Here is a 144,179-nt window from a genome sequence, read left to right as displayed (position 1 = left end):
ACAGTCTTAAATATGTCATTAATTTCTTATGATTTTCCAAGACAGAGATTATTATGGAAGAAAATAATTGTTAATGAAAGAATTAAGTTCATGAGGCCTTCTTCATAACAACAGCTAGCATTTAAGGTCATGAATATATTACTTTATTCTATAAAAATGACACCTGGATAGTCTTTTTCAACCAGTAATATTAACTTATGGGCATGAAATGAAGCACAGAAGCTTCATGAATACAACAATTCACTATTATTATTATTGGTGCTTTGGAAGACTCTCTATAAATTCAAAGTCAGAATTAGCCCTGGAGAAGCAAGTTAGAATTGCAGGGGAAATGAAGGAAGAAAATTAAATATGAACTTTGTTTTCTGTACTTGTGAATATTTAGGCAAGGTAAATATACCAGGTCATGCAATTTAGACCCAATTTACTTTTCTACATTTTTAGCAGAAAAAGTGAGAAAAGGAGGAGGAATAATAATTTTCCTCTATTTTTTATGGCAGCTATAAATGTCTTCATAAATAGGCACCTGTTCAAAGGAATTTTTTCTTGTATGTAATGCTAGAGTGATTAAGCCAATGGAAAAATCTAGGAAGAATAAAAGTCCAAGATTTGATACTTTCAGGGGAGGAGGTTGAAAAGGCAGTGAGTGATCTTTTTAATTTTAATCCTTTGCAGTTTTACCACTCACCAAAAATCCTTTCCTAGTAATGAGAAACACATTAGGAAAAAGATGTGATGTTTAGTCTGCTTGCTGATATTTGGTACTAAACGATCCAGCCCTTACGGAAACTTTAATAAAATATCTGTCATGTATGTGCCTCTGTGATTCTTAGTGTAGTAAAGGCATAGAGTATTTATCAGGGCCTTAGTTTTATTGGGAGTGAAATTCAGTGGGATAGGAAGTTGGAGTTTCTAAGTTTGTATTGGGGCATATACCTATTGTACTGATTCAGGTACATTATTTGGAGATGCATACTAAAACCCTTTCAAATTCAGAATTTGGAAAAATATGTTGCTACTTTTAAGCTAGTAAGATATTTTTTCTCTCTCTCTCCTTGCCCCTCTTCCTTCGACACATTATTGCTTCCTTTCCATCCTCCTTCCTCCCCCATCCATTCATCCATCCATCCATCCATCTGTCCATCTGTCCATCCACCTGAAGTAATGGGATCTATATGCAACAGCTTAAGTTAGTTTTTGCTTAGTCTAGCTGGTAGCTTAGAGTTAAGTTCTACACTCAATTCCTAGAATAAAAATAGAAATTGCAAACTAACATTTATTGAGCATTTACTAAGTCTCTGTCACAGAGCTAAGTAAATACTTTATATAATCCTTTCATTTAATCCTTATAACTGCCCTACAAAGTAGCTACCAATAGAATCCTTATTTCATAGATGAAAAAGCTGAGGTTCCCAGAGGCAGTTGGCTTGTATAGGGGACAGCTAGTTAGTGGTGGAATCTGTGTTCAAATCCAGGCAGGCTCTCCTAGATCCTATGCTTTTAATCTTTCAAGCACTGCTTCTTCTTCTTAGTATGCATTTCTCCATGGACCTCTTTCCTACTTCTCTATGACCATTTCATTAAAAAAGTAATTTTGAATAGGAAAGCTTTTTGGATAATGAAATGTAAATATTTTAATAGATACCTATGTAACCACTTCTAAGATAAGATAGATGTGAACACATACACATATGTTTCAGATTTCTCATTAAAAATAAATAAAATTTAAAGCCACCTTCTTCCTTCTCTTGCTCCTTCCTCCTACCTTTTGCAGTGGAATTACCATCCAGAAATCACCACTAACAGCCTGTGTATGCATTCTTGCTTTTGTGCTTTCCCCCCCGAAGGAATGTATTCACAAACAACATATACTGTTTTTATGTTTTATTTATTTATTTATTTTTTAAATTTTTATTTATTTATGATAGTCACAGAGAGAGAGAGAGAGAGAGAGAGGCAGAGACACAGGCAGAGGGAGAAGCAGGCTCCATGCACCGGGAGCCCGACATGGGATTCGATCCTGGGTCTCCAGGATCGCGCCCTGGGCCAAAGGCAGGCACCAAACCGCTGCGCCACCCAGGGATCCCTGTTTTTATGTTTTAAAATGTACATAAATGATGCCATATTATTTTGCAACTCACTTTTATCATTCGACATTATGTTTTTAAAATATATTTATGTAATTATTATTCATTTATTTAAGCTTCTACATAATATACCATAATATTAAACAAAATTTTATTTATCCATTTACCCTATGATAGACATATTGTTTTGCTGTTACTCATAGCATTGCAGCAAATGTTCTTGTGCATTTCTGATAGGAGGATGAGTGAGAGCATTTAGGGCAGTATGTGGTCATCTTTAACTCTGGCCTGGCCAAATTGCCTTGTGAGTATAGGCATAACTTATCTTATTGCATTTTGCTTTATTGTGCTTCACACTTACTGAGTGTTTTACAAATGGAAGGTTTGCTGCAACCTTGCATGGAGCAAGTCTACCGACACTATTTTTTTCCAATAGCATTCACTCACTTTGTGTCTCTGTCACATTTTGGTAATTCTTGCAATATTTCCAGCTTTTTAATTACTATATTTGTTGGATGATCTGTGATCAGTGGTCTTTGATGTCACTGTTGTAAATGTATGGGCATCACAAACTATGTCCATATAAGATGGCAAACTTAATTGATAATTATCATGTGTGCTCTGAATGCTATTATCGACTGGCCATTCCCCCATCTCTGTCCCTCTTCTCAGGCCTCCCTACTCCCTGAGACACAACAATATTGAAATTAGGCCAATCAGTAACCTTACCATGGCATCTAAGCGTTTGAATGGAGGAAGAGTTGTTAAAAAAGAAATACAGACAGACTGACAGAAAGAAAGAAAGAAAGAAAGAAAGAAAGAAAGAAAGAAAGAAAGAAGAGTTCTTTATCTCTCATTTTGAATCAAAAGCTAGGAATGATTAAGCTTAGTGAGGAAGGCATGTTGAAAGCTGTGATAGGCTGAAAGCTAGGTCTCTTGCACCGAACATTAGCCAGGTTGTGAATGCAAAGGAAAAGCTTTTGAAGGAAATTAAAAGTGCTACTCCAGTGAACACATCAACAATAAGAAAGTAAAATGGCCTTCTTGCTGATAAGGAGAAAGTTTGAGTGGTCCAGATCGATCAATCCAGCCACAACATTCTCTTAAGCCAAAGTCTACTCCAGAGCAAGACCTAACTCTCTTTAATTCTATGAAGATTGAGAGAGGTGAGGAAGAAAAGTTTGAAGATGCAGATGTTGGTTCATGAGGTTTAAAGACAAAGCTGTCTCTGTGCAAGGTGAAGCAGTAAATGCTGGTGGAGAAGCTGCAGCAAGTTACCCAGAAGATCTAGCTAAAATAATTAATGATGGTGGCTACACTGAACAACATGTTTTCAATGTAGATGAAACAGCCTCATACTGGAAGAAGATGCCATCTAGGACATGCATAGCTAGAGAGGAGAAGTCAGTGCTGGGCTTCAAAGGACAGACTGACTGTCTCATTTGGGGCTAACACAGCTGGTGACTTTAAGGTGAAAGTCAATGCTCATTGACCATTCTGGAAATCCTGGATCCCTCAACAAAGATGCTAAATCTACTCTGTCCGTGCTCTATAAAGGGAACGGCAAAGTCCGAATGACAGCACATCTGTTTACAATATAGTTTACTGAATATTTGAAGCCCACTCTTGAGACCTACTGCTCAGGAAAAAAAAAAGATTCTTTCAAAATATTACTGCTCATTGACAATGCACTTAGTTACCTAAGAGCTCTGAGGGAGATGTGCAACAAGATTAATGTTGTCTTCATGCCTGCTGACACAACATCCCCCCTCCTGTAGCCTATGGATCAAAGGGTAATTTTGACTTTAAACCTTATTATTTAAGAAATACATTTCATAAGGCTGCCATAGATGGTAATTCCTCTGATGGATCTGGGCAAACTAAATAGAAGATCTTTTGGAAAGAATTCAATATTCTATTTTTTTTAATTTAAAGATTTTATTTATTCATGAGAGACACAGAGAGAAGGCAGAGACATAGGCAGAAGGAGAAGCAGGGAGTCCAATGCAGGGCTTGATCCTGGAACTCTGGGATCATGCCCTGAGCTGAAGGCAGATGTCCAACCACTGAGCCACCCAGGTGTCCCTGGAAAGGATTCACTATTCTAGATGCAATTAAGAACAGAACATTTGGGATTTGTGGGAAGAGCTCAAAATATCAACACTAACAGAAATATGGTAGATGTTGATTCCCACCCTAATGGAAGACTTGGAGGGGTTCAGGACATCAGTGGAGGCAGTCACTGGGATGGGGTGGAAACAGCAAGAATTGGAATTAGAAGTGGAAGCTTCATCAATGTGGATGGGACCACATTGCTGCCATCTCATGATCAAACTTGAATGGACGAGGAGCTACTTCTCATGGATGAACAAAGAAAATGGTTTCTTGAGATGGAATCTACTTCTGGTGAAGATGCTAAGACTGTTAAAATGATCACAAAAGATTTAGAATATTACATAAACTGGGACATCAGGTGGTTCAGTTGGTTAAGTTTCTGCCTTAGGCTCAGGTCATGATCCTAGGGTCCTGAGATCAGGCCCTCTGTCAGGCTCCCTGCTCAGCGTGGAATCTGCTTCTTCTCTCTCTCCCTCTGCCACTTCCCCTGCTTGTTCTCTCTCTCTCTCTCTCTCTCTCTCAAATAAATAAATGAAAAAAAATGTTTAGACTAGTACATAAACATGGCTAATAAAAGAGCAACAGGATTTGAGAGAATTGATTCCCATTTTGAAAGAAGTTCTACTGTGGGTGAAATGCTATCAAACAACATCACATGCTACAGAGAAATCATTCATGAAAGAGTCAATGGACACTGCAAACTTTCATGTTGTCTTATTTTAAGAAATTACTGCTCCCACCCCAGCCTTCAGCAACCATCAGCCTGGTCAGTCGGCAGCCATCAACATTAAGGCAAGACACTCAACAGCAAAAAGATTGCAACTCACTGAAAGCTCAAATGACGGTTCACATTTTTTTGTCAATAAAGTATTTTTAATTAAGGTATGATATTTTTGTGGACATAATGCTATTGCACACTTAACAGTATACCATATAGTACAGTAACCATAACTTTTATATGCACTGGAAAACCAAAAAATTCATTTGACTTCGTTTACTGTGATACTCACTTTTGGTGTGGTCTGGAACTGAACCTGCAACATTTCTGTGGTCTATCTTAGTTGAACCAATTATACCCTAGCAAGTGGTATATGTTCCATCTTCTAATGCTCTCCTCAACACTTAGTGTTGTCAGACTTACTAATTTTTTTCAATCAGATGGATATAAGATATTATGTCTTTATTTTAATGTACATTTCTCCAGTTACTAGAGAGAGCTTGAAACATTAAAAATTTTTTTTACATTTGAGATTTCTTTTCTTTGAATTCTTTATTCTCATATCACTTACTTGTTGCTGAATTAACTTCATATTGACTAGTAATATTCTTTATATGTTCTGGATAAAAGTATTTTCTTGGTTACATGGTTTGGGTTCCCAATATCTTTCTTGTGGATTGGTTCTTTACTTTGTTTATAGCATCTCTTGTCATACAGTAGTTTGAACTTTAATACAATCTAATTTATTAATCTTTTCTTTTATGGCTTATGTGTTTTTTGTATTTTTTTTGTATTTTGTTAAATTATTTCCTGCTGAAATAACATAATCTCCTAGGCATTTGTAGAGTTTTGCTTTTCATATTTAGGACCTCAGTAACTGTATTTCATAACTGTTTTTTTATTTCTGCAAGTTCTAGTTGTTTTCTCTACATATTGTCTATTCCTTTCATTATGATTATAAGACATTCTTTGATGTCTTTAATCTGTTTAAATATGTTTATATTATAGTCTCTGTAAAATTGTTTTTATTATGTTGTTCCTAAGATTCTATTCTTTTATTTGTTGTTTGTGTTGACTCTTGCCATTATTGGATTCTTTTTTCATGTGTTTTGTAGTTTTGGGTTGTGAGCTCATCTTCAGTAGACTTTAGCTATTGGAATCCTGTTGGAATTGAGGTTGAGGGCTAGTTCCTGCAATATAATTTTATGACTGCTTTTGTGAGAAGTCCTGTTAATGGCTTGGACTAATCTTTATGTTATTTATCAGTTGTGGGGGGCCTGGATCATGTTGGTTAGTTAATTTAAATCCCAGATGCTAGTGTTTTGTGGTTTGCAGATTTATAATCTCAGAGCTTTTCTTTTTGTTTTTTCTCCCAGAGCAGATCCGAGATGGACAAGAATTCCAGTCCTTGTGGGAGGGTCCTTGTCTATCTATTCACTGAGAATGCAGTCCCCTGAGGGTCCTGGCTCTCTGCAGTAATTTTGATTTGAACTTCCCACCTTGAATGGGACCAAAGCCTTGCTGCCTATTGCTGCATGGGTACAAATCTTAAGTGCCCGGGATTATCAACTACATTCCTGGCTGTTGGTCCTTCAGGCACACTAAACCATCTTGAGAGATTTCAGCTGCCTTTCTATACTTGGTACTTTGAATTTTCTCTTTCTTTTTGCAAGCTCACCAGCCATATAATGGATTTATTTTTCCTATGTAATCTACCGTTTCTAGGTATTTGTGGTGAAATAATCTTCAGATTACCTGTGTCTGCTGTCTGTCCAGAACAAAGATTTTGAAGTCCTCTCACACTATTTTCAGGACATAGAGGACCCTGTGGACCCTTAGACCATTCACGGCTTCCAGATGGTGTTCTCAGGAATTTCCAGGATCCTGAGACTTCTGGGAAAACCACTCCAACCTGCTTACAGAGAGCTTGTCCAATCTTGCTCATCAAATGTCTTTGGGCCCCATTTACTCTTTTTGAACTGTAACAACTAAAATCTAGACCTCTCTAAAGCCCTCTTTTCAAACAGTGAACCCTGTGTATGTTTCTTTTTCATTTTGTGATCTGCCATTAAGATGTCATTTTCCTTTCATATCTCTTTAGTCTCAAATCAGTTTCACAAATCTCAGCATTTCATTTAAAGACACCTCTCCTGTCTTCCTTTATTCTGATTTCATTATAAAAAACACTCCCCATCTGATAATAAGACTAAGCCTGCTTTTCAAGCCAATCTAGTTTCCCTTTGATTACCCAAGCAAATAGAATTTTTAGATACAGTGATTTAAGCACAGATATTTTAAAATGTATACCTAACTGTTGGGTTTGTGGTCATTTTTTTCAAGTTGTTCCTTTATCTCAACTAAATACTGTGGCATAGTTTTTTCTTTTTTAAATACATGATTTCATTAAGGCAGTCATTCACAACTATTCATTGAGTACCTACTGTAGACAAGCACTTTTATAGATAATTGGGATATGCCAGTGGACAAAATTTTTTTCTGTCATTATTAATAACATTTTTTAAAATCCTACTGAGGATAATGCCATAATTCATGTCACTGAAACCTAAAGTCAGATCCTAACATAATTCATAAAAATTGACTGTGCTAACCTGAGCTGTATAGCTGTCAGACGAGAACCACAATAAATAGAGCTCAGTCCTTTCAGATTCCTCATTCGGTTCTGAATTCTGATAATGGGGCTGAGGAAGCATGGCTGTCCAAAATGATTTGAAGCCCGGTCTCATTTGGAGCTCTGTAGTGCCCAAGGAGCTCAAATTTTCAGCTTCATGTGTCTGTGTCTGGCCTCTCAGCCTCTGGGCGTGGCTGAGAAACAGCCCAGGCAGCTAATCGTTTTTCTGTGTCCTAATGCTCACAGGCTTCTGTAGAGGAAGAAACTCTTTCTGCCATAAGAAAATCCACGCTTCGGCTGCCCTGGCTTGCTAAGGCTTGAGCCAATGCCCCTAAGCAGCCAGCCTGCTCTCTGAGACCCCAGTTTGTCCTCCGGCCTGTTCATGCCTCAAGTGGCCAGTCTTTGCTAAAGTCTAGCTTGCTATGAAACACTACAAGCTACACGGACCTGCAGAGCTCAAAATCCCACATGACCTGCATTTACTACCTCTTAAACCCTAAAGCTGCCTGCCTTTGTAGTTGCTGTATCTTCTGCATATTATTTTGTTTCCTAAATGCAAGTCTGTGTCCATTTTTTTTTGAGGTTCCCAGTCTACTCAGACAGATATTGGGAACATAGTGGGGGTCAATAAATCTTCCCCTGCTGAGTTTGGATCAACCCAGGGGAGGGAAAAAGAAGTCGGACTGGAAAATGGAATGTAGCTCTGTGGATAAGTGGGTTTGCTAATATTTTACTCCACATCAGAGCCACCCACTCCCTCCCCAGGGCAGTTGGAGAAGAGAGGGGAGCTTGTCCAGCGCTGGGCCAGGCCAGTGCACAGGCACCCTGCGTGGGTCCAGGCTGTGTGAGAAGGGGCCAGCACACTGGCTCCAATTCCTTCTAGGAGTTCTCTCCCCTGGGAAGCAGTGAGTAAAGGTGGGGAATAACCATGAATATTTTCTGAAGCATAAATTTCTTGCATGCAAACATTAGGAATGTGTATGTGTGCGTTGGGGACAGATGATCCCCCCTCGTGATGAATACTCTTAGATAGTTCTTAGAATTTAACTTTTCAGCATCTGTTTGCCTGTCTCTTTTAGTATCTGAACTGGATCCTGTGTAATTCCTGTTTTCCTCAACCTGGGTGTTGCCCTTTCTCCAGGAGGAGAAGACTCTCTGGTAGAGGGTTTCCCTTGGGTGGCCTTCTGCCTATGTGGACTGGCGACTGGTGGAGGGCCCACTGGGGTCATCCTGGCTCTGGGGAGAGGGAAGGAGCCTTTAGTTCAGCTGTCTGCTGGCTCTGGCCTGCCTTTCATGCCCTTGGTTCAAGCATTATGTCTTGTACTTTAAACAGGCTAAGAGCAGAGAGGCTCTGAAGAATGAAATATCTTGACCACGTCCTCACAGCTAATGAATGGCAGGGTCAGGATTCCAACCAAAGGCCACCTGCCTTCCAAGTGGGAGGGTGTCTGAAGAAGAGCATATCCCTGAATCAGAGCTGGGCTTTGGGCCCTACATGGCTTCACCTGAGGTTTCACAGTAAACCAGCTTCATACTAATTTTAGTTTCAACAAAATATTTACCCTTGATTGTGTTGAATTTTATTTCAGACATAGGAAGCATCAGTGACTGCTCACTCATTTTTCAGGCTGTTGTCATGAGGTGTCAGACATTGTTTTGGGGCTATAATATAGAAACTGGGTGATAAGGAGTTGAACTGAAATGTCTCCGGACAAAGTACAACACAGAGAGAATAATAAAACTTTACAATGACATCATAGCAATCACTGTAATAATTCCTGGTTGATACAATGTCTTTTTGTATATTTTGTTTCTAAGTACTCTATGTTCTAGTTTAGATTTATCAAAATCTGAGCCTCCTCTCTTGAAACTCTGTCTGGAGAAACTTCCACTTTGGGAGAATTAAAAAAAAATCACTTTCCTCTTTTCCAAGTGTTTCCAGCCTTCTCTGGCTTCTGACACACACTGAGGATAGCAGAGATTTACATGCATTTTTCAGAGCATATTAATTCATTCCAAAAGTAGTTCCTGGCAATACTGTCCAGGACCATTCTCCCCAATTTTCTAATATTCACCATGTTATGTTTATCACTCTAACACCATTGAATTAAATAGAACTCTTAATTTTGCTGGTTCTATATTCACTTGCATCTACATTTCCGCTGATTATAAGTCAAAGGGTAGAATTTTCCTTTTCTAATTATTTTGCTAATTAAATAACTTCATGAAGTAAACATTTAAAATGCCACTAAGTAGCTTTGCGTTGATAAGTCAGCCAAGCCAAGCAGCTAACACCTTGTCAGATAAAGCTCTGTTCACATCAAACACCACTCTGCCTGGACCTGTATCATAAGATTAGCAATACAAAATCATGCTAGGTGAAAATCGTAGCAAATTATTAGTTATGGGACAATTGGATAAAGAAAATATCTCTGAAAACTGAGCTGATAAGACTTCAAAACTATGGGAAGATTTCTCTGCCTCACTAAGAATAATAATAAAAATGATGATTCCAGAAATTTTGTAAGTTTGCAATAACCTGCTTAAAAATGAGAGTTGACTGGCTGTGTTATCATTACTGTTTCCTGAGAGACAGTTTATGGAAGGTGGTTTTATGATACATTCCTGAAAAATCTCCAGATTTCAAATATGCAATATAAATGTCCTCATGAAAACTGGAGAACTTACCCATTTTATAAATAGAACCACACCTACTTCAGATTAAATAGGATTTCCACATTTGAGTGTGGTCAGTTAACAATAAGAGGTGGACAATGAAAAACTGCTACCAAATCTGTACACCAAGGGTCTGGTCCAGTTTGTTTAAGTTGAAAGTGCTCAAACTTTCTGGTTTCAGGATTCCTTTACGCTCTTAAAACTTAGAGAGGACCCCAGAGAGCCTTTGTTTGTATGAATTATATCTGTCAACATTTACCATTTTACAAATTGAAATTGAGAAAAACTTAAATCACAAGATTATACACAAGAACACATTCTAACAGCCATTGGAGGGAAGACCCTAGCACAGGCCCTGTGCTCTCTGGAAAACACCACTGTACTTTCTGAGAAAATGAGAGAGAGAACACCAAATGATGCTGTACTATCACTATGAGGATAGTTTTGACCTCATAGATTCCCCTGAAAGGATGTCAGGGTCCTGAGGGTTCCCCAGATCACACTTTGAGGACTGCCAGGTGCAATGATTTGATGTTATTATTTAACATTTACTGATACCTCGTGGGAACTTAATAAGTAGTAGACGATGAATCACTTGAAAACATAGTTTCTGACTGTGGCTCATAAAATCAGCCAAATCGATCTGATATCCTATTCTCTTTTCTAGCTGTGGGGTCCTTGGCAAGTCTGAAGCAGCGTCGTGCTGGGCGCATGACAGGTACACAGTAAAGATGAGCTACAGTAGAAGGAGAGAAATGTAGCAGAGCCCCTGCTCCCATGCAGGCGGGACTCTCCCACCCCCTCCAGGGAGTCGTACTGATTACTGTGGTATGAAACAGAAGAATTCTCCCCAGAGAGGGTGGCTGGAAGAAAGAAATAGAAGCTAAATTTCAGCCTCCCCCTCAGCTCCTGCCTGACTCTCCCCCTATAGCTTGTTTATCTTTAAAAGCTTTGATCTAAAATGAATAATTCCTTACACTTCCAAAGTCCAGGCTTCTCTGGTTCACTCTATTTATGCTCACTGTGTTGTTTTGTTAGATGAAATTTTACTACTATTAATACAGTAGTAAAATGTCTCCTTTTTCTTCTCCTGACACCTTCCATTATTCTTACCTCATAGTTCCCAGACCTATTTCAGCTCAGTTTTAGCAACAACTTTCCTTGCTCAAACTCGTCCTTGAACATGAAGCCAGTGTTTGATAGGATTCTTTTCTATAAGTTACAGCTTATCCTTGGTCATTTTCTGTTAGTGTCTAGGTTTTGTGTCCCGAGCCCAGGGAGAAATGGACAATGGTCCCTTTGTCTGGGATTCCCTTCAGGGCTGTGCAAGGGAATGTTGCAGGTTGAATCCTGGTTGAGGCTGTCTGTGAAGAGGATGGTGGGCAAGGGCTGGCTCAGAGCCAAGGCCAGGCAGCTCTCCCTGCTGGGTAAGGAGACAGGCTCATTGTCTGGGAACGTGGCTGCGAGGGCCCCTCTGAGGCTCTGCAGCAGATTTGACAATGATCCTCCAGCGTGACTACTTGCTGGGCTTTTCCGAAACCCATAGAAGAAAATCTCACTCCTTCTAGACTCTTTAGATTATGAATTCCTGCCTGCACGGATTTCCTTGTTTTATGTGATCAGTTATTATTTATTGAGCACCTATTTTGTGGTAGGCACTGTGCTGAGCCCTGGGATGAGTGAGAGGAAGTGTAGGGCCACCCTGGTTTTTGGCTCTGGGGAAGGAGAGATAGTACTGTCAGTCCCAGACATGAGAATTCTCACTGAAGCCATCGACAGCAGGAAAGCGCAGTTTGTGAGCCAACTCTGGACTCATCCAGACTTCAATATACACTCCTTGTCTATCATTTACAAGCTGAGTGATACTGAGTGTGATTCTGAACATATTGGTACTTCAGTGTCCACCTGTATAAAGTCAGGGTTCTGAATAGAGAAAACAAAATGGCAGGTGCATGTGTTCTAGCATTTGGTGGTAATGCTGTGAGAGCAATTCTCAGAACCTTGCTTGTTGGCTCAATATCTGAGTTTGGAAAGCAGTGATGAACATTAGTCATGCTACACTTGGCTTTAACCAGACAAGTAGCAGTGCCTTTGATCCGATAGCGACTGCAGATAAAAGTCTTTTTTTTTTTTTAAGATTTTATTTATTTACTCATGAGAGACACAGAGAGAGTGAGAGAGTCATAGACATAGGCAGAAGGAGAAGCAGGTTCCATGCAGGGAGCCCGATGTGGGACTCGATCCCAAAACTCTGGGATCACGCCCTGAGCTTAAGGCAGACGCTTAACCACTGAACCACCCAGGCTTCCCTGATATGAGTCTTAGTTGAAGCAAGGCAACAATGAGGTGCAGAGAGGAGGGAAGTGGTTTGCTTAGGAGTATACAGGGCTCAGAGGCAGATCAGAAGATGGAATCCAGGGCTGTAATCTCAGGTTTGCGTTTCCAATTCACACAGGCTTGGGTTTGAATTCCCACCTTAGCCACTTACCTGCTGTATAAACTTGGCCAAGTTAACTTACACTTTCTGTGCCTCAATTTATCATTCATAAAAGTGAGGAAAATCATATTACCTCTCTCATGGATTAATGTGGGAATTCAATGAGGTAATAAATGTTAAGTACTTAGCAGAGTGTCTGGCAAATATTAAGCGCTCAATAAATGACAACTATGATTATCCCTTGGACCACATCGCCTCGAAAACACACTCCGTAAAGCTCAGCAAGTTACTTTGAAGCTAAATTCTGAAATCAGTCAGTTCCTTGAACATAACATGGAGAAAGCATGCTCCTGACCTTCACAAGCCTCTTCTTTGGGAAGAATAGGAGTCTGCCTGGCACACAGGATCCCTGTTTGATCTTAGGGAGAGAAATTGCTGTACCCAAGGAGGAGCGAAATGCTCCTTAGAATTGTGCAAATCACCTCAGATCTAGTAGTCATCTTGGACTTTGTTCTTGTCTCTTAACCCTAAAAGTGCTCCTTGCTAGCTGTGACTGAGATTAGCAAGCCCTTATAAAGTATCTTAGCGAGCACTTCCTGATTTTAAAAGGTGACAGAGAGGACTTCATCCCAAAGTTTTAAGTGCTTGGAATTTTTTGTAGAGGGATGAGGTTTGTACTTTGCTAACCCAAGGTGTTGACATCTTTCTATCTTGTTGATACAGTGGTAGGGCAGCAGGTGTCTTCCTGAACTATGGTGCTAGGATTTGGGTGGCTAAGTCCTGGTGTCCTTGTTGGCCTGTGCAGGCCACTGCATTCTCCCTTCCCTAAGCCCTCCAGCTGCTCTGCACAGGAGATCCTCCTTTGCTCTTAACTCACCCGTCCTTCAAAGGGTAAGCTGGGAAATCATTGATGTGGCAAAAAATCAAGTTGGAATTTGATGCACAAGTCTCATATAAATGAAATATAATGCACTGAAGAGCAAATGTTCGGCAAAGTGGATGGTTCCTTCTGGAGAGAATGGGGACAAGTATAGATGGCCACCTGCAGTCACTGGCTAGGGATAAATGCCCAGTGGGGTGTTCTCTATGCTGACCCCCTCTAGAGGATGCACCTGCTGTTGGTGATCATCAGATGTGCTGTTTCACATAGATGTGTAACCTCCAATAATCATCGTGCTTACTTCCTCATGTTGTGCCTAATTGACCCATTTCCACAGATGCCAGAACTCTGAATATCCAGCTGTTGGTTCCAAACATTAGCCCTACAATGGCCCTAAAATTTGTGATGATAACCAAAAGCATTTTTTTTTTTTGGTGAGTGACAAAGTACATTATTGCCCAAATATAATTATTAGTGTCAGAAAGCTTCCTACATAGAAATTATTATAAGAAAACATAGCAGATATGGAATCAAACTTGTCTAGTTAGAGAAGACTGTCTGGTACCCAGAGCCACAGCCCAGGCCATCTGAATCCTTCTCCTCGTGTGTGCTAAGCTCTGCAGCCTGCCAGCATCATCCACATTCCTGGCTTTGGCTTCTGTAAAACTGCTCAGCTTGAACCCTTCTGCCCAGGAGTCTGGGATTCCTTGGGATTCTCCTCTTTAATGAAGGAGCTATGGCAGCATCTTGAAGTTTATGAGAGGGAGCTACAATGATCCAGCATTTGCCTAGGGAGGCCGTGCTTGTGGTTGTGTGTTTCTTCCTTGGAGCCTGTGAGGTCCAGGGGACCACGTGTGGAAGGCTCTGGACAGGAGTGGCTAGTGAGGGTGTGCAAGGGCACCACAAGCCTTGTTGTTGTCTCAGGTAACCTAGTTCCTGCTAGCAGTCCGATCTTTACTGCTTTCTGATTTTCATGTAGATATCCATTTACTTAGTCCTTGCCTTTTGTTTATAATGCCCTTTGTTCTAAGCAAAGAAAATATCATTCCTCTGCTCGTCATCCACTATTTCTTCTCTACGCAAATGTGTTGGTACCATAATGGCAGCAGGTAAGGGGAAGTGAGCACCTGGACAGGATCTGAAGTCAAAGCGTCTGTCTACCTGGGCCCATTCACCAGGTGTACATCATTTTTTGCTATTCCCAGGGTGTCTGAATCTAAATGTGATCTCAAAAGGAATTTAATTTCCTAGCATACCTTCCATGTAGTCATTTGTAAAAATGCTCTGTTGATTTTACTGTACAGTTGTTTCTATCTTAGGCTCCCAGTTAAGCCTTGATGAATCCCACTGTACAGTTCCCACCTCTGGATGTGCTCTCTGGTGCCATGATTTGCAATGAATGATAAATCCCAACTCCTGATTCTGATTGACCTGAAGAAGCCTGACTAGGGAGGATACCCCTCCTGAAAATACCTTATTATGGACACAAAGGTAGTCTTAGAAACATGTTAATTGTGGAATCTTGCATTTCTGCAGAGAATTTTATCCCACTTTGATACATGTGTTGGTGTCTCTTTAACTGAAATTAAAGTCTGTCCCATGTTAGGCTACATGACCAGAAACTATAGGAATATTGTTTCCCTTGTGGTTTGTAAGAGGCAGGGTGTGTGAAGGGCTTGGCAGAGGAGCTTCTGGCCGTCCTCTTGCCTGGTGGGTTTTCCAGCCAGTTGTTCTCCATCAAAACCCTTGTGTGGGGGAGACAAAGGCAACTCTGAACAGCAGCTCTGTAATGGGCTTATTACAGGGGAGATGCTCTGTCTTGTGCAAGGGAATTTAATATCCAACCTTTCTCTCATGAAAATGAAGTGATGTGAAGTGATAGGTCTTAACAAAAGGACACTGATGACACCACACTCACCACCTATTGATGAACAAAGCCAAATTTTAGATTCTGCAGATAAGTGATTATGCATGAAAGGATGGATTGTGGCTGTGGAGGGGACGTGACCAGCTGAATCTGAGCCAGTTCAGTGCACATGCCTGGGGAGTGTAAGAGCATCTTTGTCTTGGGAACACTGCAAAAGGGCACCCACATTGGCGACTGTGCAAGGAGATCATCACTGATAGTGGGACTGCAAATGGAGGTAAGTTTCTGTGCCACACTGTACGCTGTTGAGCACTCCAAGATAGGGTGCTCTTGATTTGCTCTATGATGTGTTCATTTTCTTTTGAGATGTAGTTGGCAAAGCTACTTTTTCTAAATTCATGGTGCTGTGTTGTAGTTATAAATAGGAAAGATTTCTGAAGATGTTTAACAGAATGATTAAAACAACTTAGACAAATAGAGCAGGATTTTTATCCCTGCCGAGGGAAATGGAATGTAGGGGAGATAGGAAAAGAGAAGAAAGGGATAGAGGTGAAGGGAGGATGAGTGGGACTATAGGCTGCTAAATGGGTCCAGGGGAAGAGTGCGGAAGGAGTAAGTACACTTTTGCATTATCTGGATTTGCTTGATGCTGACCAGTGCATTTTTAAAAAAGGGATTTGGGAAACATCTCCTGGTCTATGGTCCAGTTGGCGGTACTAATGCTCTTCCTTCTCTTGGACCTTAGACACTATACTAAACTTCTCATAGTGACAGACTTGAGTTTGGGTTCCGGTTATGGGTTTAATCACTGCCAGTTTCTAAGTCGGATCCCTCAATCACAAAATGAGGATGGGAATAGTATCTACCTTATAGGGTCATTGTTGGGGTTAAATGAAATTGTGTAGGTGGAGTGCTGAGCACTGTGCTGAGCATTTAATCATTCTTCAATAAATACTAGCTATTGTCTCAATTGCCAGTAGGGTTGGGTGTTTCTGTGTAGGGAGCATGTGAGAGAGAGCAGTGGTAAATTGGAGGGCACCTGAGGGACTGACATATGGGGCTACCCACACAGGGCTGGAGAACACAAAGGGGTTGTAGATTTCATAGGATGGAATGGACTCCTATACATGTTGAATTTGGGACATCCAGGTAGGTTCTTTGTGGGGCACAGAGATTGAAAGTTAAGACAAAGAGAGCAAAGTTTTGGAAATGGGGCTTGTAGTGACTGTAAAAAATGGCTCCCATTTAACCCAATGTAATGTGGCCTGAGGGCCACAGCTTACATCCATCACCTCCTTAAGGTTGCCTGTTCCACCTTGGTCATGGCTCAGCCCTGTCCACATGATTTCAAGGCTCTAAACCTAACATTTGCTCAGCATGACTCTGTCAAGATAGAGCATTCAGGAGTATATTAAAGATATGTTAGCTAGTGAACTCTGCTGTGTTGTAAGATTAGCGACTTAAAATGTGTGTGTGTAGCACAAGCATAAGAGGAAAACAAACTATATTCTATTCCATACCACTGATCTGTGTACCCTTGGGTACCTCATTTAACTTCTGGTGATTTTGGTCTGTTCCTCTGTAAGATGAAGGCTTTGATTAGACAGTTCCTTACAATCCTTTCACGATATACCACTTCATCCAACCATGGGTTCCTTCTTTGATTCATCTATTTGCAGGACACCCTTTTGAATACCGACTGTGTGCCTGTATAGGCTAGCCCCCCCACATACGGACACGAGAAAACCAATTCTGCCAAACTGGTTATGAGGTAGTGAACAAACACCTTGCATGCCATGTGCTACTCTGTATTAGAGGTATTGCAAATGTTAAAGGAGCCCAGACCAAAGGAATCTCAGGGACGCCTGGTGGCTCAGTGGTTGGGCATCTGTCTTTGGCTCAGGGTGTGATCCTCCAATCCTGGGATCCTGTGATCCTGCAATCCTTCCTGATGTGAGCTGTCCCACACTGGGCTCCCTGCATGGAGCCTGCTCTTCCCTCTGTCTCTGCCTCTCTGTGTCTCTAATGAATAAATTAAAAAAAAAATCTTTAAAAGCATTTTTTTAAAAAAGGAATATCAACCCTACCCTTCCCTTTCTCTTCACTCATGTGGCTGTGCCAGGGATGGAGCAGACCTACTTAGGGGATATCTACCACACTGACCTGTGAATATCTGACACTGTCACCTGCAGCTATGCTCATCTTACACCTGAGAGCCACATCTAACGACTTCCAGGATCAGTCACCAAGATGGCGTAGCCACTTTTGAGGTCACTAAATGAGGTCTTCTCACATTAACTGGTTGTTCATAGCTCACTCAGTCTCCTACAAACAACAATACGTCTGTTAGAGCTGCTCCCTTTCCTGGACAACTGGAGGGCCGCGCACACTTTGTCTCACTTTGATGGAAATATGGTATTGCTTTTACCTGTCCCTGTGGTGTAGTATGACTGTGTTTATACAACAGTAATACAAAAATGCTAAGAGGAGAGTAGCACTCAGTTCTTGGATCCCTTTCAGTCAGTAAATAGAGGCCAGATTTTGGCTCAAACACTTTTAATATGGTACCGTTGTAGGGTTGGAACATTATTTCTGCTTATTCTAATTTGTTCATGGTAATATGTAAAAGCAATACAAGTGCCTCAGATTTTCAGGTTTATGAATACAAGAGCACAGATATTCCACATGAGAACATGCCCAGTATTTTTTTATGGGATGGAAGGGGGTCCCTATGCCCACATATATTAAAGTGTGCACCTGCCTTCAATAAGCCCGCATCAGCATATGTAAGTGAACCCTGTGCCAAATTTGCCTTGTAAATCAATAATAAAAAGAGCAGACGTGTTTCTGGGTAAAGGGAAAAAGTGAAGAGGTTCGCTTAAGATTCGTGAGCTGGAAGAGATCAGTAGAGCCAATGAAATACTCAGATTGTGTATAATTGTAGTAATTTTCAGCTTTTAGTATTTCAGAAACATAAACATCACCATCACGTGAAGATTTGCTAAATGCCTCAGCACTGTTAGAAGCTATGATGGCACATGGTTTCGTATCATTAAGAACTAAAAAAGCCTGCTCCTTCTGTCATCATGGAAAAAAGAGGACAGATGCAACTAATCGACACACCCAGTCAGATAATCCATTTAAAGCTTATTAAGAAAACCGATCCTATTCTGTGGCTGACTCCCGTCACCCTGTTCCTCGGGCCTGACTCCGTCCCCTGGCAGATGACCGATCTACAGCAGTGTGATACATTTTTCTGATGAGCTTGTGAACCGCTTCTGACACTGTCTGCCCACGTGCAGCACATGTTTACCTATTTATTTACCTATTTATTATGTGAGGCCTCAAGTCAGAGTGACACAGCCCTTTGGGCAAGTGCGTATGTGACAATCTGTCATTTTCTGACACTAGGAGAAAAGGGAAGGAAGGAGACGTGGACGCAAAGAATATTTTGTGCATAGGGAACTATTTCTAGTGGCTGAGGATCCAAAGGGCTGATCTAGCCCACTCTGGAGATGGAGCTGCTGAGAGAACAGAAAGCCAAGGAAGGCATGGTGCGATCCGATGGAAGCAGAACAAAACAGTGTGTAAATTCACCTAGTTTTGTTGACCTTGGTGAATCCAGATCATCCCCGATGATCTTTTTGTCATCCACTGATTAGCACTGGAGATTTTGAACTGGGAGGCGCTGAGTGTTGAAGTTCTGTCATCAGATGACCCAGTCTGGTTCTCAGTCAGGGCAGCTGTAAAATCAGATGCAGGAGCAGATGTCGCGGTGCATTGCGCCCCTACAGTGCACACCCCATATCTGAGCGCGCCGCTTCCCACCGGCCGCTCCCCACGTCAAGCCCTTGTATCTTCCTGATGTTATTGGATGAAGCTTCCCGCAGAATCCGAGATGCATTCTTTGTCAGCCTGTGTTAATGATTGTTTATAATCACTGAATACAGTTTATATCCAGATTTTGCTGGGAAAGTAAGCTCGGGCAGTGGGAGAACAGCTGTGACTGGATTCCACACTTGTAAATCTAAATGATCATTCCTTGTTTTTGTTTTCCCATAAGAGGACATTGCTGGCCCTTTGTGGGCGGAGTCCCCTTCGAACGCATGCTAATTTACAAATGCAACCTCTGCAGGACAAATAGGAGGGGGACGTTTTAGGATATTCGATAAAAACTATCTTGGTCTTAGAGTGGAGGAGACAGTCACTAAAAGTGTGTGGGCAAACATATTGACACAATAATGGCTTTTTTAGCAGGTTGGGCTATTTTGGCAATTCGAAGCTATGGACACTTTAAATCTGTCTAAGAGAGATGTCCTTTATCTCAAGTGACAGGAGAGAATGCCTCCACCCTGCCTATCTACTCGGCAGCTGCTCCTCAGTCTCTGTGTGTGATGATCAGGGTCAGCCACAGAGAAGGGGATGAAGAAACGGTTATGAAGCTAATATCCTGGAAGGTGGTGTGTCAGCCAAAGCTTAGACAGTGGAGTGAGACTTGGGTTGGAATCCCAGTTCTGTGAACTTGGTTGAGGAGATTGACTTCTGGCAGCTTTGATTCCTCATGTGTAATCTAGAAATAAGAGTACTAGGGGCTGTACAGGTCTTTTAGAATGATGAAGTCAGCAGTGCAACACTAGTGTCTTCCCAGCTCCCAGCCGTTATTTTCAATCTGCCAGGTACCTGGAGAATGAGGACAGGATCCCTGGCTGAATAGAAGTGTTTGTTCTCAAATGGTCCGGCTCTATGGTGTGCGAGGAGCTTCAGTCTTGGTACCATTCCCATTATGGCTCCGCAGCTTGGGTGGTCTACCACATGGACAGGCAGTAAGAAGGACAAAAGCAGGAAGGTGAATTATGGCTTTGGATTTATCGGCACCAACGCCTTGCCATCAGGGAGTTGACATCTTAGTGTGGGGCTAGATAAAATAAATATGTAATATGTCAGAGAGTACTAATCACTGTAGAAAAAAATTATGAAGGGTGACAGGATAAGGAGTATTGGACCAGACGAGTGAAGTGCTACTTTTCATGGGGTGCTAAGGAAGGCGTCACTGCTTAAGCGACATTTAGGTAGAAATAGGAAGGAAGTCAGCTATGAAGATTTCTGAAGGAAGAGCCTTCAAAACAGAGGCAATGGGAAACATAAGGGTCTGGTGGTAGGAGCTGACTTGATACTTTTGCAAATCTGCACAGAGTGTAGTATGTGGGAGGCAGGGAGACCTGGTGTGAGGTAGGTATTGGGTGAGGATGGGTAGGTGGGCAGATCATGGCGAGGACTTTGGCTTCTCTCTCTTTGGGATGGAAGTTCCTGGATTGTTTTGGGAAATAAAGCTGAGAGCTCTGTTAGGAGGCTATTGTAACTATCCGGGTGAGAGATGGTGGTGGTTGGATCAGGATGGTAGAAGTGGAGATGGCGAAAAGCAATCAGAGTTAGGTTATAATTTGAAGACAGAATTGTTAGTGGACTGGGTGGGAGTTTTCAGAGAAAGACAATACAGTGAACCCTTGAACAACGTGAGGATTAGGGGCACCGATTTTTGCAGGCGGAAGTCTGAGTCTAACTTCTGATTCCCCCCATACCTACCTACTGATAGCCCACTGTTGACCAGAAGCCTTACCCATTGCATAAACAGTTAATTAACACACATTTGGAATGTTCTATGTATGCTACACCATATTCTTACAATAAAGTAAGCTAGAGAAAAGAAAATCATAAGGAAAACACATGTATAGTACTGTATTGCATTGATTTTTAAAAAATCTAAATATAAGTGGACCTGCACAGTTCAAACTTGTGTTGTTCAAGGGTCAACTATAATTAAGAATGAGTCCTTGGTTTCTGGACTGAGCACTGGAGTGACTCCTGATGGGTCTGTGTGTGTTTGGTTTTGGACATGTTAGGAATGAGTTGTTATAGAGAAAAGGCCCTATAAAGGGGGCAGTTAGCTATCTGAGTGTCAAAAATATGTTAGCAAATATTCTTACATTTTATTAGGTACTTGAGGAATGAATTAAAGTGGGAAAAGGGAGCTTGTGTAATTTTGCCAATATTCACTAACCTTCATAACTTTTGTCATCCAAGGTTCTCTCCAAACTTTAGAGGTTCCTTCTGTGGTCACCCACCATTTTGGCCACCAAGAGTCAAAGGATAGAGGTAGCCTAAAGGGTAAGGTAAAAGAGTCTGCAGAGAAAGATCTTAGAACCTTAGTAACTGCCCAGAAATGTGTGTGAGTATAGAGATTGCTGGGGGGAACAGGGGAAAAAAATCATAGATTTAAAGTGACCACAAAGAGGGGCACCTGGGTGGCTCAGTGATTAAGCATCTTCCTTTGGCTTGGGTTATGATGGTCCTGTCTCACATAGGGTTCCCTTGCAGGGAGCCTGCTTCTCCCTCTGCCTACATCTCTGCCTCACTCTTTGTGTTTCTCATGAATAAATAAATAAAAAATAAAAGTAAAAAAAAAGAAAATGAAGTGACCACAAAGAGAGAGAACTGTTGGTCAGTCTCAGCAGCTTCAAGCATTAGAAAAAGGGAAGAAATGAACTAGTGATTTGAGGGCTGATCGCCAGTGTCTTAAAGTAGGAATTAGGACAAACCTTCTCATCATGTTTGTTTTAGCCTTGTATGTAATTCTGGAATTGGGGCATTCCTAAACTTTCTTCAAATTGGTTTTATAGCTGGTCATATGTAAATGTAATGAAAGTAGCAAACAAAGTGATGCCAGGCTGAAGACAAATTCACCAATCAGTTTGGCTGCCCCACCGGAGATTCAGCACAGTATTGGACAGAGCACGACTGAGGAAGGGCACGTTATAAATCATATGGAGTTTGGTGGGATGCAATTTTGAGTCTTAACCAAGGGACTGCGTTAGCTGGGGTGACGTGTGGGCAGGACTCTTCCTCATTCACTGGACCTCTCAGTGGCACCTTCGTATGAGAATATCAACGGGGCATCAACTTTGGAGATGGATGCTGAGACCTTAACAGTAATTGTTGTCCTGGTTTGATGGAAGTATTTTGAAAACAAATATACTTCGGTGCACAGGAGCTGAAAGTCTTCTCCTTAAGGTAATAGTGATGTCGGTTGAAGAGGAAAATCCAGGAGTATTATGCTATACCTGCAGGTAGTGGAGAAACATCCTTCAGTTGGAGAGTGAAACTAAAAATGTTGAGAGAGATGAACAGAAAGGTGCTGTCTGCCAACAGCACTGGCTCCCTGAACTGGGGCTATTATAGAGACCATTTGAAAACCAACTTTTCAAAAACAAGATCCCAGAGAATTTTCTAGGTCATTAAATCCTCACCAATTCCACAACTCATAATATTACCACCATGCTCTGATGATAGATTGCTTTTTACACTTAATTTGGAAAGGTTTAAGATAATTAATATAGAAGAATAATGTCACCGAAAGTTAGCTTTGAATCAGCCAAGGTTTTTTTTTTGGTTGTCTGAAGAAAGACTCAATTGTACAAAGTTGAGACTTTGGAGAACAGTTGCAAATGTATGGATGAATTTCTTTTAAAATTTACACACACTCACTCCCTTACATCTTACAGAACATCTTACAGAACAGACATTTTGACATGCTGATTATTGTAGACTTGTCACTCTCTGGGAAGGACTCTCTGCAACAGAGTCCATGTTTGTGAGTGCCATTGGTTCTTCCTGAAAGAATGGAATGGGTCAATGGAGAGTCCTATGGGGCTGCCATCAACCCAAGTGTATTCTTTGCCATCTGGGTCTGCATGTGTGCTTATGTGTGTGTTTGATGGCACTTGATGGTGAAGAAAAGTGTGAGATTTAATGTGTAATCCAAGGCAGAATAATTTTTATTTGCAATGGCATTATACTCCTGATGTATCTCTGAGTCTGAATAATATGGAAACAGTGAGTAACACAGGCAAAAGAATTCTACCGGCAGAGTGGAGAGTATTGGATCTGTAGGAAAGAGACCTCATAAGATTTTCCTATTTGCCTTTAAAGAAAGAATCTGCCTATAAACTCAGAAAGGTATAGCTCTCCAGATGTTTTTAAACAATTGGTTATGTATTAAAAATGTAAGCTACTGTTTTGGTCTTTGAAATGGGAAATAAAATGACTTCTGATTGTTTCTGAAGCCACAACAGGATCGACATATGTTTCCAATGACCATGGTCTAGCAGGCATTAAGTTCTAACTATAAATTATTTGTTGCAAATTGAAAATGAGTTGTCTGAAAGAGGTAAAAAGAAATCTGGTGCTGTGTAGCATTGTGCTCCCAAACTTCCAGCTTGCATTTGCTCGCCAAAGGGCTAAGTTTTTCTAACTAAAAATTTCTAGTCTCGTCCCAAAGGCTGCAAGAAGTCCCATGAGCTAGGAACTTGCCTCAGAAAGAGGTGGATAAAGGAGGCGTTTGGAGGACCACCGTGAGGGCAACACTGCCTCAGAAGAAAGGGTGTAAAATCGTGAGAATGTCAACCATAGCCTACAGCTTCAAACCAAGCATCTTGCCTTACGTTAAAAACAAAAAAACCAACGGGTACAATTTAGTTCTGCTGCAGTAAATTTGGAACCTATATCATTTATTTGATTTAATTTAGCCTTCATGCCCAAATACTGTGAACATATAGGCCATCTGTGTGGCTTAAAAGATGACTGGAGGATCTAGCTAAGATGGTTCTGTCTTAAGTCACATTTCCTTCCCTTTTGTTTCAATAAGGTTTGTAGATTTCCTTCGTTTTTTGTTTTCTTTCTTCTGTTTAAGTCTTGTTCATTTGTCCCTATGCACAAATCCCATAGTCGGTAGTTGCTGTGTTAAGTGGGTTTGCCCTAGGGAAATCATTTTTCTTCTTTTTAATTTTTTGGCTTTTACAACTCTCAAAATGAATGAAAAAATTCCCTAATGTTCTAGACAAAGCAAAAAATTGTAATTATTTTTTAAATCACTACATAAATCTCCAGAGCATTTTAAGTATGTTAATGGCCAGTTAAATAGTTGCTATTACTTCTTATTCCTATTTGATAAAAATGTAGATAAATAACCTAAGTTTAAATAACAGCAATCCCTGAAAATATGAATATCTATCAATCATCTTTATTCACCAATAAAGGATATACATATTACACAGGTTTAAGGGAAGAATGAAATAAGTGCTATCTTAGTTGATTAGCTACAAAATCCATAAAAGTCTAGGGCAAATCAGAATCAAATTTTAAGGAATTTATTTCATTTTTCCAATTACATAAAAATTCAAAGCAGACCTATCTAGTTTGTGGATTCAATTTTCATACAGTTGCAATGCAGTTAGTATTTTGAGTGAAGGCTAAGGAAATCTTGAAGCAATCTGATGAGATTTCCTGAGTAGGATACACCCCAGGCTGCCCACCTCAAGGCACTTTTGGCATTTCCATTAAGGACACAGACTGTCTGGAACAAATGACTTTACCACGAGTATTTGTCTCTGAGCTGTGTGGCAGCGCTGGTGACTTGGCAAGTGCTGGGTCCCTTGCAGGTGCCTGTGGGTTTCAGTAAGAGCTAGATTAAAGTATGTCAATGTGGATGTGGGTGTGATGAGGCAGGAACATGTACTCTGTGTCTTCAAAGTACACACACACACACACACACACACCTCCATATGTGACATGCGCACGTACACATACCCATACAGCCACACATATACACACATGCAGACATACAGACACACACATACACGCATGCCCCCTCCACATGCATGCATACCCACCTGTCTTGATTCTCATATTATCTGCCAGCCTGCAACACAGTCATTTCTTTTGGTTACGCCATTTGAAGACGTCCTAGAGAATCCCCATCCTTGTTGGTGATAATAGCTTCCGTACCACTCTGGCCTAGAGCAGGGTTTTAGCCCCATGGATAGTCCTTTGATTTTTGATGGACAGAGAAACTCCTGGTGGTGCCAATATGAAGAGGTTTGCTACCATAGGAAGAAGGAGGGCAGAGCCCCACATACGTATCTGTCTCTGATTAAGCACATGACCTCACGGAGTTATGTCAGAGTTCTTAGCCTGCCTTTGCCCTAGTCTCCTTTTCTTTTTCATTAGCTTGTTAAGCCTTGAACATATATTAGCTGTACTTACAAGTTTATTGTTTCTCTCTTCCTATAGTCCTACCTTCTCTTTTCTGTGTTTGGCTCATGATATTTCAATGTCACTTACCTTTTATTAGAGAACGGCTCATAAGTGGGAGCCTTCTTCCTGTTTTTTTCTTTTCTTTCTCAGCTTACAGTGAGCACCTCAGCGGTCCTTCCCAGCCCAGGTGGTCTGTTGGTAGAAGGAGGAACAGGCACCAACTTGGCCTGCCTCAATTGTAGTTGGCCCCTAGGGAGTCTGGGGTTACCTCTATCTGTGAGTCCAGATTCTCTGTATTCCATTGTTCCTGAGATGACATCAGAGTCCGAGGGCACCTGCTCCTCAGAGCCCCAAGAGAAGGGAGACAGGGTTTAGAGAATACAAGAGCCTGAGGGGGAGGTGGGAGGGGGAGAGGGAAAGAGAGAAATGGGGGGAGCAGGAGGAGGATGAGGAAGGGTATATGCAGAGGGAAGAGGGACAAGGGGAGCGTGGATAAGGGTCAGCATCCACTGGCACATCCCTGCCCTTGGGTGTGAGGCTAACACTTATTCTCACTAGACATTAATTTCTTGCGTGATTCAGCCCCAGCATATTTGGGGGATTGGCTTCCCCACAAAGCCTTACTAACTTGTTGCTGCTATGCAGACCATCTGTCTTCTTGTGGCCGAACCTGTTGAAGCTTTAGGTCCAGGCTCTCGGAACACAGGAAAGTTAGGAAATCAATAGGAGCACCATGTTCCGCATTCAGGACCCAGCATGGGTGTTGGGCGTCTGGGTTGGGGTGAGAGGGTCTACTCCGCTCCATCCTCATTCGCCTCATTGCCGGAGTGTTGTCTCACTCAACAACCACCTTTCTGCATGGTGTGGACAAAGCAAAGGGCTAAGTGGAAAAAGCAAGTGGGTCTGCTCTCAAGACTCCTGATACACACAGGGTGTGACTGAGGGGAAGGTTAATGGGAAGTCTGCACTGGGCTGTGGGGAGGCCTCAGGGCAGGGCTACCGGAGAGGAGAGGTGGGGGCTGAGAAATTCCAGCCCTTCAACACATGAGTTTCTGGAAAGTGCCCATTGGAAGGGAGCAGGATTCCTGGTACAGCCACCTTCTGGGCTTATGAGCAGCCTCTGGTTGCAGAGTTGGGACCGGTTTACATCGGAGAAAATTAGAGACCAGATATTTAGCTGTGACTTCTTCGAGAATGTGCTGGTGGCATGGTTGGGACCCAGCGCTGGAACGCTGGGACCCACCCTGTGGTGTCACATCTCAGATCTTACAAGGTGGAAGGCGGGACTTGGGCGAAGGGAAAAACCAGATGTTGGTGGCGGTTCTTACTCTTTTTCATGCCTTAAGTCCTGTTCTTGAGCTCTGCAGGGTGGTCTGTGTGGATGCAGGAACTCAAGGGCCGCCGTCCCTTCTGCATGGGGAGCACTGAACGTTCAGTGCTGACCTGAAGTGCTTCTGGTGGCTGTTAGGGCCCCGTCGTCAAACTCAGGGGCCCTCACCTCGCCGCTCCTAACCGGCCCTTCTGCTCTCGGGACCCAAAGCACTCCGGTCCTACCTCCTGCACCGTATTTTCCTTCTGCAGTTCTCAATTTGTCCAGGTCCCCCTGGCACATGTCCTACCAAACCAGAATGAGGCAAAATCCCCTCTGCTACTGGTGGCGGACTCCGAGGCCTGTCGTCCCGGGCGCTCTAGTGTTTCCTCAACATTGCTGGCGATGTTAAATGCTGCAATCCAGGGCATGTTTCTGGGGGGCCCCAGAAGTGGAAGGGGTTTGCTCACATGCTTCCTATAGCTCGAGAGGAGCACTGGTGCGAGCCGAAGGGACCGGGACAGCTGCCTGCATTTTCCTGTGTGCACCGGTTTCCATGAAACCCAAACAGCCTTAACAAAGAAGGGGGAGGCACGATATAATAAGCATCTCCCTGACGCGCTGTGCCTTTCACGAGATCTAGGACACCTCGCCAGGTGCTCATTTACAGGGCTGCTTGAGACTAATTGCTGAGGCTTTGAGCCAATACATGGGATTATGAACTTTCAGAAATGCGCGTGGCGTGGGGGTGGCTGGCTATAACCCTCCAGGAAGGGCAGGGAACACCACGTAGGACCTGAACAGACATGGTGGAGTCCTCATCATTTGCATTGCTGTATGGTGGTGTTCAGAGGGGCTTGGAATTGCAATCACAGATGCCAGCTGTGTATTTCTGTGGGAAACAGAGAACAGGCGAAAAGATTGCCAGCTGCCACAGGCAAAGAGGCCTGTCATGAACTTAGCTCGAGTGCTGATCATATGTTAGGTGGGTGGTCACATGGGGGCTTGGTGTCAAGATGGACCCTGAAGCTCATGGTGGGACTGGCCAGAAACTCAAGGGACTTTCTAGAAATCAGAATGTTAAGAAACATCAAAAGCCAAACTTGGGGTTTTCACATGGAGTTGTATGGACAATTCTGGGATCCCAGATTAGTAAGGTCTAATATTTAGCAAATGGCAAGTTTTTCAATGAGAGAAAGAAGTCAGGAACTCTTTTCTTATTGTTAAGATTTTATTTATTTATTTATTTATTTATTTATTTATTTATTTGGGGGAGAGAGAGAGAGAGAGAGAGAGAGCATGAATGGGGGTGGGGGCAGAGGGAGAGGGAGAAGAAGGCTCCCCGCTGAGCTGGGAGCCCGATGTGCAGCTCAGTCCCAGGGCCCTGAGATCATGACCTGAGCCAGAGGCAGATGCTTAACCAACTGAACCACCCAGGGCCCCCAAGAAGTCAGGAATTCTTTGATAGTCCTTTTGGATAGGATGTATTCTGTTCTTCCTGCTAGCAGATTCTTCCCAAGTAGAGAAGGAGACAGATTTAGAGGTGATGTGGATTATAGATAGATTGGTGATGTGGATTATGGATAAATATGCAAAGTCTGCCCCAGTAGGCTGTAAAGTGAAGGATGGAAAGAGATAGCAAATGCATCATTATCACAGTTTTTGGCAGGCAAGAGATGGGGAAGGAATGCCAATCTGAGTTCTATGATTGTGCAAGTTTTTCGAGAAGCCTGCGTCACAGGAGGAAGGAAGAGGTTCCAAGAAGCAATGGGTGGAAACAGGTGTTTGAACATCAGGTGGAACTTGGGTCGACACAGGACTTTCCATGTCCATGGCCATTTGTCTAGGGCAGGGCAGGGTGTGTCCCAAAGGAATTCTGGAGTTATTTTTAGCTACAATGATATTTAGATGCTGTTTGATACACTTATTGCAAGTGTACCTGTAACATTAATACAGGGGAGGCACTCAGATAAACATGTTTTTAAGATAGAACGACAATAAAAAAGTGTAAAAAGTGTGATCTGAGCAGGTACATCTTCTAAACATACACTGGAACTGGACCCTCCTGTCAGTCCCAATCAACAGCCATACCAGCTACCTCCTCCCGTTGTGGGAGTGAGTAGGCATTCCTGTCTTGCTCCAGCCCTTCTTTGACTTTCACCATGCCATGGTTCTCCCCCACATCTTTATCCAAATCACACAGCTGATGGGCATGGTGAAACCAGAATCTGCACTTTGATGGGCATTGGGCCCAAAGCTTATGGAGGTGGCCGGCAAGGCCAATGGATGGCCAAGGACAAGAAGAAGGAAAATCAAAAATTGTATTTGTGATCAGTAATTATATTTAGTGTAGACATGCAGGAATGATAGAATGATGAGGTTATAGGGTTTTATATCAAGAATGCTGAGTAAAAGCAGAAAGAAAAAAGAAAGTGTATTTACTTTTTTTTTTTGTTTTGTTTTTTTGAAAGTGTATTTACTTTTTGAGTAAAAGCTAAGAAGCACTGTTTGAAGCTTTAAATAGATGGGCACCTGCACATTTCAATGATCGTTCACTCTGACACTTTGGAATGACAAAGCTGTCCTTCTGCTTCTAATCCTTAAGGAACCTTAAGAAAATTTTCAGAAATTCAATCAGTTCATTATTTCTTTTTGGAAAATGTTCTTTTTGTCCTTGATATTCTTAAGTTTCCTGCTGATGTGATACGGTGTAATCCACCCCCATTATTCCGAGACATGCACATAGAATCTCATGTTGGGGACAAGCACCACGACATTCTGGAAAAATCCCCGAGGTGATTCTGATACAGTTCAACTGAGAACACTTTAGGTTACTTTTTTTTTTTTTTTTTTTTAATCTCTAGCCACAGAATTAAGTCAGGCTTCATGGTGTTAGGGTGCTATGGAGGGTGCTCTGGATCAGTAGTTCTCAAAGTGTGGTCCCTGGAAAGTTGTGAGGAGTGCAAGCTCTTGGGTCCAGACACTCCAAGTCAAAAACCTGGGGGCTGGAACCTACCCATCTGGCTTAACAATCTCTCCAGGTGATTCCAATGTACACCGACATTTGAGATCTACTCTTCTAGATCATTGTTTCTCAAAATTCTATGTGCATAAGCATTGCTTGTGAATCTTGTTGAGCTGCAGTTTTTATTCAGTAGGTCTGGGGTAGAGCTTAGGTGTCTGCTTTTCTAATGAGATCCAGGTGCTGCTGATGCTATGGCTCCATGGACCACCTTAGAATAGCCAGGGTCTGAGATCTTGTGGTCACTTTAAATATCTTGTATTTAAATGGATAAAGTGACATTCTAAGTTAAGTGTCATTCTCCTGTCTTGATAGTGAATGAAGATTTAAAATAAATTGTCTTCTGGAGTAAACCTAATAACATTGTGAGTTTCTGAATGTAAAAGCCTGAGGATGTAACTTTGGTTGTGGTCTGATTTCTCTGACATATAGTAGGCATTTAATAAACACTACAGAAAAAATGAATGGGGACCTCACCAAGGTTCTCCAAGGGGGACCTATGCCTGAGCAGTCAGGCAGCATCATTCTGTCAAATCTTATTTAGCTACAAGAAGGTATTGGGGCAGGGAAGAGGCATGCACACCCAGATGACCCCAGGGCCCTGAGGAAAGAGCTAGAAGTTCTCAGCACTGGATCCCTCTGAGGATGCTTTTGCTGCTGTCAACACTTGACTCACTGTTTCCTCTGGCTCAAATTCACCCTTTTAATCAAATCTCATTGATTAGATGCTTCTGTGCACTCAGCACTAGGCATTTTTGCCAAGTCTCATTTTTTCCTCCATCACTTTCTTTAACTGCAACTGAGGCAGAAATGCATTTTTTGCTGCTGGGCAGGAAACCTGTGGGCAGGCGCTGGCAGCCTTGGTAAGAAGAGCAGTAAGGACACACCCTCCACGTCCCTCCCACCGATAGCTTCTTTCCCCGTCTTCTCTACCTCCACCTCTTTGCATTTCTAGTGCTTAATATGATATGCTGGACATATTGATCATTTCCTCTGCAAAAAGTCTGCCAACCAACCCATTTGTTCACTTGTTCACTCTTTCCCATTCTTGTTGGTTAGCAGTAGATTCCTCTCCTTGTCCATGAAAGGCTTACAACCTATTGGTTCTTTCTAGTGGCCTCTCTTCTGGTTGGGAAGATCTAGGCTTTGGTCCTGGACCTTTTGTAAATCTTGGGAAAGAAAGGGTGTGGATGAATCAACTAAATGGGAGGTTTACAAGTGCCCTTATTTCCCACCGTGAGGATACTCAGGGGCTTGCAAAAATCAGGTGTGATTTGAGCTAAATCCAGGAACTTGGGGGATTGCCTGGGTCACTCAGGGAGTTAGTTCCTCTCCTGGTTAGTTCCAGCCTTTGCTGAAGTGATTGATGTTGGGAGGTGCTGCTGACATCTCTGCGCCACACCCCCCATGCCCTCTGCCTCCGTACGAATTCAGTTTGTGCAATAGCTCCATAACATGGGATTACAAGCCTCTAGAACTTTTGTCCTATCAGTTTATTTTCCTATACCTGTAGCCTGGTACTGTAAGCATCGGCACTAAGGTACTAAGACTTTCTAAAAAATGAAAGGAGAACACGTAAAAGTTTCATCCTTCTATTTTTTAGGGCAACAGATGTTTGATTCCACAAGATGGCCAGTAGACTCATAGGAGGAAATCAAGAAAATAGATTTTGTTCCCTCCCCCTCCCAGAAACAAAAGTGAAGTTGGCACTACATTCTTTGAGAAGCTAAGCGCACCAGAATCAGGTCTTTTAAAGTTAACCCTCAGTGTTCTGCTGTGAGTGCATTACAGCCTGGTGTTAAATTGCATGACTACTCCCATTGTGTAACATTAGTAATACGCCGCGCGGTTACAGAATGCAGCAGGCAGGATTTGTCAGCCCATTCAACTCACGGAAAATCTGACCTCTGTAAAGACAATGGCTCAGGGCCCCTCTGACAGCCCCTCACCTGTTCCACATATTTTCTATAATGCGTCTATAAAGCCTCCACATCAATGCTCCAGTGAGGAAGAGAATTTAATTTCACAAGTAGAAAAATATTCGGAGGAATGTCCAGCAGTCAAATTAATCTCCTTTCAGATTTGCGGAATTGTTTTTGAAAATGTGATATGTGGACTTCCATTACTTTGTAAATACATGCTATTAAATTTATGGCTTGATTCAGGCATGTAATGTGGTTAAATTATGGTTACTTTGTGGATCATAACTTTCCCGCATGGGTTCTAAATCTTTATCTTGCATGAATGTATGTTTTTCCTCCTTTTGTCCTGAATCATTCTCATTTTTACAGAGTGAGAAGTGCTGGAGCATCTCTGTGGCCACGTTGGGCCCTCCCACCTGGCTTCAGAGCTCTTTGCAGAGAAACAAATTGATCCTCTGGCTTCAACATCCCCCGCAGTGCAGACTGACCGAGGCAGAGTACAGCCTCATGAAGGAGGCAGCATCTCAGTTTGCTTGCCGCACAGAGTCAAGGACAGTCAGTCCTGGGACAAAGGCACGGTGACTTTTGCATGGCTCCTGCTGTGGGGGCCGCCCTGCTGCCCAGTCTCAGAGAGCCTTTGGTAAGGACCTCTGTTGGAAATGCAAGGAGCTCACCCCAAGACCTTTTGGAGTGCAGGCAGAGCTTGGCCCCTTCTACTGGGCTGGCTCAACAGCTGGCCCCCTCCATCGGAGACCCTTCTCCAAGGCCTGTTCACACCCTACCCACTAGATCTGAATTTAAAGATAGAAGAAAAAAAAAGGTAGGAAAAATTTACCTGTTCTCCACCCCGTGCCCCGCCGCGCCCCACCACAAAGACTCTAAAATCGATGTGAGATTAACCTCTCATTCCTCCTTCCCAGACTCCCATCATTCTTGGACCTCAGCACAAGCAGAGGAGGTGTCAGTGACTTCATAAGTCAAAGATAGGACTTCCAGAAAGGAAACTGACCACGCTCTCTGTAGGGCTTCTCCATCCTAACTAAGTTCAGATAATAATAACTCATGACTTGCCATATTTTAATTTGCTTCCTTAGCCTGCCCAAGTCTTGACTTAAGGTGAACTCCCAAACCGGCCAGTGCCAAATGTGAAGAAGCCTCTGTCACGTGGCCCTGTGTCCACTCAGAGGACCTTTGAGGGTCTTTGACCACTCCCCACTATGTCCAGACCCTTTCGCGGACGCCTGTTATTAATCCACCTCTTATTTTAAACATAGGCTGGATCTTGTCTTGAGCAGTTGCTTTAATATCCATCGTCTCCTTTGCTGTCTGATGCAGCAGAACTTTGCAAGTCTAAGCCGTATCCTGTATTCCCCTTTGCAGAGACTTTGGACAGTGTCACATGGAAGTAGTGGTTTCCATTTTTCTTCTGAGGATGCTTGAATTTAAGTGGTAAGCCAATCTTTTTTTTTTTTTTTTAAAGAAATGCCTTAAAGGGTATGATATTTCTGCATCTGTTCACACAAGATGACAATCTTTTGGTAATTTTTTGGGTTAGTCTATACCTAAGTCAGAGTGGCTGAGAAACAGATTTATAACAACCAAGAAGATCTAGTGCTCTACCTAAGTCAGAGTGGCTGAGAAACAGATTTATAACAACCAAGAAGATCTAGTGCTCTATTCTTGCAACGGTGATTTCCTCTGCCCAGTTCACAAACAATTTTCGTGGAGTCATTCCCTGGAAATAACAGACTGGAAATTCATCTGCTGCATCTGGCCACCGCTCCTCTTGCTCTGCACTCCCCAGTCTGTGGCCGCCAGGGGTTATTCTCGGGGAGAGAATCACACTGCTCCAAACCTGGTGACAAGGCCTTAGGAGGAGAAGCCAACAGGCTGCCTCTCTCTCTCTCTCTCTCTCTCTCTCTCTCTCTCTCTCTCTCGAGGAAGCAGGGTCCTGTGAATGCGGAAATGCCATGTTATCAAGTGAATGGGTCAGGGAAGCAACTCTTCAAGAGTGCAGCCTCAGTGGGAGATTGTTCTTGAATCTGGGTAGAAGCAGTGTGCTGATCTTGGGTCTTTACTGTGTTTTCTCAGAGTTCCCAATGGCTGTCAGCCTCTCTTCAGCCCCACTCTGGGGTTATTCTTGGAGATCTGTCCCCCAGCCCCTGTGTCTCATGAATAGATTACAGAATGACTGGAAAAGAATCCTCTATAATCCAGAGAGTGTATCTTCCTCCAAACACAAGGTTGGCATTTCTTAAACCCAGCCTTGACTGCACAAGGAAAGTGGCCCATGTCAGCTGCCCAGGTGGCCTTGGCTGGGCCTCAGGCGCTGGCGTGACCTCTGTACCTGCCCCCACTCCCCGTTCGGTTGTACATTTCAGAGGCCCTCACGGTCGCACATGTGGTCACTTGACAGCTGCAGGGCTCAGAGGCCAGATGCCGGAATGTGTTTTTCCAACAGCAGCAGCAGCAGTGGCGGTGTGGGGGCCTGTGGAACTCACTCCCTGACTGGCTCCTTCTCAAGCTTCTTTGCCGTTCTTCTGCAAAACTCTCACTTAAGAGGACAGACTGACAATCTGTTGGCTGCTTTGCTGGATACCATTGTGTTTTGACTTGCTTTTGATGGCACAGACTTTATTGGCTCTGGGTGTCAAGTTTCTGTGCAAACCTCTGGTATGGGTGTGCCAAGTCAGTGGAGTCAATGTCCATAAGAAGACCTTGCCATATCTCTAAATCCTCTAGGCTTTTCAGTGGTGTGGGCAAGCTAGTCAGAAATCATTTGGACCTGGCAGGACATGATGAGTCAAATTCTCCTCCTGGGCAAGGAGAGCTGGGCCAATCTAAAAGCAAAGAGGGAATTCTTGTGTATATTTAGATGTTCATCTGCAGGGAGTGAGACAGGGAAGGGGATAAGTTTATCTCCTCACATTATGTGCACAAACAGTGCATGTGTTTCCCGGGTTCCAGAGCACTGAAAATGGGGAGGGAAAGGGACAGAAATTCCATTCACAATGTCAGCAACCAGGGGGCATTGATTGCCAGGCAGAGAGATTCCCTTCGAGCAGTGCATCTCTTGGATGGTTTGCAGTCTGTGATTATGGGTTCCATGAAGCTGATGGGAAGGTAGGAGGGGAGAGAAGAATGTCTTTCTGACATCATAGAGCACCATAATACCACAGGATTCAGCCCCTGCTTCCTGTAAGCTAGCTTTGTGGCAAGTTATTGAATGACTGTGCATGAAGCTAGACTCTTCTGTCTTCTGTGTTCCACGGGGCTTTGTTTCAAGTTATCCCTTGTAGACAAGGAGAAGAAACTGAGCCCAAGAAGTTCCATTTGCTGGGAAGACTATTTAGGTGCTCCTTGGGTATGACCAGATTTCTTTTTATGCCTCCTGCCCTGTGTCCTGCCACCTCCCCCTTACCACCTCTGTTCTGGCCATTGAGGTTGTCTATGTGCTCCATGCTCCTCTTTCCCTGGGGGCCTTCTCACAGGCTGTCTCTCTGCCATGAGCATGGGTTTTCTCTTCTTTTTACCTGACTATACCTGACTTATCTCACGGATCTCCATCTCCACATCACCCTCCCCAGGGTGCCTTCCCAGATGCCCAGGCTTGGGGAAAGTGGCTCCGCTAAGGTTCCCATGGCAACCTGTGCTTCCGCTGAGTAGAGTCTGCCTCTGGTTACATCTCTGACATCTCTTCAGCTTGATAAACTTTGCTCAGGAAGGGACTTTTAGATAGTGATGGATAAATGATACGTTTCTAAACAAATATTTGTTGGATGATTGATTGAATGTGGGTCGAGGTTCTGTTGACCCTTCCTCTCCATACTCACATCATGCCCAAAAATGTCTAGAAGGAGAGGGTTCTTGTGGTTAGAATTAAATTAACAATTACTGGGATCCCTGGGTGGCGCAGCGGTTTGCGCCTGCCTTTGGCCCAGGGCACGATCCTGGAGACCCGGGATCGAATCCCACGTCAGGCTCCCGGTGTGTGGAGCCTGCTTCTCCCTCTGCCTGTGTCTCTGCCTCTCTCTCTCTCACTGTGTGCCTATAAAAAAAAATAAAATAAAATACTTAAAAAAAAACAATTACTACATTTTCTGAGCATAAAATACAAGCTTTTATATACGTTATATGTAAATGCAATGGCGTTGTAAAGGAGGGATCCATATTTCTGTTTTTCACCCCATGTCATGCTGGTGAGCACTTCTCTCCTAGCAAAACAGAGAAGTGCAGAGGCTTGGTGGCACTGTCATTTGGTGTTCTTTGGCCCTAACCTAGTTTGTTAGCTCTGCCAGTAATTTAGTGTATCAGAGAGAATAAACTAGATTATGCTGTAATAACAACAAGCCAAGAAACCCCCACAACTCAGTGACAAAACAAAAAAATCTTTCTCATCCACACCATGTTTCATGTAGGTGAGTTATTCTACTTATTATAGCTCCACAGGGGCCCATACTGGAGCAGCCACCACTTCAAATGTGAATGTCTCCTTGCTAGAAGCCAAAGGAGCGACTGAGCACCTTGCACAGGAAATTCAATGCTTCGATCACTTTTTTATCACAGCTCTTTGGCTCTTTCTAGTCTCTTGGTTGTACCTCAAAACAAAGGGCTAGACAGGCTAGTCCTCTCCACCTAGAATTAGTATTACATGGGACGCCTGGGTGGCTCACCAGTTGAGCCTCTGCCTTTGGCTCAGGGCCTGATCCTGGGACCTGGGATCGAGTCCCATGTCGGGCTCCCTGCATGGAGCCTGCTTCTCCCTCTGTGTCTCTGCCTCTCTCTCTGTGTCTCTCATGGATAAATAAATAAATTAAAAAAAAAAGAATTAGTATCACACTTGGCATTATCCACTTATGCATGTTGCTGTGAAAGCTGATTCTGAGCGTGTGACTCTATTTCTCTGACCCTAATCATCCTTGGGATCCCATCAGGTGTAACAGTTTCTTAGCTTGGATCAGCGATCAGTATGACTCTTAAAGGCATCTCAGCCAGATGAAAGTTATGGATCTGTATTAGAAGGAAAAAAAATCTCCTCTCTACCATCCTGTCAATTCATTTCCATCCCTTTAGGCCACTCAAGTGAACTTATAACAGCAAATCTCCTGGCTATAAGAATGAGCGGCCTCTACAAGAATAATGGGAAAGTCTGGCTGACCTGCAGCTCTGCTTGTTTAGCCCCAGCCTGGGACTGGTATGTTAGTGCCAGGACGGATGGCTTATGTTGTCATCATCCGTATTATTTAGAAAAATTTGAAAGCTATCGCGAGATGAAGGGATTCTTGAAATTCCTGTACTTTAGTACCAGCGAGCCCAACGTTGGAAGCTCTTCTGCCCTCCCATGGAACATATCTTTTAGGAGTGGGGTTGGGGGAGGATAGGGGAACTTGATTTATTTCTTGGCACATCCTATCTGTTTTTATTCAGATATTTTGAATGTTGAAAATTTTTATATTGGTTTACTTAGTAAGTCGGTCAGACTGTTGACAATAAATGCCTGCCATGTGCCGGGAGGTAGGGATGCAGAAACCAATGAGCCGTGGTTTCTGCCCCCAAGGATTTCATACTCTAGCGAAGACTTAGAAAACAAACAGATAAGAAGGGAAGGATTGAGAGACTGCTATTATTTTCTTTCCTGAGCAAGCAGTATATACTTAGGTTACATGCAAAGTAAAAAAAAAATTCTTGGACTCGTCTACTAACCCTTATCCGTTCGGCCTTAAATATCTGAGAGTACTCTTATGAATTCATCTGTAAGATCAAAATATTTAGTTCAGTGGATGGTGTGCTCTTGGAAGGATCTTGGTATCCTGATGCCTCCTAGAGTAATTGGAACACAGTCGGTGCTCAATAGATAGATTAAATTAATAAGTTCAGAAATCGAGCATTATAGTTGGAACCAAAACTACATGGTACGTATTAGCTGAATATCCCTGCAAGGAATATAAAGATGAGAAATATCAGTCTCCATGTTCTCTGGGGAATAGTTTCATTACATATGTACTATTGGTGGGTGTATTTTAGATACACCTGTATAAATAAATATATGGACTATGTGTTTGTGAATGTGTATGTGGTTGTGTGTGTGCACTTGCATATACACCTAGGCCACAGAAATGAAACTCCATTTTGATACCATTCACTTAATGAGAAACGTCTAGCATGATGGCCTCCCTAAGGATTCCAGAGTCCTCACAGGAGGAAACAGGCACATGTGAAACCACACCAAATTGCTGGTTTGCTTTGGTATCTGGTGTCTCCTGAGCCTCACGGGCAGGTGGCATGGCACGGATGCCCCACAGCTCTGTGGACCAATCATAGAGAGGGTAGCTCTAAGTTTAGCTTGAAAAAACAAATGAATAATCTGGAGTTACATCTAAAAGTTGTACTTAAAATTCAATCTAACAGCAATTTAAATTTTTCTACTCATGAGGCATGCAAAACCTACCTGGATATTAGGCCTTATTAAAGAAATATCTTCTGAGTAAGTCTGGCATGTCTGGTTATCCTGAAGGACTTCTACCCCCAGCCAAGCCAAGTGAAAGGGAAGAAGGCCAGCCTTCCCTTCTCGTTTTCAGGGTTACTTGGGGAGCACAAGAAAGTGGGAAGTGCCATGCCCTGAGGAAGGCTGGGTTGTCACGTTTTCCAGATTTTCCTTAGAAGGCAGATACATGTGGTCCTGAACGTCAGTTACTGACAGGAGACAAATACATCCTGAAGCCGAAGCCAACATGAAGTCATCGTTATTTTGGCCAGGGCCAAACTGATAAGGAGGGCTCTTTTCTCAGAAGAATGCCTTACTGTTTGGAAGTTCACAATCCACTCTATGGGATTAAACAGAAGAATAATAAATTATCCTTCCTTTATCCTTTGAGTATCTGCTGAAAAGATCAGCACTGAGTGGATATTGGATCCTCTTTACTTAGTTTAGACAGGTGAGGAAAAGCAACCCTGTGTCAGGGGAAATGTCACCCAAGACAAGAGCTTAGAGATGATTTCTTTCTGCTCAGGGCAGGGCTTAATGGAAGAAAAAAATCCCTGCCTCTCCTCTCTCTCGCCAGGAACCCAGGGCGTGTTTCTGCATTCCCTGACCCTCTCTGCTCTGTTTCTCACAGAGGCATATGGAGAATGTCTGGGGAGACACGGGCAAAACAAAGGTTCAGGAAAACATATGTCCTAGACTCCCCCCAAACGGCAGCCAATAAATCCCCAGCGTACGTGAGCTTGTGGCCTGGGCTCCCTCCGTTTCCCATGACTGATCCCACTGGTGAAACTGAGGCAGTAAAAGCTCGCTGCGCGACCTGCGACCCAGACAGGGGCCTTGCCTCTGGAGCGCCGGTCTGCCCAGGAATGTGAAGAACTGCCTCTGCGTGAGCCACTGTCCACCCTACAGCACCGCCCGGGCCGAGGTAGCATTCACGCGGAGTGATGGGTGTCCAGGTGCTCTCGAGAAGGTGTGGGCCTTGCACGGGGGCACCTATTTCTATTGCCGCCTCGGCCTCCGCGGCGTGGGTCCCCATCTGCCACCCTCACGGCCCTTCAACCCTACCCTGTCCCAAGGAGGGCCAGACAGGCTCATGTATTGGAGTTTGGGAGAACATATTAAAAATACATGAAGTTTTGATCACAAAAGCAAGCAATTCTACAGAAAATACAGAGCGGAGCTGGACAAAGCAGCATTTTAGGGCTTGGCAAGTCTGAAAAGCCAGACTGTGGCAGAATGGCCCCGTGCACTTTTGATTGAATTCCCTCTTCCCGGCCTTTGTCTTCCCTTTAAAATTTCGTGGGTGATTTCATAACCTTTGAAGGTAAAGACTTCTCGTGACAATATCTTGAATGAGACCCCAGGTGTGTCCTGAGATTGTTAGTGTGAAAATGCTACAATAGATTGTTCTATCCGCCCTTTCAGAGAGTAGCTCATAATCTCTTGAAATGGCCCACGCAGGTAATCGGCCGGTGCGGCTCACATTTTCCTCAAAGGAGGAGCACAGCGCATTGTAGTGAAGGAGAAAAGAGCTCGGCCCGCAGACCCTATTGATAAGGCTCGGTGGATCTTTCATCTGTGGCAGGCTGGTAAAATTCAAAGCTTTTGAACACTTTCCACTTCAAAACATGCAGACAGACTGAAATACATATGGGAAAGCCTAAATTATACTTTAGATGGTACATATCAGTGGTACTAACCTTTTGGTGTGCGTTGACAAAAAATAGAAGAACTTGGGAAATAAGGGAGATTCTATGGGAAATATGGGAGTTTCTGAGGTCTTGTGTCTATAGGGGTCCTGGCTTCGTAGGGCTCAAGGGGAGCCTAGGAATCTGCATGTGATGCCGAGTGTACAGCCAGGATTACACTTTGGGGATTGATGGTTCATATCTTGAGGGTGAAAAAGGGACAGATTATTAAAGTAGGAGACAAATTTACATGGAATAAATGCTCAGTGGAATCGCTATTCATTTGGCACACTTGTTTCTAATTGTGCAGTGGCAGTTTCCAAGGGTATTGGGGGTGACCGGTGAATGTTATTTGATGGGCTTCTCCTTTGGCTCTGTCAGTGCTGTGTCGCTGACTGTCACAACTGATACGATCCCTGCATGGTTCACACGGCCTCAGAGCATCTGAAGCGAGTCTGTTGCTTGGTTATCACAAACAGCATTAAGTCCCAGTTTTATACCACGGTGAGGAGCATTGACTTTTCAGAGTAGGTGACGTGAAGCCATCAAAGGCTTGCCACGCAGGAGGAGACCTGCTTGCATTTGTCCTTTAGATGGACCACTCAGGATGTAGTGTGGGGGGTGGCATTTTGGAGAGTGAAGGCCAGAGCCAAGAAGACTGGTAGCAAGCTTCTGTCGGACTCTACGAGAGCGAGAGGAGTCTGTCACAGAGCAGTGATAGTGACAACGAGGTGGAGGGTGAGGAGGAAAAGTTCAGGAATGCCTGCCTGGATGTGGGAGTGGGGAGTGGGAAGGAGGAGAGGACTGCTGAATGGTGAGCTAGAGAGCACTGTAGTGGGTGAGGTGACCGAGTGTTTTGTTCTGGATAGGGCGCACTTCACTGTTTGTGGGGCATCATGACGAAGCTACTCCACCTTGCCTCTGACCCGCAAAAGGTTTGATTTCACCTTAACCTCCTTATCAGAGCCTTCTTTTCTCAGGCAGGTCACGATGTCACTCCTTTGCTGTGGCCACCCCAGTTCACGTGGCACATGAGGCTAGAGCGTGTTTTCCTTCCCCTTTCTGGGGTGGCTGTGGTACATGGTGATCACCAGTGAGCCTTCCTAGTACAGCAAAGACCCTTCCCTCACTGTCAAGGAAAGGGGTTCCCACCTTTCCAGTCTTTAGGGGACAAGATAATTTTTGGTTACCCAGAAGACGCTTTTTCCAAATGTACTCGTTCTTGGGTCCCTTGAGGGGTCAATCTTCTTGGCTTAGGGTAGTTTCTTATTCTGGTCACTGTGGAGAACAGGCATGAAGAGCCTGTGTAGAGCTGTACACAAATTGCCAGCCCAAAAGACATTCCTCTGTCATTGTAGTCATGGTTCTGGCACTTTGAACATCATTTGACAAAACTTGTCAAGATTTACAGTAACAAAACCTAAAGGCGAAGACGCTACTGATTCTGAGGAAATATCAAGTTATGTGTTATCATTAGTTTGTTTGCTTACCAGGGGGAAATCTGATGGGCACATTTCATTTCGATTCAATATGATAATGTCATGCAGAGCATGTGTGCTGTGAATTTTGGCAACTTTGCATGGAGAGCTTCCAACAGACAGTTTTCAGCAGCTTCCCCTTGGGCTTCGGAATCTTTTATCTTCTTTGATAGACTCGGGGGAGGGGTCCCCTTTGGTGACCTTTGCATATTGATGTATCTCCATGGAAGGTGTGAGTGGGCTTCCTATTTTAATTACGGTGTTCTTGCGTGTGGGTCTGTGTGGGTTGTAGTTTCAGCTAACAAAAAAGATAAGACAAATCAAGAGATGTTTTTCTGTTCTTGAAACTCAAGGGCACTTTAACTGGAGGTCGTTATTTTTATTGATTGAAAATATAAATTTATGGATAGCATTTGGAGTTGGTTTTCCCTAAGAGGACAAGAGAAGCTTTATTGCTGAGACTTAACAACGCATGACTCATTGAGGATTCTGTTTTCTTGGGCTCTTCATGCCCCAGGTTTTGGGGTTTTTAAGGCAGGTACAGACCCCAATCATGCTCACTCTTGGCAAGACCAGTCTCAGAGTTCATCCTCCCATCCATCTCCACCTGTGCCATGGAGCCATCTTATAGGACTTGGCTCAGTTATTACCTCTCCCCTGAAACCTTCTCCAATAACTCTAGCTAGAAAGGATTCCTCCCTCCACCTGAGGCAGTTCTTTCACAGTCTTTTTGCTCCTTCCTCTTCCTCTCCCTCTTTTTCCTCCTCCTTTCTTTTTTCTGGCAAATTTTACTCTAATTTTGTCACAGTTAATTTTTAATCTTCTGGTCCTGGTGTAAGCCCCTTGAAATCAGGAACCATTTACTCTACATATTCCCTAAATGTTCAGCTTAATGACTGAAGGGAATGATGAATAAGAATTGTTGAGTGACTCATCAATGCATTCTCCATTCATTTGTTAACTCAGCAGTTCTTTGGAGAGAGGGTGAAGGATTGGAGGACCTGTTTGCTTAATAAGCCAGAAGGGCTCCTTGGAAGCTCCTATGATGCCATTGTTCATAAAACCACTCCCACTGCCCTACCTAGACCCCTTGCTTAATTTTGGCCACACTTTGATCCCATACTTCTGGTTCCATCTCATTTGGTCTTTCTCCATATTTCCGGGGCATCGGTTCTGGATAATTCTGACATTTCCCAGCCTTGAATGACCAGAATAAGCATGATTCATACTGGGAACATGGAACCTTTACCATGATAGGTTTGAGTTTTGCCACTAAGTACGGTACATAAGAATTATAGTTTTGTGTGGTGAGAATTACTGATAAAACACTATACATTACATAAAGTCATCAATACTTAAAAGCCAGTATTGGAAACCATTTTTTGATGACACACCAAAGTCTGGGTTTGATACTATGAACACGGCAAAATGATGTAACATAGGGGTGTAGGATTGTCAAATCAGTTACCTGAATAACAACATCTTGAATATTTTTTCCATCAATGTTTTTTCTTTAATTCCATCTTCCTTCCTTCCTCTCTTTTTTCTTCTCTCTTTTACTTAAATAAAGATTTCTTTTTGGAGGAGACTTCATATCATACTGCAAGAGGAAAAGTAGTATCACTTTACCATAATTAATTAAAACATAAACATGTGACTCCCAGAAGGATAGGCATTTGCCACGGAACATACCAAGTTACCCCCTCCAGTGCCCCTGCTCTGCTGTGAACCACGGTGGTGTGCAAACAACACATTGAGAAATGCTCACTTGCACGGGGGAATGCCCAGGATCCCTGGGTACAGAGAGGCCTTTCTACCCACGAAGCTGTGTTGTTTGGGAAACGTTAGTTAGTCTCTTTGAATTTCCATTTCCTCATCAAAGAAAAGGGAATAATAAAGACTCCCTTTCAGAGTTGATGTATCATAACAACATAACGTATGCAAAGTAATATTTAGTCCAATGCCTGGCAACAAAGGTAGAGGAGGATGAATAATTTGAAGACTTCTTTATTTTTTCCAGTGAGCGAATGTGATGACAATTTTTGTCAGAGAAGGCATACATCAAGTACTGAAAGTGTTGTCATAGATCTGGAATTACTCTGCATTATACTTGAGTCATTTCACATTTGAAGGTGTTTAGTGGGAAGCAGCTAAGGATGTGAATGTGTTCCTCCCATGGCCCAGATCATAGTATCAGGACCCCGAGAATAAGCTCTTCTAACCAATCATAGTCTTGATTCCTTAGGGTCCCTTCATTCCTCACCATTCTGCTTATCCTACCACTTGGGGGTGCTCCATCTACCCTGTCTCCAATAGTGTCCCTCTCTCTGGGTTCCTCTTGAGCATCAGGGATTGCTGCTGTTTCCTGGGTCAGGTGAGGAGAGGGAGTGTGGGACAATGGCTAGGAGGAAGGGGCAGGATGTGCTGGTGCCTGGCCAGGTAACAGAACACTTGCTGGGTCTCTCTGGCACTGGGCTGGTGGTGCCGCCTATGACCCTGGGCACCTCTGTGCTCTTGTGGTTTGGCATCTGGGGAGACAGCTCTTCAGCCAGCCCCTGCCTCCCACTCCATTCCTGTTGTAAGCCATTCCTCTGCCCCATGGTAACCTTCAGGAGCTGGGAAGCAGCCCACTCAGCAGGACTCCCTGCTCTACGCCCACCCTGTTGCCTTTCTGTTGGTTGTGGTATTATCACCAGAGCAACCAAGGGAAAGAGGGCAGCTCACATTTATCAAGTGTTAGGGAACATCACGTACCAGGAACGGGAGTGCTGATGTCTCACATTCACTGGGGGGCAGTTAAGTCCACAGGAGCCAGACTGCTTTCTAATGGGTAGTTAGAAACATTAACACAGAAACTTCAGAAAGCAAATCATTTCCCAAAGTCCGTCCATTTTACTGATAAGTAAATGAAGTCACAAAAAATGGAGAAACTTCTGCAAGGCCAGTTACTAAGCAGAGTTACCAGCAGTTCCTGATTCAAGTACCAAGAGCAAATTGTAAATCAGTTCAGTGGAACTCACAGCTCATTCATCTTGTACCTTTTTATTGTTTATAACTTTTGTAATTATTTTATAACTGTTATGATGAGGGTCAGACGCCCAGACCAGGCTACAAAAGTGCTATCACTCATATTGTAACTTACATTGCAATGGAAAGTAAACAAGATACAATATTTGCAGGCTTTGTAATCAAATTATTTTAAAAAAATCATAAATGAAAAGGGTTTAAGGTTTTAAAATTGATATCTAGTGCTTCTAGAAGTTCATACTTCTAGCTGACTATGGAGCAAGGTGGAATCCACTATTTCGATTCTTCAGAGGATTGCTGTTTTCTGGGCAAAGTCATTTTTTTTCTCTTCTTCCTTTTTCCCCCACCCTCTGCCCCTGCCATCTTCCTCATACTATCTTACATACTTGGGGTACAAGCACAGAAGGACATAGGTCCTGACCCAATAGTAAAAACCGAATGCGACAAAAATTCAATGTGGTGAGCTTACATTCTAATTATACCCGGGATCTATCCACACTCTTCAGCGTCTCCCACTGGACTCAGCTCAGTGCTCTTCCCATTGGCCTCCCCAGATCCACCCTGGCACTTTCCACTATGTTCTCAGCTATCTTTGTCTCTTCAAAATATCATGCCACCCACCTCAAACTCCAAACTCCCACTGGCCCGTGAAGCTCTGCAGAGAGTTGTCTTTCTAATATTTCCCTTCACCAGCCATCCCACACTTGCTGGTTTCTGCTGTACGATGTGTTTTCAGTTCCCCTGACCCCCTGAATGACCATGCTTCCTTCCCTCAGTTACTCTTACTCATCCTTTTGAATGCAACCTTAGGGAAGCCCAATCTGCTAGGGGCCCCTGTTACAGACTCTCTTAATGGACACTGTAATTTTTCTTCAGAGCACTTTTTACAGTTGTGATTTTCTATCTGTGGGATTACTTGAGTAATATCTATCTTCATCTCAACCTTGCTCCTATACACACACGAAGTGGGTTCTCAGTTCCCTGTGGGCAGGGAACAATGTTGTGGGCCCTCTGGTGTAGAGTTCCAGGAGGAAGTCCAGTGAAACCCCTGAGCACGGGGACTAAAATTTTGTACCCACGGCACACAGTGCAAGTCCTGGCCTACAAACATGTGCTCAGGAGATGCATGTTGAATTTGTTTTAATTTAGTAACCACCAGAAAGAAAAATGCAGTCTTGTTATACATCTTTGGGGGTCAGTGGATAAGAGCCCTTGGTTCAAGGCTTCCATCTGTCAGTTTGTTCAGTTGAATTAATGTTGCATAGGCATTTTTCCAGAAAGTACAGGTAAGCTGTACTCTGGTGCAGCAGGATATCTGAGTCCAGTCAAGTCAGAAAAGTTGACTTGAACATTTGTTTTCCTTTGCATCAGAAATGTATTGCCCTCTTGGCATGGATGTAAGCTCTTAACTCCTCAGCCCATTCTTCTTTAAAGGATTCATCACCTGTTCTCTCTCTTAGAGACTCATCTCTTCACCAGCTGAGGTTAGTTGCCATTAGGACATTTCCACAATCACTTCAGCTCTTCCATTCCTTGATGCTCCTGAGGAAAGAAAGCATTGGTCATTTGGTTTGAAACAGACTAGTAAGAATATATTAGCTTAGAGAAGTTTTAAGAAGTTGTACCAATTTCCCTGCAGTAAAAGTTCTGGTCTAAACTTGTCCTATAGTGTTACATGTTATTTTCCAATGCCGCTGTGGTTTAGTCGAGGAGTCCTCTTGGAATCAGGAAGAAAGGTCTGGAGCTCTTGTCCTGACTCTGCCCCTCATTAGTCATGGGACTGTCTGCTCTTTGGCTTCCTTACTTGTGAAAACAGGGTTTGTAGGCCTATTTCTCAGGGTCATAATGGAGATTACGTTAGATAGCACATGAGTAAGTGCCTGACATAGAACTAGGCAGACATAGAATTTCATAAATGTGAATTTACTACTAGTTGTCAGTTTTCTTCACTAGCAGAGAAGTTTGGGAAGAATGCAAAAGTTATACTACAGACAGAATTCCAGAAAGAATTTGGGTTAAGTTGGCTGACAAAAGTGTTGATTACAAAGGTGGTAGCTACTACACTAATCTACCTACCTACTGTCCATCATCTCTCTATCCATCCATTCATCCATCCATCCTTTCATCCATCCACCATCTATCTATCATCATCATCATCTATCTTTAGTTATCTACCTACCTATGTGTCTATCCACACACATGTACATACACATAAACATGAATATAAATACAAATAATTAAACTTGGGGTAGCAACTTTTGTCCCAGTTAAAAGGGACTGTTTTAAATTTAAAGAGTTTTCATTCAAGTAATTAAAAACATATGACTGCCAAGGACCCTTGACCTCCAGATCTGTCTTTCTAATTGCTTCCTGCACATCTGCTTCCTGCACATCTGCATGTGATGTCACAAAATCCACTTACAAGCTTTACCTTCATATCTGCTTCACTTCTTGATATTTTCCATCTTGGTTAATAGGATCATTATCTGTCTGGGAAGTCACCTAAGCCAGAAACCAAAGACATCTGTATTTAGTTTTCTTCTTTCTTAGATCCAGTTCCCTCTATGGGTACTCTGCTGTCTAAACATGCCTTGGTTTTGTCCCCTGGTTGGCATCCCCTCTTCCAAGGCCGCATCTGTAGAAGTGAAAGTGAAGATTATCATTCCTTAGAAGAGAAAATGGATTCTGTATTTCTTAAAACAAATTTTTATAACCAATCTCAAGGTAAATTTGGCAATTAAATAGTTGGAGGGGAGCTCTGAAAACAGGTGCTAAATTTTCCTAAGGAAAAGGTAAATCCTGTCCACCTCTCTTTCATGTCTCCCTGTGCTCAGAACTTGGGCCTCACTTGCCCCTTCAAAGCTGTGAAAACTGTAACTTAAAATCAATGATCTAATTGCTCTTACACATTTTGAGTTCTCTTCAAGAAAATAAATATTTATATTTATTAATAACTATATTTATTTCCAATTCCCAGTTTATTATAAATGCTATTTACTTTTATTTTTTATTTATTTAATACTATTTATTTTTAAAAATAGATCCATGGGCTCTATTTTTGGTCTTCCCTTCTTGTTTTCTTCACATAGTCCTTAAAATCTAATGATGTTAATTGAATTTATTTTTCATTGATTGAAATGTAATATTCCTACTGAATTGCTATTTTCTTCTCTTAAGTTTGGCTTAAGTGCTCCATGCATTTAAATAAACCTTTCCTGGATTAAAGAGGTTCTTAATGTTTGTGCTGTGTCCTCAGTATCTTCAGTCCCCTAACTATTCATAATATCCAATGAACTATTGAATGATAAGGAATCTGTCTGGTCTTCATCCCAGATTCCTGGGACAGAGCCTTGAAACCTCTGGAATTTGTTAATAGGAGCAACTTTGTTATTCATAGTGGATCCCTCAGGTACATGTGAGTGTATGCTAATAAGATGACTTGTGATAGATCCCTAAATAGTTTTAGAATGAAGGCTGGCCATGTCATAAAGACCAAACTTGTGATTAGAGGGTTGAAGTTTTGAGCCAGGTGACACCAGCCTGACCTCTTGACCTCCGGGGAGGGGATGGGGGCTATAGACTGAGTTCATGTGGTCAATGATTCAGTCAATTATGCTGATATAATGAAATCCTCCAAAAAACTTTGAACTCCGGAAGCTTGTGTGAGCTTCCTGGTTGGTGATATACATTGATGTACCAGGAGGATAAAACATCCTGAGGACATATTTGGGACCCTCTCAAATCTTGCTCTGTGTGTGTCTCTTCATTTGGCTAGTCTTGATCTGGAACTTTCATAATACTGTGATTTAAGTATGGAGCTTTCCTGAGGTGGTCTTGGGAACTCTTAAATTCTCAGTTAGTTGGTCAGAAGTGTGAGTGACCCAGTACTCCCAAGCTTTTGGCTTGTGTCTGAAGTGAGACTGTCTTGTGGAGGACTGAGCCCTAAATCCCTGAAGTTCGACCTACCTTTGGGTAGTAGTATCAGAAATGCACTGCAACTATTGCTTGCCTTCTGTGTTATCAGAGTTCTCCAGAGAAACAGAACTAAAAGGAAGGTATAAATATATAAAAGAGATTTATTATTCAAATTGGCCCACATGGTTATGGAGGCCAAGAAGCCTTCTGAGAGCTGAAGAACCAGGAAAGCCACTGTGTTATTTAGAGTTTGAAGGTCTGGGAATGGCAGGAGATGATAGAGGGCAGTGCTGCTGGTGGTGAAGGACCTGGTACCTGAAAGCCCAAGAACTAGGAGTGCCAAAGTCTAAAGGCAGGAGAAGATAGATGGCTCAGCTCAAGCAGAGAGCAACTTCACCCTCCCTCCACCTTTTTGCTCCAGCCTGTCTTTCCGTGGGTTGGATGAGGTCCACACAATTGGTGAAAATGCTTTTCTTTCCCCGTCTGTACTGATTCAAAGCAAATGCTAATCTCTCCCAGATACCCCCTCACAAACACACCCAGGAATAATGTTTTACCAGCTATGGGGCGTCCTTTAGCCCAGTCAGTCTGACACAGAAAATTAACCATCAGACCTTCTACCCTGCTTTCAATCTATTATATTGCCCCCTTCCAGCAGAATCTTCTGCTTTAGTGGGGCTGACCAGCTCTTTACTCATCTCAAGTACTGTGCTTCTTTCAGCCTCTGATGGAGATGCCTTTTCCCTCCGTGACACCATTGCTACACCCATTGAGGTTGGCTCCTGCCCCACATCTTCCTTAGGACATTGCCTCTTACACTGCATTCTTTCTTCTCTGAACTACAACACAGGAAATTAATGTTTATTTTGAGAATATATTGTTTTCCTAACAGCATAGGAGGAGACACACTGAAGCTCTTACACTAGGCTTCCTATTAAGAAAAAAATGTTGTTCTCTGCTCAGCATAGTGATAAAAACTTACAACTTAACATATATTGAATAATTGAATAGTGACAGATTAAATGACACTTATACTTACATTGATAGAGACTGCAGACTGCACTGACACATTGTAAAGCTTTAGGTTTGGAAGGGACTTTGAAGGTCATCTGGTGAGATGGCTTTGTTTTGCTACTAAGCCACTCCATAAATATTGGTGGAATGAATAAAGATAAGGAAAGATGAATCCCTGAGAATTGGCTTGCCTAAGTCCCAAAGCTATTAATATTTATTAAACAAATGAATCTAGACCAATCCAATGTAACAGTAGGATGGCTCTTTCCCCTTTCCTTCTGACCCCCTTTAGCTACCATATTATCCTCCCTCATTTGGTTATTGGATGTGAATCTCTTTTATGGTGCTAATAAGGCTCAAATGATCATAAACATCTTAGAGAGTCAATAGTTTTTTACTGATTCTTTTTGAAATATAAAGGCTTTACCTCAGATCAACATTTAGGTGCTTAATGAACATTTCTTCTTAAAAGGCTTACCTTAGATAGAATGAAATAAATTCAAATCTCTAAGCCTAGTATCTAGGACGAAAGGGAAGTAAAACAGGCATTGTGCCCCAAATTTGGGTCTAGTTACCACATATATGTAAATCCTAATTATTTCTTTTAGAATGCCTGCTAACTCACTTCCAAATAATAGCAGAAAGGCACTTGTTTTCTAAATAGTGATATTTTATTGCCTAGAAAGATGTTTTGGGTATTTCAAGATATAATATTTATAGCAATTTTGCTAGTTTTCCAGATGAACAATGCTGCTGGTGATGAACTGCTAATCCACCAAGGGAAGACTGTGAAGGACCTTCTCCTCCCTTTAGGACTTTAAGCAAAACTATTTACTTGGTATCTTTTAACTACAATCCACCAGGGTTGGCTTGGAAGAACTCCAAAAAGTCATTTCCCAATTGATGTTTGTAGAGCATATAAGAAGCAAGGGGAAAAGAAAATAGTATGCAACAGGGTTTTGTCTTTGTTTGCTTAAGAATAAAGTAGAAATCTGGGGATTGCCTCCAAGTACCCATAGCCATGGGAATCTTGTCTAGAATGTAACGTCTAGAGCCTTTGCTTCTCTGCATGCAATTGTCCCATCATTCCAGAGGAAAATGATCTCAAGCCTCCATAGCATCAGCAAGTGTGCCTGAATGCTTTTTGACAGGGTGGAGGTCACAGTAAGATCTTGAATCAGATTTTTCCTGAGGAAGGACAGAATTGGCTGTGTTAAGGTTGATGAGGATTCTTAGGAGAAGGGAGAACATGGTCTCCCATGCTCGGACTCCTGTAATAAAACCACTGCAGGAGCAGCACTGGACTGAAATGGGTGGCTCTAGCTGGTTCTTGACCCCGCACACATCCTTTTTCTTCATTTATAAGATGGCAACTGCGATCCTTATCCACTCAGGCTTTTGGTAGGTAGTGAATGAGACGAAGTCTGTAAAGACTGAGAGTGGTGCCAGCACTTAGAAAGTGCTCAGTAAGTTTTGTGAGTTAACTCATGCCAAACAGTAACAGTTGCTAACTATACCATATATCCTGTATGAGGCAGGATGCACTGTACATCAGTGCTCTCATAGGAGTAGAACAATTGAACAATTGAAATTCTCAGGCCCAGATCTTTACTTGAATACCCAGCTATTTGTTTTACTCAAAAGGTATCATAATTCCCTTTAGTGCATTCCTTACCTTAGGTGCTTATTTACTTCCTAGAGAAGCCTTATGGATTTGTTTAAAGATGATTCCTGAATATTTGGGTTCTTTGAAAGAATGCTTTCTGTTGTGTTTTAGAGGAAAATAAAATTGTGTAACTCAAAGCACTTGTTAGATTTTAGTGAATATTAATGGGTTAAAAAGACAAATGGGTTATAATGGGTTATAAAGATCAAAGACATTCAGTTTATAGTTCAGTTAGTGATCAGCACATCTAATGGTGACATTCTGCAGTTAACTGACAATAGCAATTCTAGAAATTGAAGGCAAAAGGAGCTACCTGGAATCTAGGAATGGCAAACAAAGCTGGCTTCCTCAACTACCTCTCTTTTGGTTATGAGGGCATGGACCTCCCTTTTGTCCCCTGTTGTTAGGATGGCAGATCAGCATCATCTTTAGCTATATCATTGTGACACATGAATCTGTGAAATTTTACATGTTCTATTCAAAAGCCAACAGATTCTGGTAAATAGTGTGATAGCTTCATCTGGGGTGCATGATATCCCTTTGCATCATCTATGGTGACAGGATTCATTTCAAAAAATGCCAAGACTTCAGATTGGGTGTTTCCAATGCAAACATTCAGCAGCACCTGCAAGCTAAGTGCCAATGGTGTGCACGCTACAGATATATTCAATACAGAGTATTTGCTGAACAATGGCTGTGTGGTTGCATTTTGTCCTTGTAACCCTTCAAGGTAGGTCCTATTATGATCTCCAAGGTAGGTCCTATTATGATCTCCATTTAATATATAAGGGACTGAGGTTCAGAGTGATTCGGTCACTCTTTTAAGATCTTACACCATTTTGAGGCAAAGCCACATCATATCCTGAATAACTAAGTTGGAGTCTCAAGAATCATGTGTGTCTCACTTGTAAATGCAGGTAAGTCAATTCAAGTAAAAGTGCATCTGGCCAAGAGTCCTGCCACATCTGGGCTTTATTTTGCTTCCTTAATGAGGCAGTCCAGAGATAAGTATTTTCTGGGGTTTATTCAGCTGTCTGACGATGTCTGGGCTCTGAGCTGGTGTTTCTGTGATTCTTGTGGCAGCTTTAAGCATCATTTCCTCCTATGATAATGTGGAGAAGCAGGAAGGAAGGCTGGCAAAGACCATGTTCTTCATGTATATCTTTTTTAACCTGAAAGAAATGCCTTCTCTGGAAGCTTTCCTGGGAAGACTTTGCCTAATCTGGGCTAGTCACATGCCTGGGCTCAGCTGTGGTGGCATTGGGGAAGCAAATGTCAGGGTGGGTGGTGGGTTCAGTTATGGGAGGGGGTTCTGCTGTCAGAGGAAGTGTGGGAGAATTACCCCCTTCTGCCCTGCCCCTGCCCAAGAACTGTGAGGTCTGTTTCCAGTAAGATGTCCAAATCCTCTGCTTTGATAATTGCTACAGCTCAAAGACTGCAGATCTAGTACAAGCTGTAAACAGACTGGCCTTTTGTGCCCTTTTGGTGACTATATTTGATAATTAAAACTATCGCTTTTTAAGTGAGGTAATTATTGGTGAGTGAACTGTTGGAATATTGAACCAAGTGATGAAAAAATTCGAAATAATCTTCTAACTAGTAGGGACATGCAAGTTAAGAATAGCTTGTAGTAACCATGGCTAGGATTGACTAAACACTGTCCTAAGAGCTTTGCCTAGAGTACTCAGAGCAGTCTTCACAATAATGGAGACAATCCCTCCTCTTTTGTAGCTGACTTTTCCACAGGGTAGGGTTTCCACAGGTGAAGTAATTTGCCCATGATCACCCAGCTCATCCACAGCAGAGGTGATGCAGGAGCACAGCACTTCACTACTGCACTTTTGAACTGCCTCTGCATTAGTGGCACCTTAGGTTAGTGGCACCCTGATTGCTCTGAAGAGAGAGACCCTTTATCTGGGTACTATAAACCAATTACTGTACCTCATGTCCCTTCAGTATTCCTAGGGGGACTTCTGTCCTTCTTGGCTCTTGCCTAACCATGGCTCTTGGGTCCGGTGGTGGTCACTTTCTCTTGAGCTCTCTGTTGTTCCCATTGGTCACTACCCAGCTTCACCACCCCCATAGTGAGGTCCCACAGTGCTGGTGTGGGCAGCAACATGCTCTGAAGGTCTAGATGCTGGAGGGGCATCTAAAGTTCATTTTTCTTCCTGACTGCATCTCTACTGTGGCTCCAACATTTTTACCATCTACTTGTGATTCCTATCTTTCTTTACACTTAAACTTTATTTTACACTTGTTAATAAGATAAAATGTCCATAACAGTTTGGAATTAGTTTTGTCTTTGATAGTCTCAGATTCTTAGGCATTTTCTTCCCCAATGAACCTTTAAAATTGGAAATATAGCTGCAGAGGATTTATTCTTCTATTGTCCAAAGCCATTCTCCAGGATGATGGGCTGTTCTTGTTTTTCTATTAGGGCCCACACCTCATGTAGGAAGGGAACAGCCCAAAAACTCAGCCATAAAGTGATCATGTATCCTTGAAACTTACCCCCACTCTGTACTGCCTGGGACACTTTCTTTACTGGCATGCAGACCTAATATTTATTTCTTGTCTCATTATTAATATTCTGTGTGAAGTAGAAGTCCCAGCTTGAGCTAAAGCCAAAGTTACAGACCTATCTGGGCATCTGATGATGAACTGTTTAATGCAAGCTCAGAAGCAATGTGGATTTAATTTAGGAAAAGATAACTGATAGAACATGAAATGGTAAGACCAGAATAAAGTGTTTTGTTGTGGGACCAACCCTGGCCCTGTACTTGCCTTGTGCTGGAGTCCAGGGTTTTGGGCAGAAGCTGAAGGAATAAGACTCTGGACATCTTGGGGGTGTAAGAAACCCTTGGGGGTGATCAAATGGGACCCAAGGTTACCATTTCTGCATGGAGAACAGCATGGCTTGGGTCATGCAATGCACAGAGCAGGCACTCAGTGATTGTTGAGTTAAAGAAGGAAGAAGTGAATGTTTGGAGACAATAGAGAACTGAAGATCACCTCAAGAGTATGCAGCTTGGAGAGCCCCAGAGAACAGTGTCTGAGCTGCAGGCTTCTGAGCTGCCATGCTGAATCCTAGATCCAGACCATGAAGGCCCCCAAGAAGCTCCGAGGGGCAGTGTTCATATCAAGCGAAGTCTGAGGAGGAATGATGTGGAGAATACCAGATAGAGAAAACTAATTTCATGGAAACCTCCAGGACTCCTGGAAAGAACATAGGCTTTGAGAGGCTCCAGATAGGGGTGTGGGGAGTGAGGGGTTGTGAATAGCCCAAAAGTATCTCTAAGGGGTGACTAGATGGAAATCTACCTTGCTCTCTGCTTTCAAAGATCTCAAAGGGATACCTTATGCTGATTGCACATGGTGCCCTGTGGCCTAGTAGTGGCTTCTGTAGGAGCAGTAATTATTACCCTGTTTGTACCTAAGGCTGAGAAGGGGGTCCCTGAGAAGACAGACTTTCCTGATCCAGGTACTAAGGAAGATTCAACTTCCTCACCCTTGTTTACTTCCTCACTGAATCTTTCATATGGAAACTTTTCAATAATTATTTACTGATTAATTCATCACCACTGTTGACTTTGGTCTTAACAAACTGATATATACATGATTGTATTTCTATCTCTATATACAGTTGACTGTAAACTATGTATGTATATATATATATATACACACACACATAAACATATATATATATATAGTTGACTGTATCTATGTATGTGTGCATCTATGTATCTATTATCTATCTATCTATCTATCTATCTATCTATCTATCTATCTATCTATCTATCATCTATGTATCTATCTAATTGGTGTATAGTTGACTCACACATGTCCTCAAAGACACAGAGGTCTGAGACTAAGAGGCAGGGGCTAGATGGCTTGAGTTGAATCACATCTCTGTCTTTTGGGGACAACATTATTGAACCTTTCTGTGCCTTAGCTTCTTGCCTTGCAGGGTTCTCATGAGGGAACCTATGCGCTATTCTCCATAAAGCTCCTAGAGCATTGCTTGGTGCATGAAAAGAGGTCAGCTGTGGCTATGCTTGTATTAAATGGCTTCTGGTAGCCAAACCTGCCTGTCCTTTCTGCTCCTCCCACTGCCACTGCACAAGGCCTGTTTGGAGATTTCAGATAATATTTACTTTCAGACATGGAAAAAGGAAATGTGTGTGTAAGGCAGGGACTATTCGAAGGAGTGTAGTGGAGCATGCAGTGTTGACCTTGCTCAATACAGACTTACAGACATTCATTGCATTTTAGAAGTGTGTTTGGTTCTAGGGATGCAAAGGTGAGTATTTCATGGTCCCTGGGCTGATGCATTCCTGGCTGAATCCCCCTCAATTGTATTTCCCTCAATTTCTCCCCTATAGATTCACATAAATTTTCAGATGATCTTTAAAATAGAAATACTTCTGAATAATTTGTTGGCATTAGATGAATTAGCTCAACCCATTTCTTTCCTTATAACACAGTGTCATGAAGGAATGAGGGAATTTTGGCCAGGAAGAGAGTGTAAGAACTAATTTTGAAAGGGGGGTACATCTGAAGATCTGAATAGAAATAAATGACCCTAGAATAGAGAAGTTCAGAAAAAGGTACAGAGAATCGGCAAAATCAAAATTCATCTATTTTCCAAAGTTTTCAAGGGCTCAATCTTGAACAGTGCATAGGATAAGGATACTGTTTCCTATTTGGTTTCACTTTCTAGTCCCGACTCATGCCCTCATCCTCATCTTGAGACCTAGAACTTTTAATACAATTCACCTACTTTTTGTTAAATGAGCTTTTGCTGTGTAGCTAAGAAAATAATCTCAGTGATTTACTCCATCCTCCTGAGATAGCTCTAGGCTTCACATGTGTCCCCCACTTGGCTCCTGCTCTTCACTTCTCCCATCTATAATGTCCTTTGTCAAAACCAAGGAGCCTGTTGGCTGGAGTTCTGGTAACCCATGACATATTCTTGTTGACATCATCCTCTCTTAGAAGAGAGGAACAGAGTCTGTGGGTATCTTTTTCATCTCTTCACCTTTTTACAGATATTTTCACTCCCACATAGGTGGTATGAACAGGCCTGGGTCTTCCTCTCATTTTGGAAGGGCTCCTTACCCACCCTGAGAAGTCCTAGGCTTGGGTATCTTAAGCCAGTTCTGCTATAGGTAGGTCTTGGAGACCTACCTATTTGCTCCTTCGTTCTGAAGAGGAATGAGCACTGAGATGCACAGAATTGTGACTGCCCCCCCCCCACCCAATTCATGGGTTGAAGTCCTTATCTCTGGTACCTCAGGACATGACCTTATTTGGAGATGGGGCTTTTAACAGTTATTTAACATAAAATGAGGTCTTTAAGGTGGGCGTTAATCCAATATGACTGCTGTCCCTGTAAGAAGAGGAAATTTGTATATATACTCAAAGGGAAGACAAAGTTTGGACAAAGGAAGAAGATGACCATCCACAAGCCAAGGGGAGAGGCTTCAGGAGGAAGCAACCCTGCTGACACCTTGACCTTGAACTTCCAGCCTCCAGTTCTATGAAATGGTAAGTTTCTGTTGTTTAAGCCTTGCAGTGTGTGTGCTTTGTTTTGCAGCCCGAGGAAACTAATACAACTGAGCAAACTAATACACCATCCCTGCTCACTCTACAGAAAACCAGGATCAGTGCAGCCTCTAAAGGGGTGGTCAGAAAAGAAAGAGGCTCCTGTCTAGCCTTGGGCCTCAGGTCTCATTCATTCGAGAGAATCCTTGTGGCCCACATATTGTCTGATTCATGTCAGTAGACCCAGAAGAATGGCTTATAAATAACAAATAGGGTGTCTTTGTCCTGCCACCTTTCTTTGCCTTCTGCTCCAGCAGGAAGAACCTAAGATCACTCAGGTGAGTGACTCATCAGTGACTGGGATTCTGGCCAAATACCTTTCTAACTCATCACACAGCTAACCCTACCTGTCGTTTAGAACTTTGCATTCATAGGAAAATATATTCTACATTCCCAACAACAATTTATAAGTGCATTTTGGATTGCAACTTGTTTAAATTGAGGACTGCCAATATTCATAGATTTCTTTTTGAACTTTTGAACTTTATATACTTTTTTATTGACACACTATAAACTTCAACCTTTTCACTGATGTAGAGCAATTTTTCCAAAGTTAGTACTACTTACTGTAGTTTTTTGTCACATTGAGTAAATAGTTTCAAAGGATTTTGCGGATATGAAAAATAAGCCTGAAGAAATCCTTATTTTTTAAAAAATATTTATTTATTTGAGAGAGAGAATGCAAATGGGGGGAGGGGCAGAGGAAGAGGGAGAAAGAATCCTCAAGCAGACTCCCTGCTAAGCATGGAGCCCAACTTGGAGCTTGAATCTAGGACCCTGAGATCATGACCCAAGCCAAAATCAAGAGTCAGACGCTAAAATTGACTGAGCCACCCAGGGGCCGTGAGAAGTCCTTTTTATGGTACTTAGCATCCCCAACAATCAGAAAATATGGGAAATTTTAGTTTTCAGTATTTGAGATGCTGTGTCCTATTGACATGAACATATTCACTTCGAAATGTTGAATACTTGTTCAATGAGGAGAAGACAATGTCTTTCTTAGTGACTTGGCATGGAGTATTGTTCTCTTGTAGCATTCTCTAGCATCATATAAAGGAAGGTGAAATACTACCCACTTCTTTAAAAGTATATTAAATGAGTTCAAACAACATTGGTTAAAGGCTGAAAAGTAGGTTAAAATTTTTAATCAGCTCATAACTATCAAATCCTGCTTCAGGCTTGACAAAAGTGATCAGACAAGCATTTGCTGAATACTCACTCTGCTCCTAGCACTGGGCCTGGATAAATGCAATATCATGCCTGCCCTCAAGGAGCTGATGATTTAGTAGGTCTGACCCATAGTCACTGAAGAAATTTCCTTTAACGTTTATTAGTGCTAGAAATGAAAGGAGATAATCAAATAAAGTGCTTAGCTGAATACTGGGCATATGATCCAGCGTTTCATAAATGCTAGCTATAATAGTCACTATTATAAAAAATAACAAAAGATATACAATGATCTACTTTGCTGTCTTTTGATTTGCTTTATCCTGTAGCCAGCTTTGGGGCAATGCCTGGAGAGTAACATTAATGATTATAGAAGTTTATAAACGCCTTCACAAGTGTTTTGTGACTGCAGCATCACTTTTCCTACCTATGGATAAAAATAAACAGTCACTTCCCCTGGGTAACAACATTGCATTTTGCAATTCAGATTTTATATTTGACTGACTTCTTAACAGCTCTGCCAATGTTTATCTTATCTGGGTCTTAAGACTCAGCCTTGAAGCTTCTGAGCACCCCTTCCCTCAGCTTTTTGCCAGCGTTAGCTAAATTATCCACTGCCTTTTTTTTAAAAAGATTTTATTTATTTATTCATGAGATACACACAGACACACAGACACACACACACACACACACACACACAGAGGCAGAGACATAGGCAGAGGGAGAAGCAGTCTTCATGCAGGAAGCCAGATGTAGGTCTCGATCCTGGGACTCCAGGACAATGCCCTGAGCCAAAGGCAGACGCTTAACCACTGAGCCACCCAAGTGTCCCTATCTACTGCCTTTTTAAATGAATCATGACCTCAAGATTCAGGACTTTTGGGTGTTGTTTCACTTACCTCTTTGAAGCTTAGGGACATGTGTTTACTGCAAAGAGTGTACAACCACACCTTAATGCTGAGGCCCAAAAGAAGGCCGAGAAGCAACAGGCTTGCTGACAGGAATACCCATGCTCCGTTATTTCGTGGCCTCCTGTGCCATTACAGCTGGAGAAAGGGCTGAAGGCAGACATCTGAGGGATGGCTTTCTTTTAAGAATTAATTCTATCCTATCTGAAAATGGCCTTGCAGTAGCTCCCTCCGACCCTGCCAGCTGACTGACCCTCCAATGGACAGGGCGTGACCTCGGCCATGGCCTTCTACTGCGACCACACTCTAATCCCAGCTCCCACACTGTCATGCCACATGGGACATCCACATGCAGCTCCCGCCTCTGTCCTCATCAGCAGAGATTTCTCCCACAGCTGGACACCATCAGGGCCTCCTGGATGCCCACATGGGATGCATTTTCCACTATCAACTCCTGTTATTGAGGACAGATGTGCATCTTAAAATTTAGGGCAATCTTGACTGCAATGGTCATGGGACACTTGATAAACTCTGCACTTCAGTGGCAGAAAAAACAAAAACAAAAACAAAAAAACCCTCACTTTCCAAGCTTATTTTCTGGGCAAGCCTGATCATGGAATGAAAGACCCTGCTTGCTTTTTTCTTTAGCATAGAAACTCTTTAATTAAATAACGGATTTGTTTTTCACTCCATAGGAGAATAGAACATTTTAATCTTTTATGCATGCTGAAGAACGTGTTTATTGAACAAAGGAAACAGACTGAAATCTCATTGGATAGGCTCACAAGGTGGTGAAGATGGACCTACAGAAGGACAGTACTTCACAGGGAGAATCTTTACGAGAAAGCCCAAGAACAAGAAAGACAAAGCTGGAGGATTTCAGGTCTTATCACACTTAAATGGGCAGGCAGGGCTAGTTGTGGGTCAGTCTGTGTAGGAAGTGAAGGTACCTTCAGTAGGAAACCCTCCAGGTCGGATCCTAGTCTATGGACATGGAGTCAGGAGGACCCTGGGGAGATCCCCTGGTCCCTCCTGCTCCTCATCCTCTTCTCACTAAAATACAAAGTGGTTGGTTGAGATCTTTATTTTGTCAGGAGGGCCTCCTGCTGTTGCTGCCTGGGTGGATGCCCTTCTCCGTGGATGCATGCATCACACATGCATGACCTTCTTTACAGCTATCACGCTGGGCACTAAGTGTGATCGTTTCCACCCTCATCACTGCATCTGCCAGGGTGGCCCTGTGACCTCCTGTTTTACTCTCAGAAAGCAGAGCTGTGTTAGCATATGGCACACACCCAATTTGGGAAAGCAATGGAGAGAGGAAGGAGGAAGGAAGGAAACAGAAAGAAAAGAGGGAAGGCAGGGAAGGGGGAAAGAGGACTTGCTATTCTCTCCTTTAAAACTCTTTCCTCAGCAGCTTGGGGACTGTGGTCCCCAGATTTTTTTTCTTCCAACTTCTCAATCCAGTTTCCTCTTTGCAGTATTTAGGTCTTAGTATCCCTTGGTATAGAAGACTGATTGGTTCTAATGGGAGTAATTGTGTTGACCCTTTCAGGAAACATGTTCGTTTTAACTGGACTTCCTGGGGATAAGGCCTGCAAGCGAGAATCCAGGGCTATAAGGCAGCCAAATGCAGGGTTCCTCAGTTGAGATGGCGCAAGTAACTTCCCGGGGCGAATGCTCGCAGTGTCTATGTTACAAAAGAGATTTGCTGTTGCCCATTTGGGCAGAGGCAATATGGACTCACCAAATAGTGCCTGTTTTTCTTCGTGAGGTGAGGAGTGCCAATGGCTATGAGCAGAAGGCGTGGGGGCCCTTTCAGGTAAAGGCAGTGAAGAGCAGAGGTGCCTGCCCTACCTCTGCTCCCCTCCTCAGTGGTCTGGAGGCCAAGTGTTCCACAGAGAGGGGTTTTGAGATGCAGGAGGCTGGCTTTGCCTCAGTGACAAATAAGCATTTACTGTGTCAGGCCAGTGAGATTTGGAGATTTGCCTTGTTGGAGGTTAGCATTAATTTCACAGACTAATACACACATTCTGCTATAAACCAAACTAAACTATATATATATATTCAATTAGTCATCAGAGTACATCATTAGTTTCAGATGTAGTGTTCAATAATTTATCAGTTGCGTAGACAAGCCAGTATCAACCAACCAAACAAAATATCAAGAACACTTCCACGGCAAGATTTCCTTAAGTTTTGATTGATGAATTCCTGCTCAGAAGGTAGATGTAAATTTGCATCTTTTTTTCCCAGGGAGAGCAATGTTTCTTCACTGTGAAATGAATATCAAAGTTGGAGAAATCAGTCATTTGTGAACTAATACATTTGTAAAATGGTAAGATGATGCAGAGTCTGCAAGTATGATTTTGTATCAAGTTGGAGAAGATTGCAATAACTCCTGTGAGCCCAGGGAAGTCACTTCATTACCTACATAATAGCTCATGCTTAAAAAATGAGGGTGACAAAACATGAGACACCCCTAACTCTGGGAACGAACAAGAGGTAGTGGAAAGGGAGGTGGGCGGGGGGTTGGGGAGACTGGGTGACGGTCACTGAGGGGGGCACTTGGCGGGATGAGCACTGGGTGTTATGCTATATGTTGGCAAATGGAACTTCACACACAAAAATGCTATATGTGTTCTTATTTCACCTTAATGCCGTATTTATACTTGTCTGTCCACAAAAGGTTGGGGGGGGGGGCGTGAGTGGCATACTAGTAGAATGTGTTAGAGCAAGTCTTGATTTTGAGGGTTCCAATTCTGACTTGGGGGACAGGTAGGAAAGGGAAGGCATGAGAGAGCTCATATTACGTCTTTTATCCTTACCTGCTCTCTCCCCATTCCTACCCTGCTGTACCTTACCACGTGGAGGAGGAAGTGTTCTGTACTTGGATTTGAGGGCCCTGATACCCAGTAACAAGGAGGGTTAGGGCCTACTGATGCATCCAGCTGAGCTCAGGACACTCACGTGAGACCATGTAACACAGGACACAACATATGTGCAGTCACATGCAAGCACAGTGCAGCTTCTTCCGAGGACTTGAATTGTATGCAAAGATGTGGGAACGAAGTTAAGGAATTTAACAGGTGGAAATTCAAAACATTCACATTATATCAAAGCATACCTAGGGAATATTAGGGATTAAAAACACAACATTTATTAGGAGTGCTGAAATTAAAGCACTGACTTCAGTGACAATTATTATTGTTATTTTTGCCTGCCATCAGCCCCCTTATATTTCTTTCTGCAGATTTCTAGGACTCTACGTTCATTGTTCTTTGCTGTTAGGGGTACTTTGATGGAAGTATTTGGGAAGCTCAGAGTGTCAGAAGAGTTTCAGATGGCTCTCCTTAGATGTTTATCTGGGCAACATTTGTCTCTGTACTGTTTAGAGCTTTAAGAAAAACTTGATATTCTACAGAATTGCTTGTAAGAGCTCTCCAAATACCCACTGAACATTTAAAAATAAGCAGTGGTTCTCCATGATACTGAGAATTAGAGAATGATCATTGTGATCGGTCAAATGTGTTACTAACTCTGAGGAAGGTCCAGTTCTTTGGAGTAAAGACACCGTATGTGAACCCACTTTAGCCAGAGGAGATCTGTTTTCAGTGATGGGTTTTCTGCAAGTAACTTTGCGATGTAAGGGCTTTGAAGTCTGGGCTATGTACATGAGGGGTCACTGAAGTGCAGCTTGCTTTCCTGGGAAGCCCTTTTCATGAAATTCCAGGAAACCAGCATCTTTACTGAAGGTGTGTGTTTCGTGTTTCTCTTTTTCCACTTTGGGCCCTCTGATGATCTGAGTGGCAGGAGCAGTGTGGTCTATAGGGATGGGGCAGAATGAGAGGGTGCGGTGCCTCTGGTCCCATTTCAGGGCACTCATATCACGCTTTTGGACTATTGCACAATTTGACTGACAGTGCCTTTTGTTTATGTAATAATTACCAGTTTACAGAGCAGTGCACATTAGAATCAGGAGTTAAAAAAAAAAAAAAGAATCAGGAGTTTAGACCAGGAAGGAATATTAAGAATCCTCTGAAAGTAAGGATGTTAGGATACCAAAGATCCTCATTGCTTCACTTTGCAGTTGAAGGCAATGAGGTCCAGAGGAGAGTGGGGTGACTTGTCCAAGATTACACAGCAGCACAGTATGGCTGAGATTAGAACTGGGATCTTCTGAGTCCAGCCAGGCAGTGCTCCTGCTCCCTGTGGGACCTCACCGCACCCCATGGGGAACTGGGTCTTTGCCTCAGCAGTGGTGGGCACAGAGGCAAGCACACCCCACTGGTTACCTTGCTGGCAACTACCTTTCAAGGTAGGAAGGGCAGGTCATGTATATAATTAAGAGCATCTCTAAGTGATAGGAAAACAAACTGAGCCTCAGAAACCATGAGTATCCTGTTTAAGGCATACACCTGGTAAGTGACAAAACCAGAATAGAATACAGTTACCCCAGCCTTGAGATCTTTCTACGCACATGCTGCCTCGGTACCCAGAACCCAGCCATGGTCCTGGAGGCCCAAAGCCTGCTGAGCACCTGGAGGGCAGCTGGAAGCCTTTCATGCAAACAGAGGAAAATCTAATCACAGACAACTGGATGAAAGATTTAAAAAAAGAGAAATAATTATTGGGATCTCTTATTCATACAACAAAAGAGCAATTTCCTTGCGTCGCCTAGGCAGGGATAGTGGATTGTGCAACAGGCTTTGCAGGAAGGAAAGAACATTTTGTCAGTTGTCACCTTTGGCCCACTATCTTGCCACCTGCTGACTTTAAGAAAAATTTGTCTGAAGATGAGGATTAATGTAATGGCTCATTCCATTACTTCTGTACTTTTTGGATGAAATTTGATCATTCCGCTTCACATTCCTTCTCCTCACCTGCTCTGGAAAGCAAATTGAATTCTTTGAAAGAAAATTCAGTCCAGACCAGAACACACACAGAACCAGCATCTACCCCTCCTCTTAAAACCTAAGGGGCTCCTCTTAGCCACAAATGCTTCTCTTCTGGTGTGTTTACACTGCACGGTTTATTCCATTAAGGTCCAATTTCAGGTGCTCAGTGAAACCCAGATGGCTCGAGCCTGGCTGTCCTGAAGAACATAAGCACCCACAAGTAAACAATTTCTTAGACTAACTTCCTCAGGGATTCGTTTGAAAGTTCACTGGAAACTCTGCTCATGGAGAGCTTACCCACCTTTAAAGGAGCTGGAGGTTGTTTTCTGGCCTAGCCCATCAGAGCCAGGCATCTTAGTGTGAATCTCGCTCCCCAGCCATTGTGGGCTCTGTGCACACCCGGGGAAGCTCACCCTGCTGCAGGGCCTCTTCCCAGTGCTTCTCCCAATGCGAAGTTCCCGGCTCAGCCTGCAGCTGCTTGGGAACTCAACAAATAAAATATCATCCAAATAGCTGCGCCCCACCCTCCCCACCACCATTTTTTAATAGTGCCTTTTAATGTATATAAAGCACATAATTGATGCTCTTTGCCTTATAAACATCTAGTTACAGGATTTTGAAATACAGGAGGCTAATATGTTTCATTTCCCAGTTGAGTAAACTGAGGCCCAGGGAGGTTAAGTAACATGTCTCAGGACCCCAAGCCGGTGAATGCTAGAGCAGAGGGCGGAATCCCAGGGAGGTTGAGTCCAGAACAACCTCCAACTACAGTCTTACCTGTGGCCCACCTACACGCCAGGGTGCGTGCCTCCAGCCCTCCTTCCTTCAAGACAGATTCATTTGTTCCTCTCTGTGATGCAGAGCTACCAGCATCCTTTCTTTTTTTTTAAGATTTTATTTATTTATTCATGAGACACACACACACACACACACACACACACACATACACACACACAGAGAGGCAGAGACACAGGCAGAGGGAGAAGCAGGCTCCATGCAGGGAGCCCGACGTGGGACTCCATCCCAGGTCTCCAAGATCTCGCCCTGGGCTGAAGGCAGCGCTAAACCACTGAGCCACCCGGGCTGCCCCATCCTTTTGTTTTTGAATAATTTTTGCATTTATCATCTGTGTCGCAAATGCTAATACTGAATGATTCTTGTGCTGTTCAGGGCTGTCAGTTTCCTCCTCACTAACCCAAAAGAACTCTAGGGAGGGGTCTCATCAAGTGCTCCATGTTCAGGGTAAAGCAGGGATGGCACCTACCACTGATATGGGTTGAGTGCTTTGTCCCACTGTTAAGTCCAATGAGGTTGTGCTGTATTACGTTGGTCATGGTGGATCTGGGTTCTTCTATGGTTGATTGTAGGCAACCCTGTCTGTCTGTTTGGGCCCTCCTCAGGCATGCTCGGCTGCCCTCTCTCCCACTGCTCGCCCAAGCCCAGGGCTGAGTCCTCTCCACTACTCACGATCCACCGCGCTCTTCATGTGTACCCGCTCCTTGCTTCATTCTGCCTCCGATGCTCTTCTCATTTACTTCGCCTTTAAAGGTCTGCTCAACCTCACCTCCTCTGTAGGAAAAATAATTTGTAATTTCCTCTGTGCCCATACATGCTCACAGCCCCCGGCTATCCTGCGAGTCTAGAACTTGCCTCCTTGCTTTATGGTCATTTATTTGCTCATCTTCCTCCCTTGCCAAGCCTGGGTGCTCCCAGAGCCCCAGGACCTGTTGTATGCGTCTTTATACCCCTCCTGCCCTGGGTCCCGGCACAGCCCTCGGAACTGTGGGGCCTCAAAATCGTTTGGGAATGAGCAGGTAATTTAACTTGCCTCGTGAGATGCGCCAGCAGGAAGAGAGTTCACAGAGGGGGCGAGGGAGGAGCTGCTGGCGCGGCCTCGGCCCATGCGGAGGGCCCACGGCAGACCATAGAACCCCCTCGAGCTTGTGGCCAGTTCCCCCACACCAAAAGACCCACATCCTTAGTGAAATTCTCGTTGATTTGGAAAAATTAAGCCCAGAGGTGGATTCACCGCAATGAAACGATAGGAAATTCGCCCGCCCACGCCCTTTCTAAGGGCCTTCTTCACCTGGACTTGCAAGTTTGTCTTTCCTTCCTATAAAGATGAGCCTTTATATTTATATAAAGAGAGCCTATAAAGATGTAGGACTTTGTGTCTGCGTGAGTGGGACTTGCTTCTGGATTATGGGTGTCCCTTGGGTCTGCCCGCAGAAGAGGTTGCAGCATCACTTTCTAGAGCCTCGGGGATGGCTGCACCTGCTTGTGGGGGGCGGGGGGGGGGGGTTCATGTGAGGCTCTTCCCGAGGACCTGCAGATTCTTCAGCGGATGAGAGACTGGGTCCTGCCAGGCCCTGATTCCCCTTTTCACAGGTAAACCAAGGGACATTTTATTTAGGAGGAAGTATAGAATTTACCCTCCATGACATCTGCCTCAAAAAAGATAGAGGACGCCTGGGTGGCTCAGCGGTTGAGGGTCTGCCTTTGGCTCTGGGCGTGATCCAGGAGTGGCGGGATCAACTCCCATATCAGGATCCCCATGGGGAGCCTGCTTCTCCCTCTGCCTGCCTCTCTGCCCCTCTCTCTCTCTCTCTGTGTCTCTCATGAATAAATAAATAAAATCTTTAGAAAAAAGATTAGAAATAAACTCTGCACAACATGTTTTAACTGTGTTATATATTTTTCAATTTTTTTTTTGTGTTTATTATGCCATTAAATCCTTCCACATGCTCTGGAAGGTAGGTTGAGGAAAGTGTCATATCTCTTACCAGGTGAGGAAGGTGAGTTCAGGGTCACTCTTGTGAGGTCCCAGGGCAACCACTGTCAGGGTTGAGGTCGAATTTGAGTCCCTTGTTGACTTATACTCTGTCTCCTTCGTGGTTTTCAGAGAGGAAAAGTATCAGAAGTCAGGTGGAGTGGAGAAGGGACATTTTTCCCCCAAAAGGGTTGTGAACATGGGAGCTGGTCTTCCAAGGTTGGGGGAGGTGATCAGACAAGAAGTGTTCAAGACCCGAAAAAACTGTGTAATGCATGTGTGGTGTGTGTGTTTGAGGTGTGGTGTGTGTGCATGCATGTATGGTCGGTGGTACATGTGGTTTGTGTGTGTGCGTGTGCGTGCACACGTGTGGCGTGTGATGTATGTGTGTATATAGTTTGTGGTGTCTGTGTGCATACATGTAGTGGGTGTGCATGCTTGTGTGGTTCGTGGTGTGTGTGTACATGCATATGTGGCAAATGGTGTGTGTGTGTGTGGTTCGTGGGGGTGTGTGGTTTATGTGTGTGCATACATGTGTGATGTGTATGTGTGTATTTTGTGATGTCTGTGTGCATTCATGTGGGGTATGCGTGTGTGTGCATATGTGTGTGCAGGTTTGGGGAGTGTGTTTTACCCTGGAAGATCTATTTAGGCAAGAAGGTCGGAGACTAACTGATGTCAAATCCACAGATGGAAATTTGGGGGAAAGAGAGAACCAAAGGAATTTAAGAGTGGCAGTGATTTGATTCGTTGGCAGGTTTGGTGGATTATTCTGAATTTAGGATTGAAAGAGGCAGCTGGAGTTTAGATATTTTTAGTAATTAACACCTTATTAATACTTTGTTTCCCAGTATAATGTCCCCTCCCCAAGGAAACGAAAACACTACCTCCCCCTTCGTGCCAAGTTTCCTGTGTAAAAACAAAAGAGGCCATGAGCCATCACCCTTCCTAGGGGCCAGTGTGATTAGGCCTGTGGCTTATTAGAAATTCCTACCTGCATTTTCCTGGCGAATACAAAGCACTTTAGAAACACTTTCTTATTTTTTTTAAAGATTTTATTTATTTGAGAGGGAGATAGAGTGAGAGAGCGAGAGGGAGAGAGAGAGAGAGCACAAGTTGTGGGGAGAGGCAGAGGTAGAGGAAGAAGCAGGCTCCCCACTGAGCAGGGAGCCTGATGTGGGGCCTGATCCCAGGACCCTGGGATCATGACCTGAGCCAAAGGCAGACACTTCACTGATTGAACCATCTGGGTGCCCAAAATATTTTCTAATAAATCTTCGTAATCTGTTCAACAATATTCAGGATCTGTAAGAGGTGAGGAGCAGGCCTCACAGTAGCAGTACTGGATTGGTCTAACTCTGGACTATACATTTGTGATGTGTGTAACATATCCACACTGAAGGTAGAACCAAGCCTGTATCTGTGAACCACAAACACCAGCTCCCTCTTTCCTAGGGCCATTTTACATTGTGGATGTCATATCGCAATGATTTCTTTGACTTGGTTCTATTTAATTAATTGTTGTTTTTAAAAAAAAAGATAATGAAATCCCACAAGTTCTCCTACACTTCTGATGTTTTTTGACAAAGACATAGGCCTGCAAGTCAAGCAAGTGAGGCATGTTTTTGCATGGAATGATGAACAGAGTCCCCAGTGAGCTTCCTGATCACAGTGCCTGGTGTATAAGCTGGTAGCCTAACGCATTCTTTGACTGTCGAGCGTCTGGTTTAATACATAGCTGTGTGTACACACGTTTTCATAAATAGATACACATCTTTGAATTCCAGTGCCAGACGAAGCTTAGCAGGCGTAGTTGGGGAGTAGTTCAGCTGCAGGGGAAGAGGGGAGGATGTGGCCTGGCTGCTCTGGGTCCCTTTTTAGGCCACAATGTGGGTGGGGGTGGAACCAAAGGCCCGGAGCCACGGAAGGTGAGTGTGGAGACAGTGGTTGAAATCGGGTGGATTAGGGAGATGAAAAAGGGAGAAAGATGAGAGGTAGGGGATTAGCAGAAAAGAAGTGTCAACTCCAGAAGAGAAGCCTTGGGTTTTATGGAATGTGCTCCGTGTAAAAAATAACTGCATTTTGATGTCTCTTCCAGGCTTTTCATAGCTAGACAGCTGCAGAGGCAGAGAAAAATGCAGAGGCTGAAGTGGGAGGAGTGTGTTCAGGAGATGCCTGATCTTCGAGAAAGGTCCCCGGCGGTGACCTGCACACGGTGCTCTCCCTTACCTCACACACACCTCGAATACTTGGCCATGCTGCTCAGGGGATCGTGTCGTTCGTGTGGCACACTGTTTGTGAAGGTATTATTACACTGTTAAACATGTAGTTAGACAATGTAAGTGTGGCTTTTGATTTTCAGGTACGGCTAAGCATGCATATGCCTGCAGCACACGCGCACGCCCAGGCACACGGGCACGTGCACACACTCGCTACACACACACACATGCACGCGTGCGCACGCACGTTCTGAGATGGTTTAACTTGAGACTTTACCTTTGTTCTCGGGTCCTGTCAAAGTATTTAATATGAGGCAGTGCACATTGACAAACAAAAGCGCTGTCACTTTGATGCCTATGCCTGGAAAGATGTGCTTGTTGGCCACCAAAAGCTCCATTTCCGTACAGTTAATCTTAGGGGCTTCTGTTCATGCTCAATTCTGATTTCCACTTTGTAGAGACTTGCCTCTGCTGTTTGGACAGGTGAGAGCATCAAACACACGATTCTGTTAAAATACTAGCTTGTTTGTGTGAGGACAGAAGCATTTTAGCATGTATCAGATACTCCTACTGTCTATTCTGATGGCTTTTTATTTATGGAATATTGGCATATTGTTATCTGTGAGTCTTTTCAGTTGTTTTTGGAAGAGAGATTTGGAAAAACATGAATGATGGGCGCAGCCACGGACAGCCAACTCTAAATTAAATATTCACTGCTTGGTCTTGCCAATTTATTTTTAAAAAAGAGAAATTAGCACGAGTTCATTTAATGTCTTGCAAGGTCCAAGCCAGAAATAATTCCATAATCCTAAAAGATCGCTCCTCTTTAACGCTCCTGTTTAAGTCCTAAAACAGGTCTTTAAATACATGTGCCTTTATCTTAGCATTTTGCTCTCTCTTGAATGTTTCTCTAGGCATGGGGCTTTGGGCTCTGTCGAGTGCACAACCCCTTTCTTCTAATTCTCCTGAAAACTAATCTATTTTTGGGGAGCCTTTCCAGGGCTTTGCGTTTCAGCTTTCATATTTTTATCATGGGTACAGAGGGAATTTGTCTTCCTTATTGGATTCTGCACAAGGAGGGCCCTGGATGAAAGTGGGTGTGTCTCTTATTCAAAATGTAAAATACACTTTTGCAAAACACCCGATTAAAACCAACCGCAATGCTGAGAGGACACCTTGGGACAAGAAATCATTTACATGTCAGGGTTCTTTCATTCTTTATGATAACTTGCTGCTGGAAATGCTGCGGCTCCTGGATCAGCCCTACCTTAAACTGATATCCAGCAGTGAAATTTGAGTTTTGATGTATGTTGTATAATGAGACCCACTTACAGTGCTCTGAGCCTAAAATCTCATGAAAACTATTTCTGTAGGATCCCTTCCATATTTCCTGTTTCTAGGGATGTAATTAGATTTATGTATGACTTCACAGGCTGTTGTAGCTTCGGTTATGGTTACAACCAGGGTGGGCTGTCAGAACTGTAACATTGCCAAGGGCCCTATTGGTGTGCTTTTCCCGGGTACCCATTTGACTTCCCTGGGACCCCATGGCAGGGTCCAGTGGGTCAGATACGGTCCTGAGCTGAGGCCTGGCTTTATCCCATGGTTCCCACCCCCTTCTTATCTGTTTGTCTGTTTGTCCTTTCATTCTTTCATATAACAAATATTCATTGAGAACCAGGTGTTCTTTTCTGCCCAGAATACAGATGAGGACGGGGTCCCCACTCTTTGAACAATTAGGTCTGTGTGTAAGTTACAGAAGTAATTGGTTCCTACTGCCCAGCAGATTGGAAAAGTGTGGAAGTGTGTGTGGGGAGAGCAAGGAGTAGGAGCAGAGTGTGAAGGACAGGTGGGAGAGGTAGGAACCCTCTAACTGGGAGTCTCCAGGAGGAGGCAAGGAGCCCACTCTTCCAGAATCCATCAGGGAAACCTGCATGCTGGAGAAGGAAGGGCAGGTGGGTGTACACGGGATGGCTCTCTATAGCTTTTGAAGCTATCATAGAAATTGTACTTGACTAGTTTGTTTTTAAGCATACCATTTAAAAAGATTTATCAATTGCTAATAATTCTAAGGTAATGTAGACCTCTTGGGAATATACCTAATATTTAGAAAAGCACATTTTATTGTTAGTAATCAAGATTCCAACATTCCAAAAAAAATGTTCAACATTTCACATGGGATTTTTCAGGTATAAACGATTTCCTTTGAATCCATGTTTATGTCATTTCCTATTTTGTCAACATTTTAGAGTTTTCACAGTTCTCTTGCGAATTTCTCAAGCAGCATGGTCACCTCTGGTTTGCTAGTTCTAGTATGAGTATCTAAATTACTTTGTAATGGTTTTGGCTTTGGTTTTCTCTCTAGGTCATTTCTTACTTTTCTCCCTCTTAGCATTCAGCATGTTAGTCATTTCAGTGGTGTTCTGTGAATTGTCCTGCTTTTTCTAAATTCATTTTTGTTATGATTTGATTTTAAATTATCTTATTTCATTGTGGTTAGCTCTTGAGAAACTTTCACTGTACTCCAAAGTTTGCATGGATATAAACTTCAAGTAAATATATTTATCCTTTCTTATTGATGTCTGCTATCTTTTCCTTAGCACATTTTCATTCAAGGCTTATTCTGTGCCTAACATAATGATAGGCTTTGGGAATATACAGATTAAATAGAGTCTATAGCATGTTAGCATAAGGAGTCTAAATAATGGAACTTTATCTGTAGTCTCTTGTTGCTTTTAGGTAGCATTTTACTTTAATAAATGTAGTTTATTATACTATAGAGATGGATAACACACCCTCTATTCTTCCATAATGATCTGGTTGTAGGATGTGATACTACCTTTTTGTTTTCCTTCCAGTGACACATAAGGCTTCACCAAGCTTCAGTATGAAATTATGTTTCTACTAACTGACTTTTTTTTTAGATTTATTTATTTTAGGTGGGGGAGTGAGTGGCAGAGGGAAAGTGAGAGAGAGTCTTAAGCAGACCCTCAGGAGGCTCGATCATGACCTGGACCTGAGGCTTAACTGACTGTGCCACCCCGGTGTCCCTCTACTAACTGACTTTTAAGGCAAATATTGATAGTACTCGACTTTTTGTATGTCTGATTTTTGAAAACTCAAAAGTTATACCTTATTAAAATTTACTAGCTAATTCCTGATTTCTTTTTCTCTCTCTATCTCAAAAAAACAATAGACAAAAAGCAACTTCTCACACCTTGATTAGCTCTAAAGTACTTGTGGTCCCTTGAACTATTTAGGTCAGGTGACTTCTACGTGAGACCCATTCAGGTTCTTTGCTGAATGCATAAGTGTCACTTTTCCCCCAGTAGATACAATAGCCAATAAAGCCAACTTTAGTGTTGTCACTTGGTGGTTGTTTTCCAAGATGGTAACTGAGATTTCAACGTATGTCAAGCTATGGGATAGTAACTGAAAAATTCTGCTAATTTGGATAGAACTGTGCAATGTGCAATAGATACGAGCTTGATGTTCCATTAACTATTTGTCAAACAGCCGATAAAATATTACAGATGTGAAATTTTTAAACCTTATTTGCTTTTCCAATCAAGCTTTAGCTTAAAACACAGAATCCACTTTAGATATTTTAAGCAGAAATGACTGTGCTTTAGGGAGTTTTAATGCTCACACAATTATCAGAAGGACTAGGGAAGTAGCTACCAGGCTAAGGCTCCAGAAATAATGCCTAGAACAAAACTTCTGGCCAAGTCCAGGATGAGGGAGTCTGAAGCTAGGGATGGAAAGTTAAAAGCAAGATCTACTCCCTGTCTCACCTGTGACTGCCTCTTAATACACAGAGGGGAAGAAAGCCAAAAGGAATCAATCTCTTCTACCTCACTTCCATCCTTAAAATTTTAATAATACTTAATATCATCAGGACCTCTAGCTGAAAGGGAGACTGAGAAATGTAGTTTTTAGCCTCTCAGATTCTAGTCTAGTACTTCTACAGAAGTACTCTGGAAAGGGATGAGAATGAATGCCTAGTGCCAGTTCATTACATCCAGCAGAATGACAGAAGGAGAAAGTAGTGCATATGCAGATAGATGCCATGGGAGGAGAAGGCTTCTTGTAGTGTCTGTTACTGGAAGCTTCTATTATCAGGACAATCAACCTTCCTCACATTTGCCATACTTGAATAATGATTGTCAGGAAAGTTTTGGTCAAGTCTAGGTCTGTTCAAGAAGGAAAGGGAAAGTGAGACATGCAGGTGGCTGAAGGAGTATTAATGGAATCGGGTTCATGCTAATGCACCCTAACCTCTACCTCCACTGCAGACTGATGCAGAGGTAGCAGGAAGGAATCCAGAAGCATCTTTGATTAATGCAAAATTCACATGGTATGAGGCCACCTGGATCTGAACTATTCTGTGAACTGGGAAGCATTTGTAATCTAGGTATTGAGAAACATAGTCATGTTAAGTTGGGTCATCTATCATAAGCAGAGTCAACAAACATGTTAGGCCACAGCCATGTCGAACACCTTGTGTGGTTGGTCTCGGAGGTGATGCCAAAGCATAATAGTGTGTCTTTGGATGAGGCAGATAAACTCTGGCTAAGTTAGGTGAGCATTGTACCTATTACCTATTGGTTAAGAGGTGGCATGGAGCCAGGTCTTGAAGGATGCCTATGGTATCATTGGGAGAAGGTGTTCACTCTAGGCAGAGGCATTAGGATGGGTAGAGGAGCAGTGGCCTTTTGATTCAAAAACTTCAACACCCAAAAAACAAATAATCTGATTTAAATGGTCAGAAGAGGGACACCTGGGTGGCTTAGCAGTTTAGCGTCTGCCTTGGGCTAAGGATATGATCCCGGGGCTCGGGATTGAGTCCTTCATCGGGCTTCCTGTGAAGAGCCTTCCCCCTCTGCCTATGTCTCTGCTTCTCTCTCTGTGTGTCTGTCTCTCATAAATAAATAAATAAATCTTTAAAAAAAGTAAAATGGTCAGGATACATGAACAGACATCTCTCACAAGAAGATAAACAGATGGCCAACTGACACATGAAACGATGCTCAACATCACTCATCATCACTCAACATTACTCAACATCAAAATTGCAATGAGTTATCACCCCACACCTATCAGAGTGGCTAGAATCAAAAACTCAAGAAGCAATAAGTATTGATGAGGATGTGGAGAAAAAGGAACACTTTCACACTGTTCACACTGTTGGTGGGCATGCAAACTGGTGTTGCCACTCTGGAAGACAGTATGGAGGTTCTGAAAAAAGTTAAAAATAAAACTACCATATGACCCAAAATTGCACTACTGGGTATTTACCCCCAAAATACAAAATTGCACTACTGGGTATTTACCCCCAAAATACAAAAAATAATTCAAAGGGATACATGCACCCCTATGTTTATGGCATAATTATTTATAATAGTTAAATTATGGAAGCAGCTCAAGTGTCCAATTATAGATGAATGGATAAAGAAGATGTGATGCATGTCATATCTATCTATCTATCATCTATCTATCTATCATCTATCTATCTACGATGGAATATTACTCAGTAATAAAAAATAAAGTCTTGCCATTTGCTAAGACATGGATGGAGCTAGAGAATATAATACTAAATGAAATAAGCGAGTCAGAGAAAGACAAATATCCTAGGATTTTACTCCTGTGTAGAACTTAAGAAACAAAATAAATGAACAAAGGGAAAAAGAGACAAACCAAAAAACCGTCTCAACTCTAGAGAACAAACTGGTGGTCACCAGAGGGGAGATGAATGGGGAATGGAGGAAATAGGTGATGGGGATTAAGGAGTGTACTTATCATAATGAGCTCTGAGTAATGTATAGAGTTGATGAGTCACTATATTGTACACCTGAAACTAAGATAACACTGGATGTTAACTATACTGGAGTTAAAATTTAAAAAAACTTAATAAAGGAAGAAAAAACCCCAAAGAGTGTAATTTTCCTCTTGCTGTTTTGGCACTGGATAGAGAATGGTTGAAATTTACCAATCACCATAACAATTTTTGGTACAATTTTATAAGGAAACTCTTGCTTTGGCTTCTAACGAGACCCTGTGGCCTTAAGAATCTGAAGAGATTTTGTGGTTTGGTTTTATTTTCATAGAAAGACCAAAAAAAAAAACGTCTGGAACACAAATTGATTCTGTGTTTTAGGTTTGCTGTATAGCTTCTGACGACCACAAAGCTCTCAAGCTTTCAAACTTATATTAACTGAAATGAACAAGAATATCTTCAAATTCAGAGAAGCCCATGAGCACTGCAGGAAGTTCACAGCTTTCTGTTTGCCTATGATTGGCCAAATGCCTCTTTTTAGCCCTAAGAGTTGGAAGTAGGAGTCACCTATAATTTTATGTTTCTTGAAAGTTTTCCTTAGAAGTCATTTTTAAGTATCTCATTTTTAATTCTGTATCATATTTTTATTGCCTTTATATTTTAGGTTAAACATGCCTATAAATAGCTTAGCCAACTGGAATGAATTCTTTACCCAAACTGGCTTTACTGTCTGATGAAAATTGCATTTTCTCAGGGAAAGAAAGAGAAGATGAATTTTTTTTTTTCTGGGTACTTCCTCAGAGCTTTGTTTCTGCAGTCTGTACCAGCGTTTGGGCATGAAATTTTTTTGAGGGTTTTTTTTTTAAAGGCTTTAGTTACCATTTACCCACACGACTTCTTTCATCCCCTCTCATATAATTATTCTATTTGTTGGAACCAAGACATGCTGAAACATTACAGGGAATGCTTCTCTCACAGGCAGACTGGAAGTGGGATATAATAGTGACCTAAAATACAGTGTGCTGGTACAATTCTAAGCCTAGAATTTATGAATGTGGGAACTGGGAAGCGGTATTCTAAGGAATATTGAAGGAAGTGGTATCTAAGGAATAATTTGGCAACCTGAAATTTTTTTCCCTAGGCAAAGTAGCATGATTAGTTAGAATATAGTTTCTGTTGACTCTCTTTGGATTTGAAGTTGCCTTGAGCCCCCATGTAACTATGGGTGGTTTCCTTAACCCTCTGCACCCCTGGCTCCTGAAAGAGGGTATATTATTAAGCAGCTAGCTCACAGGGTTAGTAAGAGCATTACATGAAATTAAATTGCATTCATAAAACTTTACAAGACTCATCACAGTTCCTGGAATAGTGAGGGTACTAAATTAATGTCATTATTGCAATTAATGCTATTAATGACTTTTGTCCAGCTTGGGCCTATGTACATAGCTGGTTCTTTATCTGTTAAATTTAAGTAAATGCTGAGCAACTTGGTGAGTTATTGTTATTTATTGTTAAATGGAGCTATTTACCAGCTCAGGAATGTGATGTTTCTAACAAGTGCTACCCATGGCCATGGGGAGATTTATCTGGTACAGGGTAGAGACAAAATCCGAAGGTGGTTGTAATAAAATGGTGAGCTACAATATTATGTGAGATGGCCTCTTTACACACATTACTGAAATAAACTTTTATGAAAAGAACATCAGTCAGAAGGAATGTGGATGTGCCTCTAGCAAGAGCAGACAGGGCGCTGATCTCTGGCAGCTTCGCCAAAGTGCTCTCACTCCCTCCTAGGTACGGCCTTCATTTCAAGGGGCTCTCTGAGTCTCCTTTCCTTTACTAGTAAAACAAGACTGATGCCTGGGCTTGAGGTGGTTTGATAAGCTCTTTTGTAAAATTGTTTTTAGTAGTTATTAAGTATTGAGTAGTTAATGAAATTAATTAGAACTAATGCAGTGAGTGGCATATGATTGGTCCCCAATAAATGAAGGCCAAAAGAGACCAAAGATGTCCCAGAAGTCATGATGAGAAATGCAGGGACATGTGTACTTAAAGAAAAATCTTCAAAGCACAATTAGTAATAAATTTGAACTAAGTGACTGATCACATTTGGTTTCTTCCAAGGGTACAGAACATAGACTTCTTTTAGGAAGGCAGTTTTATTTTTCTTAATTTCTGCCTCTGGTACTTTATGACTTTAGGCAGGTTACTTAACTTCTCTAAGCAATGTGGGCAAAGCACATTTTCAGAAATGCAAAAATATTGTCTGTAAAACATTTTATGTGCTGTGATGTGCTTGGGTAGATATTTATGATGCTGTTATCATTATTTTTCCCAAAGATCAAGCCTGAGATCTGGTTTCTGGGGCTCCTGTGGAATTATCTACATAATCAATGGGCTCCATCATTTTCATACCTTACAGCACCTGGTTATCATGATACAAGGGTCACCGAGTTTATATGGGCAGCTCACTTCATTCTGCTCCACAGCTGCCAAACAAGACCTTACCCTTGACCAATCGCTTTGAAAATATATGCTGCAGGTTGTGACAAATTGTGGCGGGGTGAGCACAGACACATCCTGGCTCCTGGAGACACAGTTGGCAGGGTCCACCCTTCAAAGGATGAAGGATCAGCTTTATCTTAGGAGCTAAAAGTGGACCAGGAATGGGTGTCACCCACTGGTCCCTGAGTGTCCCATGGAGTAGTGGCCTCTACTGCAAGCTAACATTCTCAGGAGCTCAACCTGAGCTTGCAGTGTGGGTTTGACTCACTTTGCTGGTTTATAGTTTTGGAGTAGAACTTGTCCTACTAGTTAAAACAGTCAATCTCCTGGTGGCTCAGCTGCAATTCTGTGGTTGTCAGTATCTGGCAAATTCCAAAGCAGTCTTTGGGGAATGCTTCTGGGTCACTCAAGTGTCTGTGTGGAATTTGGGGTAACCAGAACAGGGATTGCTTCAACCCCTGCCCCAATAAGACACACATATCTGTTCAGTCTCGCAAATTTAGAGGGGAATCTTCAGGGCACTAACCCAATGGCTGTATGTCAGAATTGGCACTGGAATTTTTTGAAAAGTTCTATTTCCTGACCTTGATTCTGGAGATTCTGATTGGCTGGGGCAGCACAGACAGCAGCATGAGAAACCTTCATTTCAATCCTGCAGTGAGAAACCATCTGCATTCATTGATTGTAGGACTTACAGACACACCCCAATTTTTCTATATATTTATTTATTTATGGCTAAATTCTAACTGAGCATAAGAGAAAGGAAAGCATTTTCTTTGATAAGCTGTTGCTGGTTCAGTGGGTCTAGTGTGGGGCCTGTCTTGGTGTATTTGTTATTTTCAGGCTCCTCTGATGATTCTAGACAGGGTTTGGAATAACGTGACTGAGAGAATTTTAAAATGTGAGCCTCTCAAGTAAACTCTGGAATTCCTAACTCCTCAGACTATGCCAGTCATGACCTGGGGCCTTCGGAGGACCCAAAATTCCTCTCTGGTCTCAGTGAGGCATTCACCAGTTCTCTGGATAGCAGAATGCAAATGTTGAGCCCCATGGCATGTTTTGATCATCTAAGAAATACCATTTTGTGTGTGTTGGCAGGAGGAGGCCTCCTTGAGCTGAGATGAACCACCTTTCCTGATTCCTGCGTAATACCCCCAACTCTGCTCATTTGGTCTCTGGGTAAATCCTCCTAATGGTGGTGAGTGCTGGGTGGGGACTGCCCTCAGAGGGCCTGCGATGAAAGGACAATAGGAGGAGGGAAGGACTTATGTGTATTGTGATTTCCTTCTTGAAAGCAAAATTCTGCACCTTATGTGATCCAACCTCATACTCTGAGTATACTGTGTATAATAGCGGACACTAGAGGATTTCCCAACCCTGCCTGGCTCCGTCCCATGGAGGCAAGAAGGGACCCAAGGCTGCCCACCGCCTCCTGCTAGTGAATACCGTGGCCAGCAGTGACTTCTTCCATTACAAAGGAAGGTGACTATTGATGGGACAGCCAAGGTCTTAGTCTAGCAAAGTGATACTGTGGATTGAAAAGGAATCCTGACCCTGTCAAGCCCTCGGCGTATGGTCTGCTATTCCATGACACAGTTTTGAACTGGAAAGCAGTTTTGCGGGCTGCGATCAATGGGTAGGACGATGCCTTCCTATTGCTCAGAGGAATATGATCACATAAGTGGTATAAAGTCAGCAGCTGGGGGGCAGATCTATACTTATAGGAGGAAAGGGAGAAGTACTGAGGTTGGCTGAAAAGTCAAGCCCTCTGAAGTGATACATTATTAAAAAACCACAACATTTCTCTGACAATGTGATTCTTCACGGGAAGAATGTACAAGCTTTTTTTTTTTTTTTTAAACAGAATTTTTATTAAGCAGGTTATTTTTAAGATAAAAAGGTCAGCTCTAGGCAGAAAAGGTAACTTATAATTACTACCATTATTTTTTAGCAAATGGATTACTGTGAAAATATCATCCCTGTGTCAAAATCAATGTTTAAAATAGGCAGTTGATTTCACAAACTTCTCTTCGCAGATTTTCTCCATCCCCTGATGCCCTCCTACCCCCCAGGGAAGTTCCATGTCCTGCCCCTCAGCCCAGGATTCCTCTTTGTCACCTTCTCCATCTGATCATCTGCAATGCATCCTTCAGCCACCAACTTCTATGTCCCTGATTCAGGGACAGTTTCTCCTCCTCCCTCTAGACAAAACTGATTGCTCAAACATCAGTGCTCTCTACCTCTAGCACATTTGTCACACCTCTGTTATAAGAGATTTTCACATCGCATGGTAATTTATTCTGTAAATGTCTAGCTGCCTTACTATGCTGGAAAATCTAAGAGAGCAGACAGTGTTGGGTGTCTCTGTATTTCTAGGCTCTGGCAAGGTGTCCAAGGCAGAACAGGCACTCTGAGAATGTGTGCTGCTCAGTGGATGAAGGCATTAGTGCGGGATTACACGGTCTACAGGAAACTGGGAACTGCATCACCTTCCTTCTTATCCAGGGAGATGCTAACACATGGCAGGTTTTGACTGTAAAGTACGATGACTAGAAGGAAGTCCCCAGAATAACTCCCACCTTGGAAAGACATAGGCATCTTACACTCGCAGGCTACCTAGTAAATACTAAGTGCTCATGATGTTGGTTGGACACAAAAACCTTAAAATATGCATTATAGGCATTATTAGCTCTTGGTGGAGGAGACGACCGGCACCTAAAGGGAGCAGTGACTTCTTACCAGGCATCACCTAGCAGGCCTGGGCCAGTGTGAGGCTCCTTCTCTGGTTCCCAGCCCTGAGCTCAGTTCTCAAGCCCATGGCAGAGCTTTGGTAGAGCACAGACTTCAGAAAACCAGAGCCCCAGCCTTCTCTGTTTCTAGGTTTACCTCTTCAGGAAAGTCAGTGATCTGGATATGCACTGCAAATGCAAGCCCCGGCAGTCCTGGCAGCCGTGTGGGTGGGGGCACGTGGGAACTTGTCTTCCGAGTTGCCTGTGTCCCAAATGGCATGCAGAACTCCTGAGGACCTCAGGTCCTGTAAAGCAGTGAGGGCGGCTGTGTGAGGCTTCCATCTGTCATTGTCAGCTCCAGAATTCACATCGATTTTGCTGTTTCTAACATAAACTGTGACTATTGCTGAGGCTTGAGGGTTTGTAACGAGCAATAAAATACAAGTGGACGTTCAATTTACTTAAAGCTTATACATGTCAGCACCTAACTAAATAAAAAAGAGGAGGAAAAATAAACTGACAATGATTAATATCAGTAATGATTTGTTTTGCTTATTTTCTAAAGTAGTAACTTGATCCTCTCTGTTTAAAATGGGCAGAGAAGTGATAGGAGGAAGCGCTAAGGCGATTGAGCTTCTGTCCTTTCCAGTTCCTTTGCCACTGTAGGAGAAACTTGGTTTCTCTGTGGAGTTAAATGTGCAGGTATTAATTTTCATTCAGCAAGAAACATAGAAATGAGGTTATGAGTGTGTTAGCAAAGATAAACTTGTCTAATTTAACAATGACTATTCGTATAAACTGGTTATCAGAGCAATGGTTGGTGAAATGCTGATTTCCTAGCATTTGTAGGTACAAACTGTGACATCATTCATTGAAATCATTAAGGCACGCTTAATATTGGCAACTTTTGCTTTCTGTATGAGCAAATCAAGATGATAATAGATTTGGAGGTTGACAAGAGCTTGGAGAATTGTTGAGACATTTAACCTTTGCTTTTAGTTGAGATGCTAGGAAAACCACCCTATCTCCATACGTTCCTTGGGAAGATAGTTAATGATAGTGGGTTCTCCTTAGGATCTCAGCATGCTAATCTCTACATAGTTTCCTTTCTTCTCACACTGCTTTGGAGGGCGAAGGGTTTCAGGCATTATTCTTCCTTTCTGAGTGTTCTCTGGTTTGATGACTTGGGCTAGTAGACTGTGTTTTGCAACTGGCCCCAGGAACTCCAGAATGTCCCTATAAAAAAGGCCCAGATACTGCCAGTTAAATAGTGTCAAGACACCCAAATGGAGCTTTGAATTACAGATTTGGGCTGTAAAGGAATTGGCAGTCAAGGTGTAAAGAGAGGCAGAGTGAGTGTTTCAAAATGGCACTCGCTCACAAATTACATCACTGGCTCTGGTTCAAAAGACGAACCTGGTATCTGAGCCTTTCCGTGAAATTTCCGGTAACACAGAGAGTGCCTGTGTGTACTCTGTCATCATGAGGAAGAGTGGTTGGTTAATTGCTTCTGAAGGGTGCCTTGAAATGAGAGATGGTGATGATGGTGAGAATGAGAGTCAGGCTCCCCAGGGACAAACATGGCCATGGTCCTCATTATTCGGACCTAAAAGGCTGTGACAGTTTGATTCTTCCATACTCAGAGGAAACTAAGATCTCCTTATCTCCTTCTTCTTTACCTATTGTTGGCTCATAAAAACTTCTCAATGAAAACAAATTGTTGACAAATAACCCCTTAACTTTAAAATGCTGGCTATGCTCTATAGATCAGATATCTGCAACCTTTGGTCCATGGGGTCTACCACCTGGTTTTGCAAATAAAGTTGTATAAGAACACAGAGCCTACCTCTGCTGACCCTGTTCAATAGAAATGTCACATGGGCCATGTATGTAATTAAGTCTAGTGACCACATTAAAAGAAGAAATATAAATGAGTAAAATTAATTTTAATAATATTTTTCATTTAATATAACATATGTAGCTGTCATTTCAGTAAGTAACAGTATACAAATTAATGAGATATTTACATTCTTTTTCTCATATAGACACTGAAATCCAGTGTTTATGTTACTCTTGGAGCACATCTCTATTTGTAGGAGCCACATTTCAAAGGATTAATGTCCACCTAACCAGATAGCACAGTTCTACAGAGCTGTGCTAGTACCTTGATCTTTCTTTCTCTGCCCAGACGATTCAATAGGTTGATACCCCACTGGCTCCCTCACCCTTCTCAATAATTGTAATCTCAATTCTGGGAAGATAGGAACTTCTTCGAGTTGAACTAGGTAATTCTAGCTTTATTTGGCTCTGGAATGGCGATACCTAAAAGTCCTAAAAGCAGAATAACTGAAGAACTTTCATATTGTACAATCTGCTTAAGATATTTAACTGAAGGCCCTGGGACTACTGAGAGGTAATTCCCTTCACTGGATCTTTACCTAAAAGGCCAGCTCACTTTTTTTTTTTCCTAATCAGTCTCTATTTATCAGGTTCTACAGTTTCTATTTTTTTTCTGTGGTAGCATAAGTGCTGTGCAAAAAAAGCTAAGCTGAAAACCTCAAAACTGAATAGAGAATTCAGCAAAGTCTTTGATGTCTGTTGAAGAATTCTCAAGGGATGCATTTGGTCAGACCCATAACTTCTCTTGCTCCTATGTTAAGTCAGATCATACTTTTGGCCGAATTGCTGAGAGGCTTCCTTCCAGATATATAGGAAGGAGAGAAAAGGCATTTATGTTTGCAGAAATTTTTATGTTTTTAAATTATGTTTTAAAGTGAGAAAGTTTTGTTATTTTATTTGGCTAAGATATATACTATAACATTAATATAAAACTCAAGATTGGTTAAACGAACAAAAAATAATAACCAAAACCAGAAAGATTTCTTTTTCATCAGAGTGATAAGGAGGAGAGAGAGAATGAGAATTAACTTATAAATGGTAGAGTATTTTGCTAAAGTCATCATATATATTTGAGTGTCATTAAAGCCATGGACAAGATTTTTTGTTTTTGAGTTTACAGCTATGTGTTCTCTGGGTTGCAAGGTTCAATCTTCCATTAGTTACCTACAGTCTAGAAGAACAAAGTTGTTTCAATTTAATGCTCATAATCTAATATTTAAAGCTGAGGGCTGAAATGAAGAACAAAATGAAATACCAGTCTGTGGGGTTCTAGTCTTTCTGTGGAGTTTTTATATATTTCACTCTAATTCCACTTGAATAGTTCATTAGATGCATTGATGAAATGGGCCAAATTGGATTAAGTGGAATTCTGAAGGAGGTGAAGTGGAGGGAGGGATGGGCAGTGGATACAATGGAACTAGAAGCTTTGATCCTTGGCCACCTGGGAGGTCTTGATTGATTTGTTTAGATTGTGAAGGTAGACAGGAGTCATCTTATTGTAAAGGAGTAGAGGACCTGGGTTTAAAGTGAGTTTCAGTGAGGTAACATGATAGTTCATTTCTGAGTCTTCCTTCTACTGTCAAATAGGATTGCTTATATATATTCTACTTATCCTACAGAATTGTTGTGGAAATCAACAAAATTAGTATGATAATACGTTGTAAGCAGAGAGGCCTAGAGAAATAAAGGTATCATAGTAACTTTCAAGAATGAATATCTATCTAGCTCATTAAAGGTTCAGCTCTGAGCTGCTTGGATTGTCCCAGAAAAACAAGCCTCATCATTTCAAAATGATGGGTTCAGAGAAAGTGCATAATGCCATTAGTCCTGGAGCATTGCAATCTGGGCTTGTATGAAAAATCTGTGTGTTTTTTTACGAGGACTAAAGATCTTATATAACCCTACGAGTGCACTTAGTTAGCTTTGGAAGAGCTAGGCAATTTGTATTTAGTGTGAAGTCTGATTACCTATTGAACAAGAAGAAAAGAAAATTTAGAAGTGATTGCTTTGGAAAATGCAGCAAATACCTATTTTCTTGCCAGAGTTTTATCTGAAAGGATGTCTTTTGTGGAGCAGGGAGACCTTTAGTTTGGAGATTTCTGATTTTTAAACATTTGTTCTGTTGGGCCTCACAGGTCTCCCGATGTTGGAAGGATCTTAGCAATAAAAATATTTTAACAGGTCCTGCTATTTAGCCATGAAATAGTAGAAGTTGCACACAGCATTCATTTAGAAATATATTTTTTTAAAATAGATCATGAGGAGACAACTTGAGGATTCATTTTAAGTCTGGAAGGTTTCAATTTGAGGAAAACCACTTCCCCAAGGAAGGTTCTTGAAATGGCTGCTGTGGTGGTTATGAAGGCACACAATGAGGCTCTCAGTTTGTCGAAGAGAATGTAAATATGGATTTGTTGGAAGGTGGGACAATCTCTCAATTTCTTTCTACACCTGCATTTTAAGCTGCTTAATAAAATAGAAGACACTCCCTTAGTTGCATTTATTGCATATGGTGTCCTGTCTCCCTTACTTCTTTTTCCTCCCTCTCTCTCATCCTTCCTCCTTCCACCTCCTCTCTTCAGGCTGGGGTAGGAGTCATTGTGCTTCAGATGTACCTACTCATGTCCCTCATAACATTCTCCTCATGAGTGTCTATTTTTATCCATGAAGAGCACTTCCTAGACTTGGAGGCATATTTCACCCGTAAGAGACACTTCAATTTGTTTTTATTCTTTGCAAAGAATTTCCCTAAATATTCTCCTTTTGGTTCCCTTTTCCTAGCTCTGACATACTCAATCTTCGTAATATTTAATACTTTCAGTACTGGCTTTCCCTTTGCCCTTGGAAGGCTTCTACCTTCCTATCTTCTGTTTTCACAGAGATAGGTTTTAAGATAGAACAGAGCTGTGCAATTTTGAAAGTCTTAACGTGCTTTGAGCCTCAATTGTTTTTTTCCAGTTTTATTGAGATGTAATTGACATATAACATTGTGTTAGTTTCAGGTGTGCAGCATAATGCTTCCATACATGTATATATTGTGAAATGATCACCATAGTAAGTTTACTTAACGTCCATTACTTCATATAGTTACAAATTTTGCTTTTTCCTGTGATGAGTGAACCTCAAATTCATCACTTGCAAAATGTGAAGAATCATTTGCACTTCATGGGGATTTGAGAAATAAAGTGACTGAGATGTAGTTGGCACCTAGTGCATTTATTGAATATATTTAAAAATGAACACATGGATGACCTGCAGTAAGCTTTTGACAAATTTCTTTAAACAGTTGGTTGATTGCCATATCAGACATGTTGGTCCTTGATTCAGGTGTTGTATTCTTGAAAAAGACCACATTGGGGTGTCTTGTGAACAAGGAATCAAGCTCCCTGCTAATGCCCTGTTTTGTTTTTCTCTCTAATCTTGTGTTACCATGACGTGGGTAAGCATGTAAATGATTCTCTTAGTCTTACTCTTTTCTCTGGAACAAGAGAAATAAACCAGAAATCATTTTTAATTTAAGTATTAAATCTCTGACATGAAATGCTAAGCGCCAAACGGTACCAGCCTAGCTTTGACAAACTATAAGAATAGATAAAATCTCTTAGAATCTAAAGGGGCCCTCTTGCTAACCATCCCCTCCCAGCTGTGAATGGCCTTTTCTTATGCAGTATGCATGAGGTTGGAAAGTGACACACCGTACCTCAGAAGCTTTTCAGCTAGAATAAGTATAGATTGCTTTCAGAATTATCATTCTCACCAACTAATATGTTCTAAGTGGCTGATGGGTTTAGACCTTGTGCTGCTTGTTCTTGCTGCTTGGTTGGGAGCAGAAATGGAGGCAATGTGGAGAGTTAGGGATATAATTCCCTGGTTTAGATTTTAATAGAACTGAAATTTCTTTTTTTTTTTTTAAAGATTATATTTATTTATTCATGAGAGACACAGAGAGAGGCAGAGACATAGGCAGAGGGAGAAGCAGACTCTCTGCAGGGAGCCTGATGAAGGATTCGATCCCAGGACCTGGGATCATGACCTGAGCCAAAGGCAGATGCTCAACCACTGAACCACCCAGGTGCCCCTAGAACTGAAATTTCTTAACTATTCCATTTACATTCCATTTCCTGACTGAACAGAGGCTAGGTATAAACCAAAGTGTCCAGCTCCATAATGTTCACTTAACCAATTTCTTGGGGAGACCATCATTAGCTGTGTGCATCCTGTACTGAACATCTTGGACTTTAAGTAGAAAGAAAATAAATGTATTTGGGTATATGTGGGGAACCTTCATGTAAAGCTCTTATCTTTAAAGTCATCAGAAAATAAATCATGAAGAAAGCTTTTTCTGACTAATTTGACAAACATTTGCTGAACTTCTATCATGTAGAAAGCACTGGTGAGTGCTAATGATAGGAAAAAAAGGCAAGGAGTCTCTGGCCTCAAGGAATCTTCAGACATTTGGGGAGACATACAATTATATTAATGTGGTAAAGAATCCAATAGAAAAAAACTTAGAATGTCCTAGAAACACATAGGAGAGACAGCCTAGAGGAGGCCTGAGGTCGGGGAAGTCTTCAATGCCAGTGATTGATACTGCAGCACATACTAAATGTCTAATGTCAATGAGAAAGACATCAGGCAGAGATTATATCTTGTTTTGCATCAGAGCATTCATAATGGGAAGATGCAGTGTATAAAAAGAAGTACATAAAGCTTTGTGCTACAGCATAGTCTTCATGGATCATTAAAAGAATCTAGCAAGAGAGAAACAATAAATGTGAAGAATACAAGACAAGATCCTTTAATTTGAACTTCTGTATTCAATCATCAAACAAATAGTGAGTTCATCTCCATGTCAGGCATTGTCAAGGATTAGGGATACAGGTGTGAGCAAGAGGATGTATCTGCCCTTAGGAGAACTTTCACTTTCTAATGGGAGAAGACATACAATAAATTCATACATGAATAAATGATGCAGTATAATTTTATTTTATTTTATTTTATTGAAGTTTACCTGACACACAATGTTACATTAGTTTCAGGTGTATGGCATGGTGGTTTCACCACTCTGTACAGCTCACAGGTGTAGCTCCCATTTGTCACCATACATCACTATTATGATACCATTGACTGTATTCCCTATGCTGTACCTTTAATCTCAGTGACTTACTTCTTTTAGATATTGAGAAGAGCTGTGGAGCTAGAGAGTGGCTAGGATGAGATGAACGGTGGTTGCTTTCTTCAGGGCAGTCAAAGAAGGTTGCCTGAGGGAGAATTAAAGGATAAGAAAAAGGCAGCATGTGCAAGGGTCCTGAGATGGGAATGAGGCTGAATGCTAAGTGACAGAGAAGATATTAGCGTTTGCTGGAGCTAAGTGACACAGGTTGGGGATAGCAGACAGTGAGGCCAGGGAGATAGATGGGGGCCAGGGACATGGAGGTCAGCATCAGAAGCCCCAGCTCTGGCACAACAGGGGAGACCCCTAAATACAGGCACCTCTCATACCAAGTATCAGAAGAATCATTATTAAAACAAACAAACAAACAAACAAAAAAACTCTATTTACGGAATGTGGGAAAACCTTAGTCATAACTTATGGTTCTGTAAACATCAGAAAATTCAAACTGTGTAAAGGAAAGTAATATGGAAGACCTTTGCTTGAGATCATCTCCCTTCTACATCAAGAGATTAGAGGAGAATCCTGTGATTGTAATATAATATGGAGAGTCTTCAGGTTTAGCTTAGCACCTCTACATCCTCAGACACTTTACACAGGAGAGTAGTCCTGGGAATGAATGAATGTACAGCAAGATGTTAAAAGCTGAGGTCTGTGGTTTTAATAAAGTCACGAATAGGAATTTATAGATGCCTTTTAGAGTTGCCATTTAAAAGAGTAGAAAGCAAACACAGTTACCTAAGGATAAAAAGTCCTGGGGCAAATGAACAGTTGTCCCATGAATATTTTTGAAATGTTCTTGTTGGACAGAATTTTCTGTCTTGGAAGATGAGAAGGTTATCAGTGCCACTGAACTGGGCCCATTAGAGGTGGTCCACTGAGATTCACTTAACGGTCATCTGTCTACCTGCCTATGTTCCTCATCAAACACACCAAATACATCAAATACACCATATACACTAACTACTGGCTAGAACCAACTACCAGTACATAGCACACAGTCTGCATAAATGGGACTTTGCCATTACATTATCTTCATTAGCACAACGTTGCTATTCCTGGAAATGCCTAACCCAGGCAAATAACTTTATTGTTCATTTCAGGGACTTCCAGGAGGAACCCATCAACTCTTCAATAGAAAGCATCAACTGACAGTTTACCTCCCACTTCAAAACCATTGTCTTGTTGCTTCCAACAATCTTAAACTACTGCATCATAATATTTATCCACTTTTTTTTTTTTTTTTTTTTTTTTTGAGAGAGAGAGAGGTTGAGAGAGAGAGAGAGAGAGAGCAGGAGAGGCGGGGGAAAAGGAGACAGAAAATCTTAAGCATGTTCCATGCCCAGTGTGGAGCCAAACAGGAGGTTCAATCTCACAAACTTGAGGTCATGACCTGAGCTGAGATCAAGAGTCAGATGCTCAATTGATTGAGCCACCCAGGTACCCTTATATTTATTCACTCTTAATCAAACCACCTATATTGGAAGAGTCACCTTAAATGACACTTCAAATTCCCAAAGTCCAACCTTGCTCTTTCCCTTCTGAGATGCTACCAAAGCCCTGGTGATGGGGAGGATGTCCTTTCCTACAGTGGTAAACAATGAAGTACATTGTCAACAGGTTGTGTTGATGGTATTTGGAGTTGGTACTGACATGCCAGAATTTGAGGGAGAAGAGATTTACCAAGATGAGACAAAGCTAGAAGTGTTCATTCTGGTGCTTGAGACAGGTTAAAATATAATGAAACTAAGAGACTGAAAAGACAAGCCACCGAATGGGAGAAAATATTTGCAGAATTCCTCTCTAATAAAGGACCCATATCCAAAATATGCAAAGAACTCTTTAAATTCAACAATAAGGAAAAAAAAAACCCAAACCCAATTAAAAAAATGGGCAAAAGATCTGAAAAGACACCTCACTCGAGAAGATATACAAATCACAAACAAGGATATGAAAAAGTGCCCAATGATCATATGTCTGTAGGAAATTGCAAATTAAAACAACAATGAGATACTGCTACACATCTATTAGAATGGACAAAATCCAAAACACTGATAACACCAAACGCTGGTGAGAACGTGGGACAGCCGGGATACTCCCTCACTGCTGAAGGTAATGAAATGGTGTGGCCACTTTCAAAGGCAGTTTGACAAAAGCTAAACATGTTCTTATCGCACAACCCAGCAATTGCATTTCTTGGAATTTACTCAAGTGAGTTCAAAACTATGTCTACACAAAAGCCAGCACACAAACGTTTACAGCAGCTTTATTCCTAATTGCCAAAAATTGGAAGCAACCGAGGCATCCTTCATTAGGTGGATGGATAGACAAACTGGTCCATCCAGACTGTGGGCTGTTATTCAGGGCTAAAAAAGAAATGAGCTACGTGGAGTAAACGTAAATGCAGGATGCTAATCGTAGGGAAATGTGGTGCTGGGTGGGTGATACGGTGCACGAGGACCTTTTGTGCTTTCTGCTCAACTTTTTTATAGACCTGATACTGCTTGAAAAAAGTAAAATTTATTCATTAAAACATAACAAAACAGGGCAGCCCCGGTGGCGCAGTGGTTTAGCGCCACGTGCAGCCCAGGGCATGATCCTGGAGTCCCGGGATCGAGTCCCACGTCGGGCTCTCTGCATGGAGCCTGCTTCTCCCTCTGCCTGTGTCTCTGCCTCTCTCTCTCTCTCTGCATCTCTATGAATAAATAAATAAAATCTTAAAAAAACACACACACAAAAAAAACATAACAAAACAAAATTCCAACTATAATATAATGAGATAAATCATTTGTAGAAGTATGTATCAGGTACAACGAGTAATGTCAAAATCACCTCCTCACCTAGACCCACATGAGTGGAGAGAAGAAACAATGTAGTCAGGAAAGATTCTGATGGGGAGGTGACCCCTTGGGAAAGCCCTGAAGGGCAAGAATGGATTAGTTAGGTGAAGAGGGTACAAAAGCATTTCAGGAGAAGGCAGGAGTACTTATATATGCCCAGGGTGTAGGGGTAAGGGTCTTCAAGGTGCAAGGGAGGAGAGACGGGAGAGGTCCACATTATAAAGGAGCTCCGATGCCAAGCTAAGGAGGAAGGGATTGCCTTTAGGAGAAGGGGTGTGACATGGTCAGTTGCATTTGGAACAATCACTGTGGTCACAAAAGAGAGGAGGCTGAGAGGAAGCAGAGCTGGAGGCAGCAATGCCCATGAGGATGCTGCTGTGGCCACTTGAGGTGAGGGGTTTTGCTGGGCTCATCTTTGACCCTTTGTGGTGAGTGTGGGGCTGCACGCACAGCGCAGACTCAGGCAGCATTCGCTGAGGGCACAGGGTGCGGAGTAGGGCCTGGGCTTCCTGGGGTGGAATTTAGACATCTTCTGTCTGACTTACTCATCTGTCTCTCCTACAGCCTGTAGAACATGAAGAAACATCTCTTCTGAGCCCGATCTAGGAACATACAATCTGATAATTATATAAAACATTTGACCTTTTGGGTTAACCCTCCAAATCTGGGTTGTGGGGTCTGTTGGAAACAGAGGAATAAACATTTCTCTTTACCGTCGTTCAGAAATAGAGATATTTTATTCTGAGCTCTTACAGGAAAAGTAGGAAAAGAGTTTGAAAGAAAGAAAAGGTCTAAAACATGTTTCATTTATACAGTAAAAGATTCCCGGGCTGTATAACAGCATGACTTTTCATGGTGCATAATGACTCCCTTTATTAGTTTTTGCAACTTGGTGGAGTATTTTGGAGGTAGAATTTTCTATGAATAGGTGGAAGACACATAGAGAAGAGTGCGCTCCTCAGGCCCCCTCACTGCCAGCGTGATCACAGCTTTGCCCCCGGCGGTACAGAGCAGACGGGCACGAGTTACTTCAAAGTCATTTTGTATTCAGAGAAATTTACTGTAATTCCTCACAAAAAAGGACCTTTGAAAATTACACTTAACATATTGTATCCCTATAATCCTTCATATTTTTTGACTTCCTATAATTTGTGCTCAAGTCATTATCCGTTAAAAGCAAATTTTAAAATGTAAGATCAAGGTTTATTCTAGTTACGAAAAAAGACAATTTAGGCCAGCACACGTTTGGCACGCTCTCTCTCTCTCTTTCTCTCTCTCTCTCCCTCTTTCTCCCTCCCCCTTCCACCCAACACCTCTCCTTCCTTCTTTATTCATCATTTGTTTTCTTACAGGCTACTCCTTTCTTCAGAATACTTTGCCTCATGGTTAACAATATCATTATTGACATTTTTTTCTTTAGTGCTGGTGTCAGCGTGGAATGTTGCATTTGTAAGACTAAAGATGGCTTGTGGCTTTCAAATTTTGTTACAAAGAGCCTCAAAGATCTCACAGGGCTCCCAAAGCCTCAGGTTCCTCCAGTGAGCACAAGGCTTGGGCCTCTACTGAGCCCAAATCAGCTCTATATAGTCCAGTTTGACTTGATTGGAAGATAGGGCTCCTGGCTTAAATAAAACAAAAGGATGAAGAGCTTAAATAAAACAAGGGGATGATCTTGGTTAAACTGACAAGCAGGCACCAGGTCACACATGTGTACCCTTTGCTACAGTCTCTTACTTGCTCCAATTCTTGTGTCCTCACAGGCCAGGTAGGTTTGGGTACCATTTTGGGTAAATTTCTTGCTGCCCCAAACTCTCACTATATGGTCTTTGAAACTCTGGAATCAAATGCTTCAGATAGCATTGACCTCTAGCTATCTAAACCCAGGAACTGAATATTTTTTTAATATATCAAACAATACTCATCTTATGCAGTCACCGATACACAACCATAGATACTCACATATAAAATATAAATGACTTGTTCCTCTGACAGAAATCTGAACTGAGAAAATATATGGAAGAAAGTGAACTTTTTATTCCTCATTTGTTATATATATATTTTTATTGCCTCTGAGCATGTGTGTGTGTGTGTGTGTGTGTGTGTGTGTGTGTGTAGATTCCAGGGTAAAACACTGGAATAGAGATACCATGAAAAGTTAAAGGTCTAGAAAGTATTGTCTCCAAATATTTCAGATTTGGCAGATAAGAGAGCTGATCAATTTCCCATAGAATTTCTCTCAAATTTAAATTTTTTCTAAAGTTCAAAAGCATGGAGCTTCCAGTATTTGAGGTTGAGTAGAAGAGGAGATGGCCTAGGAAGGTAGTGTTCTAGAAAGGGCGTCGTGTCCTGATATAGTAAGATTCGAATCAGAATTCCTACACTTTCTATTCGGTCACCTTTAGGGAGACATTTAATCTCTCTACACCTCAGTTTTCCTCTCTATAAAGTGGGGATAATAAAACCTTACCCTTGTAGGATGTTGGGAGGGGAAAATCAGATAGTAAATTATGGTCAACCAGAGTGTTCTATGAGGTCAGGGAATCACTATTTATTCCATGGTGTCGAGGACACTACCAAGGACATGAGAAATACTCAAAAAATGTTGAATAAACAGTTTTTTCTCTGTGTGTAATACTAACAAAATGACTAACAAAAACGTGAGATTTGATTGAATTTTTCTACTCATCTTCTATTTCAATTCGTTCTATGGTATGCAGAATAAATATATCAGAATATATATATATATTTACATATATATATCAGTAATACTCTTGATAATGGTCTCCATCCTATATGGGGCAAAGCAGAGAAGTTGTGTACTGGGTCCCATTTTAATTAGCCTACATATCAGTCCTACTCTTTAAAAAAGAAGAGTTAATAGTAACAACTAGGAAAAGCACTTGTTGAAGTGCAGCCACACCTACACAACAGCATGTCGTTCAGCTCAAGGGGAATCTATAACCATAGGGTAGGTATTCTTGTAGTTTGTGGTCAGAGAATCATCCCCCACACAAGGGCCAGCATATAGTTTGCCAAGTGGAGCAGCAGAACATTCTGGACTTTGATAAAGGAAATCCAATGCAGGAAGCTGGTGCCCAAGCTTTGAGTCTGCCACTTGGTTACATTAAGTAAGTGCCAAAAATATGAAAGCCATAAAAAAAAATATGAAAGCCTTGTTTGGATCCTTCTGAAATCTTTCAGAAAGTCTTTATTGGTCTTTATTACTTCTAATGGCTATTCCAGTAGTTGTGGGAGGCTTCCTTGATTCGAAGAGTGATATGAGATCACCATAAGAAAGAATGATGTTCTCAACCAGGTGACATTTTCAGGGACAATGTCCCAACAGCAGTCAAGAGGCTGCAGAAGGGCCTGATGAATGAGTTCTATGAGTCTTTTAGAGGATCTGCCTTTTTGGAGAAGGGAAGTTTGTAAATGTATGTAGAAAAGCTTGGCCATTCTTCCATTCCCAAGAGATTTCTCCAAATATTGGCAAATTTGTCAGAACAAAATGACTTGTAAAGATGATTGTCTGCCATTATGGGCTTCACAGATGAACTGTAACCTCTTCATTGTGGTCAGAGCCAAGGCAGAAGGTAAAATGAAATGGCAGGTTTCTGGAAGGGAGACGCTTGTTTCCAGAGGAAGTCTTGACTGCAACCCCACTCATCATCATCATCATCTCTCTCTCTCTCTCTCTTTTTCTTTCATAGAGGAGAGGGAAAGGGGTTGAGGGAGAGGGACAGAGAGAATCCCAGGTAGGCTCCATGTCCAGCATGGAGCCCCATGCGGGGCTCAATCTCACGACCCTGAGATCATGACCTAAGCTAAAATCAAGAGTTGGGAACTTGACCGACTGGGCCACCCAGGTGCCCCTCATCATCTCTTTTGATCTATCTTTGCTAAACTCTGAATAGCTTGTTTGGATGTCAACAAAATCAGATCATTTTCATTAAACAGTAACACCAACAACAAACCCTTAAAACTTTTCTCTGCTGGTGAAATTACTTTAGAAAATTAACAGTTTTCTTCAGTTCCCTGTGTAAAATAAGCCTCCTAATTTTGTCTCATGGGGCCCATTTCCCCTAGCCTGTGTCAGGAGGCAGATAAAGAAGAAGAATCCACTGGATTTCTCACTGCCCCCCCCCCCCTTTGTCTCTCCTACCCCCACTTGGGTCCTCACTTTCAAAACATTTCTAGAGAGAAGAGACCTTCTAGTTTTGGGCATCTGAGAATATTGTAGAAAACTCTAGTCCTAGAGGAAACCTAGAGAGAAGCCATAGGACTCAGAGAGGGGGCTTTTAGTTCTGATGGTCATTCAGTTGTGATGTACCTTTTGGTTGATAAAAACCAGGGCTTGACTGTACTGACAAATTATTATGTGTCAGGTACTTTCCATTTTCTTATTTAATCACCATAAGATACCCATGAAGACAATAGTTTCAAACTTACTTTGCAGATAAAGAAACTAAGATTTAGAGTAGGTATGTGAATTATTCAAAGTTAACATCAGTAGAATGTAAAGAAAAAGAAGGTATGCCTGGGTGGCTCAGCGGTTGAGTGCCTCCCTTCGGCCCAGAGTGTGATCCTGGAATCCTGGGATTGAGTCCCACATCAAGTCCCACATCAGGCTCTCTGCATGGAGCCTGCTTCTGCCTCTGCCTATGTCTCTGCCTCTCCCTCTCTGTGTGTGTGTCTTTCATGAATAAATAAAATCTTAAAAAAAAGAAAGATAGGAAATCAAATTGAATTTCAAGATGAAGACAATAGTTTAATTTATGAAACTCCATCACTTATCCTCCGGTCAAGAGGGCCAGGGGCCACTTCCCTCCAGGGGCATGTGGTTTCAGAGAAAGTCCCTATGATTTAGCCTGGAACCTTCATGGTGGACTGTGTCCCCCAGGGGACTTTGGACAATTCATGCAGACATTTTTGATTATCATAAGTTGGGTAGACCTTAATGTCCTCTAGTGGGTGAAGGTCAGGAATGCCAGTAAACATCCCTCAATGCCAGCACAGCCCTCACACCAAAGAATCATCAGGTCTAAAATGTTAATAGTGCCAAGGTTGAAAAACCCTGCTTAGATAACCTTGCTTAATTAATGAAATTCCATAAATTAATTTATGAAAGTCAGGCAGTGGCAGATTAAAGGAATTTGAAAAATCGGGAATTTTGCTGATATTTGGGTCTATAGAAGGCAAGGGCTTTTCTCCATTGTGAACGGATGCCCTTCACTTTCCTTACTTCCAGTGCTTCTCACAGTTCTATGTACAGGAGGATGTGGACTGGACTAGACAGACAGACTGGAGGCCAGTTGGCTTTGATGCAAGAAGCTACTTAGTCAGAATAAGGTGGCGGAAATGAAAACCCGAGAAGAATGGTGAGATGCTGGTTTGGAACGTAAGATTCCAACTGGCCACCCATCATTTTGGAAGACCTGTCTTGAGGTCTTGGGATCAAGAGCAACATTCCATTTCATTTCTTGTTTCCCCATTATGCTAAAAGCACCTTCTAACTCAAGGAGTGTTTTTCTGTGCATGGAATGGGCTAAATTCATGACCACTTTAGGCTTTAGCGTTTACTGTTTGCTCTGCCTGGAATATTGTTTTCCCCCAGTGTTTTCATTGCTTGTTCTCTCATAGCATATGAGTTTCATTCTTAAAAGTCACCTTCTCAGAAAATCCTTCTCAATCTTAAAGTAGTCTTTATCCCCTCATACCTTTCATTCTTTCAAATTGTTGTGTTTTTATTTTTACAGCTTTGTGAGACTTAAAATTGTCATTTACTTGTTTACCTGTTTGTCTGCTAGAATTTAAGTTTCACTAGAATTTAAGTTTCATGAGAACAAAGGTTTGGCTTGTCTTCATCATTGCTTTATTCTGCATTGCTGTACCTTCAGTCTTTGACAACTTTCTTTTTTTCAAATGAAAGAATGAATGCGTGTGTATGTGTGTGTGTGTGTGTGTGTGTGTGTGTGTGACTGAGCACCGACCTGTAAGACCATTGAGTCGCACAATTCCAGAGCACAGCAGACCTGGGTATAGTGAACAAGATCTTGAAAGATTTGTTACCTGAAGTCATGGAACTCTTACGGGGATTACCCACATAAGGATCATAATTTTTCTCTAAAAGTTGAGAATAATGACCAAGTTACGAAGGCAACACAGAACCAGCAGTCTTTGTTTAATCTGTGAGCACTGGACTAGGCAGCATTTTATTTGGAGTTTAACAAAACTCTACTTGGACCATCTGTTTCAGGAACAATAAATAAACAGAAAATATAAATTTAAAAATAATGAGGAAGATAGCACATTGGGCAATCGGTTACCCATTTAGGAAAGACAGAGTGATAGCAATGTTATGCTCAAAGTATCTCAGTTATTCCTAATTGATCAAAATACCCTGATGTTTATAGCAAATGAGAGAGTGACTCAGAATGAAATGAAGTCAGAGAAATGCCAGAAGTTTTTACATCCAAAACAGAGACATGGCCCATATGTTCAGAAATACTTTTGTCCTTAGGAAATGTTTATGAAAAAATGGATAGGCAGTTCCTCAAAAAAGAGACTCAACTAATAGTAATACGGATTCAGATAACAGAAGCATTTTTTCCATTAAGAGCACCTTCCCTTCCCTTTTAATTGCTAATTTCTCCACCACTCTGCTTAAGAAACATTCAGATAGCAAATGCAAAAAGTGCAATAATAGCATACTCCTCTTACATGCAAAAAGATTTTCAGAAAGTTTTTCATGATATCATCAATATATTGTTTTTGGTAAGTAAACATGACGAATGATTAATAGTGCCATGGTCTCATAATATGCTAAATATATTCACAGATATTTATAAACAACTCTAAATCTAAAATCTGCACTCCACATAATCCCATACAATTATATTGGTACATATAATGATTTCATCATTTTTCAAAGTAAGAAAATTATCAAGTAGTGGAAAGCTGGTGTGGTTAAGACCAAGAAAGGCAGATGATTGGTGCTCTGTGGAGCTTTGGGTGACACAGGACAGGGACTGCTGGTTGGGAGAGCAAGCACAGGAGCCTTCCATTAGAAAGGGAAGTTCAGATCCTGTCTTATGAGAACATTTTAATGAAGTCTTCCCGATAGAATGGTCATACATTTTATCATCAAGATGAGGAACTTTTGAGAGTAAAAGGGGTAGTTATGAATAATTATACTGGGATAATTGGTGTGCATTGGAACTAATCCTGCACACTCCTATCGATGGGAGTAACAGAAACGGTAACAGTGTTACTGTTGTGTATGTTCTATTGCTGGGAAGCTAAAGAGATTTCCATATAGTTCCCAATGATCCCCACCTCTTTGTGAAATTCCTTCCTCTTGAGTGTAGGTTGGACCTAAAGACTCTCTTCTTGCAAATAGAATACAGAAAAGTGATGGGATGTCACTTCTGAGATTAAGTTTTAAAGTGACTATGACTCTCACTTTGCTCTCCATCCCTCATTTTCTCTTGAATTCCTTGCTCTGGGGAAACAAACTCCTGTGTTGTGAGCTGCCTTTATGGAGAGAAGCCCACGAGGCAAGGAACTGATGTCTTTGGCCAACAGCCACCTGAGTGAGCTTGAAAGTCATCCTCCCTCAGTTGAATCTTAAGATAACTACAGCTTCAGCTAATACCTAAATTACAGTGTCATGAAAGACCCTGAGCCTGGGACCCAGCTATGCCATGCCAGATTGCTGATCCATGGAAACTGTGAAATAATAAATACTTGCTTTTTTCACTCCCTAAGTTTCAGAGCCATTTGTTGCATAGTGAGAGATAACAAATACAGAGACCATCAGATGTCAGGATACTGGTACGGGTTTGTGGTTCGGGGTCAGATGGACTGTCTTTTTAATTGGTGGTTCTGGTGGAAAATAGGCGCATGTGAGTGCCACAGATAGGTTGATTGAGGTCAGACGAGGAGTTTTCAGTAACCCTGGGAATTAAGTCCATCTTGATGTGTTTGCATTCCTGCTTCACTTGGAGGAAAATAGAAGTTGAGTTCATTTCTTTACAGATCCTTCAATTTTATGTTCTCTGACCAATATCCCCTTAAATTCAATGAAATTTAGACTTTCAGAAAACATGAAAACCAAGAAAAACAAAGAAAAATTCATCCTATCATTATCAATCTGTGACTTTTCAGATATTCTGAAATAATTTTTTTTTAGCCAAGACACGTAGTAGAATTTGTACAACATTTATGGTGAAATGGCCTCAAAATTATTTGAAGTTAACAGAGCAGGATAATGAATAAGGAAGAAAAAGAATATACCACATTTATTTTTTTCTCCTCTGCCCCCTTTCTCTTTCTATTTTTTTCCCTTCTATCCTTCTATTCTAGCTCCTGAGATGGTTAAACTGTTGTGTTGGGGTTTCTCCTTGCCCAAGGGGTGCTCTTGAGAGGGATTTAGACAGAACATCAGGGTTCTATTAGAAGTGGCTGGCTTTTCACCATGTGGAAAGCCTGCAATTGAATTTATCTTTGTGTGCTTTATGCCTGATGTGTTTAAGGTGCAGAGAGTGCCCCAGGGTCTCAAGGTGAATGCATGAAATGACAACAATTAAATGAGATCCAACTGAAAAAGTAGAAGCTGAAAGAATAGAAATCGGTCCTTGGGAAGGAGCCCAACCTGACTTGCCTATCAGGATTGAAGAGCAGAGATTAGGATTTATGATGTCACAGCCCAGAGATGAAAGCTCCTGGTGCAGAGACCCTCTGTCCTAGTATTGGCAAATGTTGGCCATACAAGATGCCATGCAGATGCTTTATTTCAGCGTCTTTACCATGCAGATGAAGACACAGTGTTAAGGAGGTCATGTTGGCAGCAGATCGAACCTGGAACTCAGATGGCTGTATTGTTGGCAATGTTGTAGGTGCTCACTCTGGAGGTTCAGGCCTCTTAACTGTATGACCTGGCAAGACATGGGCTAGGCTTCTGTTCCTATATTAGTAAAAATGAAGACAATGCTCATTCTTATTGCACAAGGTAGTTATCAGGCGTGATAGCATGGGCCAGAGTGAATCTGCATCGATGTGGTGATTCTTACTGCTTGAGAATTTGCCCAGGGATTTAGCTGAAGATTGACAGAGTCTAGACTTGGAGCCAGCTTTTCTAACTTTGTGTCCAGCATTCTTTCTCTGACATCAAGTCCACTGGAAGGATAGAAGGCAGTGATTCCAGAATCTGCAGGAACACAGACCCTGTCCTCAGCTGGTGAGCAGTCTCCTAGGACACACGCAAGGAGGCATGAGGGTACTATAGGAGCTATTTTAGCTATAGGGAGCAATGCATACTGGTTGCTCTGAAAGACCACGTGGAGGAGCTTTTGGCTCTGGGTCTTTGGCCTCCTACAAGGTTTTCAGGGCTCTCTGACTTAATTTCAGGTGAATCTTGACAGTTCAATACTGCAGAGGGATCTGGAGAACAACAAATCATTGTAGTAGTTGACAAATCATTAAAGCCAGAATCAGAATTGTTGATAAAGAGAAAAAGAAGATCCCTTGTGCAGGTGAGACCTCTGTCTAGAGCACAATGACCAATCCTTGGTCAGTGTCAGCTGTGCACCCAGCCTGAGGATGGGGCCCTCCCCAGATCAACACACTTTCCATGTCAGCTCTTTCAAATGTTTGAAGAGACCACAGCAGTCATTACCATGCATTTCAGAGCCAGTCACACCTGGGTTGCAGCCCATGTCTGTCACTAACTGGCTAAGAAAATGAGGACAATGATTTCACCTGTCTGAGCCTCATTTGGCTCTTCGGGGAATTAGGGGAAATAATTAGGCCCAGCCATAGGTTCGTTGTGAAGACAGAGGGTAATGATGCATGTAAAATCCTGTATGTAGAGCCCAGTGCCTGGCAGGCAACATGTGCCAGTAAGTGAGAACCAGACATGCATTTGGACGCTCCTCTGTGGGGTTCATAACTCATGAGGTTAAGCCAGGGGAAGGCAGGTGAGAGCCTTTCCTTCTCACATTTGGATCAGGAAAGTAATTTTACTGCTGCTGTCCATCCCAAGGGAAGTGTATGAGTCCCTGCCGCCCCCTCCCCCATTAGGGAGGGATCTGAGCCAGATAGTGTTATGAAGCTGGCCATTCCTGCAGCCCCGTGACCACCATTCCCAACTCTGGTTTTCCCAGCAGAGCCTCATAACTTTGTTTAGTATAAAGGACTGAGAATTATTAGAAACACTCTGGTTTTCTCTTTTATCATATTCTGCAAGGGGCACATGGAGTGGCAGACATCCAGTGATCCATGTGACCCTCTGTGCCTGACTTCGCCAGCCATGGGCATTTGACAAATATAAACAAAGGGTGCCTGCCCCTCCTGCCAGTGGAACGATATAGAAGCCGTGAAGAGTTCTGGGTGAGTTACTTACTAGACACCTAAACTTTTAAATGACCTGTCCCATGCTCCAGCCCAGGACAGACTTGCCTTTCTGCACAAGCCAGTTCCCGCTCCTGCCAAGCTGAGCCCCCAGACAGGCTGGCCAATGCTGGTCACTTCGCTTTACCTATACCCACACGAGGTATCATTTATGTCTCTGCTGGAATTTGCCTCCTGCCACTTTCACACCTGGCTGTTTTTTACTCTTTCTTTAAAACCCACTGCTGGGAGCTGCCTGGGGCCCCAGCTTGGTTGCCGGGAGAGCTGTGCCTACCCACACCACGACCCCATTTCACAGGTGTGCCCGCCTTTCTCTGCGGCTCACCTGGGCTCCTGGAGGGCCAACACTGCACCTTTTGCAGTAGTGCCTCCGCCTTCCAGCATGGCTGTTGGAACTCAATGAATGATTGAAGAATAAGTGAATATTCTTATATCACAAATGTCCTGGCATTTTACATCTGTACCATATACTTATCGTTTAATTGTAGTGTCTTATATTAAATTTGTTCCTTCTGTTTTGGCCATGTGATCTGGCTGGGTTATAAAGCCGTGGTTTCATGGCTGGCACTCCGTTTTACTGGTCAATATTTGCTTTACCACCTCTTCCCTGCATTTAGAATGGTAATCACTGACATTTGTTTGCTAGTCTAAGCTTCCGACAGGCCCAGGCTGCATTTGTGCTTCTCTGCGACCTTCGAGGTCAATGAGATGAGCATTTCAAGTATTTTGTGCATGTGAAAGCTGAAGCTCTGAGAAGTTGAGAGCAGACTTGAATTCAAGTTGTTTGGGTGGGAAAAAAATAGAATTGTTCTAAAATAATTTTTGAAATTGCATCTGCTGCGTATTCAGAAAGTTCTGGCCGGCTGAGACTTGGTACCTTCTTGAGTGGCTGGTTGAATAGCCATAACTGCATTCAGTCCTGGAGCGGGGCTGAGGGGTCTGCACCTCACAGCACCCCTGAGGCCATCACACTCTCCTGGTGGGTGATTTGTTAGAATGGCTGTTGCCCCTTTCATAGGAGCAGTTCCTGACTCAACACCAGGCCCCCTTTCATGTCTGTCCTCATCTATTACAAATGTCTCCAGGAGAAGAGCTTATAGTGGATGGCAGAGTGATTTTAATGGCTAATTGAAAAATCATGGGCTTTTAAAGCTCAGAAAGGCTTTCAAAAAGATTGATGATGGCCTATGGATGTGGTTTACCTTCTGCAGCTCTGTGTGTGACTTTCTTCCCTGAGGATATAAAGTAGGTCACTCACCCTCCAGTGGCTGGTCTCTCTCTCTCTCTCTCTTCTGATTAAATGGCTGCATGTCATTGCATGTTGGTATATGGCTTCAGTAGTTTCCCCTTCTCTTTTTAGTTGTAAACTTTGGAGATGATAAGAAGGCCTGGGATATTTTGAGCCTCTTTTTTTTTTTTTTTCCTCTCTCTCTTTCTAGGTGGAATTGTGGCTGTAATTTATTCCACACCATGGGAAATAGACGTCTTTCCCGAAGTGGTAAAGAAACCTTTTTAAACAATGAAGTGTCATGGTGTGCACATGGATGGTGATGTCATCAACACCTAATAAATAAAATAATAACATTTTATGTTTCATGCCATGATTCTGCTCCCCCAAATCCTTGTAGTTATAGCCTAAGTCAGTGCTTTGGAAAGAGAGCCAATTTGAATGTGGGTGAGCATCAATTAAGAGGTGGGAATTCAGAGCTTTCTTGGTGATTGTCACACTGTTATGGAAAGCTCCCCAGGGCATCCTCAATTTCCATGTAGACTAGATTAGGAGTTCTCAGGCTTTGGAATTTCATGCAGCAGTAAAATTTCCAAAAACATTAGAATACTGACATGGTTGTTTATTTTTAATTTGGCTAAAAAAATAAAAGAACACTAGAAATAAAAAAAATTAAAAAAAAGCCCAAGCTAAAATCAGATCAACAAAGAGATGTCCCTCCCAACTATAATCACTGCATGTTTCATAAAAGAAATGAACCTTCAACAGCAAAATATCTAAAAAGCTTAGGTCTCTAATCTGTAAATAAATGTTTTAAATAGGCTACATTTTGCATTATGCAAAGCTTACTACATTTTTCTTATTTTATCATGAGCACATCTTGTTGCTTCAACTTCTAACAGAGGAGAGACGGAAATACATGATAGATTAAATAGGCCTAGGTAAATGCAGGAAAAAAAAATACCTGCCAATATTGTAATATTGCTCTTTCTGGCTAGTGGCACCAAAGGGATCGTTTCTAATTTTTCTTTTTGTTTGTGTATTCTAAAATCTATTAAAAAATACTTAATGTTCTTAATAATAATAGAACTATGTAAACTATGTTAGATCTTCAAATCAGATTTTTCAGGGGTAGGGGCAGCTGTAAAGGATACGTCTTGCGACGTTCATACAAATGTCGGACATCATGCCCCTGGAGTGTGTTTTTGCCCTTAGCAGCAGGCGGCGGCTGGTCCTCTGCCATGTGGTGACTTGAGTGTCATTGCCTTTGTCTCCGCTTATGCCTCTCCTGCTGCCACCACCCCGGATTCCAAGCTCCTCCTTCTGTCTCTTGCTTTCTGCTTCCTCAGGGCCTCCTCTTGACCTCTCACCGCCCTTGCCGTCCCATGCCTTTGTCTGTGTGGCCATTCAACTCCTGCGTCCTCCGTCTGCTGGTCTGCATCTTTCCTTTCTACCTCCAGATCCAATTCCTGAAAAAGGCAGATTCTATTGGGGCCTGTGGTGCATGGTGCCCCTGTGTGAGCAGAGCTCTTGCTCAGGACCTCAGAGGCTGTCACCAGCCAACTTGCTGGCTGCCGTGGAGGCCAGTGCCTGGCTCTGGGCCACCTGGCTGTGGTTTGGGGCACACTCTGTGCTAGGCACATCACTTAGGTTATTGATTTCATGGCTTTTAAAGACCTGTGAGGTAGGTGACAGTATTGAACTTACCTGTGCTCTGGAGAAAACAGCCATGATTATGCAATCCCCAACCCTTTGGTGTTCCCAGTGCTGGCTGACCACAAAAGACCACCCTGCTCTCTCATATTCTCCCAGAACCCCCAGCCCCACCCTTCCCTATGTGACTTTCATAAGATTTGCAATGACTCTCTTATTTGCTTGCCTCAATAAAACCCCCAGGTTTCTCATTAATGCATGTTCTTCCTGTTGCAATAGCCTGAATAAAACCATCCCCTTAATTGTGCATTTTGTCTTTCACATAGGAAGCATATTCTCCATTTCTATTCCTGTGTAAACTAAAATATGCCGCAAACCACGCAAACATAAATAGCTAGCATTTGGTCTCAAGAGTAGCTGTGGAACAAGACTCCAAATCTGTGTCCATTTTACTGAAGTCACACATTGTCACATCAGCCTCATTGGGATAGCTGAAGACTTTCCCAGGAAATGGTTCTCTGAAGAGAACAGTGCTCTTGGCCAGGCAAGTCAACACTGCCTGCTGATAAAGGTGCTTATATTTTCTAAACAGAAGAACTCCACATTTAAGCCTACAGTCTTTTCCTTGGTCTGTCAAGTTTGTCAGAAACAAGCGCTTAGAGTTCCAGAAGCACCCTCATTATTCACCATTCTTAGGATGAGCTTTGGAGTCTTGGCAAGAAGCTGGCCACATCCAAATGTGAAACAGGCAACAGACTTGTTGTTGAAAGTGAGCACCGATGGATGGGTCGCATGACAGATGCTGTCTGGAGGACATGGTTGTGATGCCGAATGCTCTGGTCACCATGGCTAGGATCTGATGGAAATAGGAATGTAAGATATATCACTAATACTCGAATGAGTTAGATGTTGAAATGGTATTTTGGATACATCGTGTTTAAATATAAATCACTAAAATAAAAAAAAAATCAAGTAAAAAGAATTGCTTCTTTTGCTCGTGTTTCATGCCATAGCCCTCGATTATTATACACAGTTTATGAGTCTAGGAGACAAGGACCCTGGAACTTGTGTGTACTGGATAGAGCAAATTGTGCACAGCCTGTCTCCAAGTTTGTTCCAAAGACGATCGACCCTCCAGGGCAGTGAGACCTTCTGGCACCCTGTGAATTTGTGGCCAGGACAGCAGGGAGTGTTCTGGGAAGAGGCTTTTTTCTGCTTCAAGTGCCAAGTCAGGGAAGATGCTTCTGTATGGCAGAAAGTGCCTCCCCAAAAGATATTTTGTGATCCTGTGTGAAATTTAAGTATGTTCATTACATTAATATATATCTGTATATTATAAATTCTCCAAATTTGTTTGCTTACATGATTTTTTCTTTTTTTCTTTTCAATATTAAGGAATCTTGGTGTCTTTAAAGAACCAATTAAGACCTTCATGAATTAAGTTTTGCTAATTTTGACTTCTGGCTTGATACTTGTCACTTTCCTGGCCAGTATTTCTGGAGAGGGCAGGAAGGAGACCAGTGGTTGCCCTGAAAACCTTGCTCAGCTTCAACCTGTCCGGATTTGTCAGGCAGGAGAGAGATGGGGCAGGAGGAGGGCTGGTAGCAGCACTACTTCCCAGGATCCTAGGTGTTAGCATGCACTTTCTTCCTGATTGAAAAAAATACATATGCATACCTCAGAATAAATGATAATTCTAGAAAATGCTTATTTCTTTTGTTTCTAAAGTGTTTGAAATTATTTTCATCTTAAGACCAACAAATGGGCTTCTTCTTTTTAATAAAACATTACTTAATTTGAAAGTATAATACAGGGACGCCTGGGTGGCTCAGTGGTTGAGTGTCTGCCTTGGCTCAGGGCGTGATCTCGGGGTCTGGGGATCGAGTCCCACATCAGGCTCCCTGCAGTGAAACTGCTTCTCCCTTTGCCTATGCCTCTGCCTCTCCCTCTGTGTCTCTCATGAATGAATAAATAAAATCTAAAAAAAAAAAAAAAGAAAGAAAGTATAACACATTTTAAGTCTACTTGAACCTACAAGTAGAGAAAAAAGTGTTTCTAGAGTTCAGATGTATTAAAAACAAAATTAATTCCCTGTTCTTGCTTTCCTAAGACCCCTGGCTTAACCTGAAAAGCCAGTTCTACTCGTAATCTCCGTTTAGGAGAAACAAAAATTGTAAGCCACATCTTTTATTTCCAACACTCTGAGACTTCAAAAAATGTATTTACACCAATGAATTCCTATTAAATGAGCAAATGGCACCAATGGAGCTTAAACGGCTTGTTAAAAGACATAGTGGTTAAGACAGGCCACATATCCGTCTGCTGACCCCATGGCTATCTCTTCTTTCTTGTTGGCCACATTTCCCTATAAAAACAGGTCCTCTGGAATTTCATTGCCTGTGGTCAAACCCCCGTCCTGCCACTTAGAAAGCACGTGTGTAGGTTCAGTTATGTAACTATCTCAGCGTGGTTGGGCTGCCAGAACACAAATACCACTGACTGGGTGGCTTATAAACAACAGACACTTATTTCTCATGGTTCTGGAGTCAGGGGGAGTCCATGATCAAGGTACCAGGAGATTCAGTGTCTGGGGAGGGCTTGATTTCTGGTTTGTAGGTGGGGCCATCTTTTTGCTCTATCCTCAAATGGCAGAAGGGCCAAGGGAGCTCACTGGGGCCTCTTTTATAAGGGCACTAATCTCATTCATGAGGGCCCCATCCATATGACATAATCCTCCCCCAAAGCCCCTACCTCTATATTACCATCAGGTCGGGAGTTAGGTTTCAACATATGCATTTTGGGGGGACATAAACATTTAATCTATAGCACTGACCAACCGGAATTTTGAGTTCCTTTGCTTTGAAATGGACATACAGGCTTTTTTTGTGGGGGGTGGGGTGGGGATATGTGTGGAAGAAGTGCAATTTTAATGAGAAAGTGAGCATGCATTGCCCAGAACAGTTCTGCATCTATCAAGGTTTGTGCCTCTTATAGCAATCAATACTTGCATCCTCACCATGACTGCAGGTTCACTTAGCACTACCATTTTCTTTTCTTGTGATGAGCACAGAACCCAGGCTTTCCCCACCAGCCATTGTGCCTTGGTGCTTCCACTCCAGACTGTCTGCTATGTGGAGCATGATGATAGTTTTCCTTCCTGGACATGAACAGAACCCTGCCTTCCAACATGGAGCCTGGCCTGGCTGGTGAGGCAGAAGAAAGGAGTCCACATCCTGGAGGACATGCTCGGCTACCATTTTATTTCTAATTCTGGTCCTGGGTAACCAGTGTCCTGTGGTGACGTGTCATGAGGAAATAGTCTCTCTGTCAGTAGTGGCATTACTTTAACACATAGGAAAATACTGGAAGATCAAAAGTAAAACTCAGCCTGCTGGTGGCATTATCATTTGTGTTCTGCTTTCCTGAGTTGGTGATAAGCTCCTTGAAGCCAGGGTTGATATTCCCTGAGGCTGGAAGCACAGGTTCTCATAGAATGCTCGGGGAATGAGTTAATGGAAGACAAATCCTAGACTCCAAGGTCAGCTGACAAACATCTGGGCCAGGATAGAGACAGCCAAGATGAAAAGGCAGTGAGTTGTTTACTGAGAGTGTGAACAACAGTCTCAAAATTAACTTCAACCATAAGAAACTGGTTAAAAAGGTGTCAGAGAACACTGGGAAGAGACCCCCGGAGGCATGGCCCAAGGCCGATGCAGCTGTGTGCTGTCAAGGAGAAGCCCATATTTTGCACATGGATCAGATCCCAGTGCATCAACACTGGCATCCAGCCCTGGTGCGGACTGGTCTCAGAGGGATGCTGCGGATCCTGGAGGCACTTCCAGAGGCTCTATTATGGATGAGATGAGCAATAGCTGTGTAAAAGAAGCCAAGGTGAACATTCTGTGCATAATTTGAACACCTCTTAATGTGAGAGGATATCTCTGAGTGCCTGGGATGCTTCAATATCTGATTTGGTTTGGAAGCTTGCAGCCTTGACCACCAAGTCATCTGGGAGTGGAAGGAGGAAGGAAAATACCCAAGATTCTCATGGCCCACCTATACATACTTTGACATTCCATAACTTTCTTAACTCTTTTGTTAAGTTCACAAATATGACTTTGTTATTTTCAATTAAAAATTAAATGTATAGTCTGAAAATCTCATCGAAATGAACCCTGCACTGGATCTTCATTTATTTGGCAGAAGCTACCTCTGTTCAGGTAAGTGGGGTGCCTGCATTCGCAGGAGAAATAAGTAAGGGCCAGAGAGATCACATCACCTCAGTTCCAAGTAACAAATTGTTACATGCCAAATACAACTTCAAATCCTTTACTTTTAAAGTAATGGATTGTTCTTGCTCTGTATGCTCAAGGACAGTATATCAAAGTGGAAATAAAAATCTATAGGCTTTGCTGTACTCTACACTTGCACATGCCCACGCATGCACATTTCACACATGCGCACACACGCAAACAGAGAGAGGCCCACAAAGACGTTATGGAGAAGTTCTAGGAATAGATTGAAATGAACCTTGAATTAAAAAGTTGGTGTAAGAGTTGTTATGTCACAGGAAGCAGCTACTTGTATGCCCCTCTGCCTCAGAAATGTCTAGGTTTCACTGTGGCTACCTTACCCTTGGTAGATATAGTTAAGTCTATGTGAAACAAAGTTTCTAGACTAACTTTTGCTATCTGAAGTATTGATGAAATGGTTTCTCTTCAGGCATTAATTCTGGTGATTAATGCTATTGTGACGTCTTTATTACTGTCCCTTGACAAAGCTGGCAGGAATTGTCTTTGGGGAGGGACAAGTCCTTCTAAGTAAAAAATTCATCTATTTAACCTCTGTTGAGAGATATCATGTCAGGATGTGTGCGGTCACTGAAATTTTATCTATGGTTATCAGGTACTCTCAGGATTTCCTTTTTATAACTTTTTAAAAATTCTATCAAGAAGCCTATAGTCAATCCCAGATCTGTCAGAATGGCCTTTAAATTCAGTCTAATCTCTGTCATGCGCTTGGCCATTGATGTGAGTCACTTTGACATTTTTGAGGCTGCAGGTTTCTCAGAAACAGTGCAAAAGAGACAGTTTTACAAATGCTGTGACCTTGAAATAAAAAAGTCACTTCGTTTTCCTGCTCCAGATATTACCAGGTGCCAGCTTGAAATACAAGTAAGAAAAGGCAATGAAATTACGCAGCTTGAATTTGTCCTTGCAAATCCACATTAAGTAACTCACACTTATCAATGAGATTTTGTTCTGTGCCTAGGGCAGTTTGCTAGAAAATTAGTCTGAATTGATAGGGAGGATCTGAGGGGTTTAGTTTTTGGTGGACTTTATACTAAACATGAACCCCAAAGCAGGTGTGTTATCAGACTTAAGCTCAGGAAATGATGAAAGCTTGGGGGAAAGCCAGCCTGCGCAGCAAGTACTAAGGTCCATGAGGGCAAAGGAGGGAGATTGGGAGAAATGATGGACCACCTTGGAGCTGAAGTGAAAATGTGTTTAAAAGGTATTTTAGGGGGGACAAAAATGTGAAAAAAAATAGGCTGCATCAGACAGACGAGACCATTTTTGTAAAAGTGTTCTAAACTGTGTGACCCACACATCAATATCAAATAATCACATCAAAATTTAGCATCCACACCAGTAATGTCTGACGTTCCTGGTTCTTCTTGGTTGTTGAGTCATTCTCTAGTCTCCAAACGTGGGAGGAGCATGTATGGACGGGAAAGGCAGGCAGGTGTTGGTGGAGGTGGTGCTGAATCTGAGGAATCTGAAACATTTCAAAGGAGGAAGTGGTAACTTGCCATGATTTGGAAATGGACAAATATTATTTTTGTTAAAAAATTCTTTCATTTATTTATTCAATAAGTTGTTATTGACTGCCTAGTCATTTTAAAGAACATGTTGCGTACCGAAAATACAACCATGAGCCAAAATGGCCCTTTGAGATTCCTAACCTAGCACAGAAGACAGATAGTAATGGAATATCTCCCAAATATAAAACTGCAACTATGGCAAATGCTAAAGATTAAGCTTTAGCCTTTTAGATTTCTCAATGAAAAGTATTTAAATGTATAAGCATCAATCAGTTGGTCCTTATTTTGCATCTTTTTCTTTGATTCATTCATTGATAAATATTTCAGGGCTTGCTGTGTGGTAGGTGCCATGGCAGGCCCAGGGATACCACAGAGAAAAAGGCAAAGTTCCTGGTCTCATAACTTGAGAATAATTTGGGGATAACAGGTGATAAAAATGGCACAACACTTTATGTACATTCTTCTATTTCTGGTGACACTGGTAGATAGGTGTATTGTCTTTATTTTATAGATGGTGAAGTCCAGGTTGGGAGACATACATGGGTGAAGTCCAGGTTGCTCAAGATTACATTGTTAAAAAATGGAAAAAGTCAGAATTTGAATCCAGGTCTTCATGGTTTCAAAGACTGGACCTTCTACTACCCTGTGATTGTTGTCGTAAACTAATATGTAATAAATACACTCATTTTTGTTTGTTTCATAAAAAGTAAAAATGCATTGCTAGGGGTGCCTGGGTGGCTCAGTTGGTTGGGCATCTGCCTTCAGCTCAGGTCATGGTCTCAGGGTCCTGGAATCCAGCCTGTATCAGGCTCTGTACTCAGTGGAGTCTGCTTCTCCCTCTCTCTCTCTGCCTCTCCCTCTCATTTGTGTTCTCTCTCTCAAATAGATAAATGAAATCTTAAAAAAAAGTAACACTGCATTGCTGTCACAGTGCTGTCTTGAGGATGAGGGTCAGGTTTCAGGGGATGTGCTCTTGTTTAAGAGGGAGGAAATTGATCTCCTTAACCACTGGATGCCCTATATTGATGGCATTCCTTTTTACTTCTGACTGATAATCTTTCTCAGCACTTGTCTCCTTAAATAAGATGGCTTGCCATTGTGTCACAATGAGGCCAGCCCCAGTTCCTTGTTCTTCTAATCGACCTGGTCCTAAAAGTACATCATCTATACTTATTGACTGAATTCATTCAAAACAAAGCACTTTCCTTTAAGTATTATGTATTAACTCCATAGTAACTCAGGCAAGAGGCTGGCCCAGAGCTCAGGGCAAAGCATCCAGCAGATTCTACCCTCAGCTGGGCACACAGACAACCCAGGCAGACAAATGGTGACAGGGCAAGAAAGATAGAAATCTGTCAACCTGACTTCATAGTTTTGTAGCTGTTTAGTTTTATAAAAAGTGCTTTTACAAATAGTAATGTGAACTAGGTGAGGATAATAGATATTTTGGTTTTTAAAAAGTTTGTTTATTATTTGTTTATTTGTTTATTTATTTATTTATTTATTTATTTATTTATTTATTTATTTATTTCAGAGAGACCAAGAGTGAGAGAGAGAGCATAAGCTGGGGGAGCTGCAGGCAAAGGGAGAGGGGGAAGCAGACTCCCCACTGAGCAGAGAGCCCTTCATGGGGTTAGATCCCAGGACCCTGGATCATGACTGGAGATGAAGGCAGATGATACTCAAGTGACTGAGTCACCCAGGCACCCCAATAGATATTTTGATTTTAAGTATGAAGACAGTTGGGACAGAATGAACAGAGGGGACAGATGACTTTCATGCAAATTACAGCTCAGATGCTTGTCAGAGCCCAAGCTTCTCCTTCGTACTACATGCTTTTTGAAAGTAGTTTCCCACATACTTTTTGAAAATAGTTGTACACCTCAGGGTCATAGGAACATACATCCATTGCTGACAATTTCAGAAATGCCAAAAGCATCAAGACAAAATTAAAATCACTTGTAATTCCACTACCCAGAAATAGATAACATTTTGGTATGAATCTTAGAGCTTCTTTTCTGTAGGTATACACACACAGGGAAGCACACACTTTCTAAATTTGGAATTAGACTGAACATCCTCTTAAAAAAGCTGGGATTTTCACTTAAAACTAATTGTCAATTTCTTATTTGATCAAATATTTTTGTAACATCATCTGTAACAACTGTATATTATTTTTGATGGAAGTCATACTTGATTCGAGTAATCTTTTATTATTGGGCTGTTGAGTTGTTTGCATAAATATGTGTTATAAATGGATATTTCAATTGAAAGTTGGTTTGGGGAAAAAGGGAACTTACCTTTTTTAAGTTACTAAATTCTCTTTCCCAAATTGTTAGATATAATTTTAAGGAATTATTTGAGAGGCATAATTCACATACAGTATGATACATGTATGTTATATGTGCAGTTTGATGAGATTGGCAAATGCATTTACCCCAATCAAGTCATAGATCATTGCCTTTTCTGGAAAGTTCCCACTTACCTCTTCAGTTGAATCCTCAAATTCATCCAGGGGCAACTACTTCCATTAATATTAAATTTTGCCAATTCTATGGCTTCTTATAAAGTGAATCATGTACTCTTTTTTTTTTTTTTATGATAGTCACAGAGAGAGAGAGAGAGAGAGAGAGAGAGAGAGAGGCAGAGACATAGGCAGAGGGAGAAGCAGGCTCCATGCACCGGGAGCCTGATGTGGGATTCGATCCCGGGTCTCCAGGATCGCGCCCTGGGCCAAAGGCAGGCGCCAAACCGCTGCGCCACCCAGGGATCCCTGAATCATGTACTCTTCATGTCTTTTTTTTCAGCATCATTTTTTTTTTTGAGATTTATCCATGTTATTGCATTGATCATAGTTTATTCTTTTTCTTTTTAAATTGTTGCTGCGTGGTATTCTAGTATATGAATGTAGCACAATTTGTTTATCTCTTCTCGTGTTGGTAGACATTTTGGTTGTTTCTATTTTGGCTATATTTAATAAAGATACTATAAAGTCCCTATGCAGACTTTTGTATATTTGTTCGCTGTTTTTGTTTTGTTTTATTTTTCAAGCATATATTTCAATGGGTAAGTGCCTAGGAACAGAAATTTGGATCTTATGGTAGTTTCCTTATAAGAAACTCTTGAATGGCTTTTCAAGGTAACTGTGCTATTTTATTTTATACTGACATCAACAGTGTATGAGAGTCCTGGTTGTTCCAATTTATGAAAATATTGGTGTTGTCAGTCTTTTTTCAGATTAGCCATTCCAGAGGAGATACAATGGCACTTCATAGAGGTTTTCCTGTGCATTTTCCTTATAACTGACTGTGTTGAGTACTTCATGGGAATATTGGTCCTTCACATCTTCCTTTGTGAAGTGTCTGATCAAATTTTTAGTTCATTTTTAATTGGGGTATGTGTCTTCTAGTTGAGTTGTTTTTGTTCTTCGTATATTTTAGATAAAACTTGTTTTATATGTTCGTGAAAATTTCCCATAAGCCTATACCCTTCTTAGTAATGTACATACTGAGATTTTTGAGAACAGATGAAATCTTACTTTTTCCCTAACGGTTAGTGCTTTTTGAGTTCTAAGAGAGTTTTGCCAATTGAAAGTTGAAAACATGTTTTCATCTATTTTCTTCTAGAAGCTTTATAGCTTTAGCTTCTACATGTGACTGTATGATCCATCACAAATTAATTGTGCAAGAGGGAAGGCAGGGGTTGTGCCTCATAGTTTTCACATTGATCTCCAGCTGTTCTAGAACCAATTGTTGGAATAATTTTCCTCTCTTCACCGAATTACTTTAGCACTTTTGCTGAAAATTAATTTACTATATAAGTGTGAGTCTATTCCTGGCCTCTATTCTGTTCCACAGATGTATTTGTTTATCCTTATCTCAATGCCATATTGACTTGTTACTGTTGCTTTATAGTAAGCCTTAAAATTGAGAGAGTATAGTTCTTCCAGCTTGGTTTTCCCTCAAGTATTTTCTGCTTATTCTAATTGTTTTTTGGCATGTCATATACATTTTAAAAAAGAACTTGTCAATTTCTGTAAGAAAAAAGATTGTTGGGATTTTGATGGAGGTCATATCAAATCTGTAGATGAATTGAGGGGAACTGGCATCTTAGAAATTTTCAGTGGATTTTCCAATCCATAAATGTGATATAGCTCTCTAATTATTTAGAGTTTTCTTTTTATATTCCTCCAAGATATGTTTTAGAGTTTTCAGTGTATAGGTCTTTCACCTGTTTTGTGAACTGTATCCCTAGCATTTTGTGGTTTTATTATTTTTAAAAAATTTTTTAAAAAAGATTTTATTTATTTATTCATGAGAGACACACACACAGAGAGGCAGAGACATAGACATAGATAGAGGGAGAAGCAGGCACTTCGTCCCCGATGTGGGACTCTATCCCGGAACCGGAATCATGCCCTGAGCCAAAGGCAGACACTCAAACGCTGAGCCACTCAGGCATCCCACATTTTGTGATTTTAATGTTATTTTATTTTATTTATTTATTTATTTTTTTTAAAGATTTTATTTATTTATTCATGATAGTCACAGAGAGAGAGAGAGAGAGAGAGAGAGAGAGAGAGAGAGATACAGAGACACAGGCAGAGGGAGAAGCAGGCTCCATGCAGGGAGCCTGATGTGGGATTCGATCCCGGGTCTCCAGGATCGCGCCCTGGGCCAAAGGCAGGCGCCAAACCGCTGCATCACCCAGGGATCCCTTTAATGTTATTTTAATTACTATCACGTTTCAACTATATTTTCAAATTATTCCTTGTAAATATATAGAAATGGCCCCAATAATGTTTATATTGACCTTGTATCCGCTGACGTGCACTTATTCATTCTAGTAGTTTTGTTATTTTATAGAATTTTTAGGATTTTGGCATGTTGCTTGTGAATAAACACTTTTATTATTATTATTATTATTATTATTATTATTAAAACTTTATATATTTGATTTCCTTTCACTAAGATCTCCAGTACAATAATGAATAGGAGATGAAAGAGGACATTCTTGCCTTGTTCTCAATCTTATAGGAACAGAGTTCAGTGTTTACTACTAAGTATGATGTTAGCTGTTGGTTTTTTATGAGATTGAGGGAAATCACTTCTTATTTCTAGTTTACCAAATTGTTGTTTTTAAGTGATGAATGGGTGTTGAATTTTATAAAATGCTTTTTCTGCATCTCTTGGGATGATCTTATGGCTTTTCTTTTATAGCCTGTTGATGTTAAAACCACTTTTATATTTGTGGCCTGAATTCACTTGATACTCTATCATTTTTATACATTTCTTGGATTGATTTAATTTGTTAAGGATTTTTGAGACAATGTTTATTAGCTATATTGATGTCTTTTTGGAGAGGGTTCTTTTTTAGGGTTTTGCATTAGGTATCAAGATAATGAAGATAATGTCAGCTTCAAAAAATAAGCTAGGAAGTATTCCCTCCTCTCCAATTTTTGATCATTTTCTTTAAATATTTTTCTGTCTCCATTTCTCTTTTTTCTCTTTCTGTGAGTACAATTGCACGTGTATTAAATAGTTAGTGTTATTGAACTTCTGTACCACTTAAAAAGTGCTTTTCCCTTTATGCTCTGTTATGGATGGTTGCTATCCCACAGACTTGAGACTCACCTCTTTGAGGAGGGGACACTACTCAGCTTTTCTGAATGGGCTTTTTTCAGCCCTTTTCTGAATGGGCTCACTGAGGCTGGTTCCAGGAATGTCCAAAAAACCAGAATCAATTCCTGCTGCTGAGTGGAAGATCTGTTTTGGAGCCATGCTGACAAGAAGCAGAAATTAGAAAGAGATGAGTCCATTCACTGCTTCCCAGTCCTCTGCACTACAGCCTTCTGGTCTCTCAGAGATGTATCCCTTTGGCAGAGCCTGACCTGGAGGAGCAGCAGCTGACAAAGAGAAATATGCCTTGCAGACTCTCAGCCCTAGCATCACACAGCAGGGTCTGGAGGGGTGGGTTAGGAGCTGAGAGATAATTGCTTAATAATGAGCATAATTATCTCTCAACTCAGTCTGTATATAGTAGCTATAGTGATCTTTACAATATACAGTTTTCTTTCCTTCCTTCCCTTCTTCCTTCTCATTGCACTTTAGATAAAAGACTTTAGTATGCCCTGTGGGCTACCTAGGATCTGGCCTCTGTTCATCTTCACAGTCTCATATCTGTTCACTCTTTCTCTCCTCATTGCATGCTAGTTTTTCTTCTACCTCAAAACCTGCACACATACACACTACCTCAGCCTGGAAGGTTCCTCCTATCTTTCTTGACTTGTCTAACTCCTACTCAATCTTCCTTCAGTTCTCAACTCAAATGCCATTTCTTTAAAAAAAAAAAAAAAAAAATATATATATATATATATATATATATATATATATATATATATATTTTAGAGAGAAAGAGAGCATGAGCAGAGGAGAGGGGTAGAGGGAGAGGGAGCAGCAGAATTACTACAGAGCAGAGAACCTGATGTGGGGCCTGATCCAAGGACCCTAAAATCATGACCCGAGCCCAAGGCAGACACTTAACCAATTGAGCCACCCAGGTGCCCCTCAAATGCCGTTTCTTCAAAGAAGTCTTTCCTCATACGACATGTAAATTAGGTCCCTCTCTTAATAATCTACACAAGTTTGTTTTTAAAGCATGTATCCCAGCTTATAGCTATATTTTGTTTGTTTGTTTTATGGCTGGTTCTCTCGCTAAACTTTGAGCTAGCTGTATACTGAGGCACTAAGGTGGGTCTGCCTACCCTGGGAAGCCTAGTGTTCAATATGGCACTCGCACATGGTTGGTGAAATTATTGATTCATGAGTGGATTATTATCTTGGTTACTCTTTATCCCCTGCAGAGTAAGTTCTCAAAAGTATCTTTAGGGTAAATAGGAAGGATTGAATGAATGAATGACTAGAAAATAGATAGGATCTTGGGACTTGACTGAAGAGACTTCCCATTTCACTCCATTTTGCCTACTTTGACTTCTTTCTTAGAAATGTCTTGCAGCCTATCTGGTGGTATCATGAAGGTCCTTCTAGTTTTCAGGGAAAAATGGCTATTACTGTTGTTGTTTTTCAGTATCTCTTTTTGACCTGCCCTGATGACCCCCACAGCCGCCAAATGTAATTTAGACAGATTAGAACATTGGCTTCTTTTCAGGAACTCACAGAAGCCTTGGAATGGAGACAGTCCAGAAATATACACATGGGCCACATTACCCAATCTCTAGAAATGTCTATTTTTAAGTGGCACGAGCTTGTTTTCTCTCGTTACTGGAGAGCTGGATTTCTACACATTGCCATCTTCTTACCAAGACATCTTAGGGGAAAGGTAGATGAAGGATCTGTTTTCAATGTAGCAGGGATTTTGAGACAGGAAACATGCATAAGTATATGAATTCTGAACAAAATTTGACCATTAGTTTGATCCAAATTTCATTTCTCAGAAAAAGAGAAGGCTTTAAGGATAGGTTGATGCAATTCATCAGGCAAGTCAAAAATACATTGAAGCAAACACAAAATGTGTCAAACCTAGTGTCCAAGGTTGATAATTAATTTATCAGTTCAGCAAAATTGCTAATTGCCTACAATGAGCCACACATTGTATTAAGGTCTGGGAGCTCACCAAGACCACTGAGATCAGCAAGCTACTCTCACCTTAGCAGGAAAACATAAATCCACACAGCTAAAGTTGAAAGGATATGAGCTTCACAGGAGATGGGACACAGAGGAGGTGGGTGCCAGCCTGGCAGGGGGAAACCGGGTGTGACTGGCTTAACTTTCCCCTTTGAGAAACCAGGAAGATTTTTTCCTTCAAGCAAATAGCAGGTTCAATTTTGACATGGAAAAGTGTACAGACTGCTGTTTCTTTTTTCCTCTGGTGATTTTGCAAGTAGTTAAAAAGAAGGAGAATGTTTAGCTAGAGGGGCATGTGACTTGGTATTGCCTGGCTGGTGTGACTTTCAGAGTCATGGGCAATTTCTTTTGCTTCTTCCCAAAACCAGAACACCTCCTGGAGCACAGAGCTGAGAGCTGAATTTCCTTAATTTTCAGCTCTTTAGATGAAAGCTTGGCCCACTGTTTCCATGGTGATGCCCTCTTGGAAAATAACTTGGTCATATCTTACCTACCAGGCACAACGTCCTATGAGCAGGTTTTTCTTGTTACTTCTTAAGAATATAATTTGGATCCACAGAAAAGATGAGATCACTGGGGTCATAGTTTGTGATGTGTGTATATGTAGGGGGCAGGTAGAGGTAGGGAAAAGTAATAATGAGGAGAGGTGGGGGAGAGGGGATTGAGGAAAGATAGGAGTGGAGGGAGGTGGTGAGGTAGGGGGAGAGGTGGTGAGTTAGGGAGGTAGTAGTATGGGGAGGTAGTGAAGTGTGTGGGAAGGTTGTGGGTATAGGGGGTGGTGGGTGTGTAGGGGCGGTAGGTGGGGTGGTGGATATATGTGGGGGTGGAGGGTGTATGGGAGTGGTGTGTAGGGAGGTGTTATGTGTGGAGGTGTTGCAGGTGTAGGGTGGTGGTGAGTGTAGTGGCAGGTGGGTGGAGAGCAGCACCTCAGCACTGCTCAGTGGTGGAATTGATGGGGGAGATCCTCATAAGTGGTAGGACACTGAGTCGGGGGCATAAAATATGTAGTTCTTACTTTTTCCGTGTGTTTCTGTTCACAGGACATTGTATGACTATTGTTCTTTAAATGGAAGTTAAAATTTCCTATATAGCTCCCTCAGCCCAAACCCATTCCTGTGAGTATGTGAAGCACACAGAGATGTTAGTGTAAATCAAGTTTTAAAGTGCTTCCTGAGATTTGGGGGGTCAATACTCCCCAAAAGGCTAACGGTATGGCTGACAGGAGTGTGGGCCATGGGCCTTCTTTCTTTCTCTTTAGTACCTACCGTGTTTTCTTGAACAGGTGTAAAACCTCATCAGACTTGAAGGGACCCTAGAAGTCTTGTCATGCAGCATTTTCATTTTTCGAAAAGAGAAATGCAGATAGGTTTCCTGTGGTGACTCTCTCTGAGTCCCCATTCAGCACGTCCAGGGGCCTCTCGCCCCTCTCATCCCAAGCCTGAGTGTGGCCGCAGGAGACCCAGGGGAGGGAGACCCAACGCCTGGGGCTACCCCACACCCATTTGGGAGCGTCCAGGAGAGGCCAGACACCTAATGGCGAGGTGTCCCTCACTGTGGAAACTTCTTGAGCAGAGACTTGTGTGGGAGCTCGGTGTGGTGGGGCATAGAGAGTCCTGCCCAGGGCAGGAGGGGTGTTAGGACTCTCCCCCTCCTGGCTTCTGTCTCCTTTGCTGTGTTGAAAGCCAGCCTCCCCTGGCCTCAGGACCTCCTTCTTCAGGCTTCTTTCTCATTGACCCCGTTCCTTTCCACAAGCAGGTAGTGAGAGATGAATGGGGCTGTAAATAGCACAGCTCCAGAGTGGGTGGGCCCAGAGCTGCCCGGTGGAGGGGCCCGGATGGCAGAGGCTGCTCCGTTTGATCTGCCTTTTACAGCTTCCCCCAGGATCCCACAAAGTCAGGAACTTTGAAATAGCTAATGAGGAAAAAAAAAAAAAAGGCATGTTATTAAAGCAGTTTGGAAAGCCAGGGCATGGAGGCGGCTGTGCTTCTGGTGTCGGAAGGGCCCACAGTATCTGGGATTTTAAACTCTCTGCTCTGAGAACGGAGCCATCGTCCCTGAAATGAATGCCTATAAAGGGGGGCATATGCACAGAAGAAAACACACCTTTGGATGGAAGTGGCCCCTTCTGTTTCCTGTTAGAGGTGCCCTCCCTCCGCGGCAGCTGTCCCAGGGACCGCTCAGAACATTCCTCGCATTTCCCCAAGGCAACTGATGGGCTGCCAGAGGCCGGGGCCTGTCTGGGACCTTGGGACCTGGGGACCTCGGGACCTGGGATGAAGCCTGCGCTCGCCCTGCGCTCCCCGGAGGGCCCGGCCAGGCGCGAGACTCTGGAGGGGCTTCTGCTCAGCCAGGCCCTTTGCCCCTGAAAGGGCGCCCCTCGGCCAACCATTCTGGCCTCTTGCGCTTCCCGTGCGTTTGAGGAACCCCTCAATCCCGAAGCCCGAGCTAAGCCACGGCCGAAGCTCTCTTGGCTTCGCTGTGCCTTTTACAGTTGTGTAGGCCTTGAATTTTCTCTTTAAAATGTTCATGTATTTTTCTGTTTTTATTTTATTTTATTTTTTTAAGATTTCTTTTATTTATTCATAGAGACACAGCGAGAGAGAGAGAGAGAGAGAGAGAGAGAGAGAGAGAGAGAGAGGCAGAGACACAGGCAGAGGGAGAAGCAGGCTCCATGCAGGGAACCTGACGTGGGACTCGATCCCGGGTCTCCAGGATCAGGCCCTGGGCTGAAGGCAGGCCCTAAACCGCTGAGCCACCCCGGCTGCTCTTTTTCTGTTTTTATAAGTTAAAAACAAAACAAAAACAAAAACAACTCTCTAAAATGATAAAGATGCCTGGGCGCTTCATTCAGGGCCAGCAGATGAGAAATAGGGAGGCTGAGTCTTGCTCTGAGGTGGTTTATGGAGGAAGAGAGAAGGGTGGGGGGAAGCGCCTGAAGGGCCCTCAGGAGCAGGGGGCTCTCCCTCCAGAATCTGGAAGCAGGAGGGCAAGACAGCTTCCTCCACCTGCCCCTTCCTGCCCCCGCTGGTCTGGAGAGGGCCCTTCAAGCTCACCCTTCCAACTCAGCTCCGATTTCAGGCCTGCTCTGAACACTCTGATTTGTCCTCCTCCCCCAGGGAGTCCAGAGGGATCTCTTGTGCTTCTGCAGCCCGTCCTATGTCTAGTAGTGCCTCCATATTGTAGAATGACCGACGCTCACGTGTCCCACTCACTTCTCCGGGGTAGGTTCTAGATGTGCTTCACTCTGGATCCCCTGTTCCTGGTAATCATGGTGATGCAGATGTGCTAGTACTAAGGATGAAATAGGAATAGATTCTACTTAGTGAGGGCATCGACATGGCAGTGTCAGGTGTGCTGGAACTTGCGTGAACTCACTTAATCCTCACAAAAATGCTTCACGTCAGAGCTTTGTGTGACTTGCTGAAGACCACACATGACAAGGAGCAGTGACCTGTCTGTGACTTCCAAGCCCATATACTCTTTACCTGCTAAGTTGATTGAGGAGAACGAATGAAACCAAGTGCAGGCAGGGTCAGAGGTGACCTGGAGATAAGAAATAGACTCCTGTGGATCAGAGGCAAAGCGATCATGTTTTTTTGGCTTCATTCCACTTACTGAGCTCCTAGAGGCTTCCATTTTGGCACCCAGAAGCCTGGGTTGGTGTGTCATTAGGATGGCTGGTGTGTCAGAGGACCAGCCTTTGCAATGGCTGGGCTGCCTTTCCTCCTGCCCCTTTGTTCTGATGAGGCCTCCCAGCTGTGGCGGGTGACATCAGGAGCTAATGACCTGGGAGCAAATAGCACCAAATATGCCAGCAATTTAATTCTAGTCTCAACCACAGCCAGCTATTTAAGGAAAAGATGGATGAGCTGAGAATGATCTGGGTCACTGCCCGGCAGTGGGGGTCATCTGCTGCAGCCCACAACTCTTGAGGAAGCTCCAGTAGAATCACTACCCACAGGGTAGGTTTCTTTCTGTTACGAGGCACTCACCCTTCTCAAGCTCCTTCATCCTATGGGCGCATACCTACCTGGAGGCACAAATACGGAGTGTTCCCCTCGAACCCTTTACGTGGATATAGTTTCCTGAAGTATTCAAATGTGCTCTTTTATTTCCTCTTTGACCTTTTTTTCCCTCTGAATTTCCTCGTGGTATCCTGGTAGTTTTTTGGCTCTGTCCTCTCCTTGCCTTCTTCTCTGAGTTTGTGCTGTCCCCAAGTCTAAGCCCAGCCAGAGCCCAATTGGAGCTCTCTTCTCCATGGGCTGGGTAAGGCAGGCCCATGGACTGCACCTCGCTCTGCCTCAGGATGCCCAGGTGGCCAGTGCTGGGTGCTCCTCCTGAGAGCTGCTGAGTTTGGGGTTTTGTGTTCAGAGAATCTGTCTGAAGTAGACGATCACTAACTCATTTCAAGTCATCCTGCTTCCTGTTGAAGCAGGAAATATAATGACTATTGGAGTGGAAGTTTGACTAAATCAATATGGGAGTGAAATGGTGACATTAATGAGTCACATCCCCCAGGACGTCAGTCTGTGATATTCCACTGTGCAGTTTGCAAATGAGGAGCATCTCCTACTGTGAAAATGTACTAAGCATTAAAAAGCAACAATAACACTCAAGATATCTTTAGGGATCCCTGGGTGGCGCAGCAGTTTAGCGCCTGCCTTTGGCCCAGGGCGCGATCCCGGAGACCCGGGATCGAGTCCCACGTCGGGCTCCCGGTGCATGGAGCCTGTTTCTCCCTCTGCCTGTGTATCTGCCTCTCTCTCTCTCTCTCACTGTGTACCTATCATGAATAAATAAAATAAAAAAAAATTAAAAAAAAGATATCTTTATTATCCCCATATATATCAGGTACAAAGAAAGTTGCTCTCCTTTGGGTTGAGCTACATTCAAAATTGTTAACGTACTAAAATTTCATTACAGATCTGCCTGGCCTCCTGCATTTACAGAGAATTTGGAATGGAGGACACTTGCGCCCATTGACTAAAAGAGGGTCACAGTTCATTTTGTGAGTAACCTTAGCCCAAAACAATTAAGTTCTTTAAGACAACAATCTTCTTATTTTATTTTTAAGATTCATTTCTGTGTTTTAGAGACAGAGAGTGAGAGAAAGTGGGAGGGGCAGAGGGTGAGGGAGAGAGAGAATCTCAAGCAGACTCCCTGAGGGCAGGCTCAGTCCTACTCTGAGATCATGACCTGAACCCAAACCAAGAGTCAGATGCTTAACTGACTGAGCCACCCAGATGCCCCAAACACATCAATCTTTTGAGCAGCTTCAGAATCACCATCATTGAGCTTGAGGAGACCTTGGAAATCACCACAAGGTAGGTTCTACTCCAATGTATTTGACATTTTTCTTTTTAGTCTTTGCAGTGCCAAGGGATATAGAGCTGGTGTTGATGTCAGGAATCACTCTAGAGGCACTGTGCCCGAGCCGGATTCTGGGTAAGCTGGCAACGAATGTGCAGTGGTGCACGTGATGGAGCATCGTACAGTGACATGGCAGTTGCTCCTGGAGGGGAAACTGATGCCAAGGTTCACTTGTCTGGTACAGCAGCCACTAGCCACATGTGGCTGTTGAGTACTAAAATGTGGCTGGTCCAAACAGATGAGCCGTGAAATGTAAAATAGACATGAATTTTAAGGAACTGGTGTGAAAAAATCATGTCAAATATCTTATTAATAATAGATTGCTTAAACATTGAAAGGATAATGCTTTATAAATAAAACTATTAATAAATCTGATCTCATCTCTTTCTTTTTATGTTTTAAAATGTCACCATTAGGAAATTTTAAATTATGTGTGTGGCTTGCATTTGTGCCTCACATTATATCTCTGATAGTCCTGATGTGGGACAGAGGTGGGTGGCCCTCAGTTGCAGCCAGGGGCCCCCTTTTTTTTGCAGGAGGCAGGGCAGCTGGCAAGACACCTGGGCTGGGGACCTCAGGTCTCTGTGTAACAGGGGTTTTCCTTTGAATAGCAGGGCTTACTCAGTAGCATCTTTGGATCTCAGTTTCTACAACTGTCCAACGGGTGATTTTGTCTAAAACTGGTTTCTATGTATTGTGAATCCTGAAGAATAGTCACAGATGGCTTGGATTATTTCCAAGTGCCTCCAAGGACCAAATTCTACACTGGGGACCTGATGCCTTTGGTTCTGGTTCCCACTCTACCACTGACCTTCTGTGCAGCTTGGGGCAGATCACTAAGGTGGCAGCATCTATTCACCTCCAGTTCCATCATTTTATTATTCTAGGGAAGAGATGTGCCATGACTGTCATTGTGTGAACCGGGGATCAAATGGGAGGTAAGCTTTTGGCAGAACAGCATGGCTGGAGCCTGGCAGATAGCTCATCTTGGCTTTCTTTTGAGTGGATTTTCCACTTTGGATGGAAAAAAATAGAAGATATGCTTTGCTGTGTGATGCCAAGAGGGACTTTGTGGGGTCTTCGAGAAGCACAAAGGCTCTCTGAGACAATTCTCCTTTGCACTCGGTAGCTGAGTCTGGTTGTTGGCTGGGGGAGAACAAAGGTGGGGCCCTCTGACTGTGGGTGGGAGGCTCTAAGCCCTGCCTGGGTAAGCACCTGGGGCCCACGAGGAAGGGTGAAGCCGGGCTGGAACTTCAGCTCTGGCACAGGAATGAGGAGGGCACCTGGTGCCTTCCTTCCTTGGCAGCGACAGCTGACCTGCCGGACTTTGCACCAGGACTGTATGGCATTGGCCGCAAAAGAGAAACTAGATCAGAGAAATGAAAAGAAGAGAGAAGCATTGGGAAACTCTTTAAAATATGATCAGGGATGAAATAGCAGCAAGTGAAATGTTGTGTCATTTGAAGATGGAATGCATGACCTGTTAATTGAAAGCTGCATCCTAGGAACATTTGATATCAATACAATTTACTTAACCAAATTACTGTTATTAGTGAGTAACAATGACAAAGAATTATCCAACATCCACACATTTAATTTTGGTGATTATTATTTACGCATGATTTATTACCCCCAGTGCAAAGCACAGCTGGAAGGATCACAGAGATGACTCACGATTTCCTAAGGCCAAATTTTTGTTTTGTTTTGTTTTGCCAAAATGATGGTTTTATCGAATCCTGGGATGACAGTCTGCTCCTGATACGTCCCTAGCGCCAAATGCACTGGAGGAAATGCTGGGGCATTGAATTATAACTTTGTTTCTAATGAGGGGTTCAACCTTCCCTTTGTTCTTAAACAAGAAGCTCTAACCAGAGATCTTGAGAAGGATACAAGTCTAATACTTTCTTTAAGACAGTAGTTGCAGACTACAAAGAGAACACAGTAACACCATGTTACATTCAAATCCCTTGAAATGATTTAATTATAGTATTTCTATCATCTTTAGGAAGGCTGCTCTTCCAGGCCCACTGAAAATGCTCATCGCACATTCTTAAGCCTGAACAAAAAGAATTTGCATAATTGTTATATTCAGGGAGCAGTGGAGCAGAGAGGGTCACATTCTTGTCCCTGTATGTAATTCTGTGCCAGGCAACACTAGTCCCGTTGCTGGAGACGACCCCTTGCATGTTTGGATGGAGCTGGACAGTAGCAGGGCGATCGCTAGCACAATGTATACATTTAAACAAAATTCTCTTTTATAGAAAACTCTCAATAAGGGTATGTCTAGTATATATATCGAACAACAAACCAAGGCACCAGTAATTAGCAATGAATATGTAACAGTTTAGTTAAGACAAATTAAAAGCGGTAACTGATCTCCCAAAGGATCATGTTCTCCTATTTTCTAAGATTCTCATTGACGGGAGCAACCTGAAATGTGTATTTTAGGTGCTGGGAGGAAACACCCAACACTGTTTGGAGATATCTTTGCATGGCTGTCTGATGTAGAGGCCTCTGGCCAGGCCACACTGTCTGGCAATTGGATGTTAAATGGAAAGCCCCCTACTCACAGCCATGATGGGAGCCTGAGGCTACGGAGAATCTTCCAATTCACAGCAAGCTTCATTATTAATTCATCATGAAGATTTTCATTTGTAAGCCCCACAAATTCATGAGAGACTCCCCTCCTGATCAGTTGGTTTCACTACTTTCTGTCCCCAGAGTGTCTTTAACGTTGAGCACAAATGCCACTTTTGCCTAATTCTTAAACAAATGGATATATTTTGTTGTTGTTGTTGTTGTTGTTGTTGTTCAGTAGAATGATGAGGGCAGATCCCTATCAAATAAGGGATAGACTAAAGGGATTGAGTGCTTTAATACCTCCTCCTCATAATCTCCATTGATTCAGCCTTTGGAGCACCCCAAATAAACACTAGCGCTAAGTAAAAACTGTATTTACTATGCCAATGAATTATTTGAGGTAATTCATTTCATTCTCTAACCATCCCAATTAGATCACCACCATCTTCCTCCTTCTCTAAGTTCTGTGTGGAAATCCATACATGAGCAGTGCTACAAATAAAGGGTCACCTTTCTACCTGCAAGCTTCTGAAAGTGTTAGTCTGAGGGACGCCCCAAACTAAAGCCATCTTTGGGCACCCAGTACTATTCATAACCTGGGACACCCTCCTTTGTTACCATTTTCCTAACTTTTTCCCAGTGGGGAAAAAAGTAAAAAAAAAGTAAATTTGGAAAAATTTAAAAATGAAATCTTTTTTTATCCAAAAGTTAAACTGCCTTGCCCTTTAGATGTCTCAGTCTGTCATGTCAAATCGTTAACTCGGTTTGTTTTATTTCTGTTCTACTTAGATTTCAACATAAATTCATCCCAGTTTTTACTAGCAGTTTTTCTTGAAGATAACAATTTTCTGCTAACATGCTGCAATAGGAACCAGCAGGTTTGAGGTTTGATCCTGGTTTTGTGAGAAAGCATCTGTTGTACATGATGGAACATTTTGGAACGTATCTAGTCTTCTACAGATAAAGTGAGAAGGCTTCATAGATATGGTGCCGAGAGAAATTATGTTTTTGAAAGAATTTTGAGCTCTTAAGATGAATGAGATTTAAAAATCTGCAGAAAACCCTTGTTAGTGCCATTCTGTTGACCTTAAATTTCTAGTAACCTGAACCTTTGCTCTTTGCTAATATGACAATTATTGTTTATGGTGATAGTTTTGAAATGCTACAAAATCCCCAAAGAGGACTCCAGACCACATTCAGAAAAGTTTTATTACTAAGTATGTATAATTACATTCCAAACATTTAGACGAGAAAGGGGGTGGCATTAATTGTTCATCAAAATTCAATGACTAGAAACACGGTAGGAGAGTTTGTTCTCTCTCTCTCTCTCTCTCTCTCTCTCTCTCTCTCTTTCTAGCTCATATACACACACTGTTTACACACATAGAGAAAAACACAAAAATCCGAAACTGTATAGGCTGGAACTTAATATAACTATTGCTTCCTTTTCCTCTATCCTTATCCTAACAATACCCTGTTCATTTTAGGATTGACCTTATTTTACAAAATCTTATTATATAGCTATAAAGACCTAATTAACCCAAATTACATATATATGGATATACACAATTTTATTAAATTAATTTCATTAATTCAATCATTACATTTCATTAATATAGATATAATGATAAATATTATTAACATATCCACAATATTTTAGATGGTACAATATTTATAATAGATGTGATAGAAATTCTGTATCCTGACCTTTTCAGCTCTAGCGCATCAGTGGGTTCCTACTGAGCATGTGTGTGTAAGGGATATGTGACACACTCCTTGAATGGCATATTATAGATTGTGACTCTTGAATACGGAGTGTTTTTGAGCTTATGAGTTTCTTTTAGATAAATGTAATTTTTTTTGTTAAGAAAATAAATTTTGACAATAAGGACCTAAAGGATTTATTAATTTTTAAATCTAAATTTTAAATCAAAATTTAAAAATCTAAATTTATATTCTATAGACTATAAATACATCCTGTAAATATTTAGACAGAAAATAGTGGGGGAAAAATGGAAAATATTACTGGTACTGACAGAGTCTACCTACAATTAGTGCAGAACACTTGACCGATTATTAAATGGTCGTATCCATGGCTTCCTAGCACTTTATAGTTCAAGGGAACTGCAGGGCTAATGTCAGTGGATGAAGAAGAGAGGCAGCTGGGGATCATAATGCAGGCCTCTCAATGTGTCCCTGTATGGTTTATATTCATTGTTTCTCCTAGAGCAAGGTCTTCCCATGACCCATGCTATAGGATTGGGTAAAGACTGGGTATATACGGCTACCGCACTGACCAGAGATTTACATGAAACCTCCCCCTCTCTGATCTTCTGTCTCCATAATCTATGTAGAACTCTATGCTAACAACCACATCCTGCTTTGTAAATATGAATACTCATTCATATTCCAGTTTGGTTATGAGAAGTTGACTAGTCCAAGCTCAGCTCACAACTAGTACTGTGTTACTGTACATGGGGTCTACCCAGCCTCCCTCCCTCCTCATTCGTATCCTCACTTAGCTTATGTCCTTGTATGTTGGGCTATGCTCATGTGTTCTTTGTTCAAGAGGCTCTTTTGATCCTGAGGGTTTTTTCTTTTAACAAATTGTAATAATCTTCACATCTGTCACTACACAAAAAACAACACCCTGCACATAGCAGGCACTTAATAAAGTTTTATTGTTTTCAGTAATTGCAAATATTTGTATAGCTCCATGCCTAATTGTCTTATTAATTAAGATTAATGGTTTCTGATGCTTTCCAATACCTTGGATTCCTTCTTAAATGTTGGCAGTCCCCACCATTTCATCCTAGACCTCATTGTACACTTACTGTACCCTTGTAGTACAAACCGTGTTGATGATGGAGGTGCTCTTTCACTTTTTGACCATCTGTTTAACATCCTGTATTAATGAGGATGAGTCTCTGGTGTCATCCTCTGCCCCTCACACTAGCCTGCTCTTCACTAGGCATCTCCATTTACCTCCTCCAGAGGCTACGCATCACCCATGCCTCCACGTGGCCTCCAGAATTCCAGATCTTGCTTACTGATATTACCTAGAACCCAATAACTTGAGCTAAAAACTTGGAATTATTCTTCCCTCTCCCTATTTCTCCATACCGATAATTGTGGCTTTTTTTCTTTTAAACAGCTTTTGAACCTATCCCTCCTTCTTCATTCTCAATTATCGCAGAATAGGTTGCCTACTTGTCTGCATAAGACCCCTTAAAATCTTAAAGAGGGGATCCATAAGTTTTGGCAGAAATTCTAGGCCCTTTGTAATAAAGCTCCTTCAGTAGACTCACCCGCACCCTTTTCATTTTTCTTTTCTCATCAAGTACACATTGTTGTGCCTTCTCTCTTTCACAATGTGACATGCCATTTCTACTCTAGTCCAGCTGGCCCAGTTCTGCTCATTCTTTCAAGATGCAGCTCCCATCCTTCTGTACATCATTCTTGGCCCCATTGTGACTGTGTTACAATAGCTCTTTTCACATCTAAGGGAATACAGGGTGTTGTAACCCAATTATCGGTTCTCGTGTTTATCTCTTCAGTAGACTGGGCTTCTAGAGGCAGGACTGTACTTTAAACACCTGTATAGCGTAGTCACTAGATAAAGATAGAAGCTCTATAAATATTCATTGAGTAAATTTGGTATATCAGAAATATGCCTTTGAGGATATTGGTAAGCATGCCACTCACCCCATTATACCAGGAACAGAATAGGAATTGAAAGCTTCTGTGGACTCCATGCTCTCTGATTTGGGTAGGATGTCCCTCCCCCCTTCCCTGGACGAACCTTTCATTCTGAGCAACTGAGTTCTACAGCACACCTGTGGGTAGGAGATGCCATTTGCAGCTGCTTCTGTTGGGTGACTTTGTGCATGGTATTTCCCAGTATGGTCCTATCAGAAAGGAAGAAAGATGGTTTTTTGAAGAAAGGTATTGTTTTGACTGGTGGGAATGTGGAGAAAAAGATGGTAGCCAGAGAAAGAAGCATATGTAAAAACATGTGGAGGTTAATGAGATTAGAGGTAAAATACATGATGGGAAAGAATGAAAAACTTTGGAAGACTATCCCTGGTTGTCTAAGAGAGAGGACTTCAGCTTGAGGGCAATGGGAAGCCACTGAAAGATAAGTCCATCACTGAGAGTGACAAGCAGTCTTTACAAACTGTGTCAGATGATGTGCATGACGAGTCCATTTTAGCTGCAAGTGGATAAGTCCATGTTAAAACTCTCTGAAATTAAAAAGTTTAATCAAATAAAGTTTCAACTATAGTTTTTTTCAGAGATACAATATTTGACGATTTCTTAGCTTAACAAGTCAATTTTTATCTTCTTTATTTTATTTTATATTTGTGGGCAAACAGCTATCTAAAATAAATGATTAATTCAGTGCTGATTTTATTTGGCCCCTAATTGTGTCTAATTTTCTAACTTCTAAGTGAGCTCTGGGTAGGGGGTAGGATGCGGTGGGGTGGGGTGTAGTGGGATGGGGTGGGGTGGGAGGACGGACCAACCACTCATACCCAGGTGACCACCCACTCAGTTATCCGTGGAGTTTCAACTTCTTATGCCCAGAACTTGGTGTAGTCTTTAGCATGGAGGGAATGATTATGAAATTTTGTAATGGGAGTTTCTGAACTTTAGTTATTGGTGGGAAAGACATTATGGGCTCTGAACAATGACAGATGATGTCAAATATTTTTTACTAATTGTAAATCTCTACACTGCTGGTTGTATATGTGGTATGGTAGTGTGTATGTGTGTGTACACGTGTGTTTATGGGTACACATTAGATCCTATATACTCATTTTGAGACTTAGTGCAAGTCTCAAGTCTTATTTGTTAAACATACAGCTCATAAAAGAAATGCTAAGTCTTAAATAGTAAGTCAGCTTGGGTATTGCCAACTTGGATCTTGGTCCGCTCTAGAAATGAGAAAATGAGTACACTGGGATGAACTTACATCATGAAAGACTACATAATATGCTTCTCAAGTATGTTTCTTCCCAAAGGTGTTGTGTATGGCGTAGTATGTACTGGCTCTGAAGAGAAGAATTTCATTTGGTCAGGGCAGTGTCAAAGAAATTTTACAGTCATAAGCAGAGTTCTTCGGGGTAGTGCAGGAAGTAGGGCTTGAAGAAAGATAGTCTCCTTTTCACCTGAATCTGTGGAGGATGTCCTTCCTTGGCCTTGGGTGCAGTCAGCTTTCCCTATTGTGGGGGGTGGTGGGCCAGCCTCAGGCTGAATACTTAATGTGAAGTTGAGTGCAGCAGTGAGCACGCATGCAGCCTTTGGACGTCACATGTCTAATGCATTTGGACCTGCTTGTTTCTGTAATGAAAAAAACATGCTTCTTCTCATGGATAATAACTTTTGACTTCCTGGACAGCTTTTTTGTTTTGTTTACTTTAGCATAAAGTATTCCACCCTTTAAAAATATTACTCTCTCTTTTATCTGTTTTATAGTATTAAAAATACACCAATGTGTTTATATTTAAAAATGGGAAATGTCAAAAACATTTTTATAGCATCTTTCTTTTAATCTTTGTTTAAAGGGCTGGCAGGGAGGTGGAATAGCTTCTAGGTTATGTTCAATTTTGTCCATATCTGGGAGGGCTCGATTGAGGATTGCAAGCCTTTTGTGTTGGACAGATGTTCAGGATAAAAGAAAAAGGCATATCATGTCTCTCTGTTCATAGTAGTTTGTAGTACACGTTAATACAATGTTAGAATCACTAGAATTGCAATTCTTTTGCAAATACTTAAATTTTTAAATAACATTAAACTCTTTGAATGATGTTATATTCTAATATATATTTCATTTTTTTACTTTTGATATTTGGAATGTAAGTGGCAATGCTAGAGTCTAAGGCCCTTCCTTACTAGGGATCTCTGGATCCTTATGGGTCTCTACCATTACGATTGAATCAGAGGCACACAGAACACACTCCAGAGGTGCTGAAAAGTGCTCAAGTGAGTTAAATCCCCCCTTTCTGTGCCAAAAAGTGGAAATATTGACATGTGTCATTCAGTTTGGTGTCCTGGATGAGAAATGCCCCTGGCTGTGGGGAACTTCAGGTTGGTGCTAACATGTGCAATGACCACATGAAAAGCTTTCAGTTATTGACAATATAAACAGATAAATATTGGAAAGAAAAAAATTCCACCTTTAAAAAAGTCAAGAGCGTTTTCTTCTTCTTTTTTCATTTGGAGGTAATGAATTGAGCACCTCAAGGAATATAGTTTGCACAGAAATTGGTTATGCTTTATAGGTTTTATGTGTGTATGTGGACAAAGCATTTATGGCTATTGTTCTGCTCTTAACTGTAGACTTTTATTCCCTCACAGAAGCTTATTAAGTAAGGTAAAAACCTATGATACTATGTCACGAATGCCAAAGTGACTGAAACAAAATGACAGGATATTATTAATTTATTACAATTTTACATATTGAGAGCCATTTAATCATCTAGAATTACAGAGATATGCCTGCAAAATAGACAAGTTAATATTATGAAAAGATCTAATTATCTGCTGCTAAAGTTACCTCATTAATATTTTATGCCATGGATTTAGACATTTCTAAAATGTTGAAAATAAAAGACAGAAATAATCACAGGCTATTTGACTGCTGTACTGAGCATTCCCGCTTCAAGGGTAGACGACAGTTCTTCACTTCTGCATCTCCATTTCCTTGTTCACGGTCAAGCCCATAGTACAGACACTAAATGTTATTTGAATGGAGACACAGTTGACTATTGAACAACATGGTGTTCAAAAATCGGCATGAACCTCTTAACCCCTCAAAAACTTAACTACTAATAACCTACCTTTTTTTTTTTTAAAGACTTATTTATTTGGGAGAGAGAGCAAAAGAAAGAGCAGGAGAGGGGGAGGGGCAGAGGAAGAGGGTGAAAGACTCCCTGCTGAGGAGGGAGACCTAATCCCAGCTTGATTCCAGGATGCTGGGATCATGACCTGAGCCAAAGTCAGATGCTTAATCAAGTGAGCCACCCAGGCACCCCCTAATAATAGCCTACTGTTGACTAGAACCCTCACCAATAACATGGGCATTTGATTAAGAGAAAAGAGGATGTTATTAAGAAAATGATAAGGAAGAGAAAATACAGTTATAGTACTTATATTGCATTTATAAAAAAGAATCTGCATATACGTGGATCCACACAATTTAATTAAACCTGTGTTGTTCAAAGATCAACTGTATTTGAATTCACTTTGTTTCTTCATTTATATAATTTTATCCTGTGCTGGAAGAGTCTCCAAGTGTCATCCTGGTGCTTGAGGACAGTGGTCCAGTGTCATTTCCCTCCTTCAAGGCTACTTCTTCTGCAAAGCTTCCCAGGGAAGTTCCTCTTACCTGTGATACTTCTTATACTAAGGATGTTGAAGAAAAGGCTACTCTGGCTGTCCATCCAAATATATCTACTTTTGTATTTGGACTTTCCATATCTAATTTGGGTTGTCTTCAAAACTGAGGGTTTGCTGTAGCTCTGACTTATATGGTCCACAGCAAAGACATTACTTTGCTTACAATTGTCCCCCAAACCCTGTTGTGCATGATGGGGTGTGCTGTCCATCTCTGTAAACTATTCCCAGAACTAATTAGGAATCATAGTCAAGCCCAGAAATAGACTGAGTTACTCTTACACTCACTATTCCTGCCCTGATATCCCTGTGCTCACCCTTAGCTTCTCTGTCTCCTCTCATTGTTGCTACCGAGGATCTGAGCAAGTGGGGATGGATGACGGTCACCTAGACCTCACATCCTGTGTGTACTTTCTGCAATGTCTGTGGCTATAGTGTTGTGGGTGTATTATTGATGTGCTGGGCAAGACAACACCTGCTTCAACTCTTCCCTAAGCCCAGGTAGGTCATACTGACTGGATGTTCCAGATCCTATCTACTTGCACTCCACTTGATTGAAATATTTTTCAGCCTGCAGAATCCTACTAAAATTCGCACTGTTAAAATCAACCAGCTCTTTAAGTATGCACTAATGTGTGAACTGAAAATTAAGTGAAAAGAACAGTCATTAGGATTCAAAACAAATACCTTCATACTGGCCAGATTTCTGAACTGCCACATTCTCTAACAATGTCAAAAATTGTGAGATGTTTTATTTATTTATTATTTTTATTTTTTAATGATTTTATTTATTCATGAGAGACAGAGAGAGAGAGAGAGAGGCAGAGACATAGGCAGGTGGAGATGCAGGCTCCCTGCAAGGAGCCTGATGTTGGACTCTATCCTGGGACTGCAGGATCACACCCTGAGCTGTAGGCAGACGCTCAACTGCTGAGACACCCAGGTGTCCCATTGTGAGATGTTTTAAAACCAGTTTAGGGATGCCTGGGTGGCTCAGTGGTTGAGTGCCTGCCTGCCTTAGGCTCAGGGCATGATCCTGGAGTCCCGGGATCGAGTCCCACATTGGGCTCCCTGCATGGAGCCTGCTTCTCCCTCTGCCTGTGTCTCTGCCTCTCTCTCTCATGAATGAATAAATAAAATCTTTTTTAAAAATTGGAAAATTAATATAATTACTACATTAAAAAGAACTAAAGAAAAGATTCATATGATCATCCTAACAGATATAGAAAAAACATGTGACAAAATCCAACACCCATTTAAGTAGAAAGAAAATTTTTAGCAAACTAGGAAAGTAGAAAACTTCCTCAATTTCTAAAGTGTGTCTATTATAATTCCACAACAAACGTTGTATTTAGTGGTGAAATATTGGATCGTTTCTCCCTGGATTTGAAACAAGACAAGGATCATTAAATTTACCATTCCTATTCAACATTGGACTGGAATTTCTAGCCAGGACAAATATCAATAAAATAAGTAAAAAGCATGAAATTGGGAGAAGAAGAAATAAAAATATTATTTGCCAATGACATGATTAGGGGTTAGAAAACCTTGAGGAATCTACCAAAAACAAACATATTACAATTAATACATAAAATGAACAAGGCCATAGCATACAAGATCAACATACAAAAGCAATTGTAACATGTATATTAGCAATGATCAATTAGAAAATAAAATGTAAATCATGTCATTTGCAATAGCACCAAAATGATTAAATTCCTGTATATAAAAGTAATAAAAACTATTAAGTCCTCTCCATTGAAAATTACAAAACATTTCCAAGAGAAGTTAAAAAAGACATAAGTAATTGTAAAATATACCATGTTTATGAATAGAAAGATGCAATAGTGTTAAGATGTCCATACTCTTCAAAATAGCTATAGATTCAATGCAATTTCTATAAAATTCCTATAATTTTATAAAACTTTTATAAGATTAAAGATTTCTGTTATATTGAAAATTCCATAAAATTCTGTATTCTAAAAGTTCCTGTACTTCTATAAACAATTGCTGCAGGTTTTAAGTTAAAATTGATAATCTGATTCTAAATTGATATGGCAGCTCAAAAGTTTTGGACTAGCCAAAACAATCTCGAAAAAGATAAGTCAGGTTATGGGAATTATACTTCTTGGTTTCAAGAACATGTTATAAAGCTACAATAACTAAGTCAATATAGTGTAGAGATGTAGTAGGCAAATGTCTATGGAGCAGAAAAGAAAGACTAGAATTAGAGCCAAATGGATATGGTGAATTAACTTTTGACAAAGATGCCAAAACATCTTCAATGTTTGCAATGCATATATTTGACAAAAGTCTTGTATTCAGAATATATAAAGAATTCTTGCAAGTCAATGATGAAAAAGAAAAACAAGCCAACAAAAATGAGCAAGAGATTTATTTATTTGTTATTAAACTCTTTATTTAAATTCAATTCAGTTAACATATACTTTATTATTAATTTCAGGGGTTGAATTAGTAATTCATCAGTTACACACAACAGCCAGCGCTCATTACATCATGTGCCCTCCTTAATACCCATCACCCAGTTACCCTATCCCCCCCCATCTCCTATGGTGTGCCTCCCTCTCTATTTTCGTCTTATTTGATTTTTCTTTTCTCTCCACTATGTTCATCTGTTCTGTTTCTTAAATTCCACATATGAGTGAAATCATATGTTCCTTAAAAAGTTAAAAATTGGGCAAGAGATTTAAAAAGACATTACACAAAAAAGATATTTCAATGGTCAATAGACATGTGATAATGTGCTCAATATCACTAGTCATAAGAAAAATGCAAATTAAATCACAATGAGATACTACTTTCTACATGAGAAGGGCCAAAATCAAGAGATCAAAGTTGACCAAAAAAAAAAAAGAATCAGAACCTTACATGTTATGTTGTTGGTGGGGTTGTGAAATGGCACAAGCACTCTGGAAAACTAACACTTTCTCACCAAGCTAAACATCCATCTTCCACATGACTCAGCAATCTCGCTCCTGGGTATTTTCCCAAGAGAAATAAAAACACATGGCCACAACAAGCCTTTACAAGAATGTCCATGGCAGCCTTATTCATAAAATCTTCAAACTGGAAATGTCCCAAGTGTTCATGAACGTGAGAAGGAACTATTAAGTTGTGGTATACCCATACAGCACAAACTATTCAGGAAGAAAAGGAAAAACTGCAGTTGTATTCAATGGTGAGAATGAGTTTAAAGAAAGCTATGTTGGGTAAAGGTGTTAAAAACAAAGGCAACTACTGATTCCATTCACGTGAAGTTCAAGAACAGGCGAAACAACTGTAGTGATAGCAGAAAATGGCTGCTTCTGAGGGAAGGACTGACTGGAAATGAACCTGAAGGAACTTTCCGGAGTGATGAAAGTATTCTGTGTCTTGGTTTGATGGGTATGTACACTCTTGACAATCACTGAAGTATACATTGAGTATATGTGCACTTTATTTTAAGAAAACTATACCTCAATATATACATTATATCTCAATTTTTCTATGTATATATGTATCGTCTATCTATAATTATGCAATCTACTCATCTATATTTATATATATAAACCAGTTCTGATTAAAAAATAATGAATAGAGTATATTTTGAGAGATTTTGAAGTACTGTTGACCTGTAATCCATAGCACCGCATGGTGGATGATAGCAAGCCTTCTGGCAGGTGGCAGACTTAGTAGAAGTCTCTCTCTGACTAGTTATTAGCTCTTTCCTTCAGGAAATTACATAGACACTTTCAATCATAACTTTTTCATTCATGGGAGTATTAATGCCCACCTTTCAGGGTTGTTGTGATAAGGAAGCAAGAAAATGCATGTGGGGACAGTGTTGGGCAAACAGCTGATACTCAACAAACAGCGGTTGTGATAGAAGTGGCATGAGAGTGACAATTTTAGCAATTGCTTTGGTACATTGCCTCTGCCTGGAATATGCTCGTTTTCCCCTTTCTTAATCTTCTATTGATTTTTTTACTCATTAAATTGCAACTCAAATATCCTTTCTTTACTCAACCTTCTGCATATTCCCAGGTAATGTCAGGCTCAGACACTCAGATCTTGCACACTTTTTAGAACACAAATGTCATTGTCTCATGATTGTCTCACCCATGCTTTCCCATTAGGTATGAGCAACTGAAGGTTAGGGATTGTGACATCTCTTGGCTCAGTGCGTTGCTCATTTCTGTAGTAATGCAATGTGTATTTGTGAAATTGAATTGAATTAAGAAATCTAACACATGCTTCCTGGTATCTGCTGAACCACTATGACTGTCTGGGGTTTTCTTTTTTTTTTTAATTTTTATTTATTTTATGATAGTCACACACACAGAGAGAGAGGCAGAGACACAGGCAGAGGGAGAAGCAGGCTCCATGCATCGGGAGCCCGACGTGGGATTCGATCCCAGGTCTCCAGGATCGCGCCCTGGGCCAAAGGCAGGCACCAAACCGCTGCGCCACCCAGGGATCCCCTGTCTGGAGTTTTCTAATGTCACCTAACATGTTTAATTTCTAAGTTCTAGTCCATGTCCAATTACAATTCATCATTTATATGGGAATGAGAGCCCTGGTTCACTAACAGATGTAACTGTCTTCTCCAAACATTTGTATTGTTAGGAAATGTCATGTAATATTACAGTAACTCATTAATTAATCATACTCCAGTTTTTTTCCTTAGTGAGAAATACGCAAATTTATTTCAAGGATATATTTTACTATATGTTGTAGGAAAGGTAAATATTCAGGTGATTTCTGATCCTTCTACATTTAAATTGGTAAAATCATAAGTTATTAGAAGAGGTAATAAGTCCTTCAAGAATAATCTTAAAAGGTGAATTCAATATTGATTACACCTATATTCAATAAGGCAGAGCTCCAAACTTGTGAGAGATATTTTTCAACAAATTTGAATCAGTTAGGGACTTTGGGTTGGTTCTCAGGTGGCTAGGTAATTGTTATAAGCACACTGGTGCTTTCTGATGATGATATTTGTCCTCTTCATTCTTTCTTATGATCATAAGTCTCAGACATTCCCTGCAAAACATTTTCCTTATTTTGTAAATAAAATAGGTGTGTCCCTATTTTCCATCTCTGTTTCTTCCATAGCATCTGTGCATTGTTGCCACTCAAGATTGCACTGAGTACATGAATCGCAAGAAGAAGAAACAGGGTGTGGGTAGCAGAAGGAGAAAAATCCTTACTTTACATCACATTTGATTGTCTCATAGCCATAATCCAATATAGACTAATAGGCTACAGCATGTTTTACTTCATTTTTCTTTTAGGAGAGTACAGGTTGTATTGTACACACTTCTTTCTAATATCCTCCAAAGAAAGGAGAGGAAGACGTCATTTTACATTTTGTAGATGAAGAAACTAAGTCAGTGAGAGAAGGAAATAATGAATTGATTAACATTCTGAGGATCACACAGAATTTGTGGAAGAGTAAGGGCAATCTACTGCATTGCCCAAAACACATGAAGTGGTATTACATTTTTGCAATCTTATACTTCTAAGCAAATTTCATAAAAATCTTATGGAAAATGGAATGTTTATCATGAGAATAAATATATGAATTTTTAAACTATATTGTTCATCTACATGGAAAAGTCCATATTATCTTTCTGCACAGTCATGCCCATGTCTTTTCCACTGGGCTCCAAATAAGAAAGTCAACTGAAACTTGATGGAAAGTCAACTCCAAATAAGAAGTCAGACTGAGGATGATGTAGCTAGCATGTAGCACTTCACCAAAGTACTAAAAACCCTGATGCTGCTCCTTTGTTTAATTGAGAACTATTTTGAAGATGGCCTCATAAAATTCTTTTGACCCTATCTTGCTCTTTGCTGAAGCAGAATTTCCCTCCCACTGGGAATGGCATCAGTGAGATGATGTGATCCTCATTGCTCCAAGTTGCACTTCTCTGGGAATGTTTTACCCATGTAAATCAGATGATGGGCTTTTTCTTATTTTATTGGTCATTGTGTGAGTTGGGTTATGTGAAGACTGGCGTGTCAGGGTCACCGGGTGGGGCTAGTGGAGAGCTTTTAGAAACAGCAACTGTGACCCTAATGTGAGAATTCAACAGAAAAGGATGAAAATTTAACTGTGATTTAAAAAATGCAGAAGGCCCCGGGAGGTGGAACTGGAGAGAGTTTATGATTCTGTGCCAAAGTTACCACAGCATATGGGATTCCTCTGTGCAAGGGCATTTGTTTCAGGTCTTAGTTTCCAGAAGAAGAAAAATATTCCTCTGAGCATAAAGAAAGCACAAGACTGCAGTTACAGGATGGTGATTTCTTTTAATAAAAGAGCAAGTCAGGGAAATAGCTTTTAATATGAAGTTTATATTTCCTGATTAATTTCATTAGCCTCCTCACCTCAAAAATACCAAAAAGGCATGTCATGCAATGTGAGGAAGCTGCTCTCTTCCAGAGTAGGAAGGTGTGCTGGCCTACATTTAACCTGGGGAATTACCTCAATTCCTCCTGCTGTTCCAAGTAAGGACCATGAAAGACAGTGGCACCTCCCCTCTTACCCTAGTCTTTGTTAATCTCTTCTACAGTGCTGTCAGGTCATTCCCATAGGGCAGGTGTACACTTGGAAATTTGCCTTCTGGGGAAAATTGTGCTTTTTTTTCATCTATTCTGAAGAGAATGAAGGAAGGGCAATACTCATGAACCCAGAAGATGGGCTCGTGGCAGCAGCTCTGTGGATATGAGCATCAGGAATCTTCCGGATGGAATTCTTTACAAAGCACAGAATTCTGCTCTTCCCATTTCACCTTTCCTCATCCCTCACCTAATTTTTTTTTTTTTTTTTTTTTTGGTCTCAGCCCTATTTCTATTGGTTAAACATCCACAGAGGAATTGTAAAAATCTTTGCAGGTCTAGAGGACTCCAGGAGGTGTGGGAGAGGACATTTCCTGGCTAGGAGAAATTCCTTCTGCATAACCAGTCTTCACTTTGAACACTTTGGAAGCACTGTGAGAGGATGGATCCTGGGACAGGCCAGATTGATTGTGTCATGGGAGGGATGGTGAGGAACATGGTGTCCAGAAGCCTGAGCTGTTGGGAATGGTCAGCTGGACAGCTCAAAAAGGATGCTTAGTGCTGAAGAAAGCACCAAAATGTCTATTTCCCAAGGGAGAATCATGTCCAGTGCTCCAGTCAAGGTTTCTAGGAGAAATAGGCTGCAGAGGATTCTCATCAACTTGAGGAGGGAACGACAACAGAGAGGAAAGGGCAATACTTGGAGAGGTTTGGATCAGGATTAAGCCCAAGTTTAAAGTCTGAAATGGCTTGATCAGATAAAAAAGCAAGTAGGCTGAATTTTCTAGCAAGAGCATAGGAGACAGACCAAGGGGATTTGGTGAAGGACCCAAAAAGAGGAGATGAAAATCCAAGTGTAGATCTACAATGGAATGGGCAGCCAAATATATTATGTCAAGGAAGGGGTGGCGCCGACATCATGACCTGAGTCTACTTGATGTGATAGTGATTTTGAAGCAGCATAAGCTTGAAGTAAAAGAATATGTCATCCTCTAAAGTTATATGCTTTTCTTTTTGGGACCTCATTCAGAGCTTTTCCTGCTGGAACGTTGCGGCAGCTACTCTTTGTAGCAGCTACTCTGCTTTTGATAAAATGACTTCTTACAATGGATTTTATCCACATTGGTATCCAGTCTGTCTCAAGTGAGTTCATCAAACTCTGGCTGTACTTAGATTTCCTCCTCTCATGCTCAGAGAGCTCATTCAGCTCATTCTGGTCACAGGATAGCTGCCATTGGTCCAGGGACCAGAGTCATCAGCTTTAAGGGCCAGGGTTTTGTAGCCATGGCAAGCAGAGTTTGGAACTGGTGTGTCTTGGAATTTGATGTCTGTGGTTCAAGGATATTTTTGGGCAGAACTCTTGGGATCTATTTATCTGGGTTCATGTTCTGAAGTCTTTCCTTATAGTTGTGCAGACAATTTGGAAATTTCACTTTTGATTCTACAGCCATCCCAGAGGTGTGCAGTTTCCATCAGAACTGGCTAAATGAGCATGTTTCAACTATGAGTGCCCCATTCCACACCATTCCCAGCTGCTTCTGGAACTTCACAGGGGCTTATCTGTGGGTCTGTGTCGTTATGGGTCATCCGCTGCCTGAGCAGGTAAGGTAGGTCCCACTGAAAACTAGAACTGGCTTGATACATTGTGGCTGAAACAATTCACATAAAATCAATGAATTCCTGCTCACTGTAAGGCATTGTTTAGGATGCAGATATGCAAAACCTGGTCCTAGCCTCCCAGTTTCTTATAGCCTAGTTGGAAAGGGAGGCCATTTCCACTAAGAAAAATAACCATATAAAGTAGTTATGCTAAATGTGAAATGAGGGGTACAAATCACAAGAAACTATTTGGTATTTTGGGAGAGGGGGTAGTCACTGTAGCTGAGATATTTGGAGAATCATGCATGGGGGAAGTGGGACAGTCTGGTTTTAAAGAGTGAGTAATATAGGTAATATTTGAACAATATTTGATTGTATGAATAATATTTGAGGAAAGTAGAGAAGGGAGGGGAAGACATTCAAGTCAGGGCTGGCATAGGAATCCTGTTGGAGACTGTGTCAAAAGACTCATTGGAACAGAGTCTCTCTGCTAAGAAGAGAAGATAGGGAGGAAGAAAAGGGTTCTCAGAGGCCCTGGAAATCCACGGCTTCTTCAAGACACAAGGGGATTGACTCTTCTGTCTACCAGCCATGGGGAGTCCTTGAAGGATTTTCAGTGGGTGATTTGAATAGTGTCATGCAGGACAGTTTGGAGTCAGGATGCCAGATGGGTTGCTGTCCAGAAGACCTATTGGAAGGCCTTGTGTGCCCATGACTCTGATATCAGCCACAGTATGACACTCTGACTGGTCATCATGGACCTGTTTCCCTTCACCCACTCCTCAGTGATATTTGGGATTTGGGGGGTCAGAGCTTAGCCCCTTCCTTCTGGTTCTTGCTCTCTTCCCTCCACTACTTTCTAATCTGCCTCTCCCACACCCAGAGCATCCTCAATTTTAATTTCCCCATGGGCTACTCTGAAGGCCCGCCCAGATCTAAATGTTCTCTCTACAGGCCTGGGAGGTCAAGGAGTCTGCACCTTGACCTGTAGAGTTTCTGGGTCTTTAAATTTGTTTTGTTTTGTTTTGAACCCACTATAGATCAAAACTTAAAAAGACAATTTTAAAACTGTGACAAGGTGGATAACATGATGGAAATTTGAACACTTGTGGCAACTTTAAAATAAAAATCAAGCTTGCTGATGGTCAACTACTCCATCCTTCACAGTTAAGCAATGAACCTTGTGATATGTCTTTGTTCAGATTGATCAAATTTATTGCTATGTGCACTAATTTTTTATTTTAATTTTTAAATAAAGTATCACTTTAACTTTGCCGCCATGGTATTTATTTTTATAATTAGCTTCCATTTATGGCAGGTGATCAGGATTTCCACTTTTTGTAATGGTAGGAAATTTCCTTTTGAAGTAAATGAAATTAAACTAAAAATTAGTAAACTTAGAGAAAATTATTAAATACTAGTGCATGGTGCATGGCATATGGGTATGCTGAAATTGTGACCCACTGAAATGACTGAAGTTTATGAAACACTGGAAACACTGATCACAAATAACTAGCCTATGCCCTCTTTACCATCTGCTATTGAAGACCGACCTGGCCTCCATCCTGACAATAAAACTATACCAAAAACGTAAGAAACTACTAAAAAGGTTCTGACATCTCCTGTCAGAGCTACATGTACCACCATCCATATACTCTGTAAGCCATGTAAGGGATTAGATCTTACTGATGTGGTGTGTATGGTGTATATACTACACATTTCTTGGTGAATGAATGAATTGGCAGTTGGCATTGCTTTAGAACTATCTCTAGGAAGCTTAACTTTTTTTGTTTATTCTAGTCTATTGGGACATAATTATACAGATGTAGCCAAGATATCCAACTCTTTAGAAATTTCAGAAAATGAGGCAACTGGTATATTCAGCAAGTTTGTGGGGTTGGGATGCCCACATTCTAACTTGTCAGAGCAGGTGTGCATACATGTGACTCAAGGCAAAATGACAGCTGCCTTGAGGAGTCAGCCTGACCAGTTCTTACCCATCTAACATTTTCTCTCTTTTTGCAGAGGAAAAAAGGTTCTTGGAAGAGACAGAGCTGGTTCTTAGTTACTACTGGAAAAAATATCACACCAAGCCCTGGATGTGAGCCATTATTTCCAATGGAAATACTGACTTGTAGCACCGTGGCCTATTGTAAAATCTAGTGAAACGTGCATAAAAACTTTGCATCTGGTTTGAGATTTATCTTTGCTACCAAGTCAGTCTGTCTGCATTTTTGACTCTGAGATGGCTGTTCATCCAGGGGTGAGAGGCTACCTCAAAGGAAAAAAAGAATTATTGGAAAACCATAGAGAATGAAGTTTTCTTTTGCTATCACAATGGCTTATTTTTAAAAAACTCTTTTCTAAACAAGTTGAAAAAAGATAAGGTAAATATGAGCTTATTGAAATGGATTTCAGGTAGTAGCTTTCTTTTGGACAACATTGCCCTCTCACAATGAACTTCATTAAAACAGGCTTTGGTGTAATACAAGGGGCTAATGTGTGGAGGATGCTCAAGATAAAAGTTTCCAGAAGCCATGGCGTTGGCTGCTGCTGTTAAAGCCATGCTTTACTCTCCCAAGAGAGAGAGTTACTTTCATGTGAATCCTGGAAGAAGTTTTGCTATCTTTGAGGAATGGATTTGTGTTTTCTTTATTGAAGAAACTGCTCTACAGTTATGTTCTCTACATTCACCCATAGCTCTATTCACCGTCAGTATAGGAATTTATGGTCTGCGTATAGGCAGTTTAGTTCTTACCTGGTATTATCCATCTTTTCTAATTGAGTTTTCCCTAATTCTGTTTTTTTTTTTTTACATTTTTATTGTCATTTTGCCATCTTATAGTGTGTATTTATAGTTATCTGCTACCTGTATTTTGTGGAATGAGGAGAAGTATCTGTCACGCTTCAGTGTGGCACTCAAAATCAGGACATTTCCTTATTGTGGTAATGAATGTTGGAGTCAGTTTGGAATGCATGTATTTCTCTGATTTAAACCATGGTGGAGTGCACATGTTTATTTGCCTGACTTGGTTGTGAGGCTGATGAGAGTCTGTTTGGAATAACCCATCGATTTGTCAAGAAAAGTGTTGTGTATAGTCTCTCAGCTTCATCTAGGAAATGAACTTGGTGTAGAGGAAGGTTGTCGCGTTGGTTAGGAATGTCAAATTTGGAAATACTTCTTGAAAGTATCAGCTATGGAATGAGGTGCTCAGAGGAGCTCTCTGGGTGAGCCAGCTATCCTGACAGGGGTTCAGGATTTGGGGACTCTTAGGAGAAAGTGCAACATGAATATTCGGTAATAGTTTCCCAATTGTGATCATGTCTTCATTTTTTCTTTTTCTCCTTGTCCACATATTTCTTCTCTTTCTTTTCCTCCTTATATTTTGTAATTTTTAAAATTTTTTCCTCCTTATATTTTGAATCTCTTCATTTTATGCTTCAAGTTTTAAACTTCTATACTACTCTTCCACTGCTGCTATAATGATTACCACAAACTTAAAGGCTTCACACAACACCTATTTATTGATTTTTTGAGATATAATTGACATTCATTACATTAGTTTCAGGTGTACAACATAGTGATTTGATGTTTGTATCGATTGTGAAATGATTCCTGTCGTAGATCTAGTTAACATCCACTACCACACAGGGATGCAACAAAAGCTTTTTCTTGTGATGAAAACTTTTCAGATCTACTCTCAGCAACTTTCAAATATACACTATAGTAGTAACTAGAGTTGTCATGCTGTACATTATATCTCATGGACTTACTTTCTAACTAGAAGTTTGTACCTTTTGACCCCCTTCACTCATTTTGTCCACCCTTTGCTTTGGTAATCACCAGTCTGTTCTCTGTATCTATGAGTTCATTTTTTTGCTCTTTTGGATTCCACGTGTAAAGGATATCATACAGTATTTATCTTTCTCTGTCTGGCTTATTTTACTTAGCATAATGCCCTCAAACTCCATTCAGGTCATCACAAATGCAAAACTTCCTCTTTTTTATGGATGAATAATATTCCATTGTATATGTATACCACATCTTCTCTATCCATTCATCCATCAGTGGATGCTTAGATTGTCTCCATATCTTGGCTACTGTAAATAGTGCTTCAATGAATAGGAAGGTGTAGATATCTTTCTGAGTTAGTGTTTTAATCTCCTTTGGACAAATACACAGAAGGAGAATTGCTGGATCATATGTAGTTCTTTTTTTCAATTTTTTGAGGAATCTCCATACTGTTTTTCACTGGCTGTCCCAGTCTGCATTCCCACCAACAGTATACAAGGGTTCTTTTTCTCCACACTCTCGCCAACACTTGTTAAAACAACACACATTTATTATCTCGTAGTTCTGTAGTTCAGAAGTCTGGCATAGGTCTTGTGGAACTAAAATTAA

The 144,179-nt window shown here is 41.7% G+C and overlaps 2 long non-coding RNA genes across 2 annotated transcripts; one reads left to right on the top strand and one right to left on the bottom strand.

Annotated features, from left to right (window-relative positions):
- Positions 1 to 42,874: 42,874 nt before the first annotated feature.
- Positions 42,875 to 45,169, bottom strand: LOC119865834. Its single transcript, XR_005378205.1, has 3 exons — positions 45,050 to 45,169; positions 44,156 to 44,224; positions 42,875 to 43,001 (listed from the first exon to the last, which is right to left on the bottom strand). It is a non-coding gene; the product is annotated as an uncharacterized LOC119865834 (long non-coding RNA).
- Positions 45,170 to 60,924: 15,755 nt separating this feature from the next.
- LOC111092409 lies at positions 60,925 to 101,479 on the top strand. Its single transcript, XR_005378204.1, has 5 exons — positions 60,925 to 61,040; positions 68,469 to 68,673; positions 77,969 to 78,068; positions 99,758 to 99,900; positions 101,361 to 101,479. It is a non-coding gene; the product is annotated as an uncharacterized LOC111092409 (long non-coding RNA).
- The last annotated feature ends 42,700 nt before the right edge of the window (positions 101,480 to 144,179 follow it).

This window comes from Canis lupus, chromosome 25, assembly GCF_011100685.1.
Source record: "Canis lupus familiaris isolate Mischka breed German Shepherd chromosome 25, alternate assembly UU_Cfam_GSD_1.0, whole genome shotgun sequence".
NCBI classification, from domain to species: Eukaryota; Metazoa; Chordata; class Mammalia; order Carnivora; family Canidae; genus Canis; species Canis lupus.
This window is presented reverse-complemented; position numbering and strand designations above follow the sequence as displayed.